We start from the raw sequence: 133,392 nt of genomic DNA on the forward strand, positions 1-133,392 counted from the left end.
TTCACATACCTGTCAATTCAGTTCCATGGCTGCTAGCAAGGCAGCATAGCTTGATAATGCCTGTACACGTGTTTGACTCATAATGAACAGCCTTTCTTGGACATTTTTTTTTTTTTTTCATTTGAAATTCAAAAGGGAACTAATTTCCTTTTCGAAATTAGACCCATTTTCGTGAGACATGCAACAAGAATCAGAGGGGAGCACTGGTGTGGAAATTAAAGTCCCTTTAAGTAAGAAAATGTGTTTTTCTTCTTCTCAGGCGAGATTCTTCGCTTTGAAAGGGTTGGGCTGGCAGAGATGTACTGGAAATATCCACTTTCATTCACCACTGGAGTCTCCTCACTCCTTAGAATTTTTCCCCAGACAATGGAATGAACACTTTCCTGCCTTTTAAAAGACAGTTCTCTCAACTATCCTGTTTATCCTATATTCAGGGGTCCGTTTTTCAGAATGTTTATCTAGGTGAAGAAGATCCTGTTTTGTCTTAATTCCATTCCCCTATGTTCATTCTTAAAAGAAACAAAGGGAATAAACACAGTATATGCGGTTTAATAATGATTTTGTTCCTTTCCCCCCCAATTTCATCTGAAAGCAATGAGGGACCACATCTGAAGGGAGGAATAGAATTCAACACAACCCACAATCCTTAAGATGTGGATTAAACATTCTGGGCCCCTGAAAGTATGTCCCTCGTGAAATATAGAGTGTGAGGTGGAAAATCCCAGAGATTCACACTAGAGACACAATATCTAGTTTGTGTTCATTGATATTGAGCCAAGCCTCTTCTCTAAGGATTTTGATTATGTAAGATGCATTCTGTTGACTTTTATCAAGGCAGAGACTCAAGACCTCAATAAAGTGACAAACTCTCTTTTTCAAATAAAAATGGTGAAAGTGCTTGATGACTTTATGATGATATTTCCTGTGAATTATTGAGGAGTCTATAACACAGAATTCCCACCATTTACTTTCACGGGCCCATGGAAATGATCGCCCCACACATACACACGCAACACACACACACACACAGATTTCTTAGATGTAGTTTTTTCCGTTGAGAACGTACCCTTGATCATCAATACAACAACAGCACTTCTATCATTTGCATTCATCTTCCTCGCCTGTTATCCAACTATCTATTCTAATTTGCATATCTTTCAACCTACACTGGTGTGTGTCTGTGTCACAGGATGTATTGATGGGCTTTGATAAAGATATATTATTTAGGCTGTCATTTCTCCCTTTTTTTGATCGAAAGGTTACCCAGCGATTTATATACGTTTATATATGCATTTATGCCTTCATTTTCATAAATTTGAGTTCTGGCAATGTAGCTCAATCGTACCACTCTCTCTTTGGAGTCTGATTGGCTGTTGCGATTTGCGTACATTTGGTGTCTTTTTCTTTGGTGCTGTTTTGAAACAGCAGTGCTTCTCCCAAAATTACAGAGAATGAAGCCCATGTCTGTTTACCACTGAATAGCTGATACACAGGTGGGAGTATTACTTTAATGCAGTAGTTTTTATGTCAGTATCAAATCACTTCTGGCTAATCTTACTGTAACAGATTTCCATTCAAATAGGCAAAAATGGCTTTTTAACAAAAACGATTTCTCAAGCAATAATTTGGCTAGGACTGTCTGGGAGTGGTCTGAGTGGGGAGAGGAAAACTAGCTGTTATTGGAACTCTCTTTGTTTTTGATCTATTAACCAATTTACCGCATGGTGATGTCACCATAGAATGCCGAAACTCCCGCCCATGAAAACCTACTGATTAGAGGGTCCTGTGTAGATTGTATTTTCAATCAGCAACTATCAGGAAATAACACGGATCCAGTTTCTTCACATTTTTATATTTTTGTTTCATCAGCTGTTGTACCACATGATATAAAACAAAGGAAAAACAACGACTAAATCCTAAAGTATTAAGTACTAAATCCATATAGTCTTGGCGTGAAGTGGTGGGAGAGTGATGTTCTTTATGTTGGTCTACTGCATGAAATGCTTGGGGACATTCATATTCCCCCACAAGCCTCACCATGTGTTCACAGCATGTTCCTACATGAGTACGAGTGCCTCTAGCTCCTACAGGAGTGTACCTAGTAGAAGATGCCCTTAAGCTGCACTTCCTGCATTTGTGTTTGTGTGTGTGTGTGTGTGTGTGTGTGTGTGTGTGTGTGTGTGTGTGTGTGTGTGTGTGTGTGTGTGTGTGTGTGTGTGTGTGTGTGTGTGTGTGTGTGTGTGTGTGTGTGTGTGTGTGTGTGTGTCAGTGTGAGTGTGTGTGTGTGTGTGTGCTGTTTGGGGACAGATAGCAGCTTCCCCACTGTGCTTTGTGCTCCACTACTCCCACAGTTGGACTTCCTGACGTAGGTGGAGGATTTCTTGAAAGTAGCCCTTGGGAGAGCATGTTTGAGAGGCATAGCGATACGGGTATGGTGGTGCTGGTAGGATTAGATGCAGGGTTAAGTGTCAACAGATATACAAGATCTCTCAGACCATGTCAGCCAGTTTGGTATAGTGCTTGTAACTACTTTTAATGGAGATGATGTAGACCAACTAGACTTGTCGATCTAAACCAATTATATTAACCACACTTCCAACTAGAGTATACATCTAAGACAACTAAAAGTTGAAGCAAAGCACACACATTTTCTTCAGGAAATGTATTTTTTTCTAGTTTGATAAATGATACCAATGAGTTCGATCACAATGTAGAAGTTGAAGGGAGACTTGTTTTGTGGAGCAGATGCATTGGTTTATTCCATCTCTCTATTCCCCAGTGTGCACGGATGTTGGTTTAATGTCATTTCATTGAAATGAAGTGGAAATAACGTTGATTCAACCAGTGTGTGCCCAGTGGGTTCACCCTCGCCCTCTATCACTTTTTGGTAAGCTTGACAAGAGCCTGTATCTATGAATATGCAATGATGTGAATATGCATGTCGCATAATGCCTGTTGAACTTTTCTGTTTTAATTATCCGTGGACAAATGCCTATTGGCCAACAATATTTTTTTTGAAAGGTCAATGAAATTGGAAAAAGGGATTTGTGTTTTGGTAGGACAAGCCAGATGTATTTTCAAATGACCAGTCAGGCGTAAGAATGTGAAGTGTAGGGGTTTGGCTGGCATTTGGGCAAAGAAGTGATCAACAGAGACTTTCCCAAGGTGTTATGGTATTGTATTGTATTAACTCAACATATAATTATGAGATAATTGTTCAAAACGATCAAGTAATCTGTTACCTTCTGTTGTTACCTTTTGAAATCGAAATGCCTCATTTACATTGACTAATTACTTTTCACCAGAAAACGGGGGTATCACTTGGCAAAGTGCCCGACATCACGATAAAACCTTTTAAAGGCTTAAATGAATCCCATTTTTGTGCAGCAGATTTGACCTCACAATCAAGTTGAACAATCAGCTATAGACACGCAGTTAATGTATCTAGCCTCACATAGAACATTCCCATAGGGGAGAGGAACACACACAAACAAAAGAGAGTCAAGCTTATCAAGAAAACTATTTACACACACACTCACACCTTATAAATGAGTCACCAGGGAAGACAAGAACCGGCACCTTCCTGGACTTAAAAGGGTGTGAGAGCTGGTAGTTAAGTGTGGTTCTGTGTTGAATGAACAATCGGAAGCTTTTCCTGCATTGCTGTCCATTATTTTCACCACTTTCCATCTTCCTTTCAGACCACCATTTTGAGATTTCTGAGTGGCAAATTGAAAGCATCTCTAAGGTCCTTGGGAAGTGGAATGGAACATATCCACTCCTGATTATAATGCTAGTCACACATACAAAATGAAACATTCCATGTAATGCACAAACACATATCATATGTCTACAGTCAGTCAGATATGCCACCAGTATAAATAAATAAGTTGCCAGCACCAGCCATTTAAAACCGTGCTCGTTGCCAGCCCCTAAAGAGAGCTGGCATTCTTACATTAATCATGGCTGCCATTTGGAGAATCACCTGAGGCTAGGCTTGGGGCCTGATCAAACAGAACGCACAATCCATTCAACACAGATGGATGGATGGATAGATAGATCATCTCCAGTACCTCTGTTAAGCAGTACAGAGAGGTACCACAAACAGCACCTTACTATCATACAGTCTACAGATGGTATGATAAACTTTAGACAAAGATAAGCTACATTTAGTGCTGTCTGTTGCCAAGAATATCGAGCCTTTGTTAGGCTGTGGCCAGACATATACATATTCATCATTGTCAGTTTTTGTCCGTCAAAAGTTCAACCCAAGTCAACTATTTTTGGATGAGCTGGAGGGCCAACTTGCCTAGAAGGCCAGCATCCCAGAGTCGCTTCTTCACTATTGAGGTTGAGACTGGTGTTTTGCGGGTACTATTTATTGAAGCTGCCAGTTGAGGACCTGTGAGGCGTCTGTTTCTCAAACGAGACACTCTAATGTACTTGTCCTCTTGCTCAGTTGTGCACCGGGGCCTCCCACTCCTCTTTCTATTCTAGTTTATAGACAGTTTGCGCTGTTCTGTGAAGGGAGTAGTACACAGCGTTGTACGAGATCTTCAGTTTCTTGGCAATTTCTCGCATGGAATAGCCTTCATTTCTCAGAACAAGAATAGACTGACAAGTTTCAGAAGAAAGTTATTTGTTTCTGGCCATTTTGAGCCTGTAATCGAACCCACAAATGCTGATGCTCCAGATACTCAACTAGTCTAAAAAAAGGTTTTCTAATGATCAATTAGCCTTTTAAAATTATAAACTTGGATTAGCTAACACAACGTACCATTGGAACACAGGAGTGATGGTTGCTGATAATGGGCCTCTGTAGGCCTATGTAGATATTCCCCCAAAAATCTGACCCCAAAATTTTGAACAGTAGTGTACATTAATGGATGTAAATGCCCATTGGTTAAGAGTTCAGAAATGTTTTTGTTATATGTCCAGAGTGGACACTTTGGCCCTGTGGAGCCACACATTTCCTTAAATGTGAGCAACCATTGTTGCAATGGTAACTATTGAGGTGGAATTCACCTTTGTACAATCATTTTTCTTAGCAGCTGTGGTTCCTGCCAACTGCACTGTCCAAGTCATCACAAAGCAACATCAATATTGGCTCTAATGGCAATTTTTTAATCTTTAAGTACGGAGATTAAATCGTTGATTTAGGCTTAATACGTCATTTTCGGAGACAACATTTCTGTCTGCCTGCAGCCTTACATTATAATAACAATATATCCAATGTAATATATCTAAAGCTACATACATTCATGCGTGCATACATTTTCCGTGTGGGTGGCCCCAGTGAGAATTGAACCCATGACGTTGCAAGTGCCATGCTCTACCGACATAGTCACACAGAACACTATTCCCATTGAGTTGTTATTGTGTTTTAATTAACTCTTCTTTTCTTTTGCTTTCATCAACCTCACCTCAAAACGCAATTTATCCCTGAATGTCAGTGGCTTACACACAAGCGTGAACACACAGTACACAAACACGCATGCAAGAACACACACACACACACACACACACAAACTTTCCTCCTCAGGAAGATGTCAGTGAGACAGACTATCATGTTCTCCACAAGCAGATTACTCAGTCATGAACAGTGCAACAGGCTTTGCAATCATACAAGCACTTCTCATTGGCCTGCCACAGACACAGAGTGGTGCTCTGTCAAACTGTGATTAGGACCTATAGAACGTTCTGGCTCCTTCACTGGGATGAAATAGGTTTTCCCGCTGGCTTTAGTGACCGACGGACGTTCCACTCAAGTCGAAGCGGAGCATTGGAGCAATAACCTGTGCCGCCTGACTGAGCCTTAGACAGTGAAAATGGTTGCTGACTCCCAAAACAATGGTCAATCACATTGAGAGATTTTTCCAGACTGAGCTCAGGAGTTTTTTTTATCAGCTTCCTCTTGGGAATCTTTAAAAGCAATGAACAAAGGCCTCTCCATCACAGTTGACAACTCCACAGTGTTGCCCTCCCAGAGTACAAAGAACCTTGGCGTCACCCCGGACAACATCCTGTCGATATCACAAACAGCAACTTACTATGATACAGTCTACACACTGTATGATAACCTTTAGAAAGAGATTAGCTACATTTAGTGCTGTCTGTTGCCAAGAATATCGAGCCTTTGTTAGGCTGTGGCCTAACAGGATACACATTCACGGATACACATTCATCATTGTTGTCACGCCTTGGTCTTAGTATTTTGTGTTTTCTTTAATTATTTGTTCAGGCCAGGGTGTGACATGGGTTTGTGTGTTGTGTTTCGTATTGGGGTTTGTAGGCATTGGGATTGTGGTTGATTAGGGGTGTGTCGAGTGTAGGCTTGGCTGCCTGAGGCGGTTCTCGATCAGAGTCAGGTGCTTCTCGTTGCCTCTGATTGGGAACCGTATTTAGGTAGCCTGAGTTTCGCTTTGTCTTTCGTGGGTGATTGTTCCTGTCTCTGTGTAGTGTTCACCAGATAGGCTGTAATAAGTTTCACGTTCCGTTTGTTGTTTTTGTATTTATAAGTTATTTCATGTATCACCGTTTTCTTCATTAAAGATCATGATTAACCACCACGCTGCATTTCGGTCCGACTCTCTTTCGACAAACGAAGAACGCCGTTAAAATTGTCCGTTTTTGTCCGACAAAAGTTCAACTCAAGTCAACTATTTCCGGACGAGTTAGATACGCACAAAGGCCAACATATTGTACATTTAACGTTTTTCCAGAATTTAGAGGGCTCATTAACAGAGTCTGCCATAACGCTAAGAAAGTAGTTTGATTGGCCTGTTTAACTGAGGCAGTGCACATATCGCTCAATCGCCTAAATAGCTGCCAATTAGCTAACAGTCTGACAAGCCTTGGCCCAGACTTCATTTCTTATAAAGAGGAGGTCTGAGAGTGCAGGAGGGTACCATGGATTAGTTCAGTTTTTGACTCTGAGTTGTTTGAAAGGGGCATGTTTATTATCCAGAGAGGTACAAATGGATGAGAGAAGCAGCATAAGTGCCAAAACAGGGTTTGGTATGCTGCTAGTAGAAAAAATCTCTGAAAAATATAGATCATGAAAGAACATCTGTGGTGAGAATTTCTTAAGATTTCTCTTCACAATAATACGAGGGTCAGAGTTTTTCAATTTGATATCTCTAATGCAAGCAATAGGACAGTGGTCACTGATATCATTTGTAAAAACAACACTAGCCAAATACCTTGGGGGATGGTTAGTCAGGATATCAAATCAAATCAAAGTTTATTTGTCACATGTGCTGAATACAACAGGTGTAGTAGACCTTACAGTGAAATGCTTACTTACAGGCTCTAACCAACAGTGCAAATAAGATCAATCAATGAGGATAGACATATTGATATGTCATGAAGTATTGATCTTCTTCAGAAATCAACATGGTTTGCTTCCTCACTGACTGGGCACACCAGCCCAAGACTGATAACTAACACCGACATCTTCAGAAAGCGATCTCTTCCTCAGTGTCCTCTGAAAACAACATCAAATTTAACATGAATTGGGAAAGCGAATCTGATTATTCACACTGAGGTTTTGAAAAAGAAAAAACACAAAAGCATGGATGGCTGCTGATATCAGAGCTGGAATCAAAGGGGACAAGAGGATGCATGATGTGTTACGTCAGGTATCCTCTGACTCATGAGGTGGGGACGACAGCACCGCATCACCCTACAATCACATAGAACCAAGGATGCACCACAGCAATCTTCAAAGCTCCACACTCCTGCTGGTTTTCGCTCCTTGCTTTTTGACAAACATTCCATTATCACCCGTGGAGATCAAACACCTATTTTTTTGGGCCTGGTCAAAACTCAGTAGCTGATGACAGAAGAGAACGAAAACAAGCAGACGTTGACGATGGCCCTCATGGGTCGAAATTGTGCTCTGCTGAATTCACCCCATGTGCTGTTCTGTTAAAGAGCCACTCCACTCCAAGATAGCATAGAGAAGTTAAATCCCCCCCCCGATCCAATGTTCTTTCTCTGAGCAATCTAGCCTTGCTGAGCCAGAGGGGCAGCACAGATAGGGGTGTGATTGCTTTGTGAGTGCCTGGCAGGCCTCACTCTTTAATTTGGGGCCTGGGGGTCCATCAGGACCTTGAGTAGGAGCAGCATTGCTTTGAGCATTGTTTTCAAGGACCGGCTCATCTCAAAAGACCGGAGCAAAATAAGACATAGGCAACAACGAGACGATAAGATAGTACTTGAATTGATTCCGAGGCGCTGGGTTATTGCCCCGGAGCAATATTTTAGATATTGAATGCAGAGGAAATCCATGGCGGATGAGATAGCAAAAGCTCAGGTTGCCCAGCCCGGCGGTGATACAATCTTCGGCAAAATCATTCGCAAGGAGATTCCTGCAAAAATATTATTTGAAGATGTTCTTTAGTTGCGCCATGATTGGCTCAGTGTTCTGTCACTCATGGGGACACTATGCCTATAACTTACAGATCCAACAACATGGTAGTATAGTATCCCCTCCTCGTAACCATGTTGGTCAGTGACAGTCTCTTCCCATTCAAATATTTTTGTTAAACAAAAGGTTCAGTAATAGTCCCACGTAATTCCAGTTCATATTATGAGGGCTGTTTTGTTTGTTCAATGCTCTGTCAGCGCGTCTGTATAGTGTCCATAAAAGTGGATCCTCGTGATTGTATTGTCCTTCCTTTTTAGACCTTTCCTACTTCAGTTGGTAGGCTAACCTCTGAGTCTGGGTGACTTTGTGGTGACTTAAAGAAGAGTAAAGTTAAGGCCTCAACATCATGCTGAATTTACCTGAACTAATGTCTATCGGAATTTCTGTCGCTGTCCATTTCAAAATTGCTGAACGAATAGGCCTACCACAAGCTCGTTTGCTTGATCTTGCTTTTACTTGTTGTACAACAAACATGTGAATTTACTGAACATACATGTAATAATGTTTGTGTGTGGTTCAAAAGTCAAAACTCATGTCGACATTACACAAATCCAAGTCAGCCATACATCCCCAGTTGGGACAGCTTTATGTAGACCCTAACAGTTTGTGGGCACCGTTTGTCACCGTTATAGTGAATTGAAGGTATTGTTCATTGGCTTCACTGGCATGCATCTAAAAAAACTTGGTTGTTTGCCCCACCAAGATTGACATGGGGAAGATGGGCAGGGACTTTTCGGGAAGATGGGCAGGGACTCTGCTGTCATAGCTTCAGGGGGAAGCTGGTTCCACCATTGGAGTGTCAGGACAGAGAAGAGCATGGACTGGGCTGAGCTGGAGACTGTTAGGGATCCGTCTAAATTCTGGAAAACCGTTAATTCACTGAAGCGGGTTAATCCCTCTACTTCCCTGCCGAAGCAAGTAGTTTTAGACTCCTGCAACATTACTGAAAAAGTTCATATTTATGATGCTTTTAATCAGCGTTCTATCTCAGCTGGTTTCCTACTTGAAAGAAATGGTGGTCATACAGGTCTTGGCCAGTCAGTTGACTGTTCTTCCCACATACAGCCCCCAGTTGGCTCGATGGATGATCGGTCAATCTCACGTGACTCAGGAAATGGTAGTCAGGGTTTTCCTTTTAGGCAACTCACAGAAACTGAAGTTATTATTAGCCTTATTAGCTATTGACACCAAGAAGACCATTTGGACCCATCTTTGCTTAAGTATGCAGCGCCGCTCGTTACTGGCTCAGTGACGCACATTTAAAAAAAAATTACTTCAGTGTCAGAAAATATTCCAAAAGTGTGGAAAGCAGCTTTGTGCTGCCACTCCATAAGGGCGGGGATAGTAGTGATCTCGATAATTATGGACACCTTTCCAGGCTCCCTTGTCTTGCGGAAATGCTAGAATCATTGGTCAACAAACAGCTACGTTCTTTTCTATCTGTACACGGTGTTCTTAATGTTAATCAATCCGGATTCAGACCTAAACATAGTACCACTACGGCTACCATGCTTGTTGTACATGATATTGCAAACCCTTAGATAACCCTTAGATAATAGAAAGAATTGTGTGTAAACTTGTCAAAAGCTTCTGATACTATAGACCATGTTATTTTGTTGAATAAAGCTGTCCTCGATAGGGTTCCGTACTAATGCTTGCCGATGGTTTCATAATTATCTTAATGACAGAACTCGGGCCATCAAGGTAGATGTGGTCAAATCTGAGTTCCTTGATATACATAAAGAGAAACCCCAATATTTGATACTCAGCCTACTACTGTTTACAATCTATATAAATAACAGTGGTAACGCTGTAAAAATGTTTTTTATTAATTTGAATGCAAATGCATGCAGTGTCGTATTCCATTGCTCCATCGGTTGGCCAAGCCTTTTCACATCTGAAATCAGATTTTCTAGTACGGCAGAGGTCACCATTGGATGTAAAGTTAATGCTAAATGAAAACAAAACAAAAGTCATGCTTTTTTTTTATAGCTCCCATAACCCAAATTTAAAATAATTTGTAATGACTAGTTTCTTCCTACAAATATCTTGGTATCTGGCATCATGACAAACTGCCATTTATAAAACATGTCACTGAGTTGGTGAAGAAATTTAACTTGAAGGTTGGTTTCTTTTCAAGAAACAAAGAATATCTGACTTTTGTTAATAGGAGGTAAATTGACCTGGCCACTTTAATGTCTATTTTAGATTATTGTGCTATTATCTACATGCATGCAGCATCATCTACACTTTAACCACTAGATGCTGTTTTCCATTGTGCCCTTAGGTTTATTACTGGTGATGGTTATAGAACTCACCATTGTGTTTTCTACCAAAAAGCAGGTTGGGCCTCTCTGTATGTAAGGAGAGAGCGCCATTCTCTTGTGTTTATTCACAAAGCACTCATGCAGAAACTTCCTATGTATCTATCATCATTAATTCAATTTAGACGTACAAATGACCAAACCCGCTCACACGCTTGGATAACACTGGAGGCCCCGTCGGTCTCCACAGAGTTGGGTTAAGCTGCTTTTTGATATCACAGATATCTCTGAAATGAGATGTTCTGGTCCCCCTTGGTCAGTTCAGTGAAATGATCAGAGACCTATGATGTTGAACGTGTCTGTTTTTCTTCATATGTTTTGTAATGTTGTATATTGTATGTGTTTGATGTATTTCTGCAGGGCTCATCTGAAAAAAAGAGACCCTAGTCTCAAGTATGACTTTCCTGTCAAAATAAAGGTTTAATAAAATAATGATATCATTCAAAGGAAAGTAAAAAGCACAATCTCTTTGCTCTTCGCTCTTTGTCCCATGTGGCTCAGTTGGTAGAGCATGGCGCTTGCAATGCCAGGGTTGTGGGTTCATATCAAAAAAGTAGAAAAATGAGTAACACTTTACTTGACACCTAGTGTCATAACATGTCATAATATGTCATAACAGCTGATATAACTTGTCATAACATGGTCATAACACTGTCATAACCCATATATTGACACCTGCTGAATCCTTTAGTCATGTTTTTTCATAATCAACGTAGACTTCCGCCTAAGTAGACATACCCAAAAGTAACTGCTATTCATGTGTAATTACATGATTCTGACATGCTAAAACTTGGTATATTTGGAAAAAAAGACATCTGAGAGATTATGAGGAAATGATCAGAAGATAGATAGGAGTTACTAGTTCAGAACACACAAGATCAAGCACACACAAAATAAACGTTTTATTTATTTAGAAAGTCATCTTTCATTGACAAGCTATAAGTGAATCATTGATGCCCAGAGCTGTAAACACATCATACGGCTTCCACAACATGTGACAATATCAGAAAACAAAATGGGATTGATAGACCTAACAACTAGAAATGGGCAGCTGTTTTAGTAAGTGGTGTCAGGTGTGGTTACAAGACATTTCCAAGTGTCCGTAAACCTCTCCAATGTGGCATATGTCTGGAAATTAGATCATTCTAGTGCTATTACATATTTGCAATCCCTAAATGCTATTTGTTCAGTATAAAAACACCATTTCAACCTCACTCAAACATAGTGGGGGTGTTATGGGGTATCCAGGGTACATTCACGTGTCTTTACAACTCCTCCAAAGTGTCCAAATGTGGTAATTGCACTGGTTTTGCACACTGGATGTTCCTAAAGTTCCTAACGTTATTGTTCACTATAGAAACTACATGTCTACAACACCAACCTCTTTCAAACATTGTGGTGGTGTCAGGGGACATACAGGGGATATCCAAGTGTTTTCATCATATTTTTCATGCGCAAAGATAGTCACTCCGTGGACATTCAATGTTGCCATTACGTCATACGCCATCGGATAACATTGGCAATATGCTAGATTTGTTCATACCAACATAATGATTCATTTGATACCCACCATGTAGCTATAGCTCAAACACAGACCAAATAGAAGCTTACCTTGTAACATGTTTGCGTTTTGGTGAAAACGTTGTATAAATAAACATTTTGACTCTCGGGGCTGTTGATGAATAACGGTAGGTCACAAGCAGACAAATAAAATATCCTCATGCTCTGTGGAGTCCCGGCTTTCGGTGTGAACCAACGTAATCCATGTTCATTTTGTTTATCCTTCACAAAGCTAACCGGAATGTAGGTGGCAGCAACCTTGAAATGAGGTCATCGGCTCGGCCTGTCCTTACACATTCGTATGCCCATATATGGTAGTATGTCACACCAAAGACTTTAAGGCCCAGATCAATAGCCAAGATACTAAGCTTTCCGCAGACACTGCTTTTGCAGATAGGGGCTACCGGTCTAATACCAGTCTGAATTGAATTTTAATAGGGTACCCAAATATGGGGACTTTACATTTAAGAGGAATTAAATAACTTGTAGAAAATACACTTTCATGAAGCATTATGACCATTCTGTGTCACTTTACTTGGACTAAGAAAAAAACACTTTATGACACTGTCAAGAAGCATTATGACAACCCTGTGTCACTTTTCTTGGACTAGGAAAATACACTTTATGACACTTATGACCATCATAATCATATAAGCCAGATAAGCCTATCACGTACCTACTCTTATATCATTCATCAGTCAAAAAGAGAGTTGTCCTGCTCCTGAAATCTGCTCCTGTATTCATCTCAGTCATCAGCAACAGAACATTGGGGTAGGAGCATGTCTGACATCAATGTGTGCACAAAAACAATGATAACATTATATGGTCAATTTCCCAAAACATTATATAACAAAGACATACGCTAGGCTAGGGTGTAACGTAATGTTTTGTATTTTGTGGTAGCTTTTGTGGGTTTTGACACTCTAATGTAAAGTATGTGTGTCAGGCATGTGCGTACTTGTGGTGAAGTCAAGTGCAGGAGAGCAGAGAATTGTGAACAGGTGCACACTTTATTTCGGCAGGAGAAAGATTACAGACGGACGCAGCTGCGTCAAAAACCTCAAGCCAACAAGGCAAAGGTGTAAAGCGAGCAAAAACAGTCACAAAACATGAATGTTTAACAATTCAAACAAGCGTCGTGAAGTAACACGGAAATAAAGAACGCCAGCCTGGCGCGTTACAAAACACGTAAAACAAACAATATCACACAAAGACATGAGGGGGAACAGAGGAATAAATACATGCAGTGTCATTGGGGAATGTAAACCAGGTGTGCAAAACAAGACAATACAAATGGATAAATGAAAAATGGAGCGGCGATGGCTCGAAAGCCGGTGACGTCGACCGCCGAATGCCGGCCGAACAAGGAGAGGAGCCGACTTCAGCGGTAGTCGTAACAATGTGTCATAACCAGCAATAAAATAACTACCGTGGTAGGTTTTGTGGGTTTTGACACTCAAATATTTTAATTTTTTATTTTATTTAACCTTTATTTAACCAGGTAAGCCAGTTGAGAATAAGTTCTCATTTACAACTGCGACCTGGCCAAGATAAAGCAAAGCAGTGCAACACAAACAACAACACAGAGTTACACATGGAATAAACAAACATACAGTCAATAACACAATAGAAATGTCTGTATACAGTGTGTGAAAATGAAGTAAGATTAGGGAGGTAAGGCCATAAATAGGCCTTAGTGGCGAAATAATCACAATTTAGCAAATAAACACTGGAGTGATAGATGTGCAGAAGATGAATGTGCAAGTAGAGATACTGGGGTGCAAAAGAGCAAAAAATATATAAATAACAATATGGGGATGAGGTAGTTGGATGGGCTATTTACAGATGGGCTATGTACAGGTGCAATGATCTGTAAGCTGCTCTGATGGCTGATGCTTAAAGTTAGTGAGGGAGATATGAGCCTCCAGTTTCAGTGATTTTTGCAATTCGTTCCCGTCATTGGCAGCAGAGAACTGGAAGGAAAGGCGGCCAAAGGAGGAATTGGCTTTGGGGGTGACCAGTGAAATATACCTGCTGGAGCGCGTGCTACGGGTGGGTGCTGCTATGGTAACCAGTGAGCTGAGGTAAGGCTGGGCTCTACCTAGCAAAGACTTATAGATGACCTGGAGCCAGTGGTTTGGCGATGAAAATGAAGTGAGGGCCAGCCAACGAGAGCATACTGGTCACAGTATGGTGAACCAGGCAAGGCAGTCATTTGAGAAACCAAGGCTGTTGAGTCTGCCGATAAGAATGAGGTGATTGGTAGAGTTAAAAGTCTTGGCCAGGTCGATGAAGATGGCTGCACAGTATTGTCTTTTGTCGATGGCAGTTATAATATCGTTTAGGACCTTGAGCGTGGCTGAGGTGCACCCATGACCAGCTCGGAAACCAGTGTCGTGTCTTTACTATCATTAATTGAAGACTGATAGTTTTATCAAAGATTCTCTGTATTTAGTTAATACGCGATTAGACTGATTAATCATGTAACCGTAATTACTAGGAAGTCGGGGCACCAAGGAAAATTATTCAGAATACAAAGTTTTCATTTCCTAAAATTACTTTTCAGATATTTTATCTGATCAATTAGTCTTCGAATTAATTAATTATTTACTTTACCTCACGTTAGTCTCATTCCAAACGTCGTAAATTGTTGGTTATCTGCACGAACCCAGTCTTCACTATGAGTCATCCATACATCAATTGTCTTAAATAATGTCTTTATTACTAACTAAGTAATTCATAGAAATGCATAAACAAACAAACAAACAAACAAGGTAAATGTGGTTACATGAAATGATAGGAGAATGTACCCTAGTGGGCTAAACCGGCATGGCGGCTTGTTAGACAAAAGGGGACGTGGGGGTCGACTAAGAAGTCACTCCAGAGTGATAATTATAACAATTGAAATGCTAATCCTTTGCACATGAACACTCACTCATTTGGGATCAATTGCAATCAATATATATATTTACGCTCAGTGTGTCGTCTTGATCGCTGGTGAAAAGTTATTTTGTAGAATTGTCCGTCTCTTTCCCTCTCTCTCTCTCTCGTGGTTATAGTGGAAAGTTCAGAGTGACATTCATTCGTTTTGTTATAGAATGGATGTTTTGGCGGTTGTCGTTCTTCGCGTTCAATGACACCGAATTCCTAGCTGCAGACTAGTAATTAATATCAAAGACTTGTTCTTATTCTATTGGTATCGATAGTCTAAGAGTTTAACCACGTGGTATGGTTAAAAGATTCAGCAATGGTCTACAACCTTTGTCTCCCCTAATGGAGAAAAACATGGTCTGCAACCTTTAGCCATCTCGTAATTGAGGTAAGCTCGGTCTGCTGATCGAAAACCCGGGTGGGGGTTTTATTCTGAAGGCCGTCCCAGGACGCCTGACCCTAACTGGGCTCAGGGGCGGTCCTCTGATTTAGTTAACTCCAATCCCCTTTTTGAGTTTTCCTCCATTAAATAGTCCAAAATCACAATTTTACAAACAGTATCATTCTCACTCATTCATCTTATACAACAATTAGATGTAAACCTCATATCTGAGGCTATTATATAAACAGCGTTATGGTAATGTGGCCACACCGTCTCCCATGAGCTTCCCCAAGTTGTGACAAACAGACCAGTTCGTAGCTGGATTCTTCACCGATCTTTTATACTTTCTCCGGAACATGAAATTTGTTCGTACCTCAAGTTCTGTGAGGTGGAAGGAATTGCTTTCTTCTCTATGAAAATGTACTCTGCCTATACTGTGTCCATGGGGAGATCCTCAGGAATTTACGATGTCTCTCTGACCACAGCAACCTATTTGAAGGAGGCAAGGGGGAGGCAGGGAGAGGGGAATGGGGCTTGCTATACCCAAAGAGGCCAACGTCATGACACCAGATTGCATAGCGGAGAAGGTAAGGTGGGATTTGAAATGGTCTGTGATCTGTTTGTTACCTTGGCTTTCAAAGACCTTAGAAAGGCAGGGTAGGATAGATATAGGTTTGCATCAGTTTGGGTCTAGAATGTCTCCCCCTTTGAAGAGGGGGATGACCGCGGCAGCATTCCAATCTTTGGGGATCTCAGACGATACGAAAGAGAGGTTGAACAGGCTAGTAATAGGGGTTGCAACAACAGCGGCAGATAATTTTAGAAACAGAGGGTCCAGATTGTCTAGCCCAGCTGATTTGTAGGGGTCCAGATTTTGCAGCTCTTTCAGAACATAAGCTATCTATGGATTTGGATGAAGGAGAAATGCGGAGGCTTGGGCAAGTTGCTGTGGGGGGTGCAGAGCTGTTGACCAGGGTAGGGGTAGCCAGGTGGAAAGCATGGCCGGCCATAGAAAAATGCTTATTGAAATTCTCGATTATCGTAGATTTATCGGTGGTGATAGTGTTTCCTAGCCTCAGTGCAGTGAGCAGCTGGGAGGAGGTGCTCTTTTTCTCCATGGACTTTACAGTGTCCCAGAACATTTTTGAGTTTGTGCTACAGGATGCAAATTTCTGTTTGAAAAAGCTAGTCTTTGCTTTCCTAACTCCCTGTGTATATTGGTTCCTAACTTCCCTGAAAAGTTGCATATCGCGGGGACTATTCGATGCTAATGCAGTACGCCACAGGATGTTTTTGTGCTGGTCAAGAGCAGTCAGGTCTGGAGTGAACCAAGGGCTATATCTGTAAAAATTCCTGGTTCCACATTTTTTCAATTTGGCATGCTTATTTAAGATGGTGAGGTAAGCACTTTTAAAGAATAACCATGCATCCTCTACTGACGGAATGAGGTCAATATCCTTCCAGGAGACCTGGGCCAGGTCGGTTAGAAAGGCTTGTTCGCTGAAGTGTTTTAGGGAGCGTTTGACTGTGATGAGGGGTGGTCGTGATGAGGGGCGGCACTAAGACCGAACTCAATGAGCTGTATAAGGCCATAAGCAAACATGAAAACACTCATCCAGAAGCGGCGCTCCTAGTGGGTCTTTAATGCATAGAAACTTATATCCGTTTTACCTCATTTCTACCAACATGTTAAATGTGCAACCAGAAGGAAATAAAACTATAGATCACCTTTACTCCACACACAGAGACGCATACAAAGCTCTAACTCGCCCTCCATTTGGCCAATCTGACCATAATTCTATCCTCCTGATTCCCGCTTATGAGCAAAAACTAAAGCAGGAAAAAGCAGTGACTCGGTCAATAAAGAAGTGGTCACATGATGCAGATGCTAAGCTACAGGACTGTTTTGCTAGCACAGACTGGAATGTGTTCCGGGATTCTTGCAATGGCATACACCACATCAGTCACTGGCTTCATCAATAAGTGCATCGATGATGTCGTCCCCACAGTGATCGTACGTACATACCCCAACCAGAAGCCATGGATTACAGGCAACTGAGCTAAAGGGTAGAGCTGCCGCTTTCAAGAAGCTTTCACAGACGCTTATAAGAAATCCCGCTCTACCCTCCAACAAACCAAACAGGCAACGCGTTAATACAGGACGAAGATCGAATCGTACTGCACCGGCTCAGACGCTCGTCGGATGTGGCAGGGTTTGCAAACTATTACAGACTGTAAAGTGAAGCACAGCCACGAGCTGCCCAGTGACACAAGCCAACCAGACCACAAGCAACACTGAAGCATGCATTAGAGCATCAGTTGTTCCAGACAACTGTGTGATTACACTCTCTGTAGCTGATGTAAGACCTTTAAACAGGTCAACATTCACAAGGCCGCACGGATTACCAGGACGTGTTCTGCGAGCATGTGCAAGTGGCAAGTGTCTTCACTGACATTTTCAACCTGTCCCTGACTGAGTCTGTAATACCAACATGTTGCAAGCAGACCACCATAGTCCCTGTCCCCAAGAACACTAAGGTAACCTGTCTTAATGTGTAGCCATGAAGTGCTTTGAAAGGCTGGTCATGGCTCACATCAACACCATTATCCCAGAAACCCTAGACCCATTCGAATTTGCATACCGCCCCAACAGATCCACAAATGATGAAATCTTTATTGCACTCTACACTGCCCTTTCACACCTGGACAAAAGGAACACCTATGTGAGAATGGTATTCATTGACTACAGCTCAGCGTTCAACACCATAGCGCCCTCAAAGCTCATCACTAAGCTAAGGACCCTGGGACTAAACACATCCCTCTGCAACTGGATCCTGAACTTCCTGACGGGCCGCCCCCAGGTGGTAAGCGTAGGTAACAACACATCTGCCACGCTGATCCTCAACACGGTAGACCCTCAGGGGTGCGTGTTCAGGAGATGATTGTGGACTACAGAAAAAGGAGGACCGAGCACGCCCCCATTCTCATCGACGGGGCTGTAGTGCAGCAGGTTGAGAGCTTCAAGTTCCTTGGTGTCCACATCACCAACAAACTATCATGGTCCAAAACCACCAAAACAGTTGTTAAGAGGGCACGGCAAAGCCTATTCCCCCTCAGGAGACTGAAAAGATTTGTCATGGGTCCTCAGATCCTCAAATTGATTTACAGCTGCACCATCAAGAGCATCCTGACTGGTTGCATCACTGCCTGGTATGGCAACTGATTGGCCTCCTACCGCAAGGCACTACACAGAGAGCAATTTGTACGGCCCAGTACATCACTGGGACCAGGCTTCCTGTCATCCAGGACCTCTATACCAGGTAGTGTCAGAGGAAGGCCCTAAAAATGGTCAAAGACTAAAGCCACCCTAGTCATAGACTGTTCTCTCTGCTACCGCATGGCAAGCAGTACCGGAGCGTCAAATCTAGGTACAAAAGGCTTCTTAACAGCCTCTACCCCCAATCGCTGTTGCGCCTTCTTCACAACTGTGTGGGTGTGTGTGGCAAACTCCGTTCTTGCGGGGTTCCAGAGAAACTGCGTTATACCAGTGAGTATAAGGGTCTTCACCAGTGGTGGAATAAGTACCCAATTGTCATACTTGAGTAGAAGTAAAGACACCTTAATTGAAAATGAAAAAAAGTCCAAGTGAAAGTCACCCACTGAAATCCTACCTGAGTCTAAAAGTAAGTCTAAAAGTATTTGGTTTTAAATATACGTACGTATCAAAAGTAAATGTAATTGCTAAAATATAAAATCTAGAACACCTACTCATTCATGAGTTTTTCTTCAATTTGACTATTTTCTACATTGTAGAATAATAGTGAAGACATCAAAACTACGAAGTAACACATATGAAGTCATGTAGTAACCAAAAAGTTGTTAAACAAATCTAAATCTAAATATATTTTATATTTTATATTCTTCAAATAGCCATGGGATCGTCATCTTGGTCGGCGTCCTGCGGCTGGAGCCGCGCGTTGGGGAGGGGGTTCTGTCACATGTGCTCCCTCTCCAGCCTCTGGGGTGGCAGGGTAGCCTAGTGGTTAGAGCATTGGACTAGTAACTGGAAGGTTGCAAGTTCAAACCCCCAAGCTGACAAGGTACAAATCTGTCGTTCTGCCCATGAACAGGCAGTTAACCCACTGTTCCTAGGCCGTCATTGAAAATAAGAATTTGTTCTCAACTGACTTGCCTAGTTAAATTAAAGGTAACCAGGCTGCTTGTTATGGAGCCCACCTGTCACCAGTGTTATGCGCTTATTGACACTCACCTGGACTCCATCACCTCCTTGATTACCTGCCCTTTATATGTCCCTCCCTTTGGTTTCTTCCCCAGTCGCCATGGTTCCTGTTCTATGTCTGTGCGTTGTTCATGTTTCTTGCTTTGGTCTTTTATTTATTAAATATATTCACTCCCCGAACTTGCTTCCCAACTTTCAGCGTACGTCGTTACACATCCGTTCACCCACACCGCTTCTCACAAAGACACAGCGGTTGGAACCAAATATCTCAAATTTGGACTCAAACAAATTTCCACCGGTCTAGTATACATTGCTCGTGTTTCTTGGCCCAAGCAATTCCCTTCTTCTTATTAGTGTCCTTTAGTAGTGGTTTCTTTGCAGTAATTCGACCATGAAGGCTTGATTCACAGAGTCTACTATAAACAGTTGATGTTGGTATGTGTCTGTTACTTGAACTCTGTGAAGCATTTATTTGGGCTGCAATTTCTGAGGCTGGTAACTCTAACTTATCCTCTGCAGCAGAGGTAACTCTGGATCTTCCATTCCTGTGGCGGTCCTCACGAGAGCCAGTTTCATCATAGAGTTTGATGGTTTTTGCAACTGCACTTGAAGAAACTTTTAAAGTTCTTGAAATGTTTTGTATTGATTGACCTTCTGTTTCTCTTTGCATATTTGAGCTGTTCTTGCCATAATATGGACTTGGTATTTTACCAAATAGAGCTATTGTCACGCTGGTATGAATGATTCGGGAGACAGGCGCAGGAATGCATAATAGTTTTTTAAAATTTCTTACCCAAATTACAACGTGCCATGTAAAGGCACAGGGACGAAGACCAAACAAACACTATACAAAACACAGGGTAGAAACCCAAACAAAAGAGCGAAGGGTACCTTAAATAAATAACACAAGCACACAATGATTTATACACGGGATGAGACCCGTAATCATCTGCGCAATCCACAATGGCACGAAAGCCAAAATACAGCACAGGTACTCACATGCACCAACAGACATTGTAACAATAATCGACAGCCCAATGGAACCCAAAGGGCACACTTATACAAGTAATAATCAGTGGGAATAGGGGACAGGTGTGCGTAATGAATGTTCCGGTGGGATCCGTGACAGCTATCTTCTGTATACCTTCCCAACTTGTCACAACACAACTGATTGGCGTAAATGCATTAAGAAGGAAGGAAATTCCACAAATGAACTTTTAATGTGTTTAACACCTTTTTTGGTTACTACATGATTCCATATGTGATATTTCATAGTTTTGATGTCTTCACTATTATTCTACAATGTAGAAAATAGTACAAATAAAGAAAGACCCTTGAATGAGTAGGTGTTCTAAAACTTTTGACTGGTAGTGTATAAATGTTAAAATTCCTTATATTAAGCAAACCAGACGGCTCCATGTTCTTATTTTTTAAATTATGGATAGCCAGTGGCAACCGCCAATACTCAGACATCATTTACAAACAAAGCATATGTTTAGTGAGTCTGCCAGATCAGAGGCAGTAGGGATGACCAGGAATGTTCTCTTGATAAGTGTGTGAATTAGACCATTTTCCTGTCCTGCTAAGTATTCAAAATATACTTTTGGGTGTCAGGGAAAATGTATTGAGTAGAAAGTACATCATTTTCTTAAGGAATGTAGTGAAGTAAAAGTAAAAATTGTCAAAATTATGAATAGCAAAGTAAGGTACAGATACCCCCAAAAAACGACTTAAGTAGTACTTTCAATAATTCTGCTAAATTACTAAAATGTAAATGTAAAATGTAATGCTGTTCATTGCATCCACATCTATCCACAACATGTAACATAGTTTTTTTGATTGTTTTCATATTAGGACCGCATCATTCCAGCTAGCTCAACTGCAGATATGTGTGAGTGAGGAGTGTGAAGGAGCAAGGAGGAGGTGCATTTTCTCTCACCTATATTCAAATGGTGCTCCCTGGAATTTGCAGTGTGCTTAGCAAAACGGTGCCCTCGGGGCACACACACACACACACACACACACACACACACACACACACACACACACACACACACACACACACACACACGCACACACACACACACACACACACACACACACACACACACACACACACACACACACACACACACTGGATGGATGGAAACGGCTTGCCTTTCCACCTGTAAAAAAAAACAAGAATTATCTTAGTGTGTTGGTCCATAGCGGGTGTCACATCACTAACAACCCAATGTGCCCTTGGCGTTGGAATTCAACCGTCCAACTGAGGTAGGCTATTAAGGGAATGTGTTGAAGAACTAACAGGCTACAACAACATTTTGGTCATCCTATTCCCCCACATAGTGTCACTACCAGTGAAAGCATACTGGACATGCTACTACAGTAGATAGCAAGGACATGGGAATTGAAGAATGGCACATGTAGGATTATTCTATCTATAGCATTTGACTACAGCCAAGGTAAATGATGTTGTATTTTCAGTGGAATATCCCTTTAAGGGATGGCACGTACAAGATTAAAGGAAGTTCAATAAATGTATTCCAGGAAGTTATATTGAAAGCATATTTGAATGGAACAAATGTAAAAAACAAAATATTACGTCATAAGAAGTAGCCTACAGTGCATTTTTCATTCCAGGCCAGGTGGCATCCATTTGGTATGAATCAACATTTGATTAGGATGTTTTCGCATTTCAGGGAATCTGCCACCAAATGTCTCTCAGGGTGATGTGCCCTAGTCTTGTGCCATCATCTGTTGCTATGTGACCGTACACCACAAGCAGCCACCTGCCTGATGCAACAAGGGGAAAGCAAACAATCAATCTTCTGGAAACAGATGGGCTATTCTACAGATACCATCAAACATTGGGAGATTGGACCTCCCTGATGGAATTATCCAGCTTGCAAAGCTTGTTTCTATCTTTATCTTTATTTTGTATGTGTTTTCCTGGAGTTTCTCTGTACAAACATTGATGAATTGAATTTGATTGAGGTTGTCAAATGGCATGACATGTCAACTTATAGGGTACACATTGTTTCATGCCTACTACTGTGCCCTCTTCTGCTTCAGTGGGTGCACTTCCCTTCTCATTCCTGTAGGCTACATGCTACAGATGTAGGATCTTAATTTGATCACTCTTTTGTTGATTAGAATTTTCCTGCACAGCAGTAGTGTATTCAAGGTTTTAAAAGGCTTCCAAAGTTGGTAATTTACACTTTAAAATGTCAGATTTGTTTTGCCCTAACATAAAATGTATGAACCCCTACAAAAATGTCCATTCATTCTAATCCATGTAATATTCACATTTCCTGTTGCTGCAGGATTCTTTTCCTGCTTTAGCAGGAATGAAATGAAGATCCAACATCTATATGTGTTTTTCTAAGTGAGAGATAGCAAAGAGATTTTAGTGGACTGATGCTTGTTTTCAATTAAGAAATACTAATCGCATTCTCTACTCTACTCAACAAACTGGATGCAGTCTATCACAGTGCCATACGTTTTGTCACCAAAGCCCCATACACTACCCATCATTGCGACCTGTACGCTCTCGTTGGTTGGCCCTCGCTTCATACTCGTCGCCAAACCCACTGGCTACAGGTTATCTACAAGTCTCTGCTCGGTAAAGCCCCGCCTTATCTCAGCTCACTGGTCACCATAGCAGCACGCGCTCCAGCAGATATATCTTACTGGTCACCCCCTTCAGCCAATTGCTCCTTTGGTCGTCTTTCCTTCCAGTTCTCTGCTGCCCATGACTGGAACGAATTGCAAAAATTTCTGAAGCTGGAGACTCACATCTCCCTCACTAGCTTTAAGCACCATTTCAAAGGTGAAATAAATAAGTAAAATAAAAATTCTGTCAGAGTTCAGATATGTTATACGATATTGCTTATTTATTTTCGGACCTCCCACTGCTAAAGGGTGGAGATCCCTCAGATGCTAATAACTATCGTCCTATCTCTAAACTCCCTATCTTGGCCAAAGTCTATGAATCCCTAGAGAACCCACAGTTAAAAAAACATCTTCATTGAAAAGAACGTACTAAGCTGGGTTCAAGCTGGCTTAAGATCGGGGCACAGCACCGCAACTGCAGCTATGGCCGTGGCAAATTACATCATTAATGCACTTGATAAAAACAGAGCAGCATTGTGCTGCTCTGTTTGTGGATTTATCAAAGACCTTTGATTCAGTTGACCATGAATTGTTGCTTGCTAAACTCAGTAACATTGGTCTCAGTGAAGGGGCTTAGAAACTATCTTTCTGACAGAACACATAGTGTATATACTGACAATCACAAGTCTAGCTTTCTTGAGATTAATAGAGGTGTGCCCCAGGGTTCCATTTTAGTTCCTGTGTTGTTCTTAATTTCTATTAATGACTTGGGAAATGGGATGCAACCAGCAAAGACATCTATATGCAGATGATACAGTCATATATTCATGTGTACCTTCTCTGGTTCAGGCTGTTGAAGAGTTCCAGACTGCTTTTCAGTCACTGCAGGCCTCCCTTAATGGTCTCAAACTGGTCTTGAATGTACAAAAAAACAAAATTCATGACCTTTACCAGAGCTCAAACTCTGCCAGAGAAGGTTAGCATTGTCACATCTGGTGGCTTATCCATTGAAAAAGTGTCATCCTACAAATACCTAGGTAAAGTTGTCCTTTAAAGTTCATATGGATAATCTTGTGAGGAAACTTACATTGAAATTGGGTTTTTATTTTCGTAATAAGGCTTGCTTCCCTCTTATGGCTAGAAAAAAAGCTTGTTCTGGCCACTTTTCTCTCTGTAATTGATTATGGTGACTTGTTGTATATGCATGCAGCCTCCTCTGTCTTACAGACACTGGACTCTGTTTATCATGCATCCTTACTCTTTATTACAAATGCCAAGTCACTTACCCACCATTGCACCTTGTACCAATGGTAGGTTGGACCTCACTTTATATGTGCAGAAAGCTACATTTGTATGTGTTCATTTACAAAGCCCTTTGGGTAAACTCCCTCTTTTGGGTAAAATACCACTCGACTCCCGAGTCTAAGGCACTGCATTTCAGTGCAAGAGGTGCTGCTACAGTCCCTGGTTCAAATCCAGGCTGTATCACACCTGGCTGTGATTGGGAGTCCCATAGGGTGGTGCACAATAGGCCCAGTGTTGTCTGGGATAGGTTGTCATGGTAAATAAGACTCTGGGTCCTAACTGACTTGCCTAGTTAAATAAAGGTTCAATAAAAATACAAATATAAAGAGATGTGAATTAAGCCTGCGATGTCATGGAACTGTTGATCTTTAGCCAACAGTCTAATATCCATTTTTAATTTAGTTTGTTTGTTTCTCACTAACTCACTCACACACACTAGGCTAGGTCCTATTACAATGGAACAGAATGAAGTTTTTTACACACACACAGAATCTTTCAAACTAAGTTATGAATCTACTTAACTTCCCGCATTGCTGCTTTCTCTCCCACAACTGTGATTTCTGAAACCTGACAGTAATTTTTCTTCCAAACACCTATTTCCTAGAATGAATTCACTAACCTAACAGTGCTCAGTCCCTATTAGTATTCCAATAAGAACAGCAACAGGCCATTGTCAAACCTGTATATAAGGTGCTTGATCAGCCAGTTGTTTACAACGCAACGTGTGGTTAGAGCATGATATTGACAATGTGTTATGCATTATTATACAGCCAGGGCTACGATCAATCTTTCTATCAACCCCTCGAGAGGAGTTGCAAGGCATGCATGTGCAACCGAGCAGCCGGAGAGGACCAAAATAATGTCCCCTGTCAGTCATCAAGCTTTTTAAAGTACACAATTATGCGTAGCTCATGATCTTTATTTAAATTCAATGTCTTGGTCAAGATAAGTCAATCACTCTTATCCCCTAATTCCAAAAAGCTCCACTGTTCTTTCCAAGTATCTTAATTATCAAATCATTTCATAATGATTTTCATTTACTAACTTTGGAGTAAAATGTAATGGTAATGTACTGTACTTTAGTTTTGAGGGTAATGTGTGTGTTTCTTTCTCCACAATGTTCAAGTAGTTATCCATAAAAAGCCTTCCTACTGGGCACAAACTGGTTGAATCCCCGTTGTTCAAGGTAATTTGTCAACGCTTTGTGACATGGAATCTACATGGAAAATACATTGGACTTGAAAAAAAGTGATAAACTGTCGTTTTGAGGGTGACATTTCAACAACAGGATTATGTCATCATGGTAGCCACATTTCAACATAGACCAATCTGGTATAAAATATGTTGAATTTGTACCTTTAATTAAAACAATGTCAGATCTTCAACATTAAATCCACTATCAGAAAAAAAAAATGCTTGGTAGCACCTCCTACTGGAGAATTGATCCACTTAAAAACGAAATAGATTCACTGTTGTCATTCCAAAGAGTAGGGTTAACAGTGCAAATTAAATGTAACATCAATGATGCTATGTAGGCCTGCATATCATTTGCAAAGTCATAAAAAGCTATTGTTTCAATGCAACACAGAATTAAACATAAAATAAACAATGCAACTTCTGACTTCAAATGTAATGATATTTAGTGACAATGAATTGTTTGGTTATCAACATTTGAAAGAGATGCGCCTTCTGCTTGGATAACTCCATCTGTGCCCCTGACTTTGGTCTGACTTTAATTCCAGTTCGTCTACAAATGAATACTTGATAAGTTGGAGTCATGTCTCCCTCTCAGCCAAAAATCAAGGTTAAAGAATAGGACTAAATCAAATCAAACTTTATTTAGTGGACATGTAAGGTTTGATTTGATTTAGTCATATCATTTCACTTTGATTATTGATTGCAGTGGAGATGTGAATCCAACGTATCAATTATTAATTTGTAGACAAACTGGAATTAAAGACAGACTAAGGGGGCTTCCACACCAAAGTGGTTTTGTTGCGTTTTTTCCCGAACTCTGGTGCATTTACCCCCTTAGTTCGGTTCGTTTGGACTGGTGGGAACACTCTATCTGCACTCGGGAGCACTAAACAACACACTGTGGTTCGCAGTCCGGACGAAACACAGGAAAATAACTAGAGTCGTGCATTATTATTAGTTTGACTGCGAGCATTTGATAAAATGCATTCAGCATAATATTTTGAGATCTTTGAAACATACTGTGAGTAGCAGGGCATTTATGAGCCCATCCAATGCAGATTAGGGGAGACGGGGGAAATATGCTAGTGAATAAAGCTGTTTCCTCTTGCATGTTATTGGAGGACCAAAGCGAAAGTAACATGAAGATTGGGACACAGAGTGATGCTTCACGATATGGATTTAACGTGAGCATATTTGTCCACTAAATAATTGACTTCCATGGACACATGGTTTAGTTTTGGAATTTTAGTTTGTTTGACATTTGGCAATGTGAAACCAACCAGAGATGAAATATATATACAATGTTAGAAATAGTCTAACTCTGATTCAAACTATAGCTCAAAACTATGTGTGAAAACTCACTAAGTCAGTGGCACAGTTGGAACTATACAAGCACATATCGAGTATGTACAGTACATAGCTACCTCAATTACTTCGTACCCCTACACATCGACTCTGTACTGGCACTCCCTGTATATACTGTAGACATGTTATTTTTTACTCCCTATATATATATATATATATATATATATATATACAGCCATGTTATTTTTACTCATTATGTTTATTTGTTATTCACTGTGTATTTGTTCCTCGTGTCACTATTTAGATCTTTTATCTTTTTAAAAATCTTTAACTCTTTATCGTTGAAAATGTACCCCTAAGTAAGCATTTCACTGTAAGTCTACACCTGTTGTCTACGAACCATGTGAAAACTCTAATTTGATTTGAGAAGATAAATCTCCTTTGAATATTGACATATGGTTGCAGTGACAATCAAGCACAATTCAATATCACTTTTGAAATACAATAAATGGCTTACTAACTTGTCAACAAGTTAAGAAATTATATGTTGGATTCACGTCTCCAACTCAACCAAAAATACAAGTAAAAAAATTGGATTAAGCCAGTTGCTCATCTGGAACTATCCAAGCAGTAGATACATAAAATGTTGATATTTCATTGCATTGTCAACCAAACACAATTCAATAGTACTTTTGTAATAAAGTAAATAGCGTAAAGTATTTTTGAGTGGGTGAATATAGGTTACAATCTCTACAATCTCTCAATCTCATGTATCAACCAAATATTACCCAATTATCTATGCTGAAATGTGGTGTGCCCAGTGGGTTGTGTTTGTGAACTCTGGACATGGCCAGCGTCTGGGCTGGTCTAGGAGTTCTGATCTAGGATCAGGTCCCCTTTGTCCACGTAATGTTATTCATTGTAACCAAATCTAAAATGGATCCTAAATCAGCACTCCTACTTATATACACTTTATGTATACTGAAGTCAGGAAGTTAATATCTCACTGACCTCACTAAAAGTCTTTGTTTTCCCATATTTGGATTGTTGTGGCTAGAATGTAGTATAAGGCTTTCACAAAAGACTGTTGGATTGCATTCACATCGATCCACAACATGTAGCATTGTCTTTTTTAGTTTTCATATTAGGGCCGCAATCTTCAGGCTAGCTCGACTTTAGATACAGTATGTGTGAGTGAGGAGTGTGAAGCAGCAGCGTGGAGGTGCATTTTCTTTTTTATGCTCTAATGACGCTCCCTGGAATTGGCAGTCTGCTCAGCAAAACTGTGCCCTCAGGGCACTCATGCACGCACACACACTAGATGGATAGAAACTGCTTGCCTCTCCAACTACCTTAGCGGGTATAACATAACCCACTGTGCCCTTGGTGTTGGAATTCAACCATCCAACTGAGGTGGGCTATTAAGGGAATATGTTGAAGTGTTTTTGGTATATTTAAGTGGTAATGCCCGACGGTCGGTTTTTGTTGGATATATTAGCACGGGTGTTGTTAGGCCAGAGACGAAGTCGAGGGCGGGAAAACGGTGCCAATATATCCAAATTAACACCAGCTTCGAGGGCATTATCACTTTTATACAACGGGTTATCAACATATTCAAATAGTGATCTACATACACTACCGGTCCAAAGTTTTAAAACACCTACTCATTCCAATGTCTTTCTTTTTACTATTTTCTAAATTAGAATAATAGTAAAGACATCAAAACCATGAAATAGCACAAATGGAATCATGTAGTAACCAAATAAGTGTTAAAGAAATCAAAATATATTTGAGATTCTTCAAATAGCCACCCGTTGCCTTGATGACAGCTTTGCACACTCTTGGCATTCTGTAAACAGCTTCATGAGGTAGTCATTGGTGCAGACACACAAAACAGAAAATAACTACCCACAAAACACAGGTGGGAAAAGGCAACCTAAGTATGGTTCTCAATCAGAGACAACGATAGACTTGAGAACCACACCGAGCCAAACACACAGAAGTTGAAAACATAGAACACAAAACAGAATGCCACCCCAACTCACACCCTGACCAAACCAAAATAGAGACATAAAAAGGATCTCTAAGGTCAGGGCGTGACACAACCAGAGTTCAAGTAACAGACACATCTCAACATCAACTGTTCAGTGGAGACTGTGTGAATCAGGCCGAATTGGTCGAATTGCTGCAAAGAAACCATTACTAAAGTACACCAATAATAAGAAGAAACTTGCTTAGGCCAAGAATCACGAACAATGGACATTAGTGGAAATATGTTAACATTTGTTTGAGTCTTTGTGAGACGCGGTGTGGGTGAACGGATGATCTCCGCATGTGTATTTACCACCATAAAGCATGGAGGAGGTGTTATGGTGTGGGGGTTCTTTGCTGGTGACACTCTCTGTGATTTATTTAGAATTCAAGGCACACTTAACCAGCATGGCTACCACAGCATTCTGCAGCGATATGCCATCCCATCTGGTTTGGGCTTAGTGGGACTATCATTTGTTTTTATACAGGACAATGACCCAACACACCTCCAGGCTGTGTAAGGGCTATTTGACCAAGAATTAGAGTGATGGAGTGCTGCATCAGATGACCTGGCCTCCACAATCCCCCGACCTCAACGAAATTGAGATGGTTTGGGATGAGACGGACCACAGAGTGAAGGAAAGCAGCCAACAAGTGCTCAGCATATGTGGGAACTCCTTCGGTTGGAAAGGCATTCCAGGTGAAGCTGGTTGAGAGAATGCCAAGAGTGTGCAAAGCTGTCATCAAGGCAAAGGGTGGATACTTTAAAGAATCTCAAATATAAAATATATTTTGATTTGTTTAACACTTTTTTGGTTACTACATGATTTCATATGTTTATTTCATAGTTTTGAGGTCTTCACTATTATTCTACAACATAGAAAATAGTCAAAAATAAATAAAAAACCTGGAATGAGTAGGTGTTCTCAAACTTTTGACCGGTAGTGTATGTCAATTATTATTTTAATATGTTGGTAACCCGTTGTATAAAAGTGATAATGCCCTTGAAGCCGGTGTTTGTTGGATATATTGGCACGGTTTGCCTAACAACAGCCATGCTAATATATCCAACAAACACTGTCTTCTAGGGCATTAACTCTTAAATATACCACGGCTTCAGCTAATCAGCAATCAGGGCTCGAACCATCCAGCTGAATACAACATTTTGTTCATGCTATTCCACCACATATTGTCAGTATCAGTGAAAGCATAAAGGACATGCCACATAATGCACATAGATAGCAGGGCCAGAGGAGTTGAGGGATGGAACGTGTAGGATTCTATCACTCGACTGCAGACAAGGTAAGTTGGGATGCATTTTGAGTGGAACATCGTAATATCTTAATATATCTTAATTATACAATTACTTTGTAACGTCGTAAAATGTAAAGGTAACGTACTGTACTGCAGAGTGGCGAGTAATGTCCATAGGCATTGAAACTTTTTCTAGGTCAAATTCAAAGCATTATCCAGTCTTGTCGCCATTGAGAAAACAGGGGGGGAAACAAGTGTTCCCTTTAAATATATATATATATATATATATTATATATATATATTTATATATATATATAAAGACCCAACAGCCATGTAATTATCTCACAACAAGGAAAGATGACAGCATAACTTAGAATTCCACCTTGCCCTCTTTACCATATTTCCATGGCTGTGGTTCAAGGGGCCAACACTAAGAGGCTCGGCCGAGGCCAGCTGGACTAGAGCTTCTCTCCCTCAGGGTACATAATAACTCCTCTGAAATATGGTTCGGAATAGAACATGAAAAAGATAGGTCTGTAGCTACACTGCCGTTTGAGTGGAGGAAATACTCTAATCATTTAAACTCCAGCACTTTAACAATAAATTGTGTCTTCTTATACAAATTGTGAGATGGAATAATATACAATATTACGCATTATTGTTGTTCACAGTTAACTTTTACACGAACAATGAACTAAATTGAGCCTATTATCATCTGAATCAATCAATATAACTATAAGAGTGTAGTGATGACATGTGTTACGATCTCGATACAGTATGCTAGTTCAGTAAAATGTGTCATGTTTAGAACGCAATGAATAGGGGTGTCACGTCCTGACCTTAGTTTCTTGTTTATGTCTCTGTTTAAGTTTGGTCAGGCGTGAGTTGGGGTGGGCATTCTATGTTTTGTTCTTGTGTTTATATTTCTATGTGTTTGGCCTGGTATGGTTCCCAATCAGAGGCAGCTGTCAATCGTTGTCTCTGATTGAGAACCATACATAGGTAGCCTGTTTTCCCACTTTTGTTTGTGGGTGGTTATTTTCCGTTTCAGTGTTTTCACCATACGGGACTGTTTCGGTTTTCCTTTATTCTCGTGCTCGTTTGTATTCCGTGTTCAGTTTATTAAAGGTATCACGAACACGTACCACGCTGCGCTTTGGTCTACTCCTTCTTCCACCAAATAGCAGAAATAAATATAATAGCACTTGAGGGTGATCCATGCTAATTCTGTCCCTGTGAAATGTGAGAGATGTCTCACAGGGTTCCAATCAAGGTGTAATTAAATCAATCGCAGGGGATCTGATTAATTAAAGAGGGGGGACAATGCATCTTTCTATTCTATCATAACACCCACACCATCATACACACAAGCGAGCACACACACACCTTTAACATCCCCATCCCAACTTGCTGTTCAGAGCTCCTTCTGTGATTAAAAGCTGCATTGAAACTTCTGAACAGCAATTGAAACATTGTCACACAAAAGGGACCAGATGCCCACTGAATTATTTAATGGACAGCGGCTTTGAATAGACACTATTTGTTCCAAAGTCAGGTAGTTATTTAAGTGATAATGCCCAAGAAACCGGTATTTGGAGGATATATTGGCACTGGGGTTGTTAGGCCTGAGACATGCCAATATATCCTCCAAATACCGGCTTCTAGGGCATTATCACTTTTATACAACGGGTTACCGACATAGTCAAATAATGATTAACATATTTTCATTTAAAACATTATTCTGATTAATATATTCATACTATTTCATCCTTTCACGAGATATAGTCCTGACACAAATCTAGGGTTGCTACTACCCAAGCTGGCTAGTCGTTTGTTCTATCGCTTTGGTTGCCAGAGAAGTGACCCAGCCGTTACGTCTTTTTGTTCTGTATCTATGGAGGCAACCCAGTCATTCGTTCTAAATGTTTCATTGCCATACTGGCTGGCAATGTTCTTATCCCGTGCTTGCTAGATAGCCAACTAGGGCTAACGAGGCAAACGTTTGCCTGGCATAGGAAATGTGCTCACTCGTCAGGACACTGTTGTTCAGAGGAGCTAGCCAATAACATAGCTAACACAATCACTTTGTTTTGTTTTACCATTTCTCAATTGAAATGTCTTTGTATATATCCATGAAAATGTATGGACCAAGTCGTTCGATCTAAATGTTCCATTGCCATGATGGTTGGCAATGTTCTTATCCCTTGCTTGCCAGCTAGCCAACTTTAGCTAACAGTCTTGTCAAACAGTGCAGCTATAATAACAGCAAAGTTGTTGCATTTACGTTTGTTTAAGCTGTTTTCTAGTGATTTTCTTTGGATACAACCATAACAATGAACTGATTATGTGTGATTTTTGCCTTGTATAAAACATTTGCTCTCTCGCCAGGCCACTGTTCAGAAGAGATAGCAAACTGCACATCTAACTGAAGCTGGAATGACAGCAAACTAGCTGCATTTCGGGGTTTCAACTGTAGTGGCTGGTTAAGGTGAGGGTCTTCTGAAAGTTAAACATATGTGTGTGTGGGTGTGTGTTTCCTTAACATTTTTAAACACCAGTTGCAATACACATTCATTTTGTTGCGGAAATATAATCGATTTTTGGTCCGCCCCCCTCAAGTAATAACACAGGGCTTTTTCTCAATGAAGCAATTACGCAAATGGCACGTATTAATTCGTCCCCTTATACAGACGTGATGGAACAGCTGCTCCAACAGTTCTCTATGGATTTTCAATTTCTTCTCTCTTTGCATTCACCTCACAGCATGTTGTGGCTTGCACTAACAGCAATGAATAAATGTAAAAACATGTTTGTATCCAAGAAAATGTACTTTGTAGAAAGGCATGACAGTCAGCTTGCTTTGAATGAAAAGGGAATGCATCCCAAATGGCACCCTGTTGCACTTTATAGTGCACTACTTTTGACAAGGGCCGTAGCCTATGGCGTCAAGCCATCTACTCATCGGTTTGATAACGGAAGGGTATACCCTGTTTTTCACCGCTGTCGTTCACCTGTGTCACGACCAATGATGTTGCATGTCAACTGGCGCCTCTGTCCTTTTCCCTTTCATCTATTTCTTCCCACTGTTTCATTAGGTCCCCTATTAGGGAGCCACTAAAATTGATTGTGCTGCAGAGCTCAAGACTATGAATGTGCACCTATGACGTCGTAGGCATGACAGGCCTGTCTTGTGTACTTTGTCTTGAGTTCAAGAGGGCACTTAGGTAACTGACCATGTTCAGGAGATGAACCATTTCCTTCTGTGATGGAGTTTTGTCCTTTTAATGCATATACTTTGGTACTTCCTCTATTTTGACCCCGATAACACAAGTGGATATGACGTCTGGTCCTAGCAAACTATACACCAAATATCCTCATCACAAAAAAAATGTGTTTAAACAGTTTGTTATGTTTAATCTGTTAACGTGATTTTGAGTTTGTTTAAGAATAATATGACATTTAAAATGTTAAAGTATGTTGAAACCAGAGAAGGTTGAAAACCACCATTTGTATTAACACCATTCTTTTAAATTCTTTAAAGATATTCTCTGGCACTTTTGTATACTTTTAACCAGGAGATCTGAAAGTAACCCCACAAGCCAAAAGTGGTCCCCGAAAATTGTGTACTACACCCCAAACTTGCAGATATGAGCACCACGTTATTGCTCTTTCTTTCGCTCAAACGTGTTTTCATCTTGCTTGCATTCAGTCAGATAGTGAGGGTCTGAAGCTCATTGTCTGGAACTCGAATTGCTGGGGGCTGGCCCACCTAGGGGTTAATGTAGGGAAAATGGTGCCGCACAGATTCCAGACAACAATCGCTTTCAAACTAGGTATTTGATGGGAATATAGAAAAAGGAACAGGTCAGACAACTCCTGTCCTGACAGCTCATAGATGAAGTTTTCCATAAGCACAGATCTAGGATCAGCGTCCTCTCCCCAGGGTAAGCTGACACCAGATCAGTATCTCGCCGTAATTTCACCCTACAACCTCCTGACATTGACATTAAATTTGTCAAGTCTGGTGTCTTGGCAGAGCCTATGTAAGTTGTTTCAAGTCCTACAAAGTTATTTTAGGCCTGTCTAGACGTATATGATTCATGCAAATGAATGTTAAACATTCATTCATTGAAAATGTCAATTTATCTTCCTTACACACACTTTACTGCAGATCAAAATAATGCCTTTGCTTGCAGCCACAGTTTGACAAACTGAATAAGTGAAATAAAACATTTGATCTTATTTACTTTTAAGTGAATAGAATTGAAAGTGTTTTGAAGTAGAACTGTGTGGAAATGTCATGGTAGGCTAGCGAGTAAAAAAGAGGTGAGAGCTTCTGAAAACATATGGCTTCAAGGGTTGTCAAAGCATTTATTCAGTAAGCCAGCCCTTCACAGATTAAATGGAACTTTGATGTGGTATGTCTTCGTCGTGACTTTGTCATGAATGATGGCACTTCAGTGGCCAGCCTGTTGCATAGTCAGCATTGAGTGAAAGATGAATGCAGCAAAGTACAGAGAGATCCTTGATGAAAACCTGCTCAGGACCTCTCGACTGGGGTGAAGGTTCACCTTCCAACAGGACAACAACCCTAAGCACACAGCCAAGACAAAGCAGGAGTGGCTTTGGTACAAGTCTCTGAATGTCCTTGAGTGGCCCAGCCAGAGCCCGGACTTGAACCCGATCGAACATCTCTGGAGAGACCTGAAAATAGTTGTGTAGCATCGCTCCCCATCAAACCTGACAGAGCTTGAGAGGATCTGCAGAGAAGAATGGGATGAACTCCCAAAATATAGGTGGGCCAAGCTTTTAGTGTCATACCCAGCAAGACTCGAGGCTGTAATCGCTTCAACAAAGTACTGTGTAAAGGGTCTGAATACTTATGTTAATGTGATATATCAGTTGTTTTTTTAATTAGCAAACTTTAAAAACATTTTTTTTTACTGTTTTTGCTTTGTCATAATGAGGTATTGTGTGTAGAACCTAACAGAATGTGGAAAAAGTCAAGGGGTCTGAATACTTTCCAAAGACACTGTAAAAGATGATTGGGCAAGTTGGTCTGCGTGCATCCATGGTAACAAGCCCAGTGAAGACAGTCTCCTGTGTTATGCTACTTATTGTTTCATTGAAGTCAACCAAAGCGATGTTCACCTCCGGATTCTTCATATAAAGCATAACACTACAACAGGGAGAGGATCAGATGGCTGTATTATATCGCTTGCAGATCTACCAGTATCTGCTCATATGACAGGGAAGGTCCTGGAGAGCTACTTTTCAGGCTTTTGTTCCAGCCCAGCACAAACACACCTGATTGATATAATCAAGGTCTAGACTGAAGACTATGTTAAAATAATGTTGCTTATGGCTGGTGTATACTAGATCTAGCGACTGCCTGTAGACATATTCTAGTGGTCTACAGACATGCTTGTTAGAACAGTTCTAAACCAGCCTTAACTCAAATAAATGTTAGGCACATGTCACTTTGGTGAATGAATTGTTATTTCTGTACATGGGCTCCACTATCCTGACGTGCACTCTCTTTTTCCATTGATGAGCACTCTCTTTCCATTGACGTGCACTCTCTCCCTCGCCAAGCCCCCGCAGTGTGTGTGTGTGTGTTTGTGTGTCCAGTACCGACAGGTTTGTTTGTGAGGGTTCCTATCAGCCAGAAACATGAGCAAAGTTATGCAAAGCACAATAGTGCTGCAAAGTGAAGTGTAAAAAAAGTCCTTATTTCTAAAGTTATGGAACGAGTCAAGTTCCCAATGACTAATAAAGCCAAAATTTGCTTAGCCGGTACTTAGCTTACAGCTATTGAACACACGTAGTGTAGCGCTGTAGCCTCTGTGGAATATTATAAAGGCAATTGAAACCAAGGCCTTGCAGCATCTTACCATGACATGCTACCTCTTCGGGGATCTCAAGCTACAAAGCTGTATATTTTCAGAACAAAGATTATCTGCCTACCAAATAATATCCTGTAACACTTCTTTCCAGACTCCACACTCTGCTTGCACATTAATGATTAATTACATTCATCCAAGAGTTCCTGTGGTGCGATGTCTTGCCAGAAAAGAAGGGCCTAGCTTATAGGTAATTAGTAATCACTCCTGGGATTGGATCATATTGCCCATGTCTTGATTGGGTTCTTTGAAGCAATGCTTCTTGAGGGGTGTGTGTGTGTGTGTGTGTGTGTGTGTGTGTGTGTGTGTGTGTGTGTGTGTGTGTGTGTGTGTGTGTGTGTGTGTGTGTGTGTGTGTGTGTGTGTGTGTGTGTGTGTGTGTGTGTGTGCAAGAGCCACTGATCTCTATTCAAGCACTTTCCGATCAGAAGAGGTAAAAAGCCATTACATTGAAAAACACTGAGAAGAGTGAGGGAAGGAAAAAACCTACGTACAGTCTCCATCTGCCACTTACTACTGACAAAGTGAAGAGATCATACAAAAGTAAAGTCTTTTTCAGGACACACTGTTCTCAAATGGTCTGCTTTATGGCTAATGATGCAGCTGAGACCCGAGGAGATGAAGGGATTTGGATGAGAAAGGGTTGAATGTTGATGTATTTACTGTTCTTTCTCGTCTTGATAAAGGGACCATTTATGCAGTCATCGTGCATTTGATATCCACTCTACGAGTTGTACAATCTACGTCATCACGTATTCATGATGTGTGGTATAATATGCTTTAATTCAAACATTTTACTGATATGTTGTGTGGAAAATCATGATCGTCTATCTTTATACATTGTAAGGCCTTTGTCAAATAGTGAACCCAAGCTACAGTAACAGATATCCATGTTGATGGAAGGAACTCAACGGCCTCCCCAGTAGTTTCTTATGGTTTACTACTGCCATCTACTGGGCACCTTGAGAATGAACGAGTGCCCCTTGTTCATATATAAATTATGTTTATTAAACCGATTTGAATGGTTCCCAGAACTTCCCAATGATGCTCCACTAACTATATGCCTAACCGTGGCCCTTAACACTAAATCTAATCCTAACCTATCTCTAACCTTGACCAATTCTATGATTTGAGAGCAATTGACTCAAGTTAACACACTGAGAGTGTTAAACTGATTCATGCTTACCTCTCGGGGTAGTAGAATACTGGTGTTTTCAAAGGCTGCATAAAAACACAATTCAAGGCTTTATCTCTTGCTAACCTCTTTCTAACCTCCCACCATACATTTCTGGCCTCGATGTATGTCTATGACATGGTCTATGATCAGAGTAGTTTGTAGTCCACAGCCATACTGATTATCTAGCGTATAGGTCAAAGGTTGTTCAATAACCATGCCTAACGTATATATAGACTAGATATTCCTCTCAGATAGTACGGTCCTACTGCTCTTTTCCGTGCACGCTCCTCTACCCAAAACCTACTAATCTAGGCACAAATGTTAACCCTGCAATACCCTGCGACACATCTTCTTGTACTATGTTGGGCTTATTGAAGCTAATCACATGTTTATGTAGCCAGACTAAACGCTGTGCTCACCAGCATGCTGTTTGGTTTAACTAGGCTGATATGTATCTAAAATAGCCTATCGAGACCAAAGTGGAGGATGTGACCAAGAAGGGCCAAGTGGAAGGTCTGGCCGTGGAGTTTGACCATGTCGAGGTATTCTTCAATGTTGTTTCAAGTTGAGCTTTTTCCTGGTCTTGTTTCACTCTCATCAACTCATTTATTTGTGTAGGGACTAAAGCAATTTAAAAAATTCACACATTGAAATAACAAGACGCATTGAGTCACCACACTTTAGCTTGGGCTCATTTCCAGCATTTGATTTGCACCCACTGTCCCTAAATAGCTATGGCACTGGTGTTAATCATTGTAAACCTACAGCAACAACAACTGCTTACATGTTTTCATCTGCACAGCACCTTGCTCAGGCCCTGTAAATAACCACTCTTGTCTCCCTCAACGTTAATACTGGTCTGGAAGTGGAAGAGGGTTGACTTGAATGAGAATTTGGTGGTGCAATGTCTGGTACAGGTCAACAGGTAGATGGGAAAAGGTGAACGAGAAGCCTTTAGTGGGGCTCCATGTCATCCTTTTATGCAGTTATATTTCACACCTAAAGAACCATATTAATATGAAAGCAATCTAAGATTCACAGAGCAACTGCAAAAATGACAACCTGGAACACTGCCATTTTGGATCATCAAATTGCCCACCACCCATCATCATCCTCTCCCAGGTGCGTCCATTTCGGCTCCAAACTGGACTCCGAGGATACCGACTGGGATTTCACCATGGACGCCAATGCCTGCAGCATGTACCTCATGAGCAGGGCTTCCTGCCCATGCTGACCCCCATCATCAACTCCATCTCTCCACTGAGTACACTCCACATGACCTCTGACCTAAGGATTACAGGAAGACATATGTCCATTCGGCCCCTGTTGTTCCCTGATTATCCAATTATCCATTGAGAGAGAGAGAGAGAGAGAGAGAGAGAGAGAGAGAGAGAGAGATTAACCATAAACTGATCAAATTACCACAAAGTGTAGTCTTAATTAGCGCTCCCACTCTGAAATCTCAGTCGATCATGAGTTGGCTTTTATTATAATCAGCTGTCTTTTATGTAAATTGGGAATGCACCAGCATCTTCAATTGAATAGTGAGTAGCTAATAGTTATTACTAATATCTGAATAATTTGGTGAAACACTTTTTGTACACAAAGTCAATAAATTCATCGCCCCACTCCCCTTCTTGATCAGCTTTGTAAATTCAACTCAGATGTTGGCCAAGAAGTCTGTAGAATATCATTAACAATGCATCAATGGCCCCAAAGGTAAAGCATCATTAATGTGATTTTGTGTGATATGATATGAATCGACAGTATAATTCCTGGACAGCCAATGAGATGGGGCCACAGTGTCCATATCCACTCTATCTGATCGTCTTATCTCTGACCATGTATTTTGTCAAGCAAAACGTAGGCGTGACTATTCGCTGTGTGTCACCACATCTACACTGAGTGTACAAAATATTTGGAACCCTTAAAGTTGAATAGACTGACCAGGTGTATCCAGGTTAAAGCTATGACCCCTAACTTATGTCACTTGTTAAATCCACTTTTTTTATGAGAACCTTTATTTAACTAGCCATTTGGGATGCATTCCTTCTCCATTTAAAAAATATACTCTTCCATGACTCAAGGACAGCACATACTGAGTTAGATTATGATTGACTTTTGGTCCTTGACTTGACCCAAACATAGACATCCATCTCTTGCAGACTACCATGCAGAAACAGAATCAAAAGCGCATCTCTTTTGGTACTGTCAGTCTGTGGCTTGTTTTTGGAGTCAGGTCCAGGAATGGTTGTTATGTCATAATGTCAGGTCGCATTTAGACCTGCAAACTGTAATGTTGGGGGATTTGAGGGACCACAGTCCTTCAATAGGAAATATCATGTTTTTTGGTGGGGCAATTTCGGCATAAATGTTGCAGAATGGGAGGTTCAAGTCCCTAGTGAGACAACATGATAGAATGGAGGGATGTATTTTAAGAGGAAACGGTAGAATGATTATTTACTGGGAAAGATGGGTTGATATGTGGCTGTGTGAAGGTTTGATTGAATGATTGTGGGAATGAATGCATATACAAAGTATATGGTCCTCCAATCAGGGGTGAGGGTGGGAATGTGATTATTGTATGTTTTGTGTTTAGTTATTTATGTTTTGGGTTTCACGCTGTGTGCACTGTGTATGCTGGTCCTGGTGGCGCATTGCCAGCGTCTACGGGCTGGTGATCAAAGGACACCCAGTGACCAGAGCACTCACTGAGGGGACCGGCCATTCATATTGTCTTTGTATTGTATTGCTGTTGTTCTAATTAAAATGATATATACAGTGCCTTGCGAAAGTATTCGGCACCCTTGAACTTTGCGACCTTTTGCCACATTTCAGGCTTCAAACATAAAGATATAAAACTGTATTTTTTTGTGAAGAATCAACAACAAGTGGGACACAATCATGAAGTGGAACGACATTTATTGGATATTTCAAACTTTTTTAACATATCAAAAACTGAAAAATTGGGCGTGCAAAATTATTCTGCCCCTTTACTTTCAGTGCAGCAAACTCTCTCCAGAAGTTCAGTGAGGATCTCTGAATGATCCAATGTTGACCTAAATGACTAATGATGATAAATACAATCCACCTGTGTGTAATCAAGTCTCCGTATAAATGCACCTGCACTGTGATAGTCTCAGAGGTCCGTTAAAAGCGCAGAGAGCATCATGAAGAACAAGGAACACACCAGGCAGTTCCGAGATACTGTTGTGAAGAAGTTTAAAGCCGGATTTGGATACAAAAAGATTTCCCAAGCTTTAAACATCCCAAGGAGCACTGTGCAAGCGATAATATTGAAATGGAAGGAGTATCAGACCACTGCAAATCTACCAAGACCTGGCCGTCCCTCTAAACTTTCAGCTCATACAAGGAGAAGACTGATCAGAGATGCAGCCAAGAGGCCCATGATCACTCTGGATTAACTGCAGAGATCTACAGCTGAGGTGGGAGACTCTGTCCATAGGACAACAATCAGTCGTATATTGCACAAATCTGGCCTTTATGGAAGAGTGGCAAGAAGAAAGCCATTTCTTAAAGATATCCATAAAAAGTGTTGTTTAAAGTTTGCCACAAGCCACCTGGGAGACACACCAAACATGTGGAAGAAGGTGCTCTGGTCAGATGAAACCAAAATTGAACTTTTTGGCAACAATGCAAAATGTTATGTTTGGCGTGAAAGCAACACAGCTCATCACCCTGAACCTACCATCCCCACTGTCAAACATGGTGGTGGCAGCATCATGGTTTGGGCCTGCTTTTCTTCAGCAGGGACAGGGAAGATGGTTAAAATTGATGGGAAGATGGATGGAGCCAAATACAGGACCATTCTGGAAGCAAACCTGGTGGAGTCTGCAAAAGACCTGAGACTGGGACGGAGATTTGTCTTCCAACAAGACAATGATCCAAAACATAAAGCAAAATCTACAATGGAATGGTTCAAAAATAAACATATCCAGGTGTTAGAATGGCCAAGTCAAAGCCCAGACCTGAATCCAATCGAGAATCTGTGGAAAGAACTGAAAACTGCTGTTCACACATGCTCTCCATCCAACCTCACTGAGCTCGAGCTGTTTTGCAAGGAGGAATGGGAAAAATGTTCAGTCTCTCGATGTGCAAAACTGATAGAGACATACCCCAAGCGACTTACAGCTGTAATCGCAGCAAAATGTGGCGCTACAAAGTATTAACTTAAGGGGGCTGAATAATTTTGCACGCTCAATTTTTCAGTTTTTGATTTGTTAAAAAAGTTTGAAATATCCAATAAATGTCGTTCCACTTCATGATTGTGTCCCACTTGTTGTTGATTCTTCACAAAAAAATACAGTTTTATATCTTTATGTTTGAAGCCTGAAATGTTTATTTTAATTTTATTTATTTTACCTTTATTTAACCAGGTAGGCAAGTTGAGAACAAGTTCTCATTTACAATTGCGACCTGGCCAAGATAAAGCAAAGCAGTTCGACAGATACAACGACACAGAGTTACACATGGAGTAGAACAAACATACAGTCAATAATACAGTATAAACAAGTCTATATACAATGTGAGCAAATGAGGTGAGAAGGGAGGTAAAGGCAAAAAAGGCCATGGTGGCAAAGTAAATACAATATAGCAAGTAAAACACTGGATTGGTATTTTTGCAATGGAAGAATGTGCAAAGTAGAAATAAAAATAATGGGGTGCAAAGGAGCAAAATAAATAAATAAATAAAAATTAAATACAGTTGGGAAAGAGGTAGTTGTTTGGGCTAAATTATAGGTGGGCTATGTACAGGTGCAGTAATCTGTGAGCTGCTCTGACAGTTGGTGCTTAAAGCTAGTGAGGGAGATAAGTGTTTCCAGTTTCAGAGATTTTTGTAGTTCGTTCCAGTCATTGGCAGCAGAGAACTGGAAGGAGAGGCGGCCAAAGAAAGAATTGGTTTTGGGGGTGACTAGAGATATACCTGCTGGAGCGTGTGCTACAGGTGGGAGATGCTATGGTGACCAGCGAGCTGAGATAAGGGGGGACTTTACCTACCAGGGTCTTGTAGATGACATGGAGCCAGTGGGTTTGGCGACGAGTATGAAGCGAGGGCCAGCCAACGAGAGTGTACAGGTCGCAATGGTGGGTAGTATATGGGGCTTTGGTGACAAAACGGATTGCACTGTGATAGACTGCATCCAATTTGTTGAGTAGGGTATTGGAGGCTATTTTGTAAATGACATCGCCAAAGTCGAGGATTGGTAGGATGGTCAGTTTTACAAGGGTATGTTTGGCAGCATGAGTGAAGGATGCTTTGTTGCGAAATAGGAAGCCAATTCTAGATTTAACTTTGGATTGGAGATGTTTGATATGGGTCTGGAAGGAGAGTTTACAGTCTAACCAGACACCTAAGTATTTGTAGTTGTCCACGTATTCTAAGTCAGAGCCGTCCAGAGTAGTGATGTTGGACAGGCGGGTAGGTGCAGGTAGCGATCGGTTGAAGAGCATGCATTTAGTTTTACTTGTATTTAAGAGCAATTGGAGGCCACGGAAGGAGAGTTGTATGGCATTGAAGCTTGCCTGGAGGGTTGTTAACACAGTGTCCAAAGAAGGGCCGGAAGTATACAGAATGGTGTCGTCTGCGTAGAGGTGGATCAGAGACTCACCAGCAGCAAGAGCGACCTCATTGATGTATACAGAGAAGAGAGTCGGTCCAAGAATTGAACCCTGTGGCACCCCCATAGAAACTGCCAGAGGTCCGGACAGCAGACCCTTCGATTTGACACACTGAACTCTATCAGAGAAGTAGTTGGTGAACCAGGCGAGGCAATCATTTGAGAAACCAAGGCTGTCGAGTCTGCCGATGAGGATGTGGTGATTGACAGAGTCGAAAGCCTTAGCCAGATCAATGAATACGGCTGCACAGTAATGTTTCTTATCGATGGCGGTTAAGATATCGTTTAGGACCTTGAGCGTGACTGAGGTGCACCCATGACCAGCTCTGAAACCAGATTGCATAGCAGAGAAGGTATGGTGAGATTCGAAATGGTCGGTAATCTGTTTGTTGACTTGGCTTTCGAAGACCTTAGAAAGGCACGGTAGAATAGATATAGGTCTGTAGCAGTTTGGGTCAAGAGTGTCCCCCCCTTTGAAGAGGGGGATGACCGCAGCTGCTTTCCAATCTTTGGGAATCTCAGACGACACGAAAGAGAGGTTGAACAGTCTAGTAATAGGGGTGGCAACAATTTCGGCAGATAATTTTAGAAAGAAAGGGTCCAGATTGTCTAGCCCGGCTGATTTGTAGGGGTCCAGATTTTGCAGCTCTTTCAGAACATCAGCTGAATGGATTTGGGAGAAGGAGAAATGGGGAAGGCTTGGGCGAGTTTCTGTTGGGGGTGCAGTGCTGTTGACCAGGGTAGGAGTAGCCAGTCTATGGCCAGCCGTAGAAAAATGCTTATTGAAATTCTCAATTATGGTGGATTTATCAGTGGTGACAGTGTTTCCTATCTTCAGTGCAGTGGGCAGCTGGGAGGAGGTGTTCTTATTCTCCATGGACTTTACAGTGTCCCAGAACTTTTTTGAGTTAGTGTTGCAGGAAGCAAATTTCTGCATGAAAAAGCTAACCTTGGCTTTTCTAACTGCCTGTGTATAATGGTTTCTAGCTTCCCTGAACAGCTGCATATCACGGGGGCTGTTCGATGCTAATGCAGAACGCCATAGGATGTTTTTGTGTTGGTTAAGGGCAGTCAGGTCTGGGGAGAACCAAGGGCTATATCTGTTCCTGGTTCTACATTTCTTGAATGGGGCATGTTTATTTAAGATGGTTAGGAAGGCATTTAAAAAAAATAACCAGGCATCCTCTACTGACGGGATGAGATCAATATCCTTCCAGTATACCCCGGCCAGGTCGATTAGAAAGGCCTGCTCGCAGAAGTGTTTCAGGGAGCGTTTTACAGTGATGAGTGGAGGTCGTTTGACCGCTGACCCATTACGGATGCAGGCAATGAGGCAGTGATCGCCGAGATCTTGGTTGAAGACAGCAGAGGTGTATTTAGAGGGGAAGTTGGTTAGGATGATATCTATGAGGGTGCCCGTGTTTAAGGCTTTGGGGAGGTACCTGGTAGGTTCATTGATAATTTGTGTGAGATTGAGGGCATCAAGTTTAGATTGTAGGATGGCTGGGGTGTTAAGCATGTTCCAGTTTAGGTCGCCTAGCAGCACGAACTCTGAAGATAGATGGGGGGCAATCAGTTCACATATGGTGTCCAGAGCACAGCTGGGGGCAGAGGGTGGTCTATAGCAGGCGGCAACGGTGAGAGACTTGTTTTTAGAGAGGTGGTTTTTTAAAAGTAGAATTTCAAATTGTTTGGGTACAGACCTGGATAGTAGGACAGAACTCTGCAGGCTATCTTTGCAGTAGATTGCAACACCGCCCCCTTTGGCAGTTCTATCTTGTCTGAAAATGTTGTAGTTTGGAATTAAAATTTCTGAATTTTTGGTGGTCTTCCTAAGCCAGGATTCAGACACAGCTAGAACATCCGGGTTGGCAGAGTGTGCTAAAGCAGTGAATAGAACAAACTTAGGGAGGAGGCTTCTAATGTTAACATGCATGAAACCAAGGCTATTACGGTTACAGAAGTCGTCAAAAGAGAGCGCCTGGGGAATAGGAGTGGAGCTAGGCACTGCAGGGCCTGGATTCACCTCTACATCGCCAGAGGAACATAAGAGGAGTAGAATAAGGGTACGGCTAAAAGCTATGAGAATTGGTCGTCTAGAACGTCTGGAACATAGAGTAAAAGGAGGTTTCTGGGGGCGATAAAATAGCATCAAGGTATAATGTACAGACAAAGGTATGGTAGTATGTGAATACAGTGGAGGTAAACCTAGGTATTGAGTGATGAAGAGAGAGATATTGTCTCTAGAAACATCATTGAAACCAGGAGATGTCATTGCATGTGTGGGTGGTGGAACTAATAGGTTGGATAAGGTATAGTGAGCAGGACTAGAGGCTCTACAGTGAAATAAGCCCATAAACACTAACCAGAACAGCAATGGACAAGACATATTGACATTAAGGAGAGGCATGCTTAGTCGAGTGATCAAAAGGGTCCAGTGAGTGGAGAGGTTGGTTGGGGGTCACGGCGATTTAGACAGCTAGCCAGGCCATCGGTAGCAAGCTAGCATAGGATGGAGGTCTGTTGTTAGCCACCTCTTGCGTTCCGTCAGTAGATTAGTGGGGTTCCGTGTGGTAGAGGGGATTAATCCAAATCACACAACAACAACAAAAATAAAAACAATAGATATAGTTATAGAGGCCCAAGAAGAAAACATAATAATAATACAAATAAATATATAGTCCGATTGTCTATTCAGATAGCAGCCGGTAAGACAGCTAACGGTTAGCAGGCCGCAGATGGGCGTTCAGGTAACGTCGCGACGGAGGAGCCAGCCGGATCTCCTTCGGGTAGATAACGTCGGCAGTCCAGTTGTGAAGGCCTGGTGGGGCTCCGCATAGGCAGTAAAACGGGTCCGGATAGGTGACTGCAGCCCAGGAGTGATTGATGGAACTCAGGAGTGATTGAAGGAGCTGGCTAGCTCCGGAATAATTGATGTTTGCTCCGGAATCGACGAAGGCCGATAGTCACACGGATAGCAGCTAGCTAGCTGTGAGATCCGAGTATGAATGTCCAGAGAGCAGTCGAAATCCAGGGACATGGAGAGAAAAATTGGTCCGGTATGATCCGTTCCGAGCCGCGCTGCGCCGTACAGAACTGGCGATAGATTTTCGAGCTAAAGGATAGCTGCTGACCACAAACCGTGGTTAGCTGAATACTAACGATTTGCAAGTAAAGAAGCTAACTAGCTTCTGGATTAGCTTCTTCTTCAAATGTGGCAAAAGGTCGCAAAGTTCAAGGGGGCCGAATACTTTCGCAAGGCACTGTATATATACATATGTCACTTTCCATCCACTCATGTTATTCTCCATCACACAGAATTGTCAGTTCATTGTAACATATGAATTTCTTTCTAAAATACGGATGTGTTTGATTTCATTGTGCGTTTTAGCAGTAATGTAACGGCAGATTTCCTCCTCTTCGTCTGAAGAGGAGTAAGGATCGGACCAAGATGCGGCGTGGTAAGTGTTCATGGCGATTTTAATAAGAAAAGCACTGAACACTATGAAATACAAATCAATAAACGAATACGTGAAATAACCAAACCGAAACAGTACCGTGTGGCGACAAACACACACACGGAAACAAACATCCACAAACCAACAGTGAAACCCAGGCTACCTAAATATGGTTCTCAATCAGCGACAACGATAAACAGCTGCCTCTGATTGAGAACCATACCAGGCCGAACACAGAAATTGAAAAAACATAGAAACATAAAAATAGACTGCCCACCCCAACTCATGCCCTGACCATACTAAATAAAGACAAAACAAAGGAAATAAAGGTCAGAACGTGACAAGTGATCTGGTTCTTTTTCTTTCTTTCTTTTCTTTCTGGAATGTATTTTATATACAAGTAATACACCTCCATACACAAACACCAAAGAGAAGAGCATGCAACATTGAAAACATAACATTTTAGACAGTTAACAGAACCGATAACTATATTTACATATGACAAACAATCAAGTACAGTTGACAATAATTAAAAGCAATCAACAGTGGGGGGTGGGGGTAATCAAAACAAGTTGCCTAGGACAGACGAGCAAATTGGTAAACTTCTGAGAGAGAGAGAGCGAGAGAGAGAGAGAGAGAGAGAGTGAGAGTGAAAGTGAAATTAGCCTACATGAAGGGGTTGAATTGATTAGGTGGCAATGAAATTCAGATTAGCTAGTAATGTTTTCCAGAACGTACTCGGTGTTTGAAAGGTTGTTGACATTGTGATTTGTTCCATGTGTATATATTCAATGATCAGTTGGTGCTAATGCTGTATGGATTTTTTGTTGTTTATCCAGTTTTGAAAGATGCATTTCTTCTCCAGAGCAAAATAAATACAGAAAAGTTTGTTTTGTTGGGGTAGAAGGTCAAAGTTGCCTAGGTCGCCAAGGAGACAAATGCCCTGTGTATAGGCTACCTGGCTCTAACATACATTCTTTGTCCTGATCTTGTCCACATTCCTGCCTTTACATAGGCAGCCCAATTCTGATTGTTGTTCACTAAATCAGATCAGATCTGAAAAACATCTGATTTAAAAATATCTTATGTGATTTTTCAAAAGACCATTTAGTTGAAAAAAGATTGAAATTGGACTGCCTTTGTAAATGCAGACTAGAAAAGATATGTGGGAACTCCTTCAAGACTGTTAGAAAAGCATTTCAGGTGAAGCTGGTTGAGAGAATGCCAAGAGTGTGCAAAGCTGTCATCAAGGCAAAGGATGGCTAATTTTGAAGAATCTCAAATATAAAATATATTTTAATTTGTTTGACACTTCTTTGGTTACTACATGATTGCTGCATGTGTTATTACATAGTTTTGATGTAAATAGTGAAAATATAGAAAAATCCTGGATGGAATAGGTGTGTACAAATTTTTGACTGGTACTGCATATTTTTTTCAGGGACAGGTGGCAACTGGTGCATTCATTTCACTCCATTGCATTGGGCTTGGCAGGACAAAACCGTTGTGCCCTACTGGTTTGGAGGTAAGACATTTTAACAACATCCGATATAAAAAACAAGTCGATGTCCGCGCCCCGCTGAAATCTAATTAGCACAATAAACAATTTGCCATAAAAATATGTCAGTTTAATTAAGCTAGATATGTTTTTTTTGCATTGGATGCATCTGCCCATGTTGCACTTCTACATCTGAGCTGAAAGGTGACAGAGATAGAGCAATGTTTGTCAGTCCAGAGACATCCCGAGAATTGGTCTTGTCACAAAAGTTTCTGTACAACCCCGATTATGACTCCTCTGTGGAAAGATGAGGTTTCCACGTATACGTACTGTACGTGTGGGTTGTTTTGCTCTAGGATACTCACAGGCCCCAAAAGACTTGTCTGAATGTCCCCCGCTACCAGTTGAAAACATTTATGGAATGATAAATAGAGACGGTTTAGTGCCAAAAAAAAGATGTTAAATGCATGTAAAATATATATATATATATTCATGTTTGCTGATGTATCTTAAACCTCTCAGATATAAGACAGACACTTCAGAATTTTTTTTATTTTAGGGGAGGACTATCTGTTTTTCATGAAGTGAATCTGTTATTCAATGCATTTGTATGGCCAAATAGCAGTAAGGCCAAATTACATTTTTCTTTAAAAAATATGTAAAAAAAAAATCAAGATACTTCAAGGGGTCTTAAAAATTCAAAATAAAATAGCAAAATGATCCTTGGTATGACAATAGCTTAGTTGAAATTGAAGCAGTGAGTTTTATTTCTCCCCATATGGCCTTTTGTTTCTGTTCTGTTCTCAGGTTGAAGCACATCCGAACCCATCACCCAGACAGATGTAGAACTTGGGCACCTCCAGTCCAGCAGGAAAACTCCTGACTAAACACCCAGGAGTTTAGTCAGGAGTTTAATCAGCAGTGTTCAACATCACTACTGTATAATAGAAGTAGAGACACACAATTGCTATGTGGTCTCCCGATTAAATGTCCAGATGGTGCAGTTGATGTAATCTGTCCATCTATATGAAAATTACCCTGCTTAATTGTCTAGTGATATTGCAGTTTACATATCTATTTATGGCTCTACCGACTCCAGGACATTCTTTTTTCAAGTAATGTGAGCAAAAAATATTTCATTTTATATGGAATGGCAAACCAGATAAAGTTAAATGGGAATATTTTTATACGAGTTTGGAGGGCTAAAACTATGAAATATTAAGACATTAAACCTCTCTCTTAAAGCTTCTATTATACCGAAATTGTATCTAAATACATCCAACTTTTAAAAGGTGTCTTTTTGCTGTTATACAGATTAAAACTATCCATTTCTGGTTGATTGACAATGGAACCCTGTTTAAAGTATCCTGCTTTTTAAATGAAACGGTGAAATTGTCACACAAGTAATTAATCAAGGAGAAGGAAATGTATGCTCTTTCCAAAATTATAACCAAACCGTCGCAGCTCGGCCACAAAAAGGAAGAGGCGGTGACTGAAAAGAGAAAGCAATGAATTAGTTACCAATTAAAAATGATAATGGCTTAAAATGACCAATTTAGTGTACAAAACATTAAGGACACCATCTTAATATTTAGTTGCATACACCCTTTTGCCCTATGAAAACCCTCAATTCGTCTTGGCATGAACTCTAGGAGCCGAAAGCATTCCACAGGGATGCTGGCCCATGTTGACTCCACTGCTTCCCACAGTTGTGTCAAATTGTCTCAATGTCCTTTCGGTTGGTGGATCATTTTTTTTTACACACAGAAAACTGTGAGTGGGAAAAATCAGCAGCGCTGCAGTTCTTCACACCAACCGGTGCACCTGGCACCTACTACCATACCCCATTCAATGGCACTTAAGTATTTTGTCTTGACCATTCACCATCTGAATGGCACACATTCACAATCCCTGTCTCAGTTGTCTCAAGGCTTAAAAATCAATATTTGACTTGTTTCCTCCCCTTCATCTAGACAGATTAAATAGTATTTAACAAGTGACATCAGTAAGGGATCATAGCTTTCACCTGGATTCACCTGGTCAGTCAATGTCATGGAAAGAGTAGGTGCCCTTACTGTTTGGTACACTCAATGTAAATCGTAGAATGTATCAGTGTCACCTACTGTCAAGAGGGTTCACAACTATTTTGCATAAAATTCAAGATAGTTGGGAACAGATTGTCGAAGTCTCAACACCATCCCATAGGATTTATGAACTGATATACAAAACAACATTTGACGCATCAATCAGTGCTTTTCAATTGAAGATATTATAGAACATTTGCACTACAAAAATAATGCTCAGTATATGGTGCATTCAACTGTCATCTCTGTGCAGACTACCACGCAGAAACAGAATCAAAAGAGCATCTCGAATGGTACTGTCAATCTGTGGCTTGTTTTTGGAGTCAGGTCCAGGAGTGGTTGTTATGTCATAATATCAGGTCGCATTTGGACCTGCAAAGTGTAATGTTGGGGGATTTGAGGGACCATAGTCCTTCAATAGGAAATATCATGTTTTTTTGGCGGGGCAATTTTGGCAGAAATCTTGCAGATTGGGAGGTTCAAGTCCCTAGTGAGACAACATGATAGAATGGAGGGATGTATTTTAAGAGGAAACGGTAGAATGATTATTTACTGGGAAAGATGGGTTGATATGTGGCTGTCTGAAGGTTTGACTGAATGATTGTGGGAATGAATGCATATACAAAGTATATGGTCCTCCAATCAGGGGTGAGGGTGGGAATGTGATTATTGTATGTTTTGTGTTTAGTTATTTATATTTAGTGTTTTGGTTTCACGCTGTGAGCACTGTGTGTGCTGGTCCTGGTGGCGCCCTGACGGCATCATGGGTCAGGTGGGGACAAGGCACCCACTGACCAGAGCACCCACCGAGGGGAGCGGCCATTCGTATTGTCTTAGTATTGTATTGTTGTTTTAATGAAAATGATATACATATATATATATATATATACAGTATATATAATTTTCCATCCACTCATGTTATTCTCTATGACATAATTGTCAGCTCATTGTAACATATGAAGTTCATTCTAAAATACAGAAGTAGGTTATTTCTTTCCCAGGAAACTGCACTCTGTGCACATTTGTATTGCTGCCCAGGACAAACACCATGTTCAACTATTCTTGGCCTACAATTTAAACCACAATTAGTTAATTAAATGAGGTTTTAGTGATGGCTGGAACAATACAATTACATTTTCCTAGCCAACGTGCTTCAACACCTGCATTGCTTGCTGTTTGGGGTTTTAGGCTGGGTTTCTGTACAGCACTTTGAGATATCAGCTGATGTACGAAGGGCTATATGAATACATTTGATTTGATTTGACTAAACAGATCAAGTGCACTTTGCTCAGCAGTACATGTCAGTACTATTTGATAATGCACTAAACTACAAAGATGGTCCTCTTCATGATGCCCTCTGATATCTTGTAAACACAACAGAGAGATCTGCTACTAGTTAGTGCTGCTGTGCGTTTTAGCAGTGATCTGTTTTATTTGTCTTTATTTTTGTAATGGAATGTATTTTATATACCTGTAATACACCTCCATACACAAACACCAAAGAGAAGAGCATGCAACATAGAAAACATAACATTTTAGACAGTTAACAGAACCTAGAACTATATTTTACATATGACATAAACAATTCAGCACAGTTGAAAATAATTAAAAGCAATCAACAGTGTGTGTGTGTGTGGGGGGGGGGGGGGGGGGGGGGGGTCATCAAAACAAGGTTCATAGGACAGACGAGCATATCGGTAAACTTCTGTGAGAGAGAGAGAGAGAGAGACTGCAAACTGTATTGTTGGGGGATTTGAAGGACCACAGTCATTCAATAAGAAATATCATTGTGCTCTTGGGTAAAGTGTTTATTTTTGGGGCAATTGCTGCAAATGGGGAGGCTCAAGTCCCTAGTGAGACACAATGGTAGAATGGAGGGATATATTGGGATACAGTATATTGGAGGGAAATGGTAGAATGATGATTTACTGGGAAAGATGGGTTGATAGTGGTTGTCTGAAGGTTTGATTGAATAAATGTGGGAATACATGCATCCACAAATACACAGTATAACTGCTTGAGGTCCTCCAATCGGGTGTGAGGGTGGGAATGTGATTATTGTATGTTTTGTGTTTAGTTATTTATGTTTTGTGTTTTGCTTTCACACTATGTGTGCTGGTCCTGGTGGCACCCTGCCAGCGTCTATGGGCGGGTGGGGGCAAGCGTACCCAATGACCAGAGCACCCACAGTGGAGTGGCCATTCGTATTGTCTTTATATTGCATTGTATTATATTGTTGTCATTTTAATATATACAGTATAAATATATACATTACAGTCCACTCATGTTATTCTCTATCACGCACAATTGTCGGCTCAATGTAACATATGAAGTTCATTCTAAAATACAGACGTTGGTGATTTCTGTCCCAGGAAACTGCACTCTGTGCACATTTGTATTGCTGCCCAGGTCAAACACAATGTTCAACTATTCTTGGCCTACAATTTAAACCACAATTAGTTAAATGAGGTGTTAGTGACATCTGGAACTAAAATATGGCATTTGTCCATATTCTTTATCTCTTAAATTTGCTGACTTCAAATAGTTATCTTAACATTGCTTCTTTTTTGGTGTACAATCTCACAATCTTGCAGGCAAAGGAATACCCAATCACTTGGCAGAGTATGGATGAGGATGTCCTTAATAGACTGGGGAAGAGCTGGTGCCTTGCGCCACAATACAGGCAGACATGTATAGGGAAGATGTGGGATCTACATTGACCAGGGTATAAATCTTTAGGAGTGATCCCTTCTCATCTGAAGAAAGCAGCAAGTGCTGAGCAGCACTTTGCTCAGCAGTATCCTGACATGTCAGTACAATTTGATAATGCACTAAACTTCAAAGATGGTCCTCTTCATCTTGTAAACGCAACAGAGAGATCTGCTGCTTGTTAGTGCTCCTTAGCGTTTTATGAGTAATCGCACCTCTCTGATTCAGAAGGGTTGGGTTAAATGCGAAAGACACTGTCACGCCCTGACCTTAGTATTCTTACTTTTCTTTATTGTTTTGGTTAGGTCAGGGTGTGACGAGGGTGATATGTGTTTTTTCCTGTCTAGGGTTTTTGTATGTTTATGGGGTTGAATCTAGTCTAGGTGTTTTTATGTCTATGGTTGCCTAGATTGGTTCTCAATCAGAGGAAGCTGTTTATCGTTGTCTCTGATTGGGGATCCTATTTAGGTAGCCATATTCCTTGGGTATTTCGTGGGTTATTGTCTATGTATAGGGGCCTGTGTCAGCACCAGTGTTTATAGCGTCTTTGTTGTTTTGTCTATGTATAGTTGCATGTCAGCACCAGTGTTTATAGCTTCACGTTCGTTTTGTTGTTTTGTTAGTTTAAGTGTTCTTCCTTTAATAAAGAGTATTCTCATCACCTTGGTCTCCTCGTTACAACGAACGTGACAGAATAAACCACCAAAAAAGGACCAAGCAGCGTGAAAAGGAGGAGCAGCGTATGATGGAGCAGACAGCACGGACATGGGACGAAATACTGGACGGTAAAGGATCCTGGACGTGGGAGGAGATACTGGCAGGAGAGGATCGCCTACCATGGAGGCAAGTGGAGATAGCACTGGAGGAACGGCGACGATATAAGGGAACAAGACTAGCACGGAAGCCCGAGAGGCAGCCCCAAGATTTGTTTTGGGGGGTGGCACACAAGGAGATCGGCTGAGTCAAGTAGGAGACCTGAGCCAACTCCTCGTGCTTACCCTGGGGAGCGTGAAACTGGTCAGGCACCGTGTTATGCAGAGATGCGCATGGTGTCTCCAGTGCGCTATTCTAGCCCGGTCTAGAATGGGCATCCAGCCAGGAAGGAGGGTGCCGGCTTAGCGCTCCTGGTCTCCAGTATACCTCCTTGGACCAGGATATCCTGCGCCGGCTCTGCGTACTGTGTCTCCGGTGAGTCTGCACAGCCCAGTGCGTCCTGTGCCAGTGCCCTGCCACTGCAGGGCGAAAAAATAAACATCCAGCCAGGACGGGTTGTGTCAGCTCTACACTCCAGACCTCCAGTGCACCTCCACAGTCCAGGACGTCCTGTGCCTGCTCCCCACACTTGCCCTGAGGTGCGTGCCCCAGCCCAGTACCACCAGTGCCAACACCACGCACCAGGCTTCCTGTGTGTCTCCAGAGCCCAGTACGCACTGTTCCTCCTCCCTGCACTCGCCCTGAGGTGCGTGCCCCAGCCCAGTACCACCAGTGCCAACACCATGCACCAGGCTTCCTGTGTGTCTCCAGAGCCCAGTACGCCCTGTTCCTCCTCCCTGCACTTGCCCTGAGGTGCGTGCCCCAGCCCAGTACCACCAGTGCCAACACCACGCACCAGGCCTCCAGTGCGCCTCCAGGGTCCAGTACTCCCTGTTCCTGCTCCTCGCACTCGCCATGAGTTGCATGTACCCAGCCCGGTACCACCAGTGCCTGCACCACGCACCAGGCCTACAGTGCGCCTCGCCAGTCCAGAGCGTCCGGCGACAGTACCCAGTCCAGAGCATCCGACGACTGTACCCAGTCCAGAGCGTCCAGCGACGGGCCACAGACCGGAACCTCCAACGATGGGCCACAGACCGGAACCTGCAACGATGGGCCACAGACCGGAACCTCCAACGACAGCCACAGTCCGGAACCTCCCACGACGGTCCCCAGCCCGGGGTCCCCGGCCCTCAGTGTAAAGAAGGGGGGCGGCGTCCAGAACCTAAGCCGCCACCAAAGTTAGATGCCCACCCAGACCCTCCCATATAGATTTAGGTTTGCAGCCGGGAGTCCGCACCTTTGGGGGAGGTGGGGGTACTGTCACGCCCTGACCTTACTGATCTTAGTTTTCATCATTATTTTGGTTAGGTCAGGGTGTGACGAGGATGATATACAGTGGGGCAAAAAAGTATTTAGTCAGCCACCAATTGTGCAAGTTCTCCCACATAAAAAGATAAGAGGCCTGTAATTTTCATCATAGGTACACTTAAACTGTGACAGACAAAATGAGAAAAAACATTGTAGGATTTTTAATGAATTTATTTGCAAATTATGGTGGAAAATAAGTATTTGGTCACCTACAAATTAGCAAGATTTCTAGTTCTCACAGACCTGTAACTTCTTCTTTAAGAGGCTCCTCTGTCCTCCACTCGCTACCTGTATTAATGGCACCTGTTTGAACTTGTTATCAGTATAAAAGACACCTGTCCACAAACTCAAACAGTCACATTCCAAACTCCACTATGGCCAAGGCCAAAGAGCTGTCAAAGGACACCAGAAACAAAATGGTAGACCTGCACCAGGCTGGGAAGACTGAATCTGCAATAGGTAAGCAGCTTGGTTTGAAGAAATCAACTGTGGGAGCAATTATTAGGAAATGGAAGACATACATAACCACTGATAATCTCCCTCGATCTGGGGCTCCACGCAAGATCTCACCCCGTGGGGTCAAAATGATCACAAGAAGGGTGAGCAAAAATCCCAGAACCACACGGGGGGACCTAGTGAATGACCTTCAGAGCTGGGACCAAAGTAACAAAGCCTACCATCAGTAACACACTACGCCGCCAGGGACTCAAGTTCTGCAGTGCCAGCCCCTGCTTAAGCCAGTATATGTCCAGGCCCGTTTGAAGTTTGCTAGAGAGCATTTGGATGATCCAGAAGAAGATTGGGAGAATGTCATATGGTCAGATAAAAACAAAATATAACTTTTTGGTAAAAACTCAACTCGTCGTGTTTGGAGGACAAAGAATGCTGAGTTGCATCCAAAGAACACCATACCTACTGTGAAGCATGGGGGTGGAGACATCATGCTTTGGAGCTGTTTTTCTGCAAAGGCACCAGGACGACTGATCCGTGTAAAGGAAAGAATGAATGGGGCCATATATCGTGAGATTTTGAGTGAAAACCTCCTTCCATCAGCAAGGGCATTGAAGATGAAACGTGGCTGGGTCTTTCAGCATGACAATGATCCCAAACACACCGCCCGTGCAACGAAGGAGTGGCTTCGTAAGAAGCATTTCAAGGTCCTGGAGTGGCCTAGCCAGTCTCCAGATCTCAACCCCATAGAAAATCTTTGGATGGAGTTGAAAGTCCGTGTTGCCCAGCAACAGCCCCAAAACATCACTGCTCTAGAGGAGATCTGCATGGAGGAATGGGCCAAAATACCAGCAACAGTGTGTGAAAACCCTGTGAAGACTTACAGAAAACGTTTGACCTCTGTTATTACCAACAAAGGGTATATAACAAAGTATTGATAAACTTTTGTTATTGACCAAATACTTATTTTCCACCATAATTTGCAAATAAATTCATAAAAAATCCTACAATGTGATTTTGTGAGAAAAAAAATCTCATTTTGTCTATCATAGTTGAAGTGTACCTATGATGAAAATTACAGGCCTCTCTCATCTTTTTAAGTGGGAGAACTTGCACAATTGGTGGCTGACTAATACTTTTTTGCCCCACTGTACACCTTAGCCAAATACATTTCAAATCAGTTTTTCACAATTCCTGACATTTTAATCCTAGTAAAAATTCCCTGTCTAAGGTCAGTTAGGATCACCACTTTATTTTAAGAATGTGTAATGTCAGAATAATAGTAGAGAGAATGATTTATTTCAGCTTTTATTTATTTCATCGCATTCCCAGAAGTTTACATAAACTCAGTTAGTATTTGGTAGAATTGCCTTTAAATTGTTTAACTTGGGTCAAAAGTTTTGGGTAATGCAGACAGAGAAGAGCTCCAACTTCATAATCATAGCCTCAATTTTGCCCCGCACATTGAATATAGTTGCGAAGGTTCCCTGTAATCCTAGATTCAGATTATTCAGGTGAGAAAAGACATCACCCAGATAGGCCAGTCGTGTGAGAAACTCGTCATCATGCAAGCGGTCAGACAAATGAAAATGATGGTCAGTATTGAAAACTTTAAGCTTATCTCTCAATTTTTTTAAAACGGTCAATACTTTGCCCCTTGATAACCAGCGCACTTCTACATGTTGTAAAAGTGTTCAATGGTCACTACCCATGTCATTGCATAGTGCAGAAAATTCATGAGAGTTCAGGGGCCTTGCTTTAACAAAGTTGACCATTTTCACTGTAGTGTCCAAAACGTCTTTCAAGCTGTCAGGCAGCAAGAGCCTCTCGGTGGATGCTGCAGTGTACCCAAGTGGTGTCGGGAGCAGCATTGTCCCAGTCATATCCGCGGCAGCAGGAAGAAATAAGTCCTCCACAATAGTATGGGGCTTGCCTGTCCTAGCCACTCGGTAGCTCACCATATGAAATGCTTCTAGCCCATTCCTATTAATGGTATCTGTTGCAATACATTTATTACTACTCAAAAGTCTTCTTAATTCTTGCTCAAAAAATTCCTGTCGCTTATTTTTCAAATTGGCATGTTTTGTTTGTAAATGTCTTCGCAGGAGTGAAGGTTTCATTGAGTTGTGAGATAGTACTTTTGCACATAACACACTGTGGCTGAGGAAAGGCACTACACCCAATATAAGTGAACCCCAAATCAATGTAATTCTCATCATATTTGCGCCTCTTTAATAGTCCAACGTCCCTGTCTGTTGTTTGGTGCTTTCCCGGGTAATGGGGAGGAGCTCTTCGGCTGCATCAGATTCACAACTGTCAATGTCCATGCTGGCTGGGCTAACAACAAATATAGAATTACTGATGCTAGCATTGGATGTGCTTGTGGAAGCATAACAACTTGTGTCGTCGTCAGGTGTCGTACTGCTGGTAGTAGCAGTACTACCAGTAGAGCTGGAATGTGTCTCTATGGACTTACTTTTTAAAATCATTTATCTATTTTCGAGCAAATGGAATGAGCAACATCTAAGTTTGGCTACATACGGACCGTTATTGGAATTCCAACGAGAGAGTAATGGTTAATGTGATTGGCTGTTAATTATTTAACTAGGCTACCTGTTTTTGACATTGTGTTGTTATTTCACTGAACACTAGATAATAACATTTTCATTTTTGGCAGTGAAAGGAGGCTACTGATGCGAGAAAAAAAACTCACCCAAATGTATAGCCCTGTTGGAAAATATAAATGGACTGTTTGAAAATGTGAAGATTTTTAAAATATTTTTTATTAAAAATAAAAATGTGAATCACATTTTTATTTGGCGTACCCCCGACTGCATTGCGCTTACCCCAGTTTGGGAATACCTGGTTTAGCGTGACACATGGGAGTAAACTACCGCTGTACCCTACCCAGGGGCGTGGTCACATTTAGCCACGCCTCTCCGTTTGTATTTATCCAGTTTGTAGCCGCTGCTCTCCACGCCTTTCTGTTATTGAGTAACAATTTGTGGATGAGATTGGAAAACAATGTCATGCAGTGGAAATTCATATCCGTCTTCGATGTTTAAATTCGGATTTTAATTGAACGAACAGTATACGGATCCGATCAATAGGTCCAACTACTATTGCTATGTATGTATGTTTCTTTTTTTAAATGATGTACTTTTTATTTTGTTGCTTAGCCTTGTAGCAGTCAAAATCCTGAATTAAAAACGGTGTGTTACTGTAATAACACACATACTGATCTCCTGTGGATGGTCTTGTCATCCCTCCTGCCCATCATCACGTACTGTAGCAACTCCGTGCAGGAGTGGACATCACTAATCCTGTGGAATCCGTTAGCAGGCACACACAGTTCATACAATGGGTACGGCAGTTATTGCGTTTTGAGGTGAGTGATAAGTCATTATGACTACTTTATGGTGTGATTTATAAAACAACAGTTGGTAGCTATTTTTCTGAAGGTTTGCGCGCGGTAATTCAGTGCGTTTAGACCGCCGGGGCATAATAGTTAGCCATAGTGTTAAGTAGTTATGTTTTAAGCGTCTACGGGAATACATACTTTTTAAAGGCCGTCGATATGAATCATGTGAATGTAAAGATACGATGAAGCCAACTAGCTAGTTTGTTGCTAATGCGCGAGACCATATGCCATAGGCTTGAGAATAACGTTAGCCAGCTAAAGTAGCTAGGTTCCAAAAGGTGCCATATGGTCTCGCGTTAAACCTAGCATTGATTAGTGTTTTCTTCTTCAAAATTGGATTAACTAACGTCGGTCAGTGTAGTTTACTGGCATAAACAACGTCATATTTTTTGGCGGTATTGGTTATAATTTTCACTATCCCGATGGCTGCTTTGCAATAATGTGTCTGTGTGGTAATTTTGCAGTTTGACGTCGAGACTCGAGGACGGTTACGTGCACACAACAATAGTTCGGACATATAAAGTTTGTATGTGAAAACGATTTCTAAAACGTATACTTCCCGTTTGCTCGAGCTACCGGTGCTGGCACATGCGCATATCAATTACAGTGCTTGAACGCCAATTAAGCGTTAACGTGCCCTAATAATTCCAAAATTTTCTTAGAAAACCTGGTGTTTTAATCGGTGTATGCTTACTTCGATTTTGACGTTACGCCGATTTAAGATGGTCACGTAAACACTTAACGCCATACTCGGCCTTCTCCTATAATCTGTTGAATATCAAATTATTAGTGTTAATGAATGTATGAGCGCATGTTTATTTTGATTGGCGATTTTCTGCTTAAGAAAAAAAAATCCCATCATGTAGCCTGATTTCAAATGTGTCCATGTAACGTTAAACAGGATTATTAGCAAAATCATTATTCCGGCAAAACATGTAAACTTTTTAAACGAACTATTATATTCATCTGATGATTCACAATAATCGTAATATTGTGTAAATTGTTATATAAGTATTCATACACATGACTCATATATTATACAGCGCTAAGCTAAACCGCCTGACTCAAGTCATCTTACGTACCCTTGCTGAAACAGGAACTAGCTCACACAGCCAGCAATAAAACTACCCCCCTAACACTATCCCCTCAGCTTTGTTGTCTCCCGACCCCAGGAAACCAAGACATTCCATCGCAAGAACACATACACCCAGCCATAAAACTGACCCCCTCTACTGATCAGGGAGCTCAGAGAACAAGACTCTGCTATGCACCAATGGGGCCCGCTCTGGCTAGAGCAAGGCCCGCCTCCAACCCTTTGTGACCAGTAAGAAGACCAAAACGACAAGACTCCACCTACTTTATTCTATGTATAAAAATGAATGTAACCTTTGTATAAGGCCTCTTTTTCACCTGACTCCTTGGCGAGTTATATGAACTAGATCCGTGCACGTAAAACTGCGGGACAAGATATCTTTGACTCATTAAAACTGTCTTTTGTTACAACTGAAATCCACTCTGTCCAGCGTCCATGATTTGGTCTCAACTCTCCAATATATAAGACACCCATTACTTAACAAAATATAACCGTACTCGGTGAGGTGAGGTGAGGCAAGGTAACTCGCGTAAACTAACATTATGGAATCTCTTTCTATACTGAACAAAAATATAAACACAACATGTAAAGTGCCCCATGTTTCATGAGTTGAAGTAAAGGATTCCATAAATGTTCCATACAAACAAAATGCTTATTTCTCTAAAATGTTGTGAACAAATTTGTTTACGTCCCTGTCAGTGAGCATTTCTCCTGATTTTTAAACATCATGATCATTACACAGGTGCACCTTGTGCGGGGGACAATAAAAGGCCTCTGTGCAGTTTTGTCCCACAACACAATGCCACTGATGTCTCAAGTTTTGAGAGGGTGTGCAATTGCCATGCTGACTGTAGGAATGTCTACCAGAGCTGTTGCCAGATAATTTAATGTTTGTTTCTCTAACGTAAGCCACCTCCAACATCGTTTTAGAGAATTTGTCAGTACGTCCAACCGACCTCACAACCGCAGACCACGTGTAACCACGCCAGCCCAGGACCTCCACATCCAGATTCTTCACCTGTGGTTGCGTAGGTTTCTTTCTATAATAAAGACCTTTTGTGGGGAAAGGCCCAGGCAATCCGAATGAGTTTGTCTCCCCAGTGGGTGGATCTATGCCCTCCCAGGCCCACCAATGGCTGCACCCATTCCCACTCCATAGATTAGGGCCTAATGAATTTATTTAAATTGACTGATTTCCTTCTATGAACTGTAACTCAGTCAAATCTTTGAAATGTTATATTTTAGTTCAATATAGCTAGCTAGCTTGGACCGGCTGTGGGAGCTAGCTATATATAGTCATATCTTATCTCCTGGCACATATTCAGATACATCAGGACATCTAGCAAAAGAGCCAGTTCTTTATATTTGAAATATCGCCACACTCAGCTCATAGCTACATTAAATGTAATCACATAATTGTTTTCATGAGACCGCGTGGTATTGAGAATCCTCACGAACAAGTGAAGAATCTTGAAGTGTGTGACCAACATCTGTGCCACATCGTTCAGTGTGCGCACCGCTACGTTGGCAACATAGATGGTGGTATTTGCGCAAAACTGAAAGCATGACCGACCGCATTTCACCATGGAAAGATGACTGGGAATATGGCCGAATACAAACAGTGTAGTCATTCCCTCCGCAAGGCAAGCAAATTGTCAGTATAGAGACAAAGTGGAGTCGCAATTCAACGGCTCAGACACAAGACATATGTGGCAGGGTCTACAGGCAATCACGGACTACAAAAAGAAGACTAGCCACATCACAGACACCGACGTCTTGCTTCCAGACAAACTACACACGTTCTTTGCCCGCTTTGAGGATAACACCGTGCCACCGATGCGGTCCGCTCTACCAAGGACTGTGGGCTCTCCTTCTCCGTGGCCGACATGAGCAAGTCATTTAAACGTGTTAACCTTCACAAGGCTGCTGGCCCAGACGACAACCCTAGCCGTGTCCTCAGAGCATGCTCAGACCAGCTGGCTGGTGTGTTTACAGACATATTCAATCTCTCCCTATCCCAGGCATGCTTAAATTTTGCCACCATTGTCCCTGTACCGAAGAAGGCAAAGGTAACTGAACTAAATGACTATCGCGGCAGGACTAGTAACTGGAAGGTTGCAAGTTCAAATCCCCGAGCTGACAAGGTACAAAATCTGTCGTTCTGCCCCTGAACAGGCAGTTAACCCACTGTTCCTAGGCCGTCATTGAAAATAAGAATTTGTTCTTAACTGACTTGCCTAGTAAAATAAAGGTAAAATTTGTCTTTTTTAAAAGACTATCGTCCCACTTCATCATGAAGTGCTTTGAAAGACTATTCAAGGATTATATCATCTCAACCTTACCTGTCACCCTAGACCCACTTCAATTTCCATTTGCGTACCACCCCAATAGGTCCACAGACGATGCAATTGCCTGCACACTGCCCTATCCCATCTGGACAAGAGGAATACCCATGTAAGAATGCTGTTCATTGACTACAGCTCAACATTCAACACCATAGTACCCTCCAAGCTCATCATTAAGCTTGAAGCCCTGGGTCTCTCAACACCACCGTGTGCAATTGGGTCCTAGACTTTCTGACAGGCCGCCCAGGTTGTGAAGGTAGGAAACATCTCCACTTTGCTGATCTTCAACACTGGAGCCCCACAAGGGTGCATGCTCAGCCCCCTTCTGTTCACCCATGACTGCGTGGCCATGCACGTCTCCAACTCAATCATCAAGTTTGCAGACAAGACAACAGTGGTAGGCTTGATAACCAACAACGACGAGACGGCCTATAGGGAGGAGGTGAGGGTACTCGGAGTATGGTGTCAGGAAAACAACCTCTAACTCAACGTCAACAAAACAAAGGAAATGATCATGGACTTCAGAAAACGGCAGAGGGAGCACCCCCCTATCCACGTCGACAGGACAGCAGTGGAGAAGGTGTAAAGTTTTAAGTTCCTCAGTGTGCACATCACGGACAAACTGAAATGGTCCACCTACACAGTGTGGTGAAGAAGGCGCAACGGCGCCTCTTCAACCTCAAGAGGCTGAAGAAATTTGGCTTGTCACCCAAAATCCAGACAAACTTTTACGGATACACAATCGAGAGCATCCTGTCAGGCTGTATCACCGCCTGGTACGGTGATGCTCAAAGTGATGTCACGCCTTCAAATAAGGCTCAACTAATCACCCGTTGTATAAGAATTACTTTGGATCTGGTTATCTTATGAAAGGAAGTTCCGCGTGCGGGTAGGCTAGTCTACATGATGAGAATATTTGTATTTTTTGTCGAACGGCAGTCAAGCACCGATCATCATGTCACCAGAATAAGGCCCTAGATATGTATTGGAAAGCGGCATCAAGCGCATCACCGTGCATTGTCGCCACCCTGTGAAGTTCAAAAAGATCCAACCATGTTGAACCAACAAATGATCTGTCGGCATTTATAAAATTGTACCGAAGCTTCCTGTTTCCATCACAGCTGTCACAACTTATTTTTATTCAGTACGACTTTACTCGCATAAAAACTGGGTGGAACGTGTTTATATAAAGTAATCGAACTTCAGCTTGGTTCCGATAAAATGGATACTGCTGTAATTGAAATGCCATTACATTGAATGCCTTTATCATAGGAGAAGGAGATTGGTGGCAATGTAGCTAATAACATAGTATGATTTCTATATGAAGTTTGGAATTCATGCATTGATGCCCTTATTCCCAGTCTCATTCCATACTCATAGCAGAATGCTGAAATTTGAAAACCTCAGTCTTTATTGTCTGTTTTACAGTTACTGTTTACCTTCACCTTTGATTGCTCCTGCATTTGGATGGTTTCCACCTCCTATCTCTACAGCCGTGTTTGCCTCTAATGGCTCTCTGGCCAATTCCACCAAGCAAACACTCACTCTCACTGCCTTTGACTGATGACGAGGTGACGACTCACTGAATGGGAGCTAATGCTGGACAGTCAGACCTTGGGATACAACAGGAACAGATCAGCAATGCACCGATGGCCAACCCTCCACCGCATTTGCTGTGAGGTTAGAGAAGTGAGGAGGAGAACGTGAACTGTACTAGATGCCATGATGGAGGACGACCAGCCCAAGTCGAATCCACCTACACCTTCTCCCTTGCTGGACCTAGAACACAGTGACGGAGCCTCGCTAGTATCGAACCATGCAGAGGTATAGTATATCTAGTGCTTTAACCAAACTGCTAGTAGATAGCCTTTACATCATTTAATGATACTGAGTCACTGAATCTATGAGAAACAGCTTACCGGAAGCTTTGGCATAATACTAGTTCCATACATTGCTCTATAATCAGTTTTGAATGCATTAGTTTACATTTCCTATTGGCAGTGTACTGTGCACTCTTATTTGGCTTTATGCATTGATGGGGTCAATTATTTATGGGAAAGGAAAAGTAAAATCATTGCTGACGTTTTATTAGGTCATTTGAAACATACCTTACAAAATCTACCAGCAGATTTTTCCCATGACTTTTGCCAGCCTCTTTTTTTTCACAGAGTGTGGTATAAGTTGGAACAACAGCCTTTTTCATGACACTAACTGTTCTCATTGTGGCACACTCTTTGTAGTAAAAGTCTGTATCTACTCTTTATGATAAGTATGAGAACTATTACTTACTGGGAACACAGTAGTGTTTTGTTAGTATGACTAACCTCTTTGTCAACAATGAAGAACCACTTAACATAGGTGTGTCAAAGAAATGGAGGCAAAAAAGCCAGTAGCGTTGGCATTTGCTCCAGTACCGCTCTTATTAGAGGTCGACCGATTAATCGGAATGGCCGATTTAATTCGGGCCGAGTTCAAGTCCATAACAATCGGAAATCGGTATTTTTGGGCACCAATTTGGCAGATTTTTAAAATATTTTTTTTACACTTTTATTGAATCTTTATTTAACTAGGCAAGTCATTTAAGAACACATTCTTATTTTCAATGATGGCCTAGGAATGGTGGGTTAACTGCCTCGTTCAGGGGCAGAATGACAGATTTTTACCTTGTCAGCTCGGGGGATTCAATCTTGCAATGTTGCGGTTAACTAGTCCAACGCTCTAACCACCTGCCTCTCATTGCACTCCACGAGGAGACTGCCTGTTACGCGAATGCAGTAAGCCAAGGTAAGTTGCTAGCTAGCATTAAACTTATCTTATAAAAAACAATCAATCATAATCACTAGTTAACTACACATGGTTGATGATATTATTAGTTTATCAAGCGTGTCCTGCGTTGCATATAATCGATGTGGTGCGTATCGTTGTTCGAATGTGTACCTAACCATAAACATCAATGCCTTTCTTAAAATCAATGCACAGAAGTATATATTTTTAAACCTGCATATTTAGCTAAAATAAATCCAGGTTAGCAGGCAATATTAACCAGGTAAAATTGTGTCACTTCTCTTGCGTTCATTGCACGCAGAGTCAGTGTATATGCAACCGTTTGGGCCGCCTAATTTGCCAGAATTTTACGTAATTATGACATAACATTGAAGGTTGTGCAATGTAACAGGAATATTTAGACTTATGGATGCCACCCGTTAGATAAAATACGGAACGGTTCCGTATTTCACAGAAAAAATAAACGTCTTGTTTTCGAGATGATAGTTTCCGGATTCGACCATATTAATGACCTAAGGCTCGTATTTCTGTGTGTTATCATGTTATAACTAAGTCTATGATTTGATGGAGCAGTCGGACTGAGCGATGGTGGGCACCAGCAGACTCGTAAGCATTCATTCAAACAGCACTTTCGTGCGTTTGCCAGCAGCTGTTTATGACTTCAAGCCTATCAACTCCCGAGATTAGGCTGGTGTAACCGATGTGAAATGGCTAGCTAGTTAGCGGGGTGCGCGCTAATAGCGTTTCAAACGTCACTCGCTCTGAGACTTGGAGTAGTTGTTCCCCTTGCTCTGCAAGGGCCGCGGCTTTTGTGGAGCGATGGGTAACGCTGCTTCGAGGGTGGCTGTTGTCGATGTGTTCCTGGTTCGAGCCCAGGTAGGAGCGAGGAGAGGGACGGAAGCTATACTGTTACACTGGCAATATTAAAGTGCCTATAAGAACATCCAATAGTCAAAGGTTAATGAAATACAAATGGTATAGACAGAAATAGTCCTATAGTTCCTATAATAACTACAACTTAAAACATCTTACCTGGGAATATTGAAGACTCATGTTAAAAGGAACCACCAGCTTTCATATGTTCTCATGTTCTGAGCAAGGAACTTAAACGTTAGCTTTCTTACATGGCACATATTGCACTTTTAATTTCTTCTCCCACACTTTGTTTTTGAATTATTTAAACCAAATTGAACATGTTTCATTATATATTTGAGGCTAAATTGAATTTATTGATGTATTATATTAAGTTAAAATAAGTGTTCATTCAGTATTGTTGTAATTGTCATTATTACAAATACATTTAAAAAAGCGTCCAATTAATCGGTATCGGCTTTTTTTGGTCCTCCAATAATCGGTATCGGCGTTGACAAATCATAATCGGCCGACCTCTAATTCTTATCAACTTTCAATTGTTAGGCGAGGCTACCCTAAACAAGTTCCTGACACCACAATCATTCTCTCTTGAAAGATTGCAATAATTTTAACTCGGAAGTTAAAGCTACAATATGCAACTTTTTGGGCGACCTGTCCAAATTCGCATGGAAATGTTAGTTATAGATCAGTCATTCTCATTGAAAGCAAGAGCTGTTGTCTTTGCACTATTTCAATGCTTCCGTTAAGTTTGTTTTTGCATCTTTTGGTTTTGTACACCAGCTTCAAACAGCTGAAAAAACAATATATTTGGTTATTGAAAATATATTTCACAGAGGTTTAAATGGTACAAGGGTTCTCTACTTCGAGTGGCGCAGCGGTTTAAGGCACTGCATCTCAGTGCAAGAGGCGCCACTACAGTCCCTGTTTCGATTCCAGGCTGTATCACAACCTGCCATGATTAGGAGTCCCATAGAGCGGCGCACATTTGGCCCAGCGTCGTCCGAGTTTGGCTTGTGTTGGTCGTCATTGTAAATAAGAATTTGTTCTCAACTGACTTGCCTAGTTAAATAAAGGTTACACATACACTATACATTGCTTGTTTTGTCCCTTCGTGTCAAGTGTCTCTTTGGCAAAATAATAAACAAATATCCAATAGGGTGTTACTTTTTCAGAAGCTTGTATTGAAATGTCATTTTTGTAGTAAGAAAGTTTCATTAAAAAGTATGACTACTGACACATTTTCATTTGGAGCTAAGACCCTTTCCCTCTACGTCTCTGCCCCTCCTCCCCCGGTAGTTCCTGGGTGTGAACCAGATTCAGGTGGTGGTGAGCCGGAGCTCCACCCCCCATGTCACGGAGGAGACCTACTTCATCCCCCGTAACCCGGTGGTGGATGCGGGCACCAACACCGACCCCCCGGTCATCTGCTGTGGCAGGCTCCGCCGGGAATGCCCCTGCCCGCCCCGAGGCCTCCTGTCCTCCCTCATCACCAAGGGTGGGCACCAGCATAGAAATAGGCCACTCTAATATTGTGTCTCTATGCTGGTAGAAATTGAATTCTACTTCTATGGACACCAGAATAGAGATACAATATTTGCCTAATGAACCTTCATAATGCTACAATGTGCTGATAATGCCATTGTGGTCTGTGTTTTATTTAATTCCGGGCACCAGGGGGGGCTAATGCTACCGTAGAAATTTTACCTTGGTGACGTTGCTATGGGATCGGGTTGGCATCTTGTAGTGTTTTGTGCTTGGGCGAGTGGAAAATCGAGAGAGTGGGTAATATGTTAGGATGGAGTTTGTAGAACCAGTGTGTGTCAATAAAGGGCACAAAGGTCCTCTAGAATTGCTGATTTTTATCCAGTGCATGCTGTTGAACAGTGCCACAGTTATACCCTGAGGCATTTATATAGCACAAATGGAGTAGATTTACAGATGGACTAAGGCACTACCCACTGTCCTTGATGTACTGAAATATACAAGTTAACATTCAAGCTTAGTAGTAGATTATACCTTGCAAATCAAGTACAGCACATTTGGCAGGTGAAAGGCAAAAACTGCTAACTGGCCACGTACTGACTTCTGACCTCTCCTCCCTCCCAGTCCTCATTGCGTTAGTGCTGTTTGGCGTGGTGTGGTCCATCACAGAGAAGGAGTGTCTGCCGGGGGGGAACCTGTTCGGCATCACCGTGCTCTTCATCTGTTCCGTCACCGGGGGCAAACTGGTGGGCCTCATACAGCTGCCCAAACTGCCTCCCTTTCCCCCGTTACTGGGTAGGTAATGCGAATGGAGAGAGAGAGTGTGTGTGTATATATATATGTGTTTGTGTGTTGTAGGTGCTGGGCTCTGTCTTGTCCGTGACTGCATGTGTATGTGCACTATACCTCTACCTCATTTCACTTGTTGAGTGAGACAATATGGCATCTTCAGGGTGTTGCGTGCCATACATGTTCCTTAGTAATTTTTTAAATATTGTTTTTACCTTTATTTAACCAGGCAAGTCAGTTAAGAACAAATTCTTATTTTCAATGAAGGCCTAGGAACAGTGGGTTAACTGCCTGTTCAGGGGCAGAACGACAGATCTGTACCATGTCAGCTCGGGGGTTTGAACTTGCAACCTTCCGGTTACTAGTCCAACGCTCTAACCACTAGGCTACCCTGCCGCCCCCAGTAACAGTCAGAGACGCCATCTTTTTCTTTGTCTTTGATATGGGAGTGGTGGCCTGGCTGCTGGTAATATATATCTGCTGTTATCGTATATAGAACACACACACACACACACTGAAACGGGGACTTACTATAATAAGCCAGATTAAACACACCCACTCACTATATTTAGCATGCATGCACTTGCTTGTCCCCTCACTACTGCTCTTTACTATACATGTCAAATGGGACTGTTTCAGCTGCATGTAACATGGTCAAACAGTCTTTTATTATTCTGTCTGGCTTTGCCAACACTGCTACTTCGTGTGTAGTACGTCATACATGTGCTACTACCATACCTAGACAGTGAGGTGAGTTTATATCCCACCTTATTCCATTTCTAACCAAATGAACAACCTTGTTGACTTAGACTGATAGGGAGTGAATTCAAATGTATTTGCATTTCTTAACATAATATAGAGACTTGGTTGAGACACCGCGCAGCTTTGACCAAAGTCTTGATGCTGGTAACCACATGACAAGTCCTGTAGTTTGCATAGACCCCTATAATAAGACAGTGGCCACTCGTTCAGCCCACAAGGAGATAAGCAGACGTTTAGATTCACAACCTACTCCTCGCTTTCAACAGTCCAGAAAGGAGATTGGAGATAATACATAAGTGTTTGGTGGGTCTTTTGATTTGCCATCTTTGTCGGATAGACACTACACTAACGATCAGAGGCCACTCCCATAGTTCAGAAGTAAAGTCCTGATTGTTGGATGTACATCTTTGATAGTTAATGTCTCTCCAACCCCTGTTTTTCTTTGTGTAAACCCAGAGGAACTCTGTTTCCCAGTTCAAAGTCCCCGTTTCATTGTTTGAACTGAACAGACCTTTTTTTGGCCTACGTTGCCTCAAATCCACACAACCCTGGCGTTGGCTAATGCCACTCTCTTACCAACTGAACCACACAGGACCACATTGATCTGTCTGACCTTCAAAAGGCAATTCAATTTCATACAGTAGATTAAAGACTCCAATGTTTGCATTATTCCTACTTGGAAAGGTTTTTCCTTTACTCCCAAAAGACTCCTATGCCTAGAAGCCTTTGATATCTTAAACCAATTGATCTTCAACCTTTTTAATATTCAGTTCCATAAAAGGTGTATTTCTTGGCATTTGAACCATTGTGAAGATGGGAATAATATCTTAGCCTGAAGTTTTCTGTTTAACTCTTAAAAAAACATGGTTGTCTTCAGAACAACAGGAAGACATTGTGTCCCCCCCCCCCTTTTTGCTGTGAGAGAAAGTCCAAAGAATAACACCATGGCTGTTTATAAAAGTATTACTTTATCATACTATTATATTAAAGTTATCATTGTTTTCTGTCATTCTCTACAGGTATGCTATTGACGGGCTTCCTGCTGCGTAATATCCCCGTGGTAACGGACGCCGTGTACATCGACTTCCGATGGTCTGCCTCCCTGAGGAACATTGCCCTCGCTGTCATCCTGGTCCGAGCAGGCCTGGGATTGGACGGCTCGGTATGTCAATCAAACACTCATCTCTCTCCATAGGCCGACGCTTTTAGTGTTTAGTACTTGTCTTTTATTATTTAAGTTCCTGTGTTAAAGGAAAAATCCCCTCAAACTATATATGTGTATATCTTTTTCATTAGTTCACTGTTGATACAGTCCCAAAATGCATTTCAGCGGTTAAGTTTTCATGACTTTCAGGAAAGCAAAGTGTCACTTGCCACGTTGTCATGGTGCGAAGTACATCGTATGATGCAAAACCCATCATCATCATCATCATGATGATGTAGCAAGTGACACTTTGCTTCTTGAAAATCCTATTTCTTCAAAACTTGACTGCAGACATGCAAAACATTTTGCGAATGTTTCCACAGTGGACTAATGCAATGTGGATTTTTCCTTTAATTTGTGTGTGTACATGTGTGTTCCCAGGCTCTGAAGAAGCTGAGTATGGTGTGTGCGCGCGTGGGAATGGGACCCTGCATCATCGAGGCCTGCACCGTCGCCATCGTCTCCCACTTCCTCATGGGCTTGCCCTGGAACTGGGGATTCATCCTAGGGTAAACTCTCTTTCTCGGTCTCGTTTTGTCTCTCTCTTTCTCTCTCGATCTCTCTTCGCCTTCTACTTCTAAATCCCATTCAGTATTCTGCCTCCCGATGCATTTGTAAAGCTAAAGGGCTACGTAACACCGCTTGCATTCCAATAAGACGGGTGTAGAGTATTTGGCAGCTACCTCACCATGAACACTTGAAGTATCATTTATACCAGGGCTCTCTAATCCTGTTCCTGGAAAGTTACCGTCCTGTAGGAGTTCACTCCAACCCTAATCTAGTGCACCTGATTCTAATAATTAGCTCTAACCAGGTTAGTTCTAACTGGGGTTGGAGCAAAAACTGACAGGATGGTTAGCCCTCGATGAACAGGATTGGAGACCCCGCCTTTATACATTTTCATTTCATCCTGACACTTAGCCCTTTGCTCTCTTTCTTTCTTTCTCTCTCCTCTCTTTCTCGCTCTCTCCCTCTCTTTTGCTATATCTCTGTCTTCTCTATTTCTCTCGTCCTCGCTCCTCTTGCTCCCTCTCTTGTCCTCTCCACTTTTATGGTCTCTCACTCTGATCTGTCCATCATTCTATTCATCCATCCCTCTAAATATACTACATGACCAAAAGTGTGTGGAAACCTGCTCGTCGAACATCTCATTCCAAAATCATGGGCATTAATATGGAGTTGGTCCCCCCTTTACTGCTATAACAGCCTCCACTCTTCTGGGAAGGCTTTCAACTTGAAGTTGGAACATTGCTGCGGGGACTTGCTTCCATTCAGCCACGAGCATTAGTGCGGTTGGGCACTGATGAGCTTTACACCACACCAGCCGGCGCTTGGGATTGCACATGGTGATCTTAGGCTTGTGTGCAGCTACTCGGCCAAGGGAATTCATTTCATGAAGCTCCAGACGAACAGTTCTTGTGCTGATGACAGGTGATTTTTACACACTACGTGCTTTAGCACTCGGCAGTTCTGTTCTGTGAGCTGGTGTGGCCTACCACTTCACGGCTGAGTCGTTGTTGCTCCTAGACATTGCCAACAGCACTTACAGTTGCCCGGGGCAGCTCTAGCAGGGCAGAAATGTGATGATCTGCCACACTTCAGTAGGGCCATTCTACTGCCAATGTTTGTCTATGGAATATTGCATGGCTGTGTGCTTGATTTGATACACCTGTCAGCATTGGGTGTGGCTGAAATCGCCAAATCCACTCATTTGAAGGGATGTCCACATATAGTGTATATCTCAAACTAATCCCTATTAGTAAAGCTGCATCATTAAACACTTAGTCTTTACTCATTGTATTCTCCCCTCCCCTGTCCCTTCTAGGTTTGATGTCTTCAAATCAATCAATCAAATGTGTTATTTTTATTTAGAGCCCTTTTTACATCAACAGTTGTCAAAGTGCTTTTACAGTAACCCGACCTTTGAAAGCATCTTCCACGGGCCCATATTATATGATGAACTCTCATAGTGTCCCCTGTAGGTTTGTACTGGCTATCTGCTAAATGGTCATATGATCATTATTCATATTACAGGTTGTTACTTCAGAGGTCGTTCTTCAGCCTGGCAACCCAAACTCACCCATTCTGGCAACCCAAACCTGATGAATATGATGATTAACCCTCACTTTGGCTCTCCCGTCTCTTGTAGATTTGTGCTGGGAGCCGTGTCCCCGGCCGTGGTGGTTCCCTCCATGCTGCTGCTGCAGAAGGACGGCTACGGCTTGGAGCAGGGCATCCCTACCCTCCTCATGGCCGCCGGCAGCTTCGACGACATCCTGGCCATCACCGGCTTCACCACCTGCATGGGCATGGCCTTCGCCACCGGTAGGGATCCATGTTGATTTGTGCCTCTGCTCTGAGCCAATGATGAGAGGAGACCACTAGAAAAAAATATAACTTTATTATCTGATTTTGTTGCAACGTTACTAGAGATCTTCCTGCAATCCGTGCTGGATCCAATAGATGACGCCCTCACACTTCGGGAATCAAACCTACGAATCATGTTGTTGCAAGCGCCATGCGTTACCAACTGAGCTTACACAGGACCATTTCGGTTGAGCTATTACGGTGTCTTCCTCTGTATTGCATGATTTGTATTATTGACTTCCTGCTGCATACTGCTTACCATTCCCTATAGAGTGAACTGTTTTTGACCAGGGTCCACATAGGACTCTGGTCAAAAGTAGTGCACTCTATAAGTAACAGGGTAACATTTGGGACGATCCCATCTGTTTTGATATTAACTTCATATGTTTTGTTGTGCTGTGTCTCCCTCTGCAGGCTCCATGTGGTACAACCTGCTGAGAGGTATACTGGAGGTGGGAGGGGGAATGGTAGCTGGGGTACTGCTGGGATTTCTGCTGCGCTACTTTCCCAGCAAAGACCAGGTAGGAATCTCCATCGAAAGCACTTAGCTTTTAGTCTAGGAGTAGGCCAGGTCTAGGAAACTAGCTTGTAGAGTTGACCTATAACGGAGCTCAGTTTTCTCAGTAGCGTTTCCCTTTCTCAGTAATGTTAGTCCAGGGACAGTCCTTGTTTGGGAAACTTTATTAATGCGTCCTTTCTTCCTTCTCTCGCTCTCTCTCCTGTAGGACAACGTCGTGATGAAGCGCTCATTCCTGCTGCTGGGCCTGTCGGTGTTTGCCGTGTTTGGCAGCAACGTGGCCGGCTTCCCCGGCTCGGGGGGCCTCTGCACCCTGGTCCTTGCCTTCCTGGCTGGCCTAGGCTGGAGAAGATCAAAGGTCAGTCAACGACCCCGTGCCGACCCCTCACTCAACCCTCCATACCCTGCATCTTCTAGCTAGGCACTTACTCTCTCACCCAACACCCAAATGCCCCTCTAGCCCTTACCTCTAACACAGTGGACTAAACTAAAGCATCGGATGGCAGCTGGACAGCTTGAACGTTCCAGTGTAGCACAAACTGTTGTCTTAAGACACAGTGGGACCCTTCCAGTCAGTATACAGAGGCCCAATCCTAAATACACAGTCACAGAGTCACATCTGATATTGTCTCTTTGGGAGGCAGATTCTCTAGTAGAGAAACAAAGTTGTGAAGTCTTGGTGTTTGCTGAACTCTCTCTGTAGTCTGGTTTGTGTCTGGTAAGTGTTTTTGTTATCACTTGTCTTGATAGTGCTTCTCAAACCCTTCCATTTGACTACTTTCACAAATTGTGTTTGAAAACGTCAGTAATTTGAGAAACCGTAACGTGTGTGTCTGACTGACTCTGTGTGTTTTTTTTGTGCAGGTCCCTGTGGAGGACATAGTGGGTATTGCCTGGGAAGTGTTCCAGCCACTGCTCTTTGGCCTGATCGGGGCTGAGATCCAAATCTCAGAGCTGGACAAAAACACTGTCGGTGAGAACACAAACACACGCATAAACACACAGTCAGTAAGAACACACACACCACATATACCTTTATACCCCGCTCTTTGGAGATCTTCTATCAGGTGTGTTTTCCTACTTTAACCTGAATAAAGTGTTTATCATTCTATCCCCTATTCCCTTCCCTGTCTCACCAGGCCTGGGCATAGGCTCTCTGGCCATTGGTCTGCTGGTGCGTGTTCTCTTCACCTTCGTCTGTGTGCTGTGTGCCGGCTTCAACTTCAAAGAGAAGCTCTTCATCGCTCTGGCCTGGCTACCCAAAGCCACCGTACAGGTACTTAACGTTAAACAGGAACCAAGGTGGCCCGGAGTGGTCTAAGCCGCTACCTGTGGAGCACACGTACGATTTACCTCTGCCAGCACGGGCTCGAATCCAGCTTACTGCTCTTTCAGCACTCTCCTACCTTTCATCTCTCTATTTAAAAAAAAAAAACAAGAACAAGATTCTAAGGCAAAAATGTTCCTGTCACAATAAAAGGTTTCAACAAGCAAAATAACAATAGCATTTGAATATTGTAACTAACTTGTGATTGCAACATGTTTTTGTCTGTAACAATATTAGTATTGTGAGTTTAAAAAAAAAATCACACTGGTGCTGCTCTGCATGAGAAGGGGAAGGGGTTGGGCAACATCTGTCATATCATTCCCAATGTCGGCGTTTTCCAATAAATTGTAGGTACTTTAACTCACAATGTTGAGGCCAATGTGTCGATCTCCTTCCCTTCCTCTTTTCTCCCCAGGCGGCCATCGGCTCCACAGCGCTGGACATGGCCCGCACCAAGGAGGATAAGGAGCTGGAAAAGTACGGCATGGACGTGCTGACAGTGGCCGTGCTCTCCATCCTGCTCACCGCCCCCATAGGGGCCCTGGTCATCGGACTCACAGGACCTCGCCTGCTGCAGAAACCAAAGAACCCTGCCTGGGGTGAGAACGCACACACAGAATGTGCAAACACATCGTCTGCATAAATGCACAGACCGAAGTGTACACACACACACACACACACACACAGTAATAGGAAGGACTGCCTCACCATCTCAGTGTTTTTAAAATCGAAGCGCACACAAAAACCCACAACTACTACTAACCTTGCTTGAGTGACAGCTGTCATCCTCCACATGACATAAATGGTGACCTTATACAGCACATTATGGTTTTAACCTCCACTCTTATTATACACCATTGTGCTTTTTTTGTTTTTAAACCAGCTTGTCATTGCTTTGTCCACACAGCATAGGGAAGGAAGCGTGTTTATGAAAAGCAGTGTCCCTTTATGACGGAGATTATCTTTATTTGGAAAACCTGGAATCCAAACTGTTATGCTTTTGTTTCAACATTGTTGACAGTGGTGAAACAGAGCTTATCAGTCAGAATCTCAGGCTAATAAAGAGAAGCCATGGGTTGGAGAATGATTTGCATTGTGGCTTCAGGTAGTCTTTTGTTTCCTGCATCATGCTTCGTCTCAGCCCTGTCACCAAACAATGGTGGCTTTTTTTGCTCTTCAGGTTTGCAGGGAGATTTGTTTTACTACACTGTGTGACTACACTGTGTGTCCTGGTGAAACGTTTTACCTGCCCAGCGCTGTGTCTCAGACTACACTCACTGAGACATTTTCCATGTTGACCATTTGGCCTATAGTCATATTTTGTTTATACTCAGAGGCAGTTCAGTTACACACACACACACACAGTAAAAGCCATTTAAAAAATAATTTTCTACCCTTTTTCCTTGGATATGCAGAGCGGGAGCAAAGCGGAACTATGACCGAGTCCCCAATCACCTACGAGAGTACCCTCTGATACCAAACCAACGTCGGTGGTGGGAACCAGGAAGAACACTTCACCAAGGAGGAAATTACATGGATGGATCATAGGGAAAATGGGGGCACTTCAAAGGTGCATCTAAATGGCATCCTATTCTAGTGTAAAAATGCCACCCTATTCCCTTGAAAGTGCTGTACTGTATTGAGAACAGGGTTCCTATGTCAGACTCTTGTGACACCCAGGATATTGCCTTTCGGACAGTGGGGGTTTCAGAGGGCCTTTGCCACTTCATCTGTGTATCTGTCCTTGGTGTGTTTGACACCCTGCCATGTTTATTTATATCTCCCCTGAGGGTAGTTTTCAGGCCTCGAGCTACAGCTGCCACTCAACCAACAAGCCACGATATCCAAGCATTCTGCACTATACTGTAACGTTACGATACAATGGCTGAAAATTCAGTGATGCTACTACTAAAATTATACCCAATCATTAAGTGGTTCGAAGAGCGGAGCCACTGGAATTGAATGTGTTTGACATTGACCATCAGGCATATGTTGTGTGTTCATTATCACACAGTCGTACACTGTATGTACGCCCTCACAACATTTTCTTTTTGTCCTTAGGCATCAATTTACCAGCTGTTGATGTTGTATTCTGTGTGAATGTAATGTATTTGAAAAGTGTGTTGCACTGTGGTTTGATACAGAGAAAATATGATATTTAGCGATGGACGGTTGTTGCTAGCGTGCTAGCTAGACGCAGGACAAAGGCAAGACATTTTTATTTATTGTATGTTTCCATTTAAGCAATATTCAAATCATGTGTGTACTAAATGTGAACGTCACAAAAAAACATGAATAATATGGGCCCCTAGCTAAGATATATTTAAGACTCTATTTAAGACTATATTTAAGACTGATTTAATACAAAATCAGTGTAGCTCAGATAACAGCATCACATTCCGAGCAATATAACTGTAAAATCAATGTATTTAAGAAAAGACTGCCAAAATGGTCTGTTTTTTTTGTTCTATTCATTTGTTTTTATTATTCTTATTATTCAGTATTTATAGTTTTGATTCCATAAAGAGTTAATTATGCAGTTGATTTAGATTTTCATTTTTGTTACGTTTTATATGGCCTCTTGAAAGGGTCCCTTAGGTTTTTCAGTAGTAATTTGTTGTGTATCATACCATGTAAAAGTCCTGTATAGCTTTTGAAACCTGAACTTCAAAAAGCTCAATGCCAATTTGAACTAATTCCATTATCATTTGCTCCGGAGAGCATATAAACCGTAGGTCTAGCTCAGCCAGAATATTATACCCGGAAATTATATATTCATACCAGAAAGGATTTGATATTGAGAGAGACATGTCTGCACTGGCCCTTTAACGAAGGTGGTAGTCTTTTGACACTGTAAGAGAACATGAAGGACACCTTCCTAATATTGAGATGCATCCCTTCCTTTTTCCCTTCAGAACAACCTCAATTTGTCTGGGCATGGACAAAGTGTTCTACAGGGATGCTGGCCCATGTTGACTCCAATGCTTCCTACAGTTCTATCAAGTTGGCTGGAATGTCCAGCACTCAAAGGACATTCTTGATACACGCGGGGAAACTGTTGAGTGTGAAAAACCCATCAGCGTTGCAGTTCTTGACACAAACCGGTGCCATACACTTTTCAAAGGCAATTCACCCTCTGAATGGCACATACAGTGCATTCAGAAAGTATTCAAACCCTTTATTTTCCCATATTATGTTATTTTACAGCCTTATAAAGTTGATTCAATCAAAAATCCTCAATCTACACACAACCCCATAATGACTGAAACGGGTTAAAACATTTTTGCAAATTGATTAAAAATAAACAACTTATTTACGTAAGTATTCAGACCTGTAAGAATATTTTGTAGATAAATGTACAATGCAGAGGACTAAAGGTCAAGAGGGAATTAACGATCAATGGAAATGGTGGTTTTTCTGTAATAGGGAATTAACGATCAATGGAAATAGCATTTTTTCTGAAATAGGGCATTAATGAGCAATGGATCAGAGACATGGGAGGAATTTGTCTATACGTTGTCTGAAACAAGGTACTTGTTATTTGGCCATTGGTGTCACGTTCTGACCTTTATTTCCTTTGTTTTGTCATTATTTAGTATGGTCAGGGCGTGAGTTGGGTGGGCAGTCTGTTTGTTTTTCTATGATTTGGGTATTTCTATGTTTCGGCCTAGTATGGTTCTCAATCAGAGGCAGGTGTTATTAGTTTCATTAGTTTGGTTTCACTGTGTGTTTGTGGGTGATTATTCCTGTCTCTGTGTTTTGCACCAGATAGGGCTGTTTTGGGTTTTCACGTTTCTTGTTTTTGTTAGTTTGTTCATGTGAAGTGATTTATTAAAACATGAATCAAAATAACCACGCTGCGCTTTGGTCCGCCTCTCCGTCAATGGAAGAAATCCCTTTCAATTGGCCTAGTTTTATTGCAAGGAATTCTAATTGGTCAACCACAGGCTAGGGTTAGGTTATAAATTACATCCTGTCACTTGGTTCTGTGGAGAGAATTACTGAGGACAGGGAAGAATGAACATCTGCCTCTCAGCATAACATCTATGATTTGTCCTCTTTGAATAAACCTATTTTTCTCCACCTGATTTGCTTTGGGGTCTGTGTTATTGAAGCGTAACATCAACTGCTAACAGACCCTTTGCTATGAGACTTGAGCTAAGGCGCATCCTGTTTCCATTGATCATCCTTGGGATGTTTCTCCAACTTGATTGGAGTCCACCTGTTGTAAATTCAATTGATTTGGAAAGTGCATGTCAGAGCAAAAACCAAGCCATGAGGTCAAAGGAATTGTCCGTAGAGCTCCAAGCCACAATTGTGTCGAGGCACAGATCTGGTGATGGGTACAAAAAATGTCTGCAGCATTGGCATTGAAGGTCCCCAAGAACAGTGGCCTCCATCATTTTTTAATTAAAGATGCTTGGAATCACCAAGACTCCTAGAGCTTGCCACCTAGCCATACTGAGCAATCGGGGGAGAAGGGCCTTGGTCAGGGTGGTGACCAAGAACCCGATGGTCCCTCTGACAGAGCTCCAGAGTTCCTCTGTGGAGATGGGAGAACCTTCCAGAAGGACAACCATCTCTGCAGCACTCCACCAATCAGGCCTTTATGGTAGAGTGGCCAGGCAGAAGCAACATCACACTAAAAGGCACATGACAGCCTGCTTGGAGTTTTCCAAAAGAGACCTAAAGAACTCTGACCATGAGAAACAAGATTATCTGGTCTGATGAAACCAAAATTGAACTCTTTGGCCTGAATGCCAAGCGTCACATCTGGCAGAAACCTGGCACCATCCCTACGGTGATGCATGGTGGTGGCAGCATCGTTCTGTGGGTGTTTTTCAGCGGCAGGGACTGGGAGACTAGTGAGGATCGAGGGAAAGATGAACAGAGCAAAGTACAGAGATCCTTGATGAAAACCTGCTCAGGACCTCAGACTGGGGTGAAGGTTCACCTTCCAACAGGACAACGACCCTAAGCACACAGCCAAGACAATGCAGGAGTGGCTTCAGGACAAGTCTCAATGTCCTTGAGTGGCCCAGCCAGAGCCCGGACTTGAACCTGATCGAACATCTCGGGAGAGACCTGAAAATAGTTGTGCAGTAAAGCTCCCCATCCAACCTGACAAGACTTGAGAGGATCTGCAGAGAAGCATGGGAGAAACTCCCCGAATACAGGTGTGCCAAGCTTGTAGCGTCATACCCAAGAAAACTTGAGGCTGTAATCGCTACCAAAGATGCTCCAACAAATTACTGAGTGAAGGGTCTGAATACTTATGTAAATATTGATATTTCAGTTTTATTTTGAATAAATGTGCGAAGCTGAAAACCTGTTTTTGCTTTGTCATTTGGGGGTATTTTGTGTAGATTGGGTGGGGGGTTTAAATCAATTTTAGAATAAGGCTGTAATGTAACAAAATGTGGAGATTGAACACAAGGAGTCTAAATACCTTCCGAATGCACACAATCCACATCTCAAGGCTTAAAAATCCTTCTTTAACCGGTCTCCTCCCCTTTATCTACAGTACACTGATTGAAGTGGATTTAACAAGCAACATCAATAAGGGATCATAGCTTTCACCTGGTCAGTCTGTCATGGAAGGAGCAGGTATCCTTAATGTTTGTTCTTTTTAAGTAAAGGAGAGCCGCACACTCTAGGAGCTCAGATGCAAAAATATTTATGTCCAACGTTGACAGACAAGCGGTCTTATACCCTGATGATGACAGCTTGTCTGTTGAAACGTTGGACATAAATATTTTTGCATCTGAGCAGCTCTCCTTTATTTTAAGTGTTCTACTCCACTAGCCAGGACCTCGCCTAAATAGGTGTATTTCTTTCGCCTCTAGATTGTCCTTAATATTAACACTCAGCGTAGAAGCTACATTTTATTTGACCTTTATTTAACTAGGCAAGTCAGTTAAGAACAAATTATTTTCAACGATGGCCTAGGAACAGTGGGTCAACTGCCTTAATCAGGAGCAAAACGGCAGATTTATTTTTACCTTATCGGCTCAGGTATCCGATCTTGCAACCTTTCAGTTACTAGTCCAACGCTCTAACCATTAGGCTACCCTGCTGCTCCACACGTATTGTAGTCGCCATGTTTTTGTTGTGTGTTAGAGGTGAGCAAAGATCTTATCCTTAATGTGGTGATATTTTATTATAAAGGGTCAGATTTTCCTATCACCATCAGAAAGCACAGGTCGGGTCCTAGCGTCAATGTTTTGGAATGGAAAACAGATGCAAATAGTAACTGGTGCTGCACAGGTTATATGTTGGAGTATGAAAACACCACCCAATAGTTGTCAACATTTTTGTTCAGACAAACCCATGGAAAATATGTGTAAAATGATTGTAAATCACTTGTCTAAACAGTTCCCAAAACTTCAAGGCCTACCTGTGTCTTTCTTCTTGCCATTTGACAACACTAATTTTCTGAAACAAAGTAACAGGTCAATTTTCTTTTATTTTACAAAAGTATGCAGGCGGGCACAGTTTGCCTAAATTCCAGTAAAACATGAAAAATACAGATCTATGTACTGTAATTGGTCATTAACGTAAGGATCAGTAACCAAAGGAGCAGATCCCTTCTTCAAATCTTATGTTGAATGAACTAGGAAATATTTGCATGACATTGTCTGAATGCAAAGGAAATTGGACAACTGACATGTTTGATACTGTAAAGGCAAAAAAATGAATTACTTAAATATTTTGGTGTAGAAAAACAAGGGTTCATTGTTTCTTGAGGGGAGGAGTTTAGTGAAATTAAGATGTTCTGAAATGTCTTAAGATCTTCAGTTTTGAATATGAGGACACAGTATAGTATGAACACAGAATTAAGGCATGTTTTATAAGGTTATGAACAAAGAGAAATGGCAGGGGGAAATCCTGTAAGTGTTTTTGTATGCAAGTGAAAGACTTCAAGCTTACAGTAGTTCGGACAGTAAAGTTTCTTTCAACCTAACAAAATATACTACTACCCGAAATAGCAAGTTGCTAGCCTTAATTGCAATCGTGATTGAAGTTCAAATTCCCCTCAATGTGGTCCCAATAGTTTGGAACCGAGCGGCGCTACCAAGGAGACCAAGGTTAACTGTTGTTTCTAACGAGAGAGTGAGAGATAGCCGGACTGGAAAATGGCCACTGTACAAAAACTTGTCAGGAGACAATAAGAGGGAGTGGGGATAACATAGGAGTGGGGATAACATAAAACCTTTCAAACCTTCTCAGTTATTGCCCATTATTGGCAAGTTCAAATAAATAGGATTCACAAAAGTGTTGATGGTAAAAATCTTTGAGGAGTTAAGGCGTCACCAACATTTCTCCAGCATATCATTACCAAAAGCAAAGTATGCGCCACATTTTTTTTTACCCCCAAAAAATACAAATTGGCAGAGTGCAAAAGGCCATGCCCTAAAATACAGACAAAAAAAATACATAGATTTTTAAAGTAACTAAAGTAACTAAAGTAACTAACGACAGAAGGGAATAAAGACGACGACTCCCTTACAGTGTTAAAGATGGATTATAATATCTTCTTCTTGAGTATGAGAGGCCCCACGTTGTCTCCAGTCAACTCGTTGTGCTTTATGTGTGATTTGTCACAAACAGGAAACTGCAACAGGAAACAACTTAATATTAGCTGATACACATAGTACGAGGAATTGCTTATAGATAGGCTAACTAGAGCCCCCCCCCCCCCCCCCCCCCTGCACAGTTGACCATTTATTTAGTCATATTGCTTCCCCTTGGCCTCAAAAGACCGTGAGAATGGAAAAAGAAACTGCTGACATCCGCATAAATTGCGGAGGTTAGAAGACCACTAGCTATAGCAATAAGTCTTTGCGTCTAACATGATCTAAAATCAATCTCAAGCCAACCCCCCATCCAATTTCCTTGGCCCCAACGCATAAAGGCTGATCAGGGCCTGTATTCAAAAAGCGTCTCAGAGTAGAAATGCGATCTAGGATTAGGTTCCCCCTGTCCATATAGTCTTATTCATGATCTGTCTGGCAACATTGATCCTCAGCACTCCTACTGAGAGACTTAGTGAATATTTATTTTTATTTAACTAGGCAATATGGGTGCCGAAATGACTAAGAAGGTGTAGTGTTAGCAATAACCATTCTACTCTACTTCTAGTCCAATTTACCGTTTTGGAGCGCCAACAGCGGCAGTAGCAGACGTTTGTTCTCTTCAAGTCCTCAATATCGATCTCGTTGACCACTTTGGGGTTCTCCTTCTGGATCTTCAGGTTGATCAGGCTGTCCTTCTGCTTCTTCTTCTTGGGCAGGAAGGGCCTGATGGTGAGGTAGCCCAGCAGGGCCAAGATTCCCAGGAGAGGCAGCAACCGGAGCCAGTCAGAGACTGGGAAGAAAACACACACAATCAGACACACACACACACACCACACACACACAGATGTTGGATCTCCTCAAATTGTTCCATCCCTGCGGTTCCCATAACATTCTGCCTGGGGTGTCCTGTATCAGTGTCCGATGCTATGACGCCTATGAAACCTTGAGGGCTGTGTATTTGAATCTCACGGCAATCAAATGAAATGGCTTTTGATTAAAAAGAAGGGTGCCTAATGGGAGAATGTTGATCTCATTATACGATTTATCTCTAATTCAAAAGGCAAATGTAAAAACACCCTCAAAACCGAACAAATAATTAAATAATTGAATGAGGCGCTCATTCTTGAAGCTGCTAGACTGAATCTGGCTGTACGGAGGCATCGTTTACACAGGCATCCAATTCTGATATTTTTTTCACCAATCACATCCGATCTTTCACATCAGATCTTTTTCAGAGCTGACCTGATTGGTCAACAATTAGTGAAAAAATACCAGAATTAGTCTGCTTGTGTAAACACAGCCTTATATATTTTTTCCACTATTTGGTCTTTTGACAGTCTAAACACAGCCATAGTGTCTTTAGATTCCTGCAGGGACATTTCACTTGACCATCTTTTCCTGAGAGTGAAAACGTTAAAATGACAAATATAATACCTCAGTACTTATGCTACCGACTTCAGGCAATTTATAACTTCAAAGCTACATAGCAATAAAATGAACTATAATTGAGCTTCCATTGCCATGCCAATTATTCCAGTCGCTTCATGTTCATGCATCTCCTATAGATTTGCTAGCGAAGACTTATTAAATCAATGTTTACAACATCAATGATTCTCAGTATGGAGCACCTCAGGGCAATGGGAGAAACCATAATTTACCACTACTGCTTTCCAGACCTGGTTTCAAATCCTATTTGAATTCATTTCAAATATTGTCTGTGCTTGATTGAGCATGCCTGGCTTAATGGACAAATAGAATAGTCCCAAAACTGCATACCCCTCCCATCTGGCAATCCAGACAGAATAGGGGAAAACACTAAAAGCATTTGAAAGATTTAGAAATATTACTTGAACCCAGGTCTGCTGCTTTCCTTAGCAAGGGACATGTAATCTCCACACTCAAGGATATCTGGTATGAAGGCCCAACTCAGAACCCCAGCCACTAGTTTAGGGCTATTTTTAGGTCCCAAATCGGACACTTTCCTACAGGGGTGCATTCAGCGTTCACCCCAAAGGTCAAACTTAAGCGTTTCTTCAAGTTGTCAAAGCTTGAAACAACTAAGAGGCCCCATAGCTCATTTAAAGCCAACACTTACAGTGGGTTTGTCATAGTACTTAAATTCAAGGCATAACTTTTCAATGTTGTGCACTGACAGCTACTGTCGTCAGACCTTTTTTTTCTCTCACAACTACTCAGAAAAGCTAGTGTGTGAGCCTCGTTCAGGTGTAGGGTGAGAGGAATCTGTTCTCCATTGAGGAAACACGCCGTCCTAGATTTACACTGCTCTATGGGAATACTGTGAGAGCGTATTTAGGGTTTTGCAGCTAAGGTAAAGGAAAGGTTTGTAGACGCACTGTTTAGTGACATCAAATTATATTAGCAGCAGTTTCAAAAGGAACTTCTATAAAGTATTGTTCAGTGAGTCTGATTAGCCTACATGTGACTGGTCGGTAACGTTTTACTTGAAGCAGCTTCTCAAGTGTTATTATCATCTTATAAACATTTAGACCGCCAATAGGCCTATAGTTGGTTCCCTCTGTTTTTAGGTGACTTTCAAAAGCTAGACACTTTTGCTTCATTGACTGACTGGTCTCAATGTGCCTGCCTGCCATGAGAGCAAGAATCATCACTGCTAATAGCATATACTTTGCTCATGTCAAGCAATGAGCTCCATCAACTGAAGCTTGGAGATTGTTGCTTATGCACACAGGAGTATGTCAAACACACATCACTGTAGCCTGTATATCAAAGTATAAAACAGCCTCAACTTGGATTTTAATTTGTACATCTATTTTGTTGTAGCCTCATGTTTCATATGTTTGGAATAACATGGCTTAGTTCCCTTCCATAGCCAAGAGAGGAAATGTGCTACATACAAACGAAACATTTGTTTGCCTACACCTACCGTACAGTACACTTTATACAATGTTTCCACTCTTGAGTCTGATACGTTTGCTTGTACGGTTACAATGTATCTCAAAGTAGTGCACTGTTAAACTACCCTTCAATGTTCAATCAACTTGACTTGAGCAAAGTAAGGAACTTTATTCAATATGAAGTGGATTAGCACTTTAACAGCCACACAGAAAACCCCGACAATCTCTAATAAATTTGAAGAAAAAAAACCAAACATTAAAACTGGCGAACTACTGTGGCTAATCTTGTAGGCGTGCATGCATGGGGACAAGCTTTTCTGTCTTTCCTGTTTTCACCATTGCAACATTGTAACCATTTACCTGTTAACCTCGCAAATCCTCCAATCGTTTCGGGAAGGGGGAGCTTCTTGAGGTAGGCTGGAAGCTGGATTTTTATGATCCTTGAAATCGTTTCTAAAACCATCTTGAATGAAACTATAGGCAGGTTTTAGTTTGAGCTGGATATTTCCTGAGGTCCGTTTGCGTCATTACGCTATCTTAGAAGCTCAAGTCTTGACCGGTGCGTAAAAATTGTCCGTGCAATAGAAATAAATAGAGAAGACGCGTAGATGTGTTGGTGAATAGACGCAATTGCGGAAGGTGACGCTAAAACATGTAGCCAATGAACGTTGGCAGAGTTGGTGTCATCTGATTGGACAGTTTATAATGGAGCAAATACATAGAAAGTAGCTAATTTAAGCAAACGTGTAATTACTAAGCAAACGTGTAAATGTTTGTATAGTCATAATTTAACTCATATAATAATAATTTGATTAGAACTTCAAGAGGAAATTAAACAGGCTGGGATGTATCTATTTGCATAGTCATCCAGTCTGTGTATTTGTGTGTGTGTGTGTGTGTGTGTGTGTGTGTGTGTGTGTGTGTGTGTGATGTGGGTAGTTGGCTACAAATGGGATCCACTTAAAGGTTTAGGGGCAACTTAAATCATATATCTATGTCTTAGGCATGGTTCATAATCTCAAATTATTTCAGTTTAAAAGATGGCTTTTTCTCTCTCCATAGGACAAAATGGTTTGTCCTTGTCTCCTCTGTCATGCAATCTGTGGTGATCTAAAAACACAGAAGAGGTGAAGTCTTTGTGAATGATGATGTGTTCAGAGAATTTGCTTACGCCTGTCAAATTATTTCAACTCACCTTTGATGAATGGAAGGACTATTGAAATGCACAGAGGAAAAGCATGCATCCCGTTGTACTTTCCATATCCAGTTGATATTTATTTCCTCATGAATCCCCCCCAAAATATAAACTTAACATGTTATGTGTTGGTCCCATGTTTCATAAGGTGAAATAAAATATCTCAGAAACTTTCCATAAGCACAAAAAAGCTTATTTCTCCCAAATGTTGTGTAGCATATCAAGAAGCTGATTAAAGAGCATGATCATTGTGCTGGGGAAAATAAAAGGCCACTGTAAAATAGGCAGTTTTGTCACACAACTCAATGTCACAGATGTTTCAAGTTTTGAGGGATTGTGCAATTGGCATGCTGACTGCAGGAATGTCCACCAGAGCTGTTGCCAAAGAATTGGATGTTAATTTCTATACTATAAGACCCCTCCAACGTTGTTTTAGAGAATTTGGCAGTATGTCCAAAACGCAGACAACATGTAACCACGCCAGCCCAAGGCATTCACACCCGGCTTCTTCACCTGCGGGATCGTCTGACACCAGCCACCCGGACAGCTGAGGAAACTGTTGGTTTGCACAACTGAAGAATTTCTGGACAAACTGTCAGAAACCGTCTCAGGGAAGCTCATCTGTGTGCTCTTCGCCCTCACCAGGGTCATGACCTGACTGCAGTTTGGCGTCGTAACCGACTTCAGTGGGCAAATGCTCACCTTTGATGGCCACTGGCACACTGGAGAAGTGTGCTCTGAATCCCAGTTTCAACTGTACCGGATAGATGGTGTCGTGTTGCGAGCGGCTTGCTGATTTCAACGTTGTGAACACAGTGCCCCATGGTGGCAGTGGGGTTATGGTATGGGCAGGCAAGACCTATGGACAATAAACACAATTGCATTTTATTGATGGTAATTTGAATGCATGGAGATACCTTGATGAGATTCTAAGGCCCATTGTCATGCCATTCATCCGCCGCCATCATCTCATGTTTCAGCATGATAATAGACCCATGTCTCAAGGATCTGTACACAATTACTGGAAGCTGAATTTTTTAAAATATTTCTCCCATTTTCCTGTATACTCACCAGACATGTCACCCATTGAGCATGTTTGGGATGTTCTGGATCGATGTGTACGACAGCATGTTCCACTCCCCGCCAATATCCAGCAACTTCACACAGCCATTGAAGAGGAGTGGGACAACATTTCACAGGCCACAATCAACAGCCTGATCAACTCTATGCGAAGGAGATGTTTCGCACTGCATGAGGCAAATGATGGTCACACCAGATACTGTCTGTTTAAAAAAAATCCATGTCCCTACCTTTATTTTCAAGGTATCTGTGACCAACAGATGCATCTTGGGAATTCCCAGTTGTGGTCCTCTGTAGCTCAGTTGATAGAGCATGGCACTTGCTATGCCAAGATAGTGGGTTTGATTCATGGGACCACCCATACTTAAAATGTATGCATGCATTTTACCTTTATTTAACTAGGCAGGTCAGTCAAGAACAAATTCTTATTTGGAATGACGGCCTACCCCTGGCCAAACCCAGATGACGCTGGGCCAATTGTGCGCTGCCCTATCGGACTCCTAATCCCAGCTGGATGTGATGCATTTGAACCAGTGACTGCAATGATACCTCTTGCACTGAGAGGCAGTTTTACTTGGGAGCCCATGACATGCATGACTGTAAGTTGCCTTGGGTAAAAGCGTCTGCTAAATGGCATTTATTAAATTATGTGAAATACATAGATTAGGGCCTACTGAAATCATTTAAATTTCTTGATTTCCTGGTATGAACTCTAACTCAGTAAAAAAATAGAAATTGTTGCATGTTGCTTTTACATTTTTGTTCACTGTAAGAATCACATTTCCATAGCAGGTTTTACCCTTGGGATTTCTATGATGGGTTTAACACGCACTCTAGTACATGAGGCATGCAGGTCTCATCCGAGTTGACGATGAAAGTGATTGAACTCCACTATCCAGAATTCTTTGCTGTTTAAAGCCAACCTTGAATATTTGCCTTGAGAAAATTCCATCTCACTGGTTGTACTAATTTTGTCAGCGACTTAAATAATTGGTATAATGACAACATATTTCATTGGTATCTCGGTTGAACAAGTCCAAACATTTTTGCAACACATTTTTTTAGTTGGGCATATTTATAGTCAGCCCTTTGCCTTCTACGTTTAGGTCCCTAGCCTCCGGTGTCATTGGTGAATGACCGGAGATGTCGCATAGTAGATTGTTTGCCCGGCTGCTCTGTAAGTAGAACAACATATGTGTTCTCCTTAAAAGTATTCAATGTTTAGTTTCTGGTAAATTAAGTGCTTCACGGAGCACGTTTTGCACGGGATTTGTTGGTTCTTGCTCACAGGGTAGCCATGGCACTCAGCCCTCGTACATATATACTGGCTAACTCTTTTAGCATGCTGATAGCGCATCAATTTCCAGGCCACAGTCCGAACTACTGAACTTTGACCGTGCTTGTCCTTTAGGCATCATGTTTAGCATGTCAATTCTATAATCGAGATTAGGACATGTAGTTAGCTATACTGTAACTGTCATGTAGTTGTTTTGGTAGCTTGGTAAGCTAATGCCACCTAACGTTAACGTTACTCACCCATTGTATTGTACGCTGCAACCAGCTAGTAAAGCTTTCCATTTGTGATTTACATCTCTTTATATGGAAGTAGCTACAGGCTGTTGGTTGCAGTGTTGGGGGAAGCTACTAGTACTCTGAAGAGTTAACCAAGCTACCAATTATTTCACTCTGAAAGAAACAGCTTTAGTATACCTTAAATTTAAGAAATGGTTTACTTAAATGGAGACTCCTATCTCCATCACTAGCTTCAAGCACCAGCTGTCAGACCAGCTCACATATCACTGCACCTGTACATATATAATATCATAGATGATATGTTAACAGAATGTGTGATTTAGTGTAACAGTATAACTTTAGACCGTCCAGGAAGCCTCTGCACATAAGTCACCCACGAAGGATCGATACTCATCGCTCCACTAAAGCCGCGGCCCTTGCAGAGCAAGGGGAACCACTACTTCAAGGTCTCAGCGCAAGTGACGTCACCGATCGAAACGCTATTTAGCGCGCACCACCGCTAACTAACTAGCTATTTCACATCCGTTACACTTGACCTCCTTTTCCGCATCAACCAGTGATCCGGGTCAACAGCATCAATGTAACAGTATAACTTTAAACCGTCCCCTCGCCCATACCCGGGCTCGAACCAGGGACCCTCTGCACACATCAACAACAGTCACCCACAAAGCATCGTTACCCATCGCTCCACAAAAGCCGCGGCCCTTGCCGGGGAACCACTACTTCAAGGTCTCAGAGCAAGTGACGTCACCGATTGAATCGCTATTTAGCGCGCACCACCGTTAACTAGCTAGCTATTTTACATCCGTTACATTAGCATATTAAACACAAAGCTGTTTAAAGTGAGACTTAGGCAGGTCTGATGCAGTGATGCCGAAAAATAAAGGAAATGATTGACTACTTAACCCATTTACTTTTCTCTTTGCTAAAAAAAGTACTGACGTTTTAGTAGTTAGCTACACTGCCACATGGGAAAAAAATGAACTGATGACAACTCTAACGTTGCCTATATTTGAATTTAGTTCAACTGACGTTACCACCAAGATACTGCAAGTTGAATTACATGTAGTTCACTACTCCAACACTGGTTGGTTGGTATGAAACGACTTAAGTCACCCATCCATTCCGTCTCTTCTCTTTACTCAATTGTTTTTAGCATTTCATTTCTCTACAATAGCAATAGGCTAAGGCAATGCTCCATTAACCGTTACCGGATAAGTAAGTTCATGTGTGGCATAGGACAGATAATTTTCGACCATCCTTAACTTGGCGATACGTTTGGCCGAATCGAGAACGAAGATGGTATCGTTAAGGTTGGTTTCAAATTCTGTGCTACGCCAAACAGCTCCTATCCTGTAACGGCTAACGTAGTATCACATTAGTAGTATCACATAAACCTGTTATAATCTGCTAGCTACACATTGACCAGCTCATAGAAATAGCATAGATCAAAAGCTCATAGGGTTCTTGGCTAATTCTGTGGACCAGCTGCCCCTGAGCAGAAAATAACCTTATCAATAACCTTATAACGTTAAAATAACCTTATCAATCAGTAGCCTATCAGATCCTATCAATGTTTTTTTAAATTGATTTTCTGCCTCAGTTTAGTTCAATGCTCAACACAAATGGAGGACAAACAACAACATGAAGTGTTAACCGTTAGCTAGCAAACGAACGTTACATGCAACCATGATGTTGCCCTCAGTTTAAGCAAGCATTCATGGCCAAATAGCAGAATTTCCACTTCCACTTCTGAGTCTCACAAATGTCTGTAGATTACTATACACATTCATGGTCATTTGTTTTATTTCCCTTATTTATAACTTGCCTTTTGTGAAATAATAATCTCACCATGACTGTCATACAGAACTGCACAGACTAATGCCATTCATAGGCTTATTTTGGCGGGTAGGAGCATTGGGCCAGTAACCAAAAGGTTGCTGGATCAAATTCCCGAGCTGACAAGGTAAAAATCTGTCTTCCTGCCCCTGAGCAAGGCAGATATCCACACCTGGGGAACAGTAGGTTGTCGATTAAGGCAGTCCCCCACACCTCTGATTCAGAGGGGTTGGGTTAAATGCGGAAGACACATTTCAGTTAAATGCGTTCAGTTGTACAACTGACGAGGTATCCCCCTTTCCCTGCCTTTCAATATCAATCATGAGAGAAAAGGCACAATGGGCAGCAAAAACACGCTATATAGACCACTATGCTTGGATAATGTATGTGTGTTTTACTGCTGACAGTTCTACTGTAACTTTTGGAACATAGGTTCTGGGCCTATCAGGTCTGTTTGATTTAAAGTAATCAGAGGCACATGTGACAACAGCTCAGGCAACAACCCTGGACTGTCTCCTAGATGGCAATCCTTCTCCCCTTTCCATCATGACAATAGAGTTTTTTGGAAATGTCACCTGTGTGTGTGAAATGTCACCTCTCCTTCTGTCTCTGTTTGCAGTGCAGCAAAATGGAGTAAGGAGCTGTTATACTGCTTCAAGAAAGAACCTCTACATTGATAAAGACACCAAGGTCATTTGCCAAGGCTTCACAGGGAAGCAGGTATGTCGGCTACACAACACCTGGTCGACACCGGCTGCTGTCTGCATTCAACTGGGTTGTGTTCATTACGGCACCCAAAGGAAATCTTAACTTTTGCAACTGAAATTATTGAAAATTTGCATTTCCTATTGAACAAGTCCAGGTAGTCCCTCTGTCTGTCTGCTTTCATCCGTTTGGTGCCGAATGAACACAACCCTGATTGGGTTATCTATTGACAGTGAAACACAATAACCCAATCAGGGTTGTCAACAGACATAGTTGACGATCTACCTACAGTAGCACAGTAGCTAGTTTATCTGCAACTGAGCACTTTATCCCCAGATAAATGACAGCATAATCTCGTTCCCCAATATTGTCTTAGGTGAGGATGGTAGGCCCAGACAAAAGAAGAGTATCGGCATCATTGTCCAACAAGCGAACAACTCTCTCCTCTTCCACCTTGTAGGTTAATACCCCCCTCCCCCTCCAACAACTCTTCATCAACTTAATATAGGGTTATTAAATATAGTTATTCTAATGAATACTCATGCTAATTAGAAAGGGCTGAGCAATGACTCAAGTGTTGCTGCTGCTGCACACTGACTTTCCTCCGTGGCTTGATAAGCAAACCATACTTCAAATTCATTGTCCGCTCATTAGTGGATGATCGCTAGGACCGCCACCACCGGAGAAAAGAGCAAAGTGAGCAGACGTTGCATTATAAATGAACAGAGGAAGAAAAAAGATGAGACTGGCGGAGGGAAGAAATATTGAAATGTAAAGATATCTGCGTTGCGAGGGGGAAAAAAAGTGCTGGCTCAGTCTTTCCTTTCTCTTTACTGCTGGTAATTATAGTTTTAACATTAGGGTCATTGATTTGGACGTGTCGTAGTTGGCCCTCGTAGCCACTTATCTATAGCGTTTCTAGACAGCCTCTGTAATTATTAACTGAGAAGGCTGATGGAACTTGGCAGGTTGAATATTAATAATATTACGACACATTATTGGACTCGGTGTCCCTGAAAAAGTAAAGTTGGGACTGTGAGTGATTTAAAAAGAAAAAATGCTTTTTTATTGATGACCTCTTGAAATACAGAGACATGGCCATTGATTATGGTCGTTTAGTGTGCCTGAGTTGGATTTAAACTTATTGTATGTGATGCCAACCTAAGCCCCTTTCACTTACATGCGAATCCTAACTTACATTTAAGTAGAATTTTTACTTAGTTTCCCATTGACCTAAATGCATGACTAAGTGACAATTCGACAAAGTCTAATACCTGAATATGATTTACCAAATCTCCTCTCTGACCACCATTCACATAGTCCTTGATTTACCTGCTGTTGTACCTAGTCTTAACATGCTGGCAGTGTCCGTGTGCCCATCCACGTCAGCTTGATTCCCGTGCCCCCTCCCTCAGCGGGTACTGGGCACCATTCTGCCCCGTTGATTAATGGTGGATGGCAGGCCTGTTCTCCTCATTCCCTTATACCTGGCTTTAATGATATCTCAAGGTTTGCGATTGGTGCCGCAAGTGACCTGGACAACTCCCCGCTCCATCTATCACAGTCAGCCGCTGCCTCCCATCCCCTTGGCCCTAATCCTTTGAACTGACGGAACTCCACGATATTGCTTCCATCTTACAGATCTGTAATCAAACATTGAAGTGGGCTAAGGTCAAGTGAGAAACGACTGGATGGATTGGGACTAGCTGATTCTCTCTGATTCTTCCTCCTTCTCTCCATCTCTAGGGGACGTTTCACAGCCAGCAGGCAATTGACTATGGCTCCCGGCTAGTCGGTGGCGTATCCCCCGGCAAGGGGGGGAGGACACACCTCGGCGTGCCCGTCTTCAACTCTGTCAAGGAGGTTAAATGTGTTCCGCTATTTCTTGTCTCTGGTCTAATTCAGCCCTAAGCGAGACCTGGTTCTCAACTGAATTGCCTGGTTAAGAAATGGTTAATTAAATGCATACATTGATGAATAGCAAGCCCTAAATTCACCATGTCCCTCTGTCCGCACCTACAGGCGAGAGAGGGCACCGGGGCAGAGGCCACAGTGATCTACGTGCCCCCTCCATTCGCGGGTGCCGCCATCATTGAGGCCATTGACGCCGGCATGCCCCTGGTGGTGTGCATCACAGAGGGCATCCCCCAGCAGGACATGGTTAAGGTCAAACACAAGCTGCTGCGCCAGAGCACCACCCGCCTGATCGGCCCCAACTGCCCCGGAGTTATTAATGTAAGAACACACATATATATATATATATATATACACACAAGCTGCTGCGCCAGGGCACTACGCGCCTCATCGGCAGCAACTGCTCTAGAATGATCAACGTAAGAGGCTAGAACACACACACACTTTTGGTATCAACTTTGTGTTTTCCTATTTTGCAGCCGGGAGAATGCAAAATCGGGATCATGCCGGGCCACATTCACAAGAAAGGAAGGATTGGTGAGATATTCTTGCCTAACTCACTTCCATTCATCTCAGTGACTCATTGAATAAAATCCGCTTTTACTTGGCAGCAGTGTCATAATGATGACAGACCAACGGCTTGTTCTGTTTCTTATGGAAAGTTACCAGTAAGTTAGAGATCCCCACGATACATGCTTCAGTCTCCAAAATGACGTGTGTAGTTGAATCGGGAGAATGAGTCAGAGAAGGAGAAAGGACCCATGTGGCTATCCACGCTAGTTGCTCGGGCGAGCGAACAAGCGGTTTATTTTCTTCACTGTCTCACGGCAGACAGTTTGAGAAGATGTCAGTGCTGCGGCCCTGTAGGCACTAGGCATCAGACGCAGCCATGGCAAATGTTTCTCCAGGTGCATTGGAGGCTGGTGGGAGGAGCTATAGAAGGACTGGCTCATTGTAACGTCTGGAATGGAATTAATGGAACACTGTCAAACACATCAAACATATGGAAACCACATGTTTGACTCTGTTCCTTTTTATTCCATTCCAGTCATTACAATGAACCCATCCTCCTCTAGCTCCTCCCACCAGCCTGCACTGGTGTAGTGATGGAGTGACTGCTGGGGAGCTGCATCGCTGCACTGACATCCTCGACCACTTGCTGCTCATTGCAAAGGCATACAGTGTGCGTCCCTAATGGAACCCTATTCACTATAGTCTATGGGGCTCCAGTCAAATGTATTGCACTGTATAGTGTTGGGTTTGACATTTTGAACATTGAGATATTAAATAGATGATAGAGAAGAAGCCTTGAATAGAAAGAGTGGGAGAGAATGGGATTTATGTCAGAAGTTAAGGGTTCTCTGTAGAAAGCCAGAAGGCTTTGACATGTGTTTGATGGAGGAGAGGAGAGCGACGTGTTGATTTAGGGAAGACAGATGGATATCTGTGGATTAGGTGAAGGAGGGGTTGAGGTCAGGAGGTGAGGGGTGAGGTCAGTTCCCCTTAAGGGAGTAATCATGGTTTAGTATCTAGTTACCTTCTTCATGTTGGGCATAAACTAAGGATTGGAGAGAGGGAGTGTCTTAAGTAGGATGTAAATAACTTTGATGGAGAGAAATGTACAGCTGTATAGAACCTTTGGGAAGAATTAAACTTGGTTAAAGCATCTCTAGTGTCTGTGGGTTATTTACTCTGGACAAATAAGAACCTGGCAATAGGGTGCAATTTGGGCCGCACCCATACAGTATAAATACAGGTCCTTTTCCATATTTACATGCATTCTTCCTCCTTACCGCTCAAAGAAGGGGAAAAGGGAAGGATGCTTGTTAAGAGAATTGGAACTTGTCCTCATTCTCTCCTTATCTTTCAGGCATTGTCTCAAGGTCGGGAACTCTCACATACGAAGCTGTGCATCAGACTACACAAGTTGGCCTGGGACAGTCTCTCTGCATCGGTACGTGGGACTAAACGTTATGATATAAAGATACTGCAAATTTATAAACCATCGATATACAACTTTGATGGGGTGGGAGCCACTAACACATCTGAACTGATAATGATGGGGGCCTCAGTGGCTCGCGGGTCTGCGTACCCACCCATGCAGTCAAAGCCGGCCCTAGCTGAGAGCCCAAAGGGACATTTCAGCGGAGAGAATATTCTTAAGTTTTAGAGTAATTTAATGCAATTCTACACTATGCCATGAGAGAAGTTTTTTTCTGCGGGACTACAAAAAGGTCTGCTAGTTGTCCACCCCTGGTATAGACAAAATACAGCGCCTTCTGACAGAATTCAGACCCCTTGACTTTTTGTTACGTCACAGCCTTATTCTAAAATTGATTAAATCCTTTCCCCCCCCTCATCAATCTATACACATTACCCCATAATGACAAAGCATATATATATATCACTGATATCACATTTACATAAGAATTCAGAGACTTTACTCAGTACTTTGTTACAGCTTCTTTGGCAGCGATTACAGTATTGAGTCTTCTTGGGTATGACGCTACAAGCTTGGGGACACCTGTATTTGGGGAGTTTCTCCCATTCTTCTCTGCAGATCCTCTCAAGCTTAGTCAGGTTGGATGGGGAGCATTGCTGCACAGTTATTCTCAGGTCTCTCCCGAGATGTTTGATCGGGTTCAAGTCCGGGCTCTGGCTGGGCCACTTCAGGACGTTCAACGACTTATCCCGAAGCCACTCCTGCGTTGTCTTGGCTGTGTGCTTAGGGTTGTTGTCCTGTTGGAAGGTGAACCTTCGCCCCAGTCTGAGGTGCTGAGCGCTCTGCAGCTGGTTTTCATCAAAGATTTCTCTGTACTTTGCTCCATTCATCTTTCTCTCGATCCTGACTAGTCTCCCAGTCCCTGCCACTGAAAAACATCCCCACAGCATGATGCTGCCACCACCATGCTTCACCATAGGGATGGTGCCAGGTTTCCTCAAGATGTGACGCTTGGCATTCAGGCCAAAGGGTTCAATCTTGGTTTCATCAGACCAGAGAATCTCGTTTCTCATGGTTTGAGAGTCTAGGTGCCTTTTGGCAGACTCCAAGCAGGATGTCATGTGCGTTTTGCTGAGTTGCTGCTTCCGTCTGGCCACTAACATAAAGGCCTGGATTAGTAGACTGTTGCAGAGATGGTTGTCCTTCTGGAAGGTTCTCTCATCTCCACAAATGACTCTGGAGCTCTATCAGAGTGGCCATTGGGTTCTTGGTCATGACCAAGGCCCTTCTCCCCTGATTGTTCAGTTTGGCTGGGTGGCCAGCTTGAGGAAGAGTCTTGGTGGTTCCAAACTTCTTCCATTTAAGAATGCTGGAGGCCACTGTGTTCTTGGGGACCTTCAATGCTGCAAAAAATGTTGGTACCCCTCCCCAGATCTGTGCCTCGACACAATCCTTTCTCGGAGCTCTACGGACAATACCTTCAACCTCATGGCTTTTTTTCTGCTCTGACATGCACTGTCAACTGTGGGACCTTATATAGACAAGTGTGTGCCTTTCCAAATCATGTCGAATCAAGTTGTCGAAGCATCTCAAGGATGATCAATGAAAACAGGATGCACCTGAGCTCAATTTCGAGTCTCATAGCAAAGGGTATGAATAGTTATGTAAATAAGTGTTAAGGGATTTTTTATCAATGACTAATTATGTATACATTTCAATCAGGACTGACTAATCAGAATACCATTATGTTACTGTATAGATGTATGAATGTTCTTTTTAACCTAGTACTGAATATAATGTGTGTAATTACAATCAAGAAATATAACAATGACTGTCTGTTCCTTGGTAGAAATGAATGAACTTATAGTCAGACTGGCTAGAATGCTTATCTACACAGGCAGACCTTGGCTCGGTCGTAAATTATCTAAGTAGGGAGAGACGATGCGGGAAAGTTTGAGAACTATACAGCCTTTGTACCAGGGTGAAGAAGAGACGGGACAGTTCGAAAACTAATGACGTCATTTTCAGTTTATAACCTGTGGTAAACTGTATCATCTTCAGTACTCTCGAGAATAAACGCTGCTGATTGATTTTGAGACTGGTCTTTGTCCATTTTATGCAAATAAGAGTCTTATAAATTCTTAGGAATTGACAATGTTTAATTTGAATTGGGTATTAAAACATATAGGAATTTAATTCCTGTAACAATAAGGTATTGTTTTTTGTTTTTTTCAAATCCATTTAGAAAAACTTGGTTTCACTTTGCCATTATTGGGTATTGTGTGTAGATTGCTGAGGATTTATTTTCTCTATCCATTTTAGAATAAGTCTAACGTAACAAAATTTGGAAAAAGTCAAGGGGTCTGAATTCTTTCTGAAGACACTACACTAAGTTTACAAAACATTAGGAACGCCTGCTCTTTCCATGAGACTGACCAGGTGAAAGGTGTGATCCCTTGTTGAATGCTCCTTGTTAAAAACAGGTTAAAGAAGGATTTTTAAGCCTTGAGACAATTATGACTTGAGGGTGAATTGGCAAGACAAAATATTTAAGTGCCTTTTGAACGGGGTATGATTGTAAGTACAAGGCGCTCTGATTTGTGTCAAGAACCGCAACACTGCTGGGTTGTTCATGCTCAACAGTTTCCCGTGTATCAAGAATGGCCCACCACCCAAAGGACATACAGCCAACTTGACACAACTGTGGGAAGCATTGTAGTCAACATAGGCCAGCATCACTGTGGAATGCTTTCGACACCTTGTAGAGTCCATGCCCTGACGAATTGAGGCTGTTCTGAGGGCGAAAAAGAGTGCAACTCAATATTAGGAAAGCGCTCCTAATGTTTTGTACACTCAGTGTAGTTATTTTTAATGCGTACATAACACTTTCCTAGTGACATATTAAATCAAAAAGAAAAATGACAAGTACATTGTACTCTATGCCTACGGTCACATCTGACATCCATCTTATGGATATAAGCAGCGTAACTGTGTTCTAATGGTTTGTGTGGTTTTTGTTCAGGCATCGGTGGGGACCCCTTCAATGGGACAAATTTCATCGACTGCCTGGAGGTGTTCCTGCAGGACCCCAAGACTGACGGCATCATCCTGATCGGCGAGATCGGCGGCAACGCCGAGGAGAATGCTGCCGATTACCTCAAACAGCACAACTCTGTAAGAGGAGACACACACATTAACATGCTACCAGACTGTTAACACTTTGTCAATGGTCCACCAGAGCTTTCGTGAATCATCCAGACCCTTTTGGAAAGATGAGTGGTTCTGTCAGGTACTCCCTTTCATCGCTTTGATTCTGCCCTCAGGAGGGCACACCCAGAGCCCCCAGTTCCAAAACTTGTTTGCGAGTGGACACATTTCTACTATACTTCTGTGTACCGGAAGTCCTCACAAGAATGGTAAACTAACTAAAATTCAGAGAAGTGAGGCATTTTGCCGGTCCTCACTTGTAAAAAGGCTATTTTAAGGTTAGAATTAGTGTTAGGGAAAATAGGATTTTCAATAGGAAACAATTGTTGGTTCCCAAAAGTCCTCAAGACACTGTGTATTTCCACCTGCTAATGGACCTTGGGTTCTGGATAGGCTGAGGGTGTGAGCTAGAGTGCATGTACTTCCAGTGAGGGAGAGGGTTAGGGTTCATGGTGCAGAATACGGCACACACCTTTGATTGACACTTTCCAGGCAGGTGTGGGAGAGACTGACGATTGGAGCATGGCTGGTGAATTATGCAAGGCTTGAAAAGTGGTTAAGTGCCTTTCAGCGCGACAGTTATTGCCAAGTGTGTGTGTTGCCCTCTAGATTTGTCAAGACACAGAATTTTGATTGAGCAAGGAGATTTTTGTGACGCGTATGTGTGCACACTATGCAGTTTGTCTGTGTCAGGTGTTCGGCAGATAAATATGAATTTGATGTGCTTTCTGCTGCCCTAATGCATGCAAATCTCTCTCTCACCACCCTCTGTGTCGGGAGAACAACTCTTTGGCTAAGGCCAAAATGGCACCCTATTTCCTAATAGTGTTCTTCTTTTGACCAGAGCCCTTTGGGCCCAGGTCAAAAGTAGTGCACTACATGGGGATTACAGTGCCAGTTGGGACGCAGCCTCTCTCCCTTCCTCATGTACAAACGGCTCATCCAATTTGAGCGTGTAAGCCGCGGGTAGTTCTCAGAAAGTCGATTGGTGTTCAACGCTCCACACAGAGGCAGCAGTTTAACCAAAGCCTGAAATTGTTTCATCTGGGCTGCTGTTCTATCAACGTTGAGAAATGAAAACACTGAATGCAAAGCCAGCCCTAAATTGACGTTCCTCTCTTTAGATTCTCATTGAACAATTCCATGCATCAGACATTTTATTTTCTAGGGTTGCAAAATGTCGGTAGCTTTCCAAAAATTCACCGGGTTTTTCAGAAAACTACAAGTTATAACTAAGTTAACCATGTATTTGCCAAGTTAATTATATCCAGCTCAGGGCTCCATCTATGCATTTGGTTTGCTAGCTAAGTGGCAAGATCCATATTGCCTAAAAAAAAAAATATGTTGTGCTTCAAAAATAAATACTAAATGTATTTATTTAGAAATGGAGCTCCCTGTGTGCACTTCCAGTAATACGGTATGAAAATCTGAATACTCTCTAACACAAATACTATTGTCAGTATTGAATTTTTTAATCTACAACATGCACACAAATACATTTATTTTACTCTAATTCGTCATAAGATCAGCTCGGCATATTTTCAGACACTTAAGAGAATCATACATGAAAAGTACAATACAATTACACTTGGGAATAGGGTGCCATTTGGGACTCTGATGAAAAGTAGAATACAATATCACATTGGTATGCCCTTACCAGTATAGATTGACATTTCAAAATGATCTCTTTCTGCACAGATGAAAAACCTTCAAACCCATCAATCTATTAGTTACAGCAGACACATCATCCTAGTTGCATCCCAAATGGCACCCTATTTCCTATATAGTGCACTACTTTCAACCAAAGCCCGGGCCATGGTAAAAAGTAGTGTGGTAGGGAGTAGGGTGTCATTTGGGACGGCTCCTTAATGAATTTCATCACACTGGACAGATTACAAATGAGGGTTTGGTGTGAAATACGCAGAGGACATGATCAATGAACGGTCAGGCAACATTACATGAATTGAACGTTATCTTCCTGGAAGAGATGTATTAGATGTCCCCTGGGTGCATCCCAAATGTCACCCTATTCTCTGTATAGTGCACTACTTTTGACCAGGGCCCATAGGACTCTGGTCAAAAGTAGTGCATTATTTAGGGACTAGGGTGCATTTGAGACGTCGCCACTGTTAACGACGGCCTCGTATCGATTCCATTACGGAAGACAGGGCAGACAGCGGAGCTCTTGGTCTTAAATAGATTTTGAGTCAGTTGACATTTTGATACATAGACATAAGATAATGTTACTTAAGCCTTATGAAAACACGTTATTACATCTAGTAAATTCTCATAAGTTGTACAACATTTTACCTGCATGTTTTAAGTAATTTGTCTATAAATAAGGTTGGCAGAGGTTTGGTTGTGCTGGGTAAAGACTGTTGAAATAGGGTTGGTATAAAGCAGTGATCACCAACCTTTTCTGAGTCAAGATCATTTTCCCAGTCAAAAAGAAGGCAGAGATCTACTTCTCAGATTTAAAAAAAAAAACATTACTTAACTTATGTTAACCTAATAAAAACAGTTCTGTAGGAATGAGGTTTGTGTAGTAGGTCAAATACATTATCGTTTTGTAATGGTGTTGAAGTCTCCCTCTGTTCATTCTTTTAAAAGTTATGAAATCTCACGTAGGCTAGTATCAAACTTTGCTGTGGCCGGGGTTGTGAAAGCTGTAGGCACGATGTTTTGAGACAAATTAAATGGTTCAAAATGGGATCACTTTGCCTACCCGATGCGCAGGGCTTCTGAATCAAGTGTATCTTCCGCCAACAGCGCAAAAAATAAAAGCACGCCTTTATCATTCATTGGCCTTTCTACAGACATTTTTGGTGATCGACTAGAAATGTCTTGAAGATCGATCAGCCATTTGGTGAGCACTTGTACACGATTGACGTTTAGGGGATGGAGATCAAATTGTCGAATCAGTCTTTATTAAAAGTGTAACACTTGACACAATGTGACCAATACAAGGAATGGGATGGATTAAAAATAGACAATCAACTAATTTACAAAAGAGGAGCTTTAAAAGGGAGATCTATGCACCCAAAAGTTGCACTGATGTTTTTCATTTCGCAGAGCTAAAATTAGTACACACTTTAGAGGTCATTGCATGGCCTACATATTAAAACTATTCCTCTAACTGTGGGCTGCATTCCAACCTGTCTGTTTTAATATACTGAACAAAAATATAAAGGCAACTTGTAAAGTGTTGGTTTCATGAACTGAAAAAATAATAATAATAATTGCACATTTATTTACATCCCTGTTGGTGATTGTTTCTCCTTTGCCAGGATAGTCCATCCACCTAACAGGTGTGGCATATCAAGAATCTGATTAAACAGCATGATCATTACACAGGTGCACCTTGTGCCGGGGACAAAAGGCCACTCAAATGTGCAGTTGTCACACAACACAATGCCTCAGATGGCTCAAGTTTTCTTATGACTTTTCTTTAACACTTTTTCTCTCCATTTATGTGGTGTCCAATTGGTAGTTAGTCTTGTTCCATTGTTGCAAAGGTCGAGAGCCATGTTGTCCGCCAAAACACAACCCCGCACTGCTTTTTGACACACTGCTCGCTTAATCCGGAAGCCAGCCGCACCAATGTGTCGGAGGAAACGCCGTACAACTGGTGACAGTGTTAGCGTGCATGCGCCCGGCCCGCCACAGGAGTTGCTAGAGCGCGATAGGACACCCCGGCTGGCCAAACCCTCCCCTAACCCGGACGACGCTGGGCCAATTGTGCGCAGTTTTCTGTTCTCGGCCGTCTGCGACAAAGCCCGGGAGGCAGATGTCTCAAGTTTTGACTACAGAAATGCCCAACAGAGCTGTTGCCAGAGAACTGAATGTTAATTTCTCTGCCACAAGCCGCCTCCAACGTCATTTTAGAGAATTTGGCAGTATGTCCAACCAGCAGACCACGTTTAACCACGCCTGTCCAGGACCTCAACATCTGGCTTCTTCACCTGTGGAATCGTCTGAGACCAGCCACCTGGACAGCTGATGAAACTGGGTTTGCACAACCCCAAAATTTCTGCACAAACTACTGGAGAAGTGCTCTTCACTGATGAATCCCGTTTTTCAACTGTACCGGGAAGATGGTGTCGTGTGGGCAAAGCGGTTTGCTGATGTCAACGTTGTGAACAGAGTGCCTCATTGTGGGGTTTTGGTATGAGCAGGCATAAACTACGGGTAACCAACACAATTGCATTTTATTTATGGTCCTGTCGCGAGGATCTGTACACAATTCCTGGAAGCTGAAAATGTCTCTGTTCTTCCATGGCCTGCATACTCGCCAGACATGTCACCCATTGAGCTTGTTTGGGATGCTCTGGCTCGACGTGTACGACAGTGTGTTCCAGTTCCTGCCAATATCCAGCAACTTCGCACAGCCATTGAAGAGGAGTGGGACAACATTCAGGCCACAATCAACAGCCTGATCAACTCTATGAGGCAGAAGGTATCTGTGACCAACCGATGCAGATCTGTATTCTGTATAGATTTTGGCTTAATTTATTTATTTCAGTTGACTGATTTCCTTATGAACTGTAAATGTAAAAAAATGTGGAATTATTGCATGTTGTATTTTTTTACATTTTTATTCTGTGTGAGTCACCTTTACAGAAGGTCTCATTCTCTTTTTTTTCTTTTTGAGACTTCTAAATCCCACCTAGTATTATTCCGTCTCCATGCATTTGTAAAATTAAACGGCTAACTAAGACCGAACACCGTTGGGCCCATGCTTTCCAATGAGACAGGTGTAGAGTATTTGGCAGCTAACCCTCCGTGAACACTAAACGTATCCTTTAATCCCTTTTCATTTTATCCTCTGACTCTTAGCCCCTGCTCTTGCATTCTCTCTCTCTCCTAGGTGCTTTACGCATGACGCCAAGCCCTTGTAATTCACTAACACACTCCAATTGTTGTCTAGGAGGGCAGAGGAGTGATTTTAGAAAGAGGTGGGGAAGCAGACTCATTCACATCTAGTGTGTGAACAGGGGGCCTCGTACATTTTGTAATTGTCTGTTTGTCTTAATCTGACAAGATTGAGGCTCTACCCTCGAGCATACAGCAAGGCTTCCCCCTTTCGAAACAACCCCTGCCTCCTGCTCCACCCCTCCTGTGGGGGAACGAACTGAAGAAGAGGTGGGGAAACAACCTTCTCCTCCTCTTCTCTCTCGTTCCATTACTAAAGTAATGCATCTCCCCGGTTAACAATGGAGGACAAAGGCGGTGGGAACATTCAAATGCTAATTCTCTTGTTATGCACCGACTTCTTCTCTGAGGGAAGACAAACATTAATTGACTAATTACAGCCTAACATGTTTAGGTAGATTTAAGTGTTGATACACACGGGGATGGTTCATTTTGTCAAAGTTGTGAATTCATTAGGACGGGACAAGCGAGTGCCGGAACTGGAGTCTTGAGGGCCTAGCTAGAGGAACGGCATTGGGCTTGCATTGATGAATCCAGGATCAGTTTTGATTTGTTGATCATAATGAATAAGATTGTATGGACAGGGACAGGCATTGTGAATAGAGATTCTGAAACTGAGGTGGCCATCCCTCCACCTGGAGAGCTACTGAATGTTCAGGCTTTTGCTCCAGCCCTGCTTCAGCTCGTCAAGGTCCTGAAAAGCAGCTGAGTAGTAGATTCAGGTGTGGAACAAAAGCCTGCAGGACGGCATGGCCACCCTCGATCTCACCCATTTTAAAGGGGAAAATGTTGGGCCACCTTACAAGAGGAAACATTCACCTCTAATAATTAGAATCGTCTCGGCACCTTTTTTTCCCTTGATTGCAGTCATATTCCCCCGTTCAGTGAACATTTGCTTTCAGAGCCATCTCTTGTTAATACTGTTGTTAGCCAGCTTTTTTTTTTTTTAACCTTTTTTAAAATTGATTTTCTTGGCTGAGAGACGAGCGGATTGGCTGCTCTGCTTAAACAATTATCCAGTGTCTTCAAGCGTGTTGAAATGAATAGGAGTCGTCTTGCTGTACCTACCTGCCAGTTTCAGGAGCGTTCCATTTGGAACGCCTGTGTTGAAATGGTAGAAGTGAAGTCAAGCCATAGGCAGGAGGCCCACCTTCCCTGGCTTGTCGGACAGTTTGTTTGACACGCCGTGTTAACGCCTCTGAAGGATACGGAATGAGGGAGAGAAAGAGCGCGCAAGAGAAAGATGGAGGGAGAGCCTTATCACAAGGCAAGTACCCGAGAAAGAGCATCTGAAGAGAGGCCTGGATTGTGTTAATTTGGCAAAAAAAAATACCGAAATGGGTAGTTACGACAGTACCTGGTCTAATAGGAAACGCTCATTTTTCGCTACCCATTTCAAAATGTTTTCCTTCGCGTGCCCTAATGAACAAGCCCTACCCTTACGTCTTTCATCCCCAGCATGATGTTATTCCTGAGTGTGAAATATTAGCTCTCTCTCCCCTCCCGCCAGCACTGGAAGATTATCTCCAATGTTGAATTTAGCCATCCATCAGGACGAGCTGAGCGGATGGGGCCAGAGCTAATCAGTGTTCCTTGTGACTAATTACCTGCTTCTGCAAGAATGAGATCATATGAAATGGCAGGGAGGGGTGTGTGTGTGGAGGTTGTATGTGTGCCCATCCACGCTCACACCCATGCAATTTAAATGGTCTCATTGACTCTTTCACACACATCTGGACAGAGCATGTAATATCGTATTGACATGAATGTGAATAAAACATTTACTGTACACTATCATCTGTTTTACTAATAATGTAAGATGGCTTCTAAGAATGCCTATTTAAGAGTGGCTGTTAAAAGGAAGACATTTTGTCTGTTTTGCAGCATCTATTCTGTTATTTGTCTGAGAATACAAGAGTGACTGGGGCTCTTTCTCTCCCCCCCAGGGAGCGAATGCCAAGCCTGTGGTGTCTTTCATCGCCGGGCTCACTGCCCCGCCGGGCCGTAGGATGGGTCACGCTGGTGCCATCATCGCAGGGGGCAAGGGCGGAGCCAAAGAGAAGATTGCCGCCCTACAGCAGGCGGGCGTTGTGGTCAGCATGTCCCCTGCCCAGCTGGGCAGCACCATGTTCAAGGTGAGACTAGAGATATGGATTAAAGAGCTCATCTCTCTTTTCCATGGTTCAAGAGCCCTCTAGCCAACTCTATGGGTGAGACCAGTAGAGAGAGAACATTTGTCATTCAGTGGACCGTACCGTTCTCGCATTGCAGTTGGGGAGGACGGCAAAAAGGGTTACTTTAGTCCCACATCCCAACTCTGCCTCTTCCCTCAAATATACTAAAAAACTACGAACTAAACAGAGTTTACTGTTGGTTGAGTACATTTGCAGTTTTTTTCTACTTGAGTCTGTTGATGTTTTCAGTGTTTGGGTTCGTTAACAAGCAAGGTTGTGGGACTTGGGATTTAACTTTTTTTAATACGTAATAAACAAAAGGCAACAGCGAGGTGAAAGGGGGAAATGAATAACCATGGCTGTTGATGCCGGGGCGGGCAATTTAGCTCCGCTGCTGCTGCCTGTTTATTTCAATTTATCACCGGAGGACGGCAGTTTTAACAAGACGTATAAAAAGTTAAAGTGTGTATTACACCCATTCATCATCTTGTTCTTTCATTACGAGCGAGCACAGTGTGGCAAACCCGAACACACAGATATGGATTTGTGCGGTGGTAGCACTGTTTTGGTTTAATTCATAATCATTGCGCATAATGATGAAAAACTCTTTCCCGGCCTGTTAATTTCCCAGCCCATTGTGTTCATACGTCTCTGTTAATCTCATTGGCGGCTGCTGTAATCGGCGTAATAATACACACGACACACCAGAGCAAACAAAGAAAGTAGTGCCCGTGGGGGGTAGTTTGGTTTGGTATAACATGCTCAGCTCTCAGTGCAGTACAATGCCCAACCCTTTAGTGTTTTTGCTTGGTCAGTGAAGCTCCCCTTGTGTCCACACCTAGATTCAAGAATTTGTTTTCTTTCAAATACTGTAACTGCGCTAGATTAAGCTTGCTTGTCACCGATAGAATAGATCCAAAAGTGCAAACTCCACTCACCTAGCATTCTACGCAGACTCTGTCAAGCCCACATAAACCTCCATTCACCCATGTGTGCTGCTCTCTCCATTTTTCACTCTTTCTCATGGCCTCCCTTCTTGACAAAATGTCCCTGTCGCACACCAGCACTCTTCATCCCTCCCTCTCTCCTCTCCTTCATCCTGCCCTCATCTCTCATCTTGCTCCGCCTCTCCCCTTCTTTCTGTCTTGAGCACCTTTGACACTCTCCCCTCCTGACTATTTGTCACACACAAGGACGATCCTTCTTGCATCTCTCGCTCGCTCTCTCGCCCTCTTCAAATCTAATTTTATGTCACATGTTTTGTAAAAGAAAAACTGGTGTAGACCAACATTGAAATGCTTACTTTACAGGCCCTTCCCAACAATGCATCGAAAAATAATGACACGAGGAATAAATCCACAATGAGTGATGATAACTTTGCTATATACATGGGGTCCCGAGTCGATGTGCAGGGGTACGAGGTAATTGAGGCAGATCTGTACATATAGGTACGGATGACAAGGCAACAGGACAGGTAATAAGCAGTAGCAGCGTATGTGACGAGTCAAGCGTAAGTTTGAGTAGCTATTGGTAAACTATTTAGCAGTGGCTTGGGGTTAGGAGCTGATCAGGGTCCTGTCGGGACCAGACTTGGTGCATCAGTACCACTTGCCGTGCAGTAGCAGACAGAACAGTCTCTGAGTGGACCCTTTTTCCATCCTTTGCCTCCTTTTATCCATCAGAGAGTGCCTGATTCCTCGGGGCCACCATGAAGCCCTAACACAGCCCCGCTCAACCCCATGTGCTTTCTCCTCTCTCGCTCTCTCTCTCCTCTTTCTCAGAAAGTCAAGGGCCTTACCTTGATCAGCGCGTACAGATCCACTTAACCCATCCCTTAACACTCCTGAGCATTACATTACAGATGACACATGCACACCCCGCCAAGTTGCTCTAGCACTGTGTCAAAGTTGAGTGTTGAGCCGAAGTAGATCTGTTCAACCACTTGGTGGCAGTAGACATCCAGGTATTTTAAAAGTAAGGCCTTTTCCAATGGGCAGCAACATGCATCTGTTGTTGCAGACCTGATAAATGACATTTGCATAAAAATAAGCTTTTTCCTCTGTGAAATTGGAAATTCTAGGAGGAAGGGAAGGAGAGTATTTGTTCTATCGTCCTTCCTCTGCTGATATTTAGGAAATGGTGTATGTAAATGGTGACATCCCATGCGTGATGTTCTCCTTCATCCTTTTGGTTATGTGCTTTCACATATTTTTCGCTGTCATGCCTATGGATCTTGATGCTTTGGTGTGAATATACATGTTTTCTGTGTTTGGACTATTCCACCCTGTATATGAGCCTTGCATATAGCGCCTTATTCGGTGTGTAAGGTATTTATCTTTGCATCTGAAATAACAATTCTGAATTTATTTGTACTTATAAACTCTTCATTAATCCCCGATGAGATAAATACATTGTCTACATCCCAAATGGCACCCATCGGGCTCTGGTCAAAAGTAGTGCACTATGTAGGGAATGGGGGTGCCATTTTTGACGAAGACATCCCCCCCCCCCAACCCCCGGGAAGAAAGGAAAGTGCGTTTTTGGATACTACTAGCACCCATCATCCCCCACCCCTGTAGCTTCCAGATGTAAACAAACTGTGTGAATCCACATGAATAAATCATCTCTCTTTCCCCCCTCTGTTCTGTCCCTCTCCACAGGAGTTTGAGAAGAGGAAGATGTTGTAAATGGCGAGAGGCAACACCCCCCCCCCCCCCCCCCCCCATCTCCCTTAACGAAGCCGAGCACCCTGATTTTGAGGTCGTACTGCCCTCCAGCGTCCTACAACTTGCAGACCGCCCTCTCCTGCAGTTCAGTTAAAACTACCATTGCACTCTCACTACGCAGTATTTTTCATTTCAGCTATGAATTCATACCTTTACACGAGAGTAATTATATCAGTATGTCTTGATGGTGTCTTTTTCAAAACATGATAACATGCTTGTCGTAGACTTAAGTAAAAGTGTCCTTTAGAGGACAGTTATTGCCATCCGTAATGGTAGCTTTTGATGTGTCTATCTTAGTTTGACTATTGAGGGATGCCATGGTAACTGAGGTGGTCTGGTGTCTGTCTTTCTACTACTCTCCTACTGTAACCAAGTATTCCATTACAACGTCTGTTCTCACTGGCTATACACCTGAATAAGAAAATATTTCTCAAACACAGTTTTGGTTGTGGGTTTCATTTTTATGCTGGTCTCTCGCTCTTTTGCGCGCACACACAGGTTGGCATGACAGTGTGAACGTGTTATTGGTTTTATGAGGTATGGATGGTTCTGCTAAGCTTTACAGTGTAAAAGCATTTACATACAATGCCTGTTTGGAAATGGTATGTAATACTAAACTATATTTGGAAGATGTTTTTCTTTTGTTCCAATTTGAAAAGGTCTCCACTGAACTGAATTCATCCAATCACACTCCCCCGTCATGCAGTGTCACTCCCTGGTGAGGCCAATTAGGAGGCAGTGTATATACAATCCAGGGATTTCAGGTGCTATAATAGAGCTCACATGTCACCCAATACAGAATTTGCATTTGCACACTTATTCTCTTTGCCTCATTGGAAAGGGAAAGTGTGTAGGAGGGCTTTTCTTGGTCCTAAAGTATAATTGCATTGCTTCATTACATAATGACAAATGTTGAAACTATACCAGATGAAAATGTTAATTCCTTCTCAATTCACATTTCATAACTGCTCTTGGAGCTGTGGTGTAAGGGATGAATACTAAGGCTGTGTTTACAGAAGCAGCCCAATTCTGATTACCCCCTCCCCCAACTAATTAGTTTTTTGACCAATCATATCAGATCTTTTGAGATTTTACATTTAGTCAAAAGACCAATCAATGGAGGGGTTTATGGGCTTGTTTGACAGTGCAGGTGCCTACAAATCCCCTTGCATCATAACTACTCATTATTTGTAGATCAGCCTGGGTAAGCATTCACCATAGTAGTAATGTGTGAATCAGGCATTACATTTTGATCATCACAGCCTCAGTCAATTGGCCCACTTTTAGGCTACATTCAATTAATGAATTGTGTACCTTGTCCAGACTAGTAGAGCGTACAGTAACCTTCAGAAAGTATTCATACCCCTTGACTTATTCCACATTTTGTGTTTCAGCCTGAATTCAAAATGGATTAAATCTTTTTTTTTCACCCATCAACATACAATATCCCATAATGACAAAGTGAAAACATGTTTTTAGAAACTTTAGCAAATGTATTGAAAATGAAATACAGAAATCTCATTTGCATAAGTATTCACACCCCTTTGCTATGCCACTTCAAATTGAGCTCAGGTGCAACAAAATGTGATCATACTTAAGATGACACTACAACTTGATTGGCTTCCACCTGTGGCCAATTCAGCCCAAACCCAGTGCATGCTTTGCAGGCACATGAGAAGGAAAGCGAATGGAGAGGACTGGAGGGAAGATGCTCTCAAAATCTTGGCTCCTGGAGGAGACACTTTTCGGAGGTGGGCAGGATGATTATGAGATGGGAGTTACATTGGGATACCACTGTGAAGTCTGGAGAAAAGGAGTGTTGGGACAGGGACGCAGAAAGGTGGATTTCTGAGGAAGAAAATAATTAGGAAAGCAGAGGTTGGATTTCAATTTGAGAACGGTGATCAACATGGAGTTGGGATGTTGAGTGCAAACAGTGAGCAAGAACAGGTTCTGGAGGTGAAGGAGTGTGAGTTAAGTGTGGAGCTCGGAACTCAAAGGACATGAAGAAGAATCTGGTCCAGTAGGAGTGATATTTTTGGAGAATGTGGCTCCATTTGTGGTTTCAGGGTGGATGAGAAAGGAGTTAGGTGCTGTTGAAACAGTGAAGGTAACATGTAGTGGACTTATGATATTTGTTTGTGTTTCTTCTGACCAGAGGGAGTGGGCACAAGGTGTCACGCAACTTGTCAAGATCGGTTTCTTGCTTTGCTCTTAGGACAGGTGCACAATTGTAAGGAGTTTTTTAAACTGATTTTACCTTTATTACCTGCTGTTTGGTGCGACGCAGATCCGGTGGTGAAACAGTCACTGTCAGTCCTTTTTGAGTCCGTCTTTACCTGACAAGGTCATGTTAGTATATATCAGTTATCCTGTTAGCTTTTGTGCCGAATCCATTGCTCTGTTTCAGGTGCAACGTTTATGGTCATGTCGCAGCAGTGTGTAGTAGGGAGATTCCAAGATGTGGGAAGTGTGCAGGAGAGCATGGGATAGAGGATTGTGTAGTTTCTGTGGATAAAGTTGTCAACTGTAGGGGTGCTCATGTTGCTGGGGGATTGGAAGTGTCCTGTGTGAGAGGGGCAGGTTGAAGTGGTCAAAGTAGTGCAGGTTTCATTTGTTGAGGCAGTGAAGAAAGTAGAGGAGGATGGGTCATGGGTGAGGGATCCTTAGAGGACACCTGTGAGTAGTAGATCTGTGACAGCACAGAGGGATAGGCCTGTAATGTTTGTGTTGTGGAGAAATGACCAGGCAGGAGACGGGAGTACTGTGCATTTCCTATTAGGTGTAGTAACATAACACTGCCATAAAACATTACTGCTTAGTAACAGCATAGTAACTAATATAAACCGATGTAGATCACAGATACTACATGGCCAACGCATGATATATGCTTCAGTAAGGTTGGCTTCTTAGAAATGGTTATCAACTGTACTACAGAAATGGAATGGAAATCACAGAAAATGGATGTCATGGTGGCAGCTGCAGAGAAGTTATGAGGTTTGACTTCAGAAGAGTTACAGGGTGTGTTGAGTGGTGGTCTGTCCTCCCAGGACAATGGCATGGTGCAGGAGCGGATAGGGTTCAAGTTGTGGATGAGGTATTGGGTTTTTAAGGAGAGTAGTTAGTTGGTATGGTCATAAAAATATTTATTTATTTGAATTTTCCCATTTTGTATAACAAAGTCTAATAGATTTATACTCTAGTTTAGTTTGGGGTGGTAATGTAACATATTGGATGCCAACCACTGTTAAACTCCGCCGAATAAGAAATGCATGTCAGACTGGTCTTGACTGGGCACCGAGGTAGATTGGCTGACTGAATTTGAAGTGGAGGTAGTACAGGGCTTAGCATGTCTTTCTGGGAGGATAAAAATACATTTTGGTTTGGAAAAGTTGAATATTTTCAGAAGCAGTCGGGTAATTGGTTAAGGGAAGAGATTTGGAGGGAAGAGAGAGGGGGTTGAAAATGATGGGTTTGAATCTCTTGAAGTAAGCAATAACAAGGGAGACTGTATGTTGAGGAAGATTGGTGTCAAGTTCAAACAGAGTGAGCTGGAGACCAGTTTGAGTTCTGGAGGGGTGAAATGGAAAGGGGGAAAAGGTGTTGTGAGGAGCTCGGAGCCCTAGCCTTGCATTGATGGACATGTCTATGAATAAGATACATTTGGTCATGTGGGAGTAAGACTTTTGAAGAGGGTGGAACCAGGCCTTTTGGCTGATCCATGGGTGGTTTCAGGTTGAGTGGAGAACAAATCAAATCAAATGTATTTATACAGCCCTCCTTACATCAGCTGATATCTCAAAGTGCTGTATAGAAACCCAGCCTAAACCCCCTAACAGCAGGCAATGCAGGTGTAGAAGAGAAGAAGTAAATCAAATCAAAATCAAATGTATTTATATAGCCCTTCGTACATCAGCTGATATCTCAAAGTGTTGTACAGAAACCCAGCCTAAAACCCCAGACAGCAAGCAATGCAGGTGTAGAAGCACGGGTAGACTTGTGATGTTTGTTTGTTCAGATCAGAGGGTGCAGGTGCTCTGTGCGACCCAACTTGGGGAAAGATATGTATCTTGCTTTGTGGTTCGGCACAGGGCACCATTGAAATAAGTGATTTCTGGGGTAGCATTATGTGTGGAGGTGGAGCAGTTGAAGATGGTGGGCGTAACAAACACCAGGAGTTTGGTGCGACGCAGACCCAGTGAAACAGAGGTGACTCAGTCTGTTGGTTTGAGCTTTGATTGAGTATTTACCTGACAAAGTCATGTTAGGATATACAGTGGGGCAAAAAAGTATTTAGTCAGCCACCAATTGTGCAAGTTCTCCCACTTAAAAAGATGAGAGGCCTGTAATTTTCATCATAGGTACACTTCAACTATGACAGACAAAATGAGAAAAACAAATCCAGAAAATCACATTGTAGGATTTTTAATGAATTTATTTGCAGATTATGGTGGAAAATAAGTATTTGGTAACCTACAAACAAGCAATATTTCTGGCTCTCACAGACCTGTAACTTCTTTAAGAGGCTCCTCTGTCCTCCACTCGTTACCTTTATTAATGGCACCTGTTTGAACTTGTTATCAGTATAAAAGACACCTGTCCACAATAGTCACAGAAAATATATGTTGTGGTGGCAGCTTCAGAGCAGTACTTTGGGGTACGAGATTAGACTTCAGAAGAGTTATAGCATGTGTTGAGTGGTAGTGTCCTGTTCTATCATGCCGTTGGCCTGGGGTAGGAACAGAGGGGTAAAAGTAGTGGAATAAGGTGATGGGTTTTAATGAGTATAGGGTTAGTTGGTAGTGTAATCAAACAAAGATGTATATATATTAGTGTATATTTTATATATTTTTTATTTTTCCTGCTTCCCCTTTCCCATTTTGTATCAAAGTGTAATGGATCTATACTTGAGTTCAGTTGGGGGCAGTTGGGGGCTGTAATGCAACAAGCATTTCTCAACGGCATTTACTAAAGCACCTTATACCACCCACCACTGCGACCTGTATGCTCTAGTCGGCTGGCCCTCGCTACATATTCGTCGCCAGACCCACTGGCTCCAGGTCATCTACAAGTCCATGCTAGGTAAAGCTCCACCTTATCTCAGTTCACTGGGCACGATGGCAACACCCATCCGTAGCACGCGTTCCAGCAGGTGTATCTCACTGATCATCCCTAAAGCCAACACCTCATTTGGCCGCCTTTCCTTCCAGTTCTCTGCTGCCTGTGACTGGAACGAATTGCAAAAATCGTTGAAGTTGGAGACTTTTATCTCCCTCACCAACTTGAAACATCTGCTATCTGAGCAGCTAACCGATCGCTGCAGCTGTACATAGTCCATCGGTAAATAGCCCACCCAATTTACCTACCTCATCCCCATACAGTTTTTTATTTATTTACTTTTCTGCTCTTTTGCACACCAGTATCTCTACCTGCACATGACCATCTGATCATTTATCACTCGTGTTAATCTGCTAAATTGTAATTATTCGCCTACCTCCTCATGCCTTTTGCACATAATGTATATACTCTTAAAAAAAAAATTATACTGTGTTATTGACTTTATTGTTTACTCCATGTGTAACTCTGTGTTGTTGTCTGTTCACACTGCTATGCTTTATCTTGGCCAAGTCGCAGTTGTAAATGAGAACTTCTCAACTAGCCTACCTGGTTAAATAAAGGTGAAATAAAAAAATGCCAACCACCATTAAACCTCGCTGAAGAAGTGCAAGTCAGAAACTATTCCATGAAGTCCAAGGAAATGTCCGTAGAACTCAGATAATTGTAATGAGGCCTTCAAAGTATTAACACCCCTTGACTTATTCCACATTCTGTTGTGTTACAGCCTGAATATAAAACAGATTACGTTTAGATTGTTTTTGTCACTGGCCTACACACAATATCAAGATTATTTACAAATGAATTAAGAATGAAAATCTGAAATGTCTTGAGTCAATAATTATTCAACCTTTGTTGTGAGAAGCCTAAATATGTCCAGGAGTAAATATGTGCTTAACAAGTCACATAACATGTTTAATGGGTTCACTCTGTGTGCAATAAGTGTTTTAACCCCCCTAGAGTTGTCAATCTTAGTAACATTTGAAATAATCCCCATTTAAAATCCATCAGTTTAAGCTTGTGATATAGTTTAAACTACAGATGTGTTTGCATTGGATGCATCTTACTCCACCGCTGATGTCGCACTTGAAAGGTGGCAGAGCTAGAACGGTGTTTGTCAGACCATGAGACATCCCGAAGATTGGTCTTCTCCCGAAAATGTCTGTTGTGTCAGAACGGTTTGACCTACAAAACTATTGCCCCACAAACTATATGGAAAGGGGAGACTCTGACGAACACGATGGTGTTCTCCGTTTTGCTCTACGACCCCCACAAGTGTCAAGGGACTCATCTTTAGGTAACCAGCTCCGGTTTGGAAAAAATGATGGAAGTACAGAGCATTCGGAAAGTATCAAGACCCCTTCACTTTTTCCACATTGTGTTACATAATAATACTGCCTTCTTGTTTGGTACACCCACTGGAACAGGTTTCCATGACGATTGTTTTTGACACAAACTTGTGTTAATATATTTATTTGTATGTGGCTGTCAGTGTCATATAGTTTGATACTTGTATCAGCGAAGAACAATACATAATACTAAGGTCAACCATGGACACTGCAGCACAAAGCTCAGTGACGGCAGTTTACTGTCCTTTTCCTTGGTTTCACCTTTTTGTAGTTACTGCAAACATGATCCCCCCCCCCCCATCCCATTTTCTCCATGCAATAACACAATGGAGGCTGGATATTTGTCCACATGACAAAGCATGTATTTAATGTATGAAAAAAAAGTCAATAACAAATGTTGGACCAAATGCACAGTTACTGCTCTTTCTCTTGGTAGGGCAGTATACTGGACATCCGTGTAGTCTTTGTCTTCAACCCGTAAGTGGCCGAGACGTATTATGTATACATTGTTAGCAATTACTTTATAATCTGCATTAGAGAAATTACCATAATACAAATTGCCTGTGGAATTTCAATTTTATTGGTTTTGGGGTTCAGGAGTTTCTACTTGTTATTCTCCTACTAACTGTTGCCAAGTGAGCACACAGCCACAGCCAAGCTTTTTATCTCGCTGCGCATATAATGAGACAGGCGAGAGGAACGGCCGCCACCCTCCGAGCGACAGCTTCGATCGCGGAGGTCAGAAAGTGTACGTGCATCGCACTGTGCCGGTGTGACAGGCGATGAGGCAAAAATAGCCTCAGGTTTCTACCTCGCTGACTCTTTCCTATTTTGTTGAAGCACTCTTTTCTTTTGAAATTGCCAACTTTAAAGAAATACATCGTACATTCTCTGCACGCATGCACACCCAGGAGCGGCGTTAGAGGTCCTGGCCCGCACTGCCGTACCTCCTTGCCTGTCCAGATAAAATATTGAAATATTGATCATCATGCCCCGTGCAGAGGCGCGCGGACAGAAAGACGCGTCGAGCTCAGATAAAGCCCCTGTCTAAGTATGTGCAGAACATGTAGATTATGTTGTCTGGATAAGAATAGTATGGCATGCCATACTATTTATGTCCAGACAGAATCGGACACATGGCCTACATATATTAACACAGGGGGGCGCAGTTTTGCTCGCTCGGATGCTTTCACTGGTTACATATTTTCAGCAGAGAGGAAGAGGGGAAACCAGAGTGTTCACGCGCCAAAATCTGTCCAGAATAGACCCAATAGATTTCTATGGGCTGAATATGCAGACCAAAGCTTGTTGCCTGCCTTCCCGTCTTTAGGACAACTACTCCCATTGTTAGGGTGGAGACATGAGTATCTCGTAATTACATTTAAGTAATTTAGCAGATACTCTTATCCATAGTTACTAACCATTTGTGAATTCATCTTAAAATAGCTAGTTGAGACAACACATTACAATTGTATTAAGGATATTTTCACTCAACATATTGTAATGAAACGGCAGGGAGCAGGTCTCGAACGCTCGACGTTCTAGCCCGAGGTCCGGCGCGCTATCGACTGTGCCGCAAAAGCATGCCCAGGGTCGTTACACTATGTATGAGCAAAGTCCGTGCTAGTGGGACAATATAAGTGCCTGTTACAAATAAAACAATTGGGGGAAGTTGGTCCTTGGGGCACCAGATCTCTGGTTTCAGCCACTGGAATGGAAAGTTGTCAGTGTACTGTTCAGATGCTGTTTTCCCGCCAAAATTACATAATTACTCCTGTCTAAATAAAATCATTCTAAATACTTCACCAGAGAGCATGACTTAGCCACAGAGGATCATTAGCTTCTTCATTTTTTTTGCTCTGGGTTGTTTCAAATCACAAGTGCGCAGGCCTATGACTATTTGGGAAGCCTGCAATTTGGGCAGCGCATGTGGCAATAGGCCTGACTGATTATTGAGTTGTGGCTGTCAGTGAAAAGCATCTAAAATATGTGTGAAGATAATTTGTCTTGAGTATAATTTAAAATGTTGAGAGGGGAGTTGTCACGCCTTGGTCTTAGTATTTTGTGTTTTCTTTATATATTTGGTCAGGCCAGGGTGTGACATGGGTTATTGTGGTGTGTTTTTTGTCTTGGGGTTTTGTGGGGTGTCTAAGTAGTCTAGGGCTGCCTGAGGCGGTTCTCAATCAGAGTTAGGTGATTATCGTTGTCTCTGATTGGGAACCATATTTAGGCAGCCATATTCTGTGAGTGTTTTCGTGGGTGATTGTTCCTGTCTTTGTGTTTGCACCAGATAGGGCTGTTTCGGTTTTCACATTACGTTTATTGTTTTTGTAAGTTCGTCCGAGGAGGAATAGAAGAAAGCCGTTACAGGAGGAGTTTGTGGCAAAGATATGGAGCATCTCTCCAATTCCCCATTACATATGTCACCAGTAGGCCTAGTGAATGTTAGATAATTTGGTTGCATAAATGATGTTAATGCATGTATTAATTTCGGCTACAGTCACTTGCAATGCTCATTCTCTGAGCGGAAACATTGTTTGCATAATTCACAATGTGCTACATTTGTGAAAAACAAGTTTTGGTTAATTTCATAACCAGCATTTACGGATGTATTAATTGTCTTTGGGCCAGAAGGGTTGCTGGATGAAATCCCTCGAGTTGACAAGGACAAAAATGGGTCGTTCTGCCCCCTGCGGAAGATGTGGATGTTAATTAACGGTGAATGTACACTATACAGCGGTAAAGTGCCGCTTAGGCCGCCCATTGTGACTCGCTTTGGGCGTGCTGGCAGCATATTCAATTGTGCGTCAATAATTTTGGATAGCAAGTTTGTATGAAGGTCTGGTTATTAAATGAGTACATAGTTCAATAGTAATATCCTCTAAAACGCTCTGGTGACAAACAAAATTTGCTGCCCTGTTTCCAATTGTCCACATGGCTGGGAGAACCTATTCGCATAAGTAAATACATTTCGAAAATGTGAAGGGAAAAAAACTATATATTATTAGCTAACTAGCTACAGTGCAGGCTAACTCAAATGAGCTAGCTAGTTGGCTCGCTAGCTATCTAGCCAACTTCGCATACTGTATAAATAGCTAAGTGAATGAAATATCACCATCTACCTAACTTCATATTAGCTAGCTATCTTAATGTATTTATCACTGTTAAAAAAACAACTCCAAATCCATTTGTAGGCAGCTAGCTAACAGCCATGGAGGAGGGTGATAGGATAGTAGACCCAACTGTCAGTGAGAGAGCAGGCTATTCTGGATAGGGCATGTACTTTTGTGTAGCTCCTGTCCCTAGAAGTGAGGATGGAGATAATGGTAACATAATATTTAGTGCAGTGTAATTTGACTATAATGAAGTCTTGTGAGGTTTTCTGTCCTCAGATAAAGAGAGACATGAAATCTGTCTACATATGAAGAGGTCCCAATGAAGAGCAGTGGTTCTCAGTACTGGTCATGGGGACTCAAAGGGGTGCACATTTTTGTTTTTGCCTCAGCACTGCACAGCTGATTGAAATGATCAACTTATCATCAAGCTTCAAGTGGTATTTCTGTATTCATTTGTGATGCTATCCTTGATATGATCCTGTTATTGTTACATGCTACACATGCACATAAACTAGGCAAAAAAAGAAAGTAATCTCACTGTCAACTGTGTTTATTTTCAAACTTAACATGTGTAAATATTTGTGCCACCAGCTGCATTAAGTACTGCAGTGCATCTCCTCCTCATGGACTGCACCAGATTTGCCTGTTCTTGCTGTGAGATGTTACCCCACTCTTCCACCAAAGGCACCAGCAAATTCCCTGACATTTCTGGGTGGAATGGCCCTAGCCCTCACCCTCCGATCCAACAGGTCCCAGTCTTGCTAAATGGGATTGAGATCCGGGCTCTTCGCTGGCCATGGCAGAACACCGACATTCCTGTCTTGCAGGGAATCACACACAGAACGAGCAGTATGGCTGGTGGCATTGTTATGCTGGAGTGTCATGTCAGGATGAGCCTGCAGGAAGGGTACCACATGAGGGAAGAGGATGTCTTCCCTGTAACGCACAGCGTTGAGATTGCCTGAGAGAGATTAAAGTAGATGTCACGTGTCAAAATTTTGATTGATGACCCTATGTGAACCTATGTGAACTCTATGTGAACCCTATGTAGTGATGACGTGTGCATGTCTTCTGGTCAGGCAAGCCTGGTTAGGTGGGGGCTATGGGGTGAGTAAGGGTCCATTTGACAGGCCGTTAATGATTGATGACCCAAGCCTGATAGGCAAGCCTGGTTAGGTGGGGGCTATGGGTTGAGTAAGGGTCCATTTGACAGGCCGTTAATGATTGATGACCCAAGCCTGATTTATGACCCTATGTAATGATTTATGACCCTATGTCATGTAGAAGGGTGCATGCCCAGGGTTGAGTAAGTGACCATGTGTCAGGTCAACCTGTTACTGTTTCTCACGGTTTGGGTTGGTTAATGCCCCTTATAAAGCGCCTGAACAATACCTGTTTAAGAGTGCACAAGATCTTAAGAATAACCATGGAATTTGGGATCGGTACCAAACAAGTGATGACGGTAACAACTGAAGCAGGCCCTCGGGTTGCCCATAGAGCAAGGGCAAAGTATCAACCAGCAATATATGATGCGCCAAAAAAACGTTTTTTAAATGTGTATAGAACCCAAATACCGCCAGCAAATGCTCTGACAGATCAAGTGTTGATGTCTAATGGCCAGCAGTGGGGGTATCGGTTTGATTACCTGGCCTGTAGAGTGACCCTCTATACGGTAGATGAAGGAGAAGAATATACAGACCAGACTGTAGGCTTGGAATATGGTGTTGAAGACTGGTCGGTTTTTCGCAAGGTTGTGTGTCCTGAACTGAGCCTTATCACCAAGGGGTATAGTGTGTTCACGGGCCACGAGACCCGTTGGGAAGGTACCCCGGACTCCTCAGGACAAATATTTCACAGGGTGAAAATACAAAGAAAGAATGGCCGACCGTGCGGCAGCGTGGAGTTCTATATCGGCACCGAGGCAATCCGAAACCACAACCTTAGGGGTGGTGGCCTGACTGGGGATACCCGACTGCGTCTGCTTATTCCTTTTAAGAGTTGGGATGTACTGGAATTGAAAATGTTGCAACCGTTGGATGCTCTCTTTGTACAGAGCCAACAGCGTCAGAGCCTTGTTCATTTAAAGAAGTGCATAATATATACGAATCGTAAAGATTACGATGCAAAAGAGCCTCAAGAAGATACAGCGTCAGAAGAAAACTAAGTAAGCGGATGCTTTAACCCCGCCCCCCAGATACCCAATGGCCTTGTTCTACAATAAAAAGAAAAAAAGCAGCCAGTTCTTCATTTCAGCATACACCATGGATCTCCAGACCATCTACGAGGAAGCCACTACGTCATGGGGGCCCGACACTAAAGACTCTATGCCACGAAGCCCTACACTCTACGCACCCCTGGCAAGACCCGTGACACCCCCGACATTTACCCAGCCTGAGGATGTGTTTGATGGGGTGGCCAGTACTATTTTTGTGGATACAATCAAGGCCTCTGTAGCTACACTTTTAAACGTGGTGATTGGCGAATATATACGAGAAAAATGCATCGGCTGTGAGATCAATCATCCCAGCCAGCGTCGTCATCCTTGCCTCTACGACCCTCCTAGATACTACTTTTTCAATCATTTTGAGGAGCTGGTGAAAAGACTGTGGTCCTGCCGTTTTATACCAGCGCTGGTCATCGCCCTGGAGTCTATGGGTATTGCGCCGTCTATCCCTAGAGTTTACGGGGTAACCGAAGCCTTCCTACATGAACTGAAGGAGGCCATCTTCATCCATGAGAAACTCAAAGAAATCCGACACACCCTGGTGGACGACAACAAATACAGGGAAGCTGTGGTGGCTGATGTGATGCTTTTCTGGCTCAATAAATCCCAAGAGACCGAGTGACATTTTGTTTATTTAGAGCTATGGGTAACTATGTGTCTACGATGTTTGAGCGAATAAATACATTTTTTCTTTTGAGAGACCTTACAAATGTTATGCATCAGATTATTGAAAATAAAGTGAACAATGTAAAGTTCTACACAACCCACAATACAGGGGTTATTGTAGAGCGTGTGTTAAAAATGGAGCAAATCATGAAACATGTCCGACATACGGGCGAGAGTTTACAATGGTCACATATGGTATCAAGGCTTGTTGAGGATTCTGAAGAACTAGAAATAACTTTGGCTAAGATTTTACATTATTTGTTTGAACCACCCTTTAATGTGAATGTGTATCATATTTGTTGTTTATATACTTATATATCAGACGTGTGTGTTTTAAAAATTCAGCGAAACAAACCTGTAAATCTAAACAATATATACAGGGTGTTGCATGCTGTGATTGTTGAGAAAACGGGGACTTGTATCTTGCAACAAATCCTGAATTGTCTGTATACGTAATAATTGTTGCATTTTTAAAATAAAAATTCACAAACTGAAATGTTGTCGTTATATGAAAGTGGCTCATTACAGTTATTGTACCTCAGAGAGGCAAGAAGGATGGCTGAGCAGCTGTTGAAAAACATATATTATAATCCCTCTAACCCCGGGTCTTATGGGGGTAAAGAGCGTTTACAGAGAGCTATAGTCGAAGAAACAGGTAGTCTGTTAAGCGATGCTAAAGTGAATGAATGGTTATCAGAGCAAGATGCCTACACTCTACATAAACCTGTAAGAAAACATTTTCCAAGAAATAGAGTTTTTTCTACGCATCCATTATCCCAATTTCAGGCGGATCTATGTGACATGCAGTCCCTTGCCGATAAAAATGATGGAAATCGCTACATGCTAACGGTTATAGATATTTTCTCTAAATTAGCCTATGTAAGGGTGTTAAAAAATAAGAGCGGGGCAGAGGTGACCAGGGCCTTTGAATCGATCTTGAAGGCAGGAGGCGCCCCCAAGAAAGTGCAGACGGATGGCGGAAAATAATTTTTTAATAAAACATTTCAGAAGCTAATGAATAAGTATAATATAGTACATTTTGCTACAGGCTCTGATTTGAAAGCTTCGGTTGTGGAACGCTTTAATAGGACTTTGAAAGAGCGGATGTGGCGCTATTTTACAGCTCACAACACCAACCGATATAAAGACATAGTTCAGGATTTAGTAAACGGGTACAACCACAGCTACCATAAGACTATACGTATGAAGCCCTCGGAGGTCTCTTCGGAAAACTCTTTTCAAGTCTTTAAAAATATGTATGGTTTGTTCCCACTTCGCCGTAAGAAAAAAATGACTTTTAAATTCCTAGTGGGTGACTTGGTGCGTATATCAAAGTTGAGGGGTGTTTTCGACAAAAAATACGAACAAGGCTTTAGCTCGGAGTTGTTTACCGTTACCGAATGTCTGCCACGCATTCCGCCGGTCTACAAATTAAAAGATTATGACGGGGATCTTATAGAGGGATCTTTTTATGAGAAGGAATTACAGAAGGTCCAGTTGGGTAAAGACAAAGTCTTTCACGTGGAGGAGATTCTAGATCAGAAGAGAGAAAAGGGTAAAAAATGGTTACTGGTCCGCTGGAAAAACTGGCCTCAAAAGTTCAACAGTTGGGTATTGGAGCAGGATGTGGTGGAGGCAACGGGGCTTAATTTAAACCCCTAGTCATGATAACTAGCGCATCATTCGCGTGTACACAGTTGGGCATCATGGAACACAGCGGCTTCTACCTGACTCTCCCCAGTAATGCGTCGGCACAGATATATCGTAATAATCAGAGTTCGAAGTATACAACCAATTTTCCAAAGCCTATAGAGTTATCAGAGGCTTGGGAAGTAGGTCTCAGCGAGATTACATACCCCCATAGTTGGTATAATATCAAAGCTAAGGACCGTGATTTTTATTGCAAAAGGTTCTCGGAACCTGCGATACTTATTAAGCTTAAAAAAGGTTTCTATAGAACCGTCGACAGGATCGTCTCAGAGTTGAATGAACACCTAACCCTGAACAAGATGGAAATATTCCTATTCTACAATCCAATCCATAAAAGGATACAAATCTCAGGGCCTGCTAACGGAGGTATAAAGACCAGCGGTAATTTATCCTACATGTTGGGGATGGGTCCCAATAAATGGACGTATGTGAACGATAAATTATTCCCATTCCCTGCGGATATACATGCAGGCTTTTACAACATATTTGTCTATACCGACATCATAACCTATCAAAGGGTCGGAGACAGCTGTGTGCCCCTCCTGCGAACAGTTCATATAGACGGCAAGGATGGGGACATCGTCACTGTCAATTATGACAAGCCGCACTACGTACATGTCAGCAAGAACTATATTGAAAACATTCTGGTTGAGCTTAAAACGGATCAGAACGAAAACATTGAATTTACTTATGGTAAAACGATTGTAAAACTCCACTTTAGACCCACCAAAACCTCTCTACATATATAATAGCTGTATTATATTTATAAACATAATACAAATAAAAGTGTTATGGAGCACCATCAGCTCGACCCTAACCGTTATGTTTCATACTATGTGGATCAAGTGGGTAATGGACTACCAGGATATCATGGAGCGCCGACAATGTATGGTTCGGGGATAGGAGGTATATTCCGTAACCTCTTCAGGATGGTTTTACCGTTTATGAAGAGAGGCTTCAGCATAGCCAAACCACATTTAAAATCAGCGGCTAAAAATATAGTAAGTGAGGTTGTAGCCAATGCTATGACTCGAAGGGCGTCACCAGAGGTGGAGCATCAAGAAGGCTCGGGGCTTATGATATTGTCTCGAAGGCCAAAAAAGAGACCCCCTGGTTTAAGGCGTAGACCTGCACCTAAAAAGCGGCGGTTAACTGTTAAAAGAACCTCAGTAAGTCAAAGACGGGGTAAAGTGAGGAGGTCTGTACCAAAACAGGCTAAAAGAATACTAGGAAGTATTTTCTAAAAGAATAAGTGACATGGCTCTTTTACATCGAATGTCCTCTGAAGCTATAAAGACAGAACTTGATCTTTTCACGGCACCGTTAACGCAGCATTCAATAGATAGATCCAGTTATGTGGAGATAGCCCCTCTCTCTGCTATTACCGATAACGGGCCTATCGAATTTTTCATACCAGGCCATGGTGACAACTATCTGGACCTCAACAACACCTTGGTGCATTTACGTCTAAAAGTGACCAAAAGAGATGGGTCTAATATTGCAGACGATGCCAAAGTGAGTCTCATTAATTACCCCTTGGCCACCATTTTCTCCCAAGTTGATGTGACTTTGGGTGAACGCCTAATCAGTCAAAGCAGCGCTACATACCCTTATAGAGCCATCATGGAGTGTTTACTAAACTACTCCGAAGACACTCTCAAAACCCAATTTAGCGCCGGGCTGTTTAGCAAGGATACTGCAGGAGCCTCTATGGAATCGACAGACCCTTCCACCGGTGCAAACAAAGGACTAGCGGCACGAGCTCGCTACTGCGCCGAATCTCGAGAGTTTCATTTGCTAGGCCCTATACACTCTGACATTTTCTTTCAAGAACGGTTACTCTTAAATTCGGTTGATTTAAGATTAAAATTAACCAGGGCCAAGGATGATTTTTGCCTGATGTCTCCCCAAGACGGGGATTTTAGTTTGAAAGTGTTGGGGGCAACCCTTTTTATTAAAAAAGTATCTGTATCTCCGGCCGTGCGCCTGGGTCACTCACATGCTTTGATGAAAGGAAATGCCCTTTACCCTCTCCAAAGAATTACCATGAAAACCTTTAGCATACCTGTGGGCAGTAGAATCTGCAGTCAAGAAAACCTATTTCTAGGCCCTTTACCTAGATATGTGGTTATAGGTCTGGTTGATCACGCCTCTAATACGGGCAGTTTAGATAAAAACCCCTTTAATTTTCAGCACTTCAATGCAGAGTATGTAGCGCTCTGTCAGGACGGACGTCAGGTTCCGGCGAAGGCTTTCCAACCACAATTTAATAACAACATATCTGTGCGAGAATTTTACAATCTATTCCTGGCTACAGGGCGACATCTAAAAGATCTCTCTTTACCTATTGACAGAAATGATTTTGCAGAGGGTTACACATTGTATGCTTTCAATTTATCACCTGATGATGACACCTCAGGAAATCTGTCTGTGGTGTCCCAAGGTAACCTCAGGCTGGAAATGCGTTTCCGTACACCTTTAGCCTGTACAGTTAGCATGATTGTTTACGCATGCTCTGATTCAATCTTGGAAGTGAATGCCCGAAGACAGGTCTTAGTGGATTATTATTAAGGACCTTTGAACAAAGACATGAATACCCAAGAGTTGGACGGGCTCATGAGCCGCTTGATTGGAAAACAATTTTGTGGAGTGTTGGCTTGTGATGAATTACCTATTGAGATATGGTCTGAGAGGCCTGCAATGTTTATTGTCAATACCCATCCTAAACACATGCCTGGTGAACATTGGCTAGCTATGACATTAGAACAGGAAGGTGGACGAAAAATCTCAACTTTTTTTGATTCCTATGGCTTTCCCCCCGGTTTTTCACATTTCCCTAAATCTATTAAAGATTTTTTGACCCTAAACGGTACAAAGATCTACTACAACATCAAACAAGTGCAAGATAACCTTTCCACTACATGCGGTCACCACTGTGTATTTTACCTGTGCCAAAGAGCCCGGGGAGTTTCTTTTGAAGATGTTATGTCTCTTTATAAGGATGATTTAAGAAGTAATGATAACCTTGTATCTTGTTTTGTTAGAAAATATCAAAAGTGTTCAAATGTGTGTCCTTTAAGAACGCGTAATCAAGGCGTATGCTCACGTCATATGTTTCAAGAATGCCACAAATGTTAACTTGCTTATTTTTCAAATAAAAAATTTATTGAATTTAATCATAGTCATTCAAAAGTCATTTTCAAAAGTCTAACCACGCCGAGAGATCGGGTTTAGGAAAAGGTCCTGAGACGTTCATGGGAGTAAATGAGTTAGCATCATCGCTTTCATAGGGGGACGGTGTCGTTGGGGCATCTTTAGGGGTGCTGTATCTCGTTGAAGGCTTTTGTTTTAAAGCTTGAATCTGTTGACGAAGCTTATGGTTGGGTACACCGGAGAGGGGGATGTTGAGGATTGCCAGGGCCTTAAGAAACTGACGCCAGCCGGGAGGCCTTCGGTCATCAGCAACCTTGTGGGCAGCCGTGGTACTTTTAAGCAAGTCCTGCATATGGGACCCCCTAACCACAGAGCCCTGAAGGATAAACTCTCCAGAGTCGTTCCAAGCAGCTATCCCCTTTGAGTCTTTTATCTTGTTCATAATGTATTTAACATTCTTCCTGTTACGTAAAGGCACATGTGTCAGTAGGTCATGCATAACTTTATCTTCAAATGGCATTTGAGCTTCACCTGACATATTATCTCCACTAGGTAAGATCGACGGTACAGGCCTTACAGGGGCATGGCTATCGTTAGGTTCGACATCTGTTAAAGGGTCCGGTAGGGAAAGGGTTAAATGGTTAGTCTCTCTCTCCCCTTGCTTTACCCGAGTCAAATACCTTTGCATTAGGTTTGTGTATTTTTGAATCTTATCATAGGGGTTCAATCCTTTTCGGTTCAAAACATCCTTCATGGCCGTATCCAAATCATTTTCCGCTGTTTGTCTGATATCTTCAGGACCCTGCATTTGTTTTTTAAGTCTATCCAACTCTTGTTGAGGCACCAAGTACATTTTAGTGGCCATCACACCACGTGTTCAACCCCCACGTCTGGCCGCAATAAGGCTGGTGATGAAGGGCACGGCTATACTGAGTAAAGGTAGAAGAAAACCCCCAGACTGTTGTATACTATGTCTTTTCTTTTGAAGACTGGCCCTTTTATTGGCAAAGAGTTTGATCGCTGTCTTTTGTCTCCTTAATTTTTTCAATTGGTTCAGGGTGAGTGGAATGCGTCCTTTGAGAAGATTCAAAGCAATCTCACATAGGGCTAATATGAGATCTGAAGAACAGCGACCCAAGATGGCCTTCCGTTCTTTAGCTGTAGAACCTACTAGCCTTCTCAAGAGGGGGAGGTTTCTTTTTAAACGCAGAGACATAGCGTTTACTTTTTAGGAAGGTATGCAGCAGGCCTCTCCCCCGGAAACAGCCCTGTACGTAGCCTAAGGTGTTCTGGAGTATTTGCTTTTAAATCCACGATTAAATAAGAAAATGGCTCTTTGGTAGCGTCCTCATAGCTCTCCATAAAGTATGATTTCCGTCCAGGGTACATCTGCTGAGCTAGAGTGCTAATTTGCAGTTTGTCTCTAGGATTTTTAAACAATACCATGTAGTTGGCATTCAAGCTAATGGTCCGACTATTTTTACCTTGGTGAAACACATTCTGGACCAAGTAAAGCACGGACAGGTTTCTATGATGAGTATATTGGGTAAAAGCTCGTGCAATTTCAGGGTGTTCGCTACCAGCAAATAGCATATCGTCCAAAACCAGCAGATTATTTACATGTGGGGGGAGAAGTTCATCATCAGACAGAGAATCGGGTATTCCTTCAACAAACTTGATTTTTATTGTCTTCAATAATTCATCATACAGAGGTTGGTAACATGAATAACACCATACAATATTGTCAGGCTTTTGAGATAACACATGTTCAGAATTCTCTAAAATACTTTTTACAAAAAAGTTTTACCACTGTTTGAAGGGCCTGCAATTAATGCTGAAAAAGGCAATTGTAGCCGGGGGTCAAAACCCTCGACAGCAGTCATAATATCTTAAGCTTTAAGACACACTGGGGCTTGTAGCATAAGTCAGTAGCCAAAGGGCAATGTGGTACCGTCAGGCAATAGCTGTCTCTTGTCATAGACTACCCTGAATCTTTTAGTGAGTGGTGCGTTTCTTAGATGGAACCCCTTTTTATCCCTCACTATTTTGTTGTAGGAGCTCAAAATCTCCAAGTCACTATTCTTGTCCTTTACGAACCCCTCGACCAAGCGCGTGATTGATTCCAAGTTTACACGCGGTGCATTTTCATAGTTTTGAGTCACGCCTTTGGCTTTCAACACCACGTGATTGGCTTTAGTCCTAAAAGCATAGCTTTTTGGACCACATGAGGACCATTCTGTAATATGGTCACCCTCTTCGAGTTCACTCGTTAAACCCCCAAGATAGTTGCTAAGTGGGGGGGTCCAATCCCCCGGTTTGCTTACATAGACCACAGAGTCTGTGTCGTGGTAAAGAACCCGCCTCTGAAGCTGTTCCATGAGGGTGTACAGTTCAAGGCGGCCATAGGCTGTGGTAAATGCTGCAAGAAACACATTTACATTACCCGGGGGTAGAACCCACTTTTGGTGGCGCCTCCATTGCACCAAGGCAATGTCTTGACTCAAGAAGGAAAAATGTGAAATTTCGTATTGGTCCGAAAAAACAAATTCCAAAAATTCTTCGGGGTCTTTAATGATCGAAGTTGTTAGCATATTGCATCTCTGCGCTAATTTCCCCCAAAGGGAGTTCAAGTACAATTTCGACACATTTCTTTTGGTTTTGTTGACCTCTATTCTGTCAGGGTCAAGAAGTATGCCTTCTCTGTCATGGTAGTCTTGAATGTACTGGTCTTTACTTTCTTGATCTGTGACCGATGCAGGATAGCCTGAAGCCATCTGCTTGCATCTCAAGAAGGTTTTGATGTACTCTTTAAAAAGTGTGTCTGATTTCCTGGAAAAGTTCCACACTTCAAAGATTTTGGCCACACGATACCCCTTCTCTAAAGCCTTAGAGAATTCTACAGTGACCCATACACCGGTCAGGGCTCTTTCTTGATCTGTGTGATCACAGGGGTTTTCCTGGTTGTGGTTTTCACAGCATGTGCGACAAAGGGGAAAGAAAAGTTTTCCTTTAGGACCCTTGTAAGGCAACACAGGTATAAACAGCCCCCTAGGAGGGTAGACAGTCGCTTTGATTAAACCAAAATAATTTTGGGGTTCGTCAAAGTCGCTGTGAATAATTTCAGGATGCCCTATAGGATAGAATGAGGAACTCATTACATGAGGATATAGGGATGTAAAATCTACATAGCCTATTGTCTCGTCGGGTTGAGCTACATAACGCAATGTCAAAGCATTGGTCCGGCCTCCAAACAAGGCCTGTCGCGGTTCCAGGGGCTCTGGAGGGTCATAATGGGTAAGGAAGGCCTTAACACTAGGATCTGCCTTTTTGAGGGCTGTCCATTCGTGCTCCCACAAAACCACAACTTTTAACCCGTAAGTAGCCTTTAAAGAATTCAGTTTGTCTTGAAACTCTTGGTACATTTCCCCAAAAGTCTTTTGGGTTAGGACACACATGGTCTGGGGGACAAAGCATAATTTACAACCGTGGAAGAAACAACCGTTGTACTCATACACTGTCTCAACCCCGTCAATCTGTGTGTATCCATCTACATGGTAAGGCCCAAAAGCCTTCTCCCCCCGATTCAAAGCATGTTGGATAAAAATATCTTTATCCTGGGCCAAGTACTCCAACCATTGAATGGAACCACTAGAGTAGGCCTTGAATTGGCGTCGGTAGTTGTCTGGCGATGGGATAGCTATAGATTCAGGAGTTAGATAGTGTGTACGATAGGTTTTCATGCACGCTGATGCAATAGTTGTACAGCTCCAGGGGTCAATGCCCGCATCTTTGATTACCTCTTCTCTGAATCTGAGGCATCCTTCACGAAGTATAACAACGTCATTGTCACAGTATGATTCCATCTCTTTATGGAAATCAAAAGTGCCATGTCTTACGGTCTCGTACCATGTCATGAATCTCTCACGCTCTTTGGGAGACATTTGATCACACCCGTACATTTCGGGGGCTGGATAAGATCCTATATAATGTAGATTCTCCTCAGATGTGAAGAAATGAGGGAAATAGCCTTTGACAGAGTTTTCAAAACCCAAGGCCTCTGGCATTTGAGCCAATCTCATGGGTAAGAAGCTTAAGCTGTCAATGTATCTCTGTTTGAAGGCGGGGTCAACAAAGCATAATATTTTACTCCCTTGAGCTATGACACTGGGGGCCACGCCTTGCTGTATCAAAGGGTTCAGAAGCAGATAGGCGTCATAGGCCCTAGCATTGTGAGCTATAAACGTGAAGTTTCTGTACTGGGCTTTTCTAAAATGTTTTAGAAAGAGCCGGGCACAATTGGGTCCCTCGGCCGACCATTTTTCACCCTTGAAAGTCATGGTTGACACAAAAATAGGCAAATGAACCCCTGATTGCTGATTTGTCTCAAAATCATAAAACACATATTTCTCTGTATGTTCATCTTCAGCCAAGGGCTGAATGTAACACTCATGTGTTACTTCTTGAACCGCTTCCGCGTCTCTGCTTTTCAAAGGACCTTTACAGATTGGGCAGTGTATAATTCCACAAACATGAGGTTTAGGGCTATCTATTTTAAGGTTGTAATTGCAATGACATTTTGGACATTTCTTGTTAATGTCACAACTGCTTACAGATTTACATGCCTTGGGATGCCATGTTTCAGTTTTGTGTTTTTCGTAACAGTAGGCCGAACGACATGTGCGGTGACAATCCGCACAGGGGGTCAAGTTTAGCGGCTGCATAGGGCAATGTTTATCCAGACATACTGAACAGTTGTAACGGCACGAGTGCCCCCCCATGCGTGTGTAGCCGGTATGACAGGCTGGACAGACATATGGCGCGCCTAAAAAGGCTGTGATGTTAGTTACGGCATAGTAATGCTCATTTTGCACATAAAAGTACATAGTCTTAGGATGTGGTTCGGGTATATTTTGGAACTTGAGGAGAGCGTCATTAGCCCTACTGTGGTACAAAACCACAATCTTGATGTTCAGAAAGTTTTCAAATTTGACTATGTCTGAGAAAGCCACAGCATCCTGTATACCGAGACCCACCGCAGTTTGTAGCTCTCGAGCTTTTTGTAACGCGGCTTGATCAGTACATCCTGGGCTGAGTAAGTGGGCCAAACCTATGGCAAAACATAGCTTATTACCTGGATTGTGAACGTTTATGAGATAGGCCCTTTTATTGCTTATGATTTCGGACTGCATTAAACTCTCGAGCTTTCGTCTCTGACCCCCGCCCCCTTGTGGTTGTCGTACTAATTGTACTACAAGTTCGAGGGTCCTATCTGCTAGCACGTTTAAATTTGACTGAACAAGGCGTTCTAGCAGTTTAACAAATTGTTCAAGCTCTGCTTCACCATTCTGTAAAATAAGCGATACCTTGCTCTGTAGACTGTCTCCACAAATTTCCAACTGTAAGAGATCCCTAGGTTCGCTATAATCTCTAATCCTCGCTAACAGTTCATTCAAAGTGTCCATAAGCATTACGTAAAACACAGCATATTCCCGAATCTGACCCCCCCATGCGAAATTGAAAAACTGGCGAACCTCAATATTGTTGAATTTATTTCGACGCAAAACATGTACACTTCGATCAAGACCTCCCCCCTCCAGATTTGCTAGGCAATTGTCCAACTGTTCAAAAACATCGTATTGGGTTTCAGACTCTTCGGACATTGGTGTTAAAGGCTGATTTATAGGTGTCTGGGGTGCCGAATTAAACCTAGCGCTCTCGTTCTGTACACTGATCTCAAGACCGCCCCCCTCCAGATTTGCTAGACATTTGTCCAACTGTTCAAAAACATCATATTGACTTTCAGACTCTTCGGACAATGTTGTTAAAGGCTGTCTTAGAGGTGTCTGTGGGGCCGAATTAAACCTAGGGCTCGCGTTAAGCTGGGTAATTAGAGATATGATGGTTTCGGGAATCTGTGTTAACATGTTTTCCTCGGAAGGCCCTGACTCATTCATACGTGTAATAATGTCTATGAGTTCGGAGGGAATCTGTGATAATAGATTTTAATCTATTGTCATTATGTCAATTACCCCCGAATCATTCATATGGTTAACTATATCTTGGAGCTCTGTAGGGATCATGGCTAAGAGGGTTTCAATTGTCTCACTTTGGTCTATAGGGGGCGCCATCTGTCTAATTAAGGATGTGTGTGTGTGTGTGTTTACATGTGTGTTTTTTAACGGCGGTATTTGCTTGTTTTAGCCCTAATGTTTTTTAACATACGGGGTAGCTCGCTACGCCAGAATGACACATCCTGATTGTATTGATGCTCGAGTAGAATACACATGCGCCTCTGGAGTAGAGCCTTTCGTGATTTTAAACCCAGGGTAAACGCTTTGAAAAAACGTTCTTGGTCTATTTCAGAATCTGCTGTTTCCCCCACAGAATTGGCCGATTCAAGAAGGTTGGCAGCTTCACAGAACATCAAATCGTCTACCTCAGAAATGTCATTTAAATCTTTGACATCATCAGGTTTCGCTGTTTTCTTGACTGGTGTCTTTGGAGCCTCCTCGGGGATGCTTGTCTGGGCATCCTCCGATGTTTGTGCGTTGTGTTTATAAGCCGGTGAGGAGTCTGAAATAAAAATAATACATACAAAAATAGGTTATTAACCCTAAAATATGTTAAAAATGCCAAATACATTTCAGATATAAGCCTATATATTAACAATACATTAATTAAATACCTCGGCTTTTTTTGACGAGGGCTGTTCTGAAGAAGCTCTGAAACCAGGGGCTGATGTCTTTGTTCAACCTGTATTACAGCATCTGCAGGTTCGGTAGATGGTGAGCCTGAAAAAAACAATATGTTTTAACATATTCCGGCATAAAAAAATATATAAATATTAAAATAATAATATATATAAATAATAATATATATTGATTCATACCTTGTCCTTGGAACGACGTCTCGTGAATATCGGCCAAGTAGAATTGTTCGGGTGAAGCGGAACTGTGGATCTGAGCACTAATTATCCTTTGGTGTTTAGAAATATGGGGGACAACGTTGTCCTGGCCAAGGGGAGTTGACCTGCCGTTTAAAGCTCTGTTCGCTGCTTTTGTGTAAATACATCCTGGAGTAGGGCAGAATTGTCTCGTAGTCATATGCTTCGCAGAAACCGTTCAGGCTCCATAGGGCCTCGTTTAACCTTCTAGGCTTTAGGTCCTCTGTAAACATATAAAATAACTTTTAATATAAGATGCCCAACTTTTTGTTTTTAAGGTATAAATATTTTTATGTATGGAATTCTTGGAGCTTACTTACGTTTACAATTCAGGGCAGGCGTTTGTTTGTCTGCACTTTGTTCCGGAGCCCCATTGGATGGTTCGAGCTCAGTTATACCTCGGAGTATCTGGCGTGAATGCTTCAGAATCTATAAAACATTCGACAATATTAAAGCTATAATCACTTTAGCTAATATTGCCTTGTTATACGGTAAGCATACTGATCCTAATGATTGTTTAATATTTCTATAACATCCCACGCTTTTCAAACAATTCCCACAAACAACCAAATCTAATAAAGATTTATTTCAAGAACTCACCTTGCGATAGATCCATTAGACTGTTTTCCCCGATTATCTTTTTTAACGCTTCAGTCCGATAACGATTCTTGGAGTTTCTGGAGGGGCTGTTTGCATCGGAACTAAAACGCTGCTAACATTGCCCATGGTTTCTAGCGGCTTTTGTACCCTACGACCTAGAGAAAAACCCCTGAATGATTTTTTTACATAGCATTTGGGTTTGTCGTTTTTTGGGCTATACCCCGCCCAGGTATATTTGA

The 133,392-nt window shown here is 42.2% G+C and overlaps 3 protein-coding genes across 6 annotated transcripts; 2 read left to right on the plus strand and 1 right to left on the minus strand.

Moving 5' to 3' along the window:
- Positions 1-58,443: 58,443 nt before the first annotated feature.
- On the plus strand, positions 58,444-78,665 carry LOC109901060 (sodium/hydrogen exchanger 9B2). 3 transcript variants are annotated; one of them, XM_020497055.2, is made up of 14 exons: positions 58,444-58,742; positions 58,906-59,001; positions 63,901-64,296; positions 67,426-67,624; positions 68,236-68,406; positions 70,182-70,324; positions 70,748-70,875; positions 72,516-72,691; positions 73,148-73,254; positions 73,459-73,608; positions 74,115-74,223; positions 74,390-74,526; positions 74,993-75,176; positions 75,993-78,665. In XM_020497055.2, the coding sequence occupies exons 3-14, from the start codon at positions 64,195-64,197 to the stop codon at positions 76,049-76,051; spliced, it is 1,665 nt and encodes a 554-aa protein (XP_020352644.1). In that variant the 5' UTR covers positions 58,444-58,742; positions 58,906-59,001; positions 63,901-64,194; the 3' UTR covers positions 76,052-78,665. The 3 variants fall into 3 exon arrangements, with proteins under 3 accessions (XP_020352644.1, XP_020352648.1, XP_031693482.1); XM_020497059.2 differs by having other exon boundaries at positions 63,966-64,296; XM_031837622.1 differs by lacking the exon at positions 58,444-58,742 and having other exon boundaries at positions 58,751-59,001; positions 63,966-64,296.
- A 2,358-nt stretch (positions 78,666-81,023) lies between these two features.
- Positions 81,024-85,636, minus strand: LOC109901061 (CDGSH iron-sulfur domain-containing protein 2A). Its single transcript, XM_020497060.1, has 3 exons — positions 85,391-85,636; positions 82,730-82,944; positions 81,024-82,192 (listed from the first exon to the last, which is right to left on the minus strand). The coding sequence occupies exons 1-3, from the start codon at positions 85,491-85,493 to the stop codon at positions 82,103-82,105; spliced, it is 408 nt and encodes a 135-aa protein (XP_020352649.1). The 5' UTR covers positions 85,494-85,636; the 3' UTR covers positions 81,024-82,102.
- Positions 85,637-88,358: 2,722 nt separating this feature from the next.
- On the plus strand, positions 88,359-108,716 carry suclg1 (succinate-CoA ligase GDP/ADP-forming subunit alph). Of its 2 annotated transcripts, XM_020496104.2 has the most exons (9): positions 88,359-88,482; positions 91,297-91,397; positions 93,129-93,245; positions 93,405-93,617; positions 93,776-93,833; positions 95,167-95,250; positions 98,261-98,412; positions 105,324-105,512; positions 108,212-108,716. In XM_020496104.2, exons 1-9 carry the CDS (start codon positions 88,449-88,451, stop codon positions 108,236-108,238), a joined length of 975 nt encoding a protein of 324 aa, XP_020351693.2. In that variant the 5' UTR covers positions 88,359-88,448; the 3' UTR covers positions 108,239-108,716. The 2 variants fall into 2 exon arrangements, with proteins under 2 accessions (XP_020351693.2, XP_031693483.1); XM_031837623.1 differs by lacking the exon at positions 93,129-93,245.
- The last annotated feature ends 24,676 nt before the right edge of the window (positions 108,717-133,392 follow it).

Source organism: Oncorhynchus kisutch, linkage group LG12, assembly GCF_002021735.2.
Source record: "Oncorhynchus kisutch isolate 150728-3 linkage group LG12, Okis_V2, whole genome shotgun sequence".
NCBI lineage: Eukaryota > Metazoa > Chordata > Actinopteri > Salmoniformes > Salmonidae > Oncorhynchus > Oncorhynchus kisutch.

Bases quoted from the DNA above. Each gene is read 5' to 3' on its own strand.
- LOC109901060 (XM_020497055.2), top strand. From the start codon at position 64,195: ATGATGGAGGACGACCAGCCCAAGTCGAATCCACCTACACCTTCTCCC. The intron at 67,625-68,235 runs GTGGGCACCAGC...CCTCCCTCCCAG, and splicing joins GTCCTCCCTCATCACCAAGG to TCCTCATTGCGTTAGTGCTG. The intron at 68,407-70,181 runs GTAGGTAATGCG...CATTCTCTACAG, and splicing joins TCCCTTTCCCCCGTTACTGG to GTATGCTATTGACGGGCTTC.
- LOC109901061 (XM_020497060.1), bottom strand. From the start codon at position 85,493: ATGGTTTTAGAAACGATTTCAAGGATCATAAAAATCCAGCTTCCAGCC. The intron at 82,945-85,390 runs GTAAATGGTTAC...TTTTCTTCCCAG, and splicing joins AGGATTTGCGAGGTTAACAG to TCTCTGACTGGCTCCGGTTG. The intron at 82,193-82,729 runs GTAAATTGGACT...TTCCTGTTGCAG, and splicing joins GCTGTTGGCGCTCCAAAACG to TTTCCTGTTTGTGACAAATC.
- suclg1 (XM_020496104.2), top strand. From the start codon at position 88,449: ATGTCGCATAGTAGATTGTTTGCCCGGCTGCTCT. The intron at 88,483-91,296 runs GTAAGTAGAACA...CTCTGTTTGCAG, and splicing joins ATTGTTTGCCCGGCTGCTCT to TGCAGCAAAATGGAGTAAGG. The intron at 91,398-93,128 runs GTATGTCGGCTA...CTCCATCTCTAG, and splicing joins AAGGCTTCACAGGGAAGCAG to GGGACGTTTCACAGCCAGCA.